The sequence below is a fragment of the Equus asinus genome, chromosome 1, assembly GCF_041296235.1.
Source record: "Equus asinus isolate D_3611 breed Donkey chromosome 1, EquAss-T2T_v2, whole genome shotgun sequence".
NCBI classification, from domain to species: domain Eukaryota; kingdom Metazoa; phylum Chordata; class Mammalia; order Perissodactyla; family Equidae; genus Equus; species Equus asinus.
The window spans coordinates 154,379,170-154,523,348 of NC_091790.1; the positions used below are offsets into that span (position 1 = coordinate 154,379,170).

General features: G+C 39.5%; 3 protein-coding genes and 1 pseudogene across 8 annotated transcripts in view; 3 read left to right on the forward strand and 1 right to left on the reverse strand.

The window, feature by feature from the left end:
* The first annotated feature begins 4,101 nt into the window (after positions 1 to 4,101).
* On the forward strand, positions 4,102 to 66,162 carry KLHL7 (kelch like family member 7). 3 transcript variants are annotated; one of them, XM_070510178.1, is made up of 12 exons: positions 4,222 to 4,612; positions 4,913 to 5,095; positions 22,482 to 22,584; positions 23,490 to 23,583; positions 23,853 to 23,977; positions 30,629 to 30,804; positions 33,122 to 33,296; positions 44,897 to 45,039; positions 59,066 to 59,306; positions 61,634 to 61,835; positions 63,371 to 63,468; positions 64,713 to 66,162. In XM_070510178.1, exons 3-12 carry the CDS (start codon positions 22,506 to 22,508, stop codon positions 64,994 to 64,996), a joined length of 1,617 nt encoding a protein of 538 aa, XP_070366279.1. In that variant the 5' UTR covers positions 4,222 to 4,612; positions 4,913 to 5,095; positions 22,482 to 22,505; the 3' UTR covers positions 64,997 to 66,162. The 3 variants fall into 3 exon arrangements, with proteins under 3 accessions (XP_014686066.1, XP_070366279.1, XP_014686069.1); XM_014830580.3 differs by lacking the exon at positions 4,913 to 5,095 and having other exon boundaries at positions 4,102 to 4,612; XM_014830583.3 differs by lacking the exon at positions 4,222 to 4,612 and having other exon boundaries at positions 4,927 to 5,243.
* A 5,067-nt stretch (positions 66,163 to 71,229) lies between these two features.
* NUP42 (nucleoporin 42) lies at positions 71,230 to 86,550 on the forward strand. 3 transcript variants are annotated; one of them, XM_014830620.3, is made up of 7 exons: positions 71,230 to 73,117; positions 75,250 to 75,478; positions 76,819 to 76,913; positions 81,967 to 82,043; positions 83,049 to 83,135; positions 85,155 to 85,239; positions 85,871 to 86,550. In XM_014830620.3, exons 1-7 carry the CDS (start codon positions 73,006 to 73,008, stop codon positions 86,446 to 86,448), a joined length of 1,263 nt encoding a protein of 420 aa, XP_014686106.2. In that variant the 5' UTR covers positions 71,230 to 73,005; the 3' UTR covers positions 86,449 to 86,550. The 3 variants fall into 3 exon arrangements, with proteins under 3 accessions (XP_014686106.2, XP_070366306.1, XP_070366312.1); XM_070510205.1 differs by having other exon boundaries at positions 72,918 to 73,855; XM_070510211.1 differs by having other exon boundaries at positions 72,980 to 73,466.
* A 4,467-nt stretch (positions 86,551 to 91,017) lies between these two features.
* LOC106824334 (large ribosomal subunit protein uL29 pseudogene) lies at positions 91,018 to 91,389 on the reverse strand (annotated as a pseudogene).
* Positions 91,390 to 122,634: 31,245 nt separating this feature from the next.
* GPNMB (glycoprotein nmb) overlaps positions 122,635 to 144,179 on the forward strand; it is a 26,640-nt gene continuing 5,095 nt past the window's right edge. Inside the window, exons 1-9 of one of the 2 annotated variants that reach the window (XM_044765900.2) lie at positions 122,993 to 123,145; positions 126,736 to 127,035; positions 129,723 to 129,875; positions 130,872 to 131,015; positions 133,155 to 133,328; positions 135,827 to 135,985; positions 136,313 to 136,624; positions 142,113 to 142,211; positions 143,086 to 143,188. In XM_044765900.2, coding sequence (XP_044621835.1) covers positions 129,764 to 129,875; positions 130,872 to 131,015; positions 133,155 to 133,328; positions 135,827 to 135,985; positions 136,313 to 136,624; positions 142,113 to 142,211; positions 143,086 to 143,188 — 1,103 coding nt within the window. In that variant the 5' untranslated portion in view covers positions 122,993 to 123,145; positions 126,736 to 127,035; positions 129,723 to 129,763. Of the gene's footprint in view, positions 123,146 to 126,735; positions 127,036 to 129,722; positions 129,876 to 130,871; positions 131,016 to 133,154; positions 133,329 to 135,826; positions 135,986 to 136,312; positions 136,625 to 142,112; positions 142,212 to 143,085; positions 143,189 to 144,179 lie in introns of both variants that reach the window. The other variant, XM_014830629.3, reaches the window with a different exon arrangement.

Here is a 144,179-nt window from a genome sequence, read left to right on the forward strand (position 1 = left end):
TTTTGAAGAGAAGAAGTTCTCAGTTTTTGTGAAATCCAAATTGTCAGTGCCTAAGGTGTCTGTTAGCTCAGAGGGCCATGTGAAGATGAAGGGAGACAATACAGAGAAAACAGGTAACAGTGATCGGCATGTAGTAAGTGCTCGGGAAATGTCAGTTTTTGTTGATTTTATTGCAGGAAAAATGGCTTAAATAATTAAGACTAGTTACCAACTTAAATCTCTCAGTTCCTTACCGTTTATGATTATGAGCTATGTGGACAGGAACTGGGGATCTGAATTTGTTGAGCACTTATCCATTGCCAGCAAGAATATAACTCATACAACCACTTTGGAGAGCAATTTGATAAAACCTGGTAAAGTTGACAATGCACATTCCCTATCTAAGCAATTCCACACCTAGACCATAGAATCTTGTACACATACACAAGGAGATACATACAGGAGTATCATGTTCATAGCTATTTTTCAGTAATAGAAAAAAATCTAACCAACCTAAACATCTACTAGCAGAAAATGGATAAAGAATGAATATTGGTATGATAAAAAATTATATTGCAGTAAAAAAAATGAATGGGTTAGAGCTACAAGTATCAAATAGAAGGGCTTCATAAACATAATATTGAGGAAAGAAAAGAAGATATAGAAAAATATTCCTTGTCTTGTCGTAAGCCCTTAGTTTAATTCCAGCATTCCCAAAAAGTTGATTTTGACAATTTCCCAGTGTTCTTGCTGCTTTTATGGAGGAGTGACTTTTCAGAGGTCCTTACTCTGCCATTCTGTTCACACATAATTTATATGCTGTATTGTAAAACATATGCATGACAAATATATTCCTTCCACTTTTGACTAGAATTCGATGAGTACTAAATTTTTTGCTTGCAATTTTACATATCTAAAGATTGAAAGAATTCTCCACAGACCAGCTTCTGGCTTTAGACATTTCAAACTTGTTTATCCTCCACTCCTTACATACTTCCAGTATCAGGCACTGTAGGACATATTGTGACAAGATCTCTGGGCTTGAGTCTTTGCATTACACCACAGATTGCACAGTGGGCATAAGGACTATTCCTGGAAGCCAGACCTACATCAGAAGGGCTAAAAATAATTTAATTATATGGAAGTAACTATGATTTACAAAAACATGCTACTAAACCTCAACAAAACGTACCCCCAACTTAATCTATCCTTAGTTCCCAAAGTATCATGTCCACTCCAATACTACCTGATAGTGAAAGAAGTATGAGACAGGTAAAATCAGAGTAGAAGGAGACAAAAGACTCAATCTATTGTGGTTAAAATATCTTACCTTTGTAAACTTTTCAAAACCAAATGACGATGTGAACACATTGCTAGGACCCCAGTCTTGAAAGGGGCCTGTTAAAGTTAGAGGTCCTGAATTTTAGGCTTAGTTAACCTCATTGTCTCTCTCTCTCACTCTCTCTCTTACACACACACACACCCAACTGGTCTCTTCCCTGACTTCCCTGACTTCTCTTTGGGTTTGTTTTACTTTTTTCTCTCTGCAGTCTCTGCAGACTCCCTTTCTCTACTTTTGTATGCACATGATGATCCAAAGATGGCTGTCTGAGCCCCTTGTACATATTCCCCACAGAACTGTCACATGCCAGCTCACCAACATCCATCTATCCAGTCTCCAGAGAGAATCTGATGCTCTTCACCTCAGTTTACTAATTGGCTTTCTTTGGTTCAGGTGTTCAAGCTTGAACCAAAGAAAACCAAGTATAAGTCAAGTCCCATAGAACAAGCGCAGCTATGGGGCCCTATTCTGTAAGTGGATAGAGGATTGAATAATTCATGGAAAATGGAAGTGAGCTGACTTGACACCTCAAAAGGCAGTATACTACAGCAAATTTGATTAGGTTCAAGCAACAGGTACAGCAAATCATCTTCAGACACTTAATACGCAAACATACTTGGGATTTTCTCCAAGAAGGACATATTTATTTCCCAAAGTTGTTTTCCCAGGGATCCTATTTTGGGAGGGAGGTAGGGGATGGTTCATAGCACTCGTATTCTGCGGGAAATGCTGGATTAAATAATAATAGTTAATATTACATATTAATTCAGTAAAGTAATACTGTTTGTCTCATGCTGGCACCAAGCTAAGCATGTTTGTAATCCTAATACCAGTTCTGTGTGATAGGGTCTATTTTTACAGATAAGAAGACTGTGGCAGAAGAGAAGTTAAGCAATTTGCCCAAAGTTGAACAATGAGAGCACGAGGGTGCTTGATTTTGAATCTAGGCAAAGCCTCAAGCTTAACCTCTGTGCTACAGAACCTCCGTGGTCTCTTTAAGCTCTGAATCCTATGGCTCTTCCATGACCTTTCGTGTTCTATAGTCTGCAATATGTGAAAGGACTGTTCCAACACCACGGAGGAAGGATGCTCTTCCTTGTCTCTTTTGCCATGTTATGGAAGAGCACTCCATCCCATCACCTACATTTCTGCCTTTGAATCACAGATCCTTCGTGTCTCCCAAGGCCTTGGAGGTAGAAGACAGGTTTCCACTTCCTTTCAATTAAAAATGTTTAAATACGCTCTTATTCTCCAGCATTGTAGGTCATTTAACAAAGTAAAAATTTTCCACATGTCTAATTTCATTAGGAATAAATGGTTCCTATTGTCAGGGTCCACTCTAAAACCTCAAATTTTTGACTAGCTAATATAGAAGAAGATTTGAGAACCTCTAGATTAAAAGAAAAAAGATAAAGTACACAGAGGCATAAATGTGTTACTGTTTTATAAAAATGGAGGCTTATACGCCACTCGCTCTTTCATTTGAGTTATACTATATTGTTTGTCTTCATGAAGAGAAAGTATAATGCTTCAATAGTGTAAATTATTTTACATAAAATGTCTCTGTACACTCCTATATAGACCCAGGTAGAAAATCAAGGGGATACGCAGAAAGTTTTTGTAACGTAAAATAATGAACAATTTCAAATAATCCTGTATATTACCATACATTAGAAAGAATAATTACAGTTACAAACAGCATTTTCATGAGTCCTGTGACTGTCTCGTGTTTCCATAGAACACCTGAGGAAGCCTAACTGAAGATTCGTGGAGCTGACACCTGATGTTAGTTTCAAACACTGAGGAGTAAATCAGCCTAAGCAGGGAGGCGTTCTATATCAAGGAGACACCAATGGGACTGTGTGTTCTGGCTTTATGAATCCCAAGCAAATAAACTTTGTGCTCCCGGTAATAAGCCTTTAACTTGCAGTATATGATAGTCTTTGTCAACTGAAATAGAGTCTAGGTAATATTAGTGAAGGAATTTATTCAATAATGCAAATAAGGAGCTTGAGCCCCAGGAAACAGCTCAAGAGTGCTGATGGAACTGCCCTGAGGTGCGTGGGTTTAAGAGCAGCTTATCTATCTTTTACAAACAGTGTACGTGCAGAAAAGAACTTACAACTAAATTTCACATATGTCAAAAGGGATAGGGTACATCTGTTTTTCTCCAGATTATACATTAAGGATAATATAAACCATAATTTCCTGGTCATACATCCAACAAGCTCTGGGATGCTGACGTATATACGTGCAGAGGGAGACAAAGACCAGGGTCGTTAGTTTTCCCCTCAGTCTCTACGAAATGCAGCTCGGAACGTAGGAGCTAGGGACCTTTTATCTTTCCCTGTTTCTGATTTCTCTAGCTTGTGTCTTCAGTCATGAGGTGAGGAGTTTCAAAGTCTTTTTAACACGTGCTGAGGGCGGCCTGCGTGGCTGCAGCACTGTAGCGGGAATTTTTATTGTACTGACTTAAACCCCACGCAGTTCGTTGTTAGATTTGCCTGTTAGACCAGGGAAAGGGGTCCCAAAAGCTTGTTCACATGTTTCATCGTTTAATAAATACTTACTGAGCCTCTGCAACATGTCAGTCTCTAACAGAGCAGTGAAAACACCAGCCCTGTTCCTATGGAGCTTACAATAATGCGAAACATTTTGGTGTGGTCTACTGCCCCATTACCCAAAAAAGATAATCTTGGGACGCAGTCTAAATTCCTAACCTGCTTTGGACAAAAGAAAACGCACGCGCCACCGTGGACCGCCTCGAGGTCAAAACTGACGCTCCGCAGGGTGGCCACAAACGCGCAACGGCGGCGCCCAGCGTCGCTCGGCGCGGCGGCGGCGTGACGCGAGGCCCCGCCCCCTGCTCCCTTCATCGCGCCCCCGCCCCCGGGGAGCTCAGTGCGCAGGCTCCTCGGCCGGGTTCGGGTTCTGCTCCGGACCCAGCCGAGCCCGCGACTTCGCCTCCCCGGGAGCTTGGGAGAGCGTCGCGGGCCTTGTCCTTCGGCAGTGGCCGCGCCGCCCGCCCGCGCCGCCCGCCCGCTCCGCAGCAGGACGCTGCCGCCGCAGTCCCGGCTTTGGTGTTTGGTAAACAGAAGCCCCAGCGTGCCCGGGGCGTGCACCCCCTCGCCCGGAGCGGCGAGCCCCGGGCGGTAACCGAGCTGACGGAGGATGGCAGCCTCCGGGGTGGAGAAGAGCAGCAAGAAGAAGACCGAGAAGAAACTTGCTGCTCGAGAAGAAGCTAAATTGTTGGCAGGCTTCATGGGAGTCATGAATAACATGCGGAAACAGGTACCGCCTCTGTGGGAGCGACGGACGGCAGCGGGGAGGTGGTCCGGGACTCGGGACCCCTTGCTGCCTGGGCCGAACCCCGCGCCCTGTGGGTCGCGATCCTCCTCTTCCTCCGTCCTCGCCCTTCCTTCTATTTTCGCACGCAAGCGAAGCTGCTCTCAGTAAGGGTCGCAGTTTTCAAGCAAAAGTGCTTCCGCGGCTGCCGAGGCTGTAGCTCCCAAATCAGAGTCCTGGGGGACGCTGGCATTCGGCGTGGGTATTGGTTGTATAACAGCTCTGCCCTAGTTATCTCTTTGTCAGGCCAGGATCCCTCCATTGGCCAGCAGTTTTAAGGTGTCGTGAGATCTTGTGCGGAGAAGCCCATTGGCACAGCCCCCAAAGCAGGGAGAAGCGTTGCTGGGCTGAAATCAGCTACTCTTAAATAAGGATCCCCGCCCCCCTTCTGTCTTACCCGGGTGGAGCTGGTTGAAGACAAATCCTCCGGTACGTGTTAATTTAGGACAGAAACAGTCATCGATAAATACTGTGCCGTGTCTTAAGGGCACTGTGCGTCCCTGTTGTAAAGAGGAGCTCTTTGTTCTGTCTTTGATGTGTGGCGCATTAATGAAGGTCTTCAGCACGTCTGCGAAAGGTGGGTTATGGAAAAAACGGATTTTAACGCCGGAGAATGTAGACTAGAGAGGTTTTATTTATTTATTTTAATTCCGTAACGTCTTATACTACTAATAAGCATGGAAAAGTCACTTGGTTACTTTTTGATTCTGTAAGCTATATTAATAGAAAATACGCATCTAAGGAGATTTGTGGAAATGTTTCGGTTTTGTGACTGTGGTCCTGTTTTTCAGGAGGACAAAAGCAGGATGTATGAGTAACTGCAATGACTAGTTCGCTTATCTAGTGGTTCTGTTGGGAATAGGGGCAACAGTAGAGGAATTTAAGATTTTATGAAGATATTAACTTCTGGTTTCCTTAAGCAAAACTCTGACTGCTGGGATCTTTTCTTTGTTCATCAGCTCCTGGCATGGTGCAGGAATGCGGTAGATAACTGTGGGAATGCCTTTAAATCTTTCCTGGCCTTTGTGCTGAAGTAGCTGTGAATGTCTGTATTCTGTATTTTATGTAACTTACTTTCATGTATCTATTTTCATGTAAACGTTAATGTTCCTTTCATGTAAACCTTTTTATATTTACAACACCACTGACTTCAGATAACCGGTGCATTTAACTAGTGTCTGCCTGTAAATGGTAGTTGAACACAGTTCAGTGCTCAAATTTGTTTCCAACACCCCTCCCACTCCCCCAAATATGCGTTTTCGTCCTTGGACTGTAGCATTGTAAAGCATTGCCTTATTCCTTACATAGAGTGCAGCTGGGTTGCAGCATCAACTGTTTACTGGAGGAGAAGGGGATTGTCTGAAACTGTATGTTTAGCTCTTTGGGTTTAAAAATTGATTCAACTCCATTCTTAGACTTAGCTTTAGACTATATTAATATCTGTTTATTTACTGTTAAAATAGGAATACAGTTAGAGAAGAATCAGGATTCTCTGAGTAGGAAGGGGAAAATGGATGCTTGGGGAGCAACCAGGGATCTCTTCCGCAATGTTTAACTGACCTTAGTCTGCTGGATTCTCCTTTTGTCAGTAGCTTTGCATGTTATTCAAACAGTTCTCCAATAACCACTTTTTCCAACTTCCTGGAATCCTATTGCAAGATGTGCAGTTTGATTTACGTTATATTTGTATTCTGTTTAACATCATAACACAAGAGAGACTCGCCAAGAATGACTGACAAGGGCAGTTGATGGTAATTGGCAGAAATAGAAGCTGGTCTGAGTCAGAGGAGGAATGAGGACCAATTTTATAAGTGTTCTTGTTCTTTAGTCAATATTTTTGTATTATGAATTTTTGCCATCCCTTATAATTTCATTACTTTGGGGATCAGGATGATGAGTGCCAGATGACAAGGACCCCTGTATACACACCCGGAAACATTCCTACAAGAATTTGAGAACACTGTGAAATTAGAATACTTGAATTCCAAACCCTGCTCTACCATTCATTAGTTTTGTGATCTTAGATAATATGATTTAGGTCATTTTATCTCTCTATAGCATAACAGCCAATCCTATACATAGTAGCAAAAGGGGGTTCTGCAGAGCCAGCAGCCTCAGCGTCTTAGGGAACCTTTTCCTCGATCATCCTTTCAGTCATTTCTAGCCTCTTATTTTTATGTAAACTTTCCAATAAAATATAGGATTCAGGTAAAAGGGTATAAATCATAAACATGCAGCTCAATGAGTTATTACAAGGTGAACATACCAACACCAAGAGATAGAACATGACTAGCTCATCAGAGATCCCCCGTTATGCCTGTCTCAGTCACTACTCCCTCACAGGTAACCACTCTTAGAACTTCTATCACCATAGATTTGTTTTTCCTGCTTTTGAACGTATATAAATGGAATCATACAGTATACACTTTTGCATCTTGGTTTCTGAAAGTCAGCATTGTTTATGGGATTCATCTATGTTGTTATGTGTAGTACTAGTTCATCCTTGTTGTAGATAGTATTCTTCTGTATGAATACACCACAATTTATCCATTCTATCATTGTGGACATTTGGGTTATTTTCAGTTTGGGCCTATTACGAAAGTACCACTTTGAACAGTTTAGTACATTTTGTACATGCCTTTGATGTGTACATATATGCATTGCTGTTGGGAAATACCTAAGAGTGAAGTTATTGAGTTAAAGGTCATAGTACTTTCGGCTCTAATAGATACTGTCATAGGGTTTTCCAAAGTTGTGCCAATTTACACTTCTGTCAGCTGTGTATGAGAGAGGCTTTTGCTCTACATCCTTGTCAACACTTGGTATTGTCAGTCTTTATAACTGTAGCCATTCTAGTGGGTGTGGCATCTTGTTTAATTAGGTTGAGCACTTTTTAATTTATTTCCCTAACTTTCCATTTAGGTTAATTTTATTACCTGTTACACTGGAGAGGGGTCTACAAAGCAGAGCTATCCAGTTGCTGTTGATGAAGTCCAGGAGACCCTTAACATTTGAGGAATATGTTTTGAGACCTTCCTGAGTACCACTGTAATTTACAGTTTTCTCATGTTAAATGAATTAAGGCATAATTGGAACTTAAAAGCTTATGTTAAAGCCCTTATTGAGAGTTATGTGAGAGAACCACAAAGGTGATGTGAGGATTGGATGCTGGGCAGTCAGCTGGGCTCACTTAGTAGCTAAAATGACTCAGTGTCTGTATACTCACCACTCCAAGACTGTAAATTGCTACATGTCGTTAATATTTAGGGTCTCTTGTGAATAGTAATCTAAACTTTCTGTGTTAAATCCTCAATATTAGAAACCCTTCTTGAGCACTTATTTTCTACCAGCCATTCTGCAAAATGTTTTACATGCTTTGTCTCATTTAATTCTCATAATAATTCCCATCATTCATACCTTTCTATTCTTAGCTCTTTCTCTCTTCTCTTTTTGTCTGTCCAGCTTAGGAGATAGCGTCTCTCTCTTCCCTCTCTTTCCAATGCCCCAAGCTTTCTTGACCCTCTGTTCTTTTTTCACATCTCTCTGGCAAAAAGCGTTGATGACCGTTTACCCTCTGTGTGCAAGGCATCCAAGCACAGCTGGAGAATATCCCATTATTGGGCAGCCTTCTGCCAGGTAAGTCCTAACTTCAGCTGGGACTGAAGTACTGGTCAGTACTGGTGAGCAGTCCTACTTTCCATTTATTTTACTATTTTCCTCTAACCTGGGTCCATTTTCTTTATCCTCATTTTCAGCAGATCATCCCTCTTTTGACATTACAAATAAATAGGAGTCATTAGTCTGGAACTATCTAACTTTGAACTTTCTGTCACCAAATCTATAAACCTTTTTTTGACACTTTCTCTTTTTACTCTGCTGCAATGGAGAAGCTGCCTCTTTTTCTATCTAAGGTCAGTACTTTCACCTGGGCTTTGACTCCCTCAATACTAGCCTTGTCAGAAAAGTTATACTGTTGGTTATTCCATCTCTGTTGAGCATCTTTAACTTCTCAGCTGGATTCTTGTCATCGGCATTGAGGCATGTTTTAACCTCTCAAACTTTTAAACCAACCAACAAAGCCATCCAACCACTCGGAGTCTCAATGTTCCACTGTAAATAACACCTCTCTCCCCCTTGTTAAAACCAAAAGTGGGTAGATTGACTGCCTCTTTCGGCTCACTGTTTATTTATTCCCCTGTCTCAGTTTGGCTTTTTAACTCATCCACTCAGATGAATGCTTATTGAGAACACACTGTGTGCTGGGCATTTTGCTAGATTCTGGGGTTGCAATGGTGAACAAAACCTGACAGTCCGTGTCATCATGCAGTTGATAGGCTAGCAGGAGAGTGAGACATTAGTCAAGCAATCACACGACAAAATGTAAAATTGCAACACTGGTGGGTATTATTAAGAAGAGGGACATGATACAACGAGGGCATATAGATGGATGATTTGGCCATCAGGAAGTTTTCCCTAAGGAAGTGATAATTGAACTGAGCTGAAATAAGAGTGTGTATTAACCAGGTACCTTAAGGAAAAGCCTCTTAGAGGGAACAACATATGCAGAAGCCCTGAGTCAGAGACCTTCTTACCAAAAAATGGCAAGTACAAGAGACTGACCAGTGTGACTGGAGCACAGAACATAAGGGGCAGGATGGTGCAAGATGGAACTGGAGAAGTAGCTGGGGACCTGCCCATACATAGCCTTATAAGTCAGGTTAGGAGATTTTGCCTTTATTCTAAAACCCTTTCAAATGTGTGTATGTAAGGAGGGATGAGTGGGTACTATCTGTCTTTTGAAAAATATGACTGACTGCTCCGTGGTGAGTGAGTTAGAGAGCTCTCAGACTGGTTGCTGGCCAACTAAACAGGAAGTTGGTACAGTAACCCAGTGAGATAGTCCCTTGGACTAAGGTGGTAGCAGCAGCAGCAATATCAATGAAGAAAAGATGATATATTCAAGGAATTTAGGAGATACAATCAGCAGGACTTGGCAGTGATAACTACTATATGTGGTTGTGATGACTAAATAAGATAACCAAGTTAAGAAAACTTAAAACGGGCTGTGATAATGAGTAAGTTCTCAATAAATGTTGGCTATTTTTGTTGCTGTTGTGATGGTGGTGGCTGACTGGATGCTGAGGCATTCAATATAAGGTATCACTTATGACCCCTAGGGTTCTCAAATGCATAACTAGCTGGATGATGATGCTATTCACTGAGAGAGGAGATACTGGAAAAGGATCAAGGCTATGAGGAAAGGATTATAAGTTGTGTTCTGGATATCTTCAGTTTGTGATGCCCCATAAGACATTAAGGTATATGATGAATTGACAGGTCTGGAGAGTTGTGGGTTAAAAGTGTAAATTTGTGAATTGGCTACATATAGAAGACAATGTCTTCATTGAAGCTGTGGAGACTCAAGAGTCTAGGATAAAGGCTAGGGAATGAGCCTATAAAGGAGACAAAAAAGGGATGGCCAGAAGAGTAGGAGAAAAATGAGAGTTTTGAGAATCAGAGAAGAAATTGTTTCAGAAGGAGGATGGAAAAATTTGAAGTTCATGAGAAGTCAGAGTAAGATCAGAACTAAAAATGCTTATAGGACCTAGCAACACACAGGGGTTTGTTGACTGAAGTTGGAGTTGTTTTGATGGGGAGACACAGATGGAAGTTGGATTAGTGTGAGTTGAAGTGAGTTGGATATGAGAAAACTCAGACAGCTTTTTTTTCAGAAATTTGGACCTGAAGGGAGTGAGGGAGTCAAATGAAGCTTGTTTGGTTTTATTTAAATGGGAGAGAATGTTTGTTTAAAAACTGTGGGAAGAATTTACTTGAGATGTAGAGGTTGAATGTATATGAGACAGAATGATAGATGATTCCTGAAATGAGATCCAAAAAAAGGATGGTTAATCTAATATAGGAGAGGACAGTTCTCTTCCATAAGAGAGAGAAGGAGTAGAGGGTAGGTAAGTAGGTAGTTAGGTGTGTTTGGAATTGGGAGAATGAAGAAATGTCTACCTGGAGACTTTTGTTTTCTCTGAAAAGAAGGAGACGAGATCATCTGTTAACATGGAGGCCAGTGCCTATAATTCTTCCCCTCCTACTCATGCTTCAGTTCTTACCTTAAATGCCACTTGCTCCCTGAATGCCCTAGATTATGTTAAGGCGCTCTATAATATATGCTCTTACAGCACTCCATTTCTTTCCTTCCTGTATTTATCATCTCTGTAAAGGCAATAATCACTTTTTAGTTTAATGTGTGTCTTTGCTACTAAGCTCTAAGGTCCACAAGGGCAGTGACTGTGTTTGTCTTATTCAGTGTTGTATTGCCAGCATCTACCACATAGGTGCTCAAATATTTGTTAAGTAAATAATTGATGTCGTAGGTATGGTTCGTAACACCTCAAGGGAAGGAGAAAAGTAGACATAGGATGAAACTGGGGAGCATCAACATTTTAAAGGATAAGAAGAAAAATTCATTGGAGATGAGTGGAAGGAAGAAAGATAGCAGGTGGTAATGTCGTTGAAACCAAGATATATTACAGAGAAGAGACAGGAGTATAAATGTTATAGGGAGGCCAAAAAAGGTAAAGCGTCCACTGGATTTGAAAATTGGTAGTTTTAGCAAGTAAAGTTTTAATGGAATGGTGGGGGTGGGGAGCAGATTTTAGAGGACAGAGGAGGGACAGTGGTGAGCACATGGAGAATGACCTGCCTCCTGTGCAGCCCAGGCTTTCCAGGGTGGGATTAATGTTCCTCCCCTAAATTCCAGCAGTATCTAGTGCACTGCCATCGTGACACTTGACACATGTGTGTGCTCTCATGAGTGAGTGCAAAAGCACATCTTGAGGGAGACATGATTGTATTAAAATTCCCTTCTGAGGAGAAGAAAGACAGTTAAGATTTGGGAGCTGCAAGAACCTTTGGCAGTCCCAAAGGCCTCTCTTGCCTTTCCCTAGGACCCTGGCCTCATGCCTCCTCAGCTCAGACTGCTCCCGGTCTGTTCCTCTTTCGCATTTTCAAGTCCTGAAGGGAAAGGGTCTGACAGCTTAGTTGTGGTTCAATGTCAGTCCTCTGAGTCGGTTATCCTAAGAAGAGGGCCGTGTAGCACAAACATGGTCTTGAAAGGCCCATTTTGTGTATCGAAGGCATTTCCTGAGAAATTTAAGTCGTTTACATTGAATTGTAAGGTAACTACTCCAGTTGGCATCTCCTACAATCATTCATATCAGTGAAACAGCTGGATATATTATATATTTTAGTATATAATAATACAGCATATAATTTAGTTACATTCTGTTGAGCTGTCAAAAATGTGGTGGATAGAATTAATATTTGAGACACTCTTTAAGAATGTGCCATCTATGCTAAATACCATAAATTCTATACTTACATTGGCTTACTGGAAAATGGTGTGCCAGGATTAAATGAGTTCTTTCTTAGACCTTCTTTTTGAATCACAATTAAATTGAATCACAATCTAACGTTATACTGTAACATTACAATCTAACATTGTACTGTAAGCTTTTATTGTGCAAAACTATTAAAAAATGGTTTTCTATAAAACTTCTTTTAGTAATGTCTTTAGTCACTCATTACTTTGGGAAACAGCATGCTATAGTAGAAATAACATGATCTTTGGAATCAAACAGATCTGGGTTTGAATCCTAGCTCTGTCTTCTTATTAAATGTGTGACATTGGGTGGGTCACAACTTCTTCAGCCTTTTATGTTTTTATCTGCACAACAGTGATCATAATGTCATACTTACCTACCTTACTGGTGTTGAGAATAGTGAGAGAAAGAATGTGAAAACTCTGATAAGTTATTCAGTGTTGTACAGATATTATTATCATGATGAATCTGGGATTCTTGGTTCCCAGCAACAGAAATCTATTCGGTCTTAAATAAAAATGGTTTTTTGCAAGGGTATCAGGAGCTTACAGCATTGACCACAGGCCAGAAGATGAGCGGGTGTGGCAAACAAGCAGAAACCAGGGGTTCTCTGGTAGCTAGGCTGCAGAAACTCTGGAGTCAAGGTTACAGTACAGGAACAGTCTTGCTACTGCTGCTGCCATGAAGACAGTTTTCCCTCCATCTTGCTGTCATTCACGGGAGATTCAGAATCCTGGAGGTGGCGTCTAATTAGCTGGCCTTAGATCATTTGCCAGATTTTGGCTCTGCTAAGGAGTGAATAGAAGAAATATTTGACCTTTGGCTTCCGTAATGAGAGGCAGGCTCTGAGAATTGCCCTCTCACCAAGATAGTTCATAATGAGGAATTTTTCCAGAAATGGAAGCTTGGGGTTCTAATAGGCAGGGCAAATTGGATGCTGGATTGCTAGCATCCACAAATGTCCATTATGATCTACACCTTAGGCTGTCCAATACGAATATGCATGCTCTTATTCTCATTCCTATAATTTAAAAAAATGTCACCAATCAAATTTTTTCACTTAACCATATCTAACTTCAAGATCACTTGGTCATATCCATTCCTTCCATAGTCATTTCAAGATCCGAAGGGCTAAGTAATACTAGACTTTTTCATATGATCGTGATGGAGAAAAGAAACTAGTTGAAAACATATGTAAATAGAAGAAGGATGCCAATAAAAGTAGAAGCTACATTCATTTTTTATTATTTATCCATTAATATTTTTATTGTTTATTCATTGTTGTATTTATGACTTCTTCCTTTACTGCCTAGTCCTATTCTTTGTCTTTAGCCAACTCCTCAAAGTTTTTTATCTGATGGAGTGACCTAATACTTTATTCCTAGGTATCTTGAGTCTTTGATCTTGTCTGTATAGGGTTACTTTGGTCTTTCATTAACATTTGCCACTAGATTTGGCAGTACCACTGTTGGGTCTGGGATTTGATTTATGCTGCTTAAAAGTTGATTAGTGAGCCTGTTGCTGTTTCATGATGCTGACAGAAGACATGAGCCTCCTAGGTCAGAGATAACAGACTTGATTACTCATAGCATAGCATCGTAAGCTATGTATGAATCAGTTCTGCTTGCCCAACAAGTGCTGTGAGGACAACATGGTGGGACCCAGATGGATGTTGTACACACAGTGGGTTTGTGTTGCAGCTAAGGAATGAATACTGAGCTTAAGAAATCTGCTATTTTTATAGCAAGCACTAAGTAAGCCTGCTTTTTGTCCTGAAGGGAAATATTTGTCTCCTTAAGATCACTCACTGCCAACACAATGCTGAGAAATGGTGGCTTGGCTAAAAAGTGGCAGGCCCTTGTGTTCTTGGCATGTCCAGGAAAATATGTGGGAACTCAGAAGACCTATAGAGGACTGAGTCTCCCAATAATGAGAAGATATTTGGGGGGATCTCCTGAGTTCCAGCCATCTTATGCCCCATAGAGAAGAGCGACAGTTTTTCTCTTGATGGCCAGAGTCAGTCACCTATCCAAATGTAATAACTTTTGTTCAGTCCACCCAATGGCATGAGGAGGGTAAAATGGCCAGGACACAGTCTTAACTTCCAATTCTGTGGAAGCATTGTTATATCACTTGATTGAATCATTGTTCTCTTGGGTCCCCAAATCACTAAACTAGCAGAACCTGCCTCTGGAAAGACTAATTGCTGAGATGAGACAAAATTTTTGTAAGTAAATTATTAAGCATAATAGAGAGGAAGCCTCTTTTTTCCCTTGGTTGCCAGGCTGATTCTGGCTACAGAGAAACCATTCTGTTCATATAAATTATATGACATCAGATTATTTGAAAATGGATTCTGCTGCTTAAAGAAAAAGATTGAAAACCATTGATATAATGCTTTTCCCTGAAAGGAGAATATACTCTGTGTGTGTGTGTATCTGTCTGTGTGGTGCTGGGAACAGAGGGCAAAGGGGCTGAGAGAGTTGGAGGGGGAGAACATTTCTGACTTTCTCCTCACCCAAAGGAAAGGAAATGAGGTATCTTGAGCTCATATCTCTCTCTCTTCCTAATTTTGCCCAGTGAGAAGAGAGGTTACTAATGGAATTAATTTAGAACTTGAGACATTGCTGTTTTATTAATGGTGAGGTTACTCTGTTGAGACACATACTTCTACTTAAGGTCGCCATCTGCTAAGCAGGACAGGTAAGGAGTGTCTTATGGCGGACTCCATAAGCTGGGTTTGGGCCCAGCCATCTATTTTTTTTTTTTTCCTTGAAGGACATATGAATATGCAGATTCCAAGATTTAGATGACTAATCCAACTTTGTTTTACTAGAGAAGCCCTGCATATGGGGGATTACCAAGTACTGCCCGTCTGCCATGTGTGTGTTTTATGATGTCTCACCTGGCTATTGATCCTTATATAAATTTCCTGTGTTGGGCATCTCAGAGGACTGAATGGCTGAATTCAGGCAGCAGAGCCCCACCCCAACTCCCTACAGAACAAGGACCAAGTAGCTCTGAGTTATTTCCAAGTTTCTGTTTTCCAAGTTTTGGGTTTTCTGTTTTCTTCCTGCACAGGGAGTGCTTGGTTCTATCTTAAATGCTGATGAGGCATCCCCTGTCAATGACTGTTCTTTTGTATATCCTCCAAAGACCAGCTCGGGAGGTTATTTAAATTTTTACTCCAGAAACCTTTGAAAGGAGTAGATATCCATTAAGTTAACTTCAAACTGGAAGTTTACTTCCATTTCCCATCTCAAATTTTTCTCAGCGAAAATGTCATTCATAGCTCTCCGGATTGTCTGCTGTGAGCTAAAGGACAGCTTAAAGCACTCCATCTAATTCCATGCTAGCAACATAAAGTCCCCCAAATTTGACTGTTATGAACTCACTCATTATTAAATTCTCACATCTGTGATCTCCTTGGGAATTAAAATTAAAGCAGTTGAATTCCAAATGTCTGCCCTCCCTGGGTTGTTATACTGCTCAGTCTCAGCCGGAAGGCAGTCACTGTCTGGATAGTGTCAGGGTAGCTTCTTCAGCAGCTGCCGTGAGGGCTCCTCTTCCATTGGGATAGATTGCGTTAGTTTAGCCCCTCCAAAGCTGAATTTCTCACTTTCAAGGTAGTTGGTGCCACATGTTTTCAGTGTCCCAAAGGGTCCCTAGGACTCTTTAGATTAACACATCATCATCCCCACCCCCACAGACCTGGAAAGATGCAAGCAGATCTCCCATATCTACAATAAGCAGTGCAGATGTTGACACCTTATTTTACAGTCCTAACCCACATTCTTGTTCCCAGCCAAAAACAGAACAGAAACTTTGGTTTCTGGGGGAATAGAGGGTTTTCAAAGAAAACATAAGAAGAAAAAATTTTGGCTTTTAATTTCGACAAGTTGCCAGTCTGTGCCGGCTGTCTATAATTTTATAGACTAAGACTAACTCAGCTGGGAGGAATCACTTATCAAGAAGCCGATAGGGGGGCCGGCCCCATGACTGAGTGGTTGAGTGGTTAAGTTCACGTGCTCCGCTTCGGAGGCCCAGGGTTTCACAGGTTCGGATCCTGGGCGCAGAAGTGGAACCACTCATCAAGCCATGCTGAAGTGGCGTCCCACATAGCACAACCAGAAGGACCTACAACTAGAATATACAACTATGTACTCAGAGGCTTTGGGGAGAAGAAAAAAAGAAGAAGATTGGCAACAGATGTTAGCACAGGTGCCAATCTTTAAAAAGAAAAAAGCCAGGGGCCGGCCTGCTGGCACAGCAGTTAAGTTTGCACAGTCTGCTTCGGCAGCCTGGGGTTTGCCGGTTTGGATCCTGGGTGCGGACATAGCGCTGTTGGGCAAGCCATGCTGTGGTAGGCATCCCACATATAAAGTGGAGGAAGATGGGCATGTTAGCTCAGGGCTAATCTTCCGCCAAACAAAAGAAAAAGAAAGAAAGAAGCCAGTAGGGACACTGTGTTTACTGTCTGTGGAAGGAGTTTCATCTATGCATAATAATGCTTCTCCAGCGTTGGACACATTCTTTATCTTAGACAAAATGTTAGAAATTGGCCAGAGTGATATACTCAGCTGCCGGGTCTCCTACAGTTTCCCTTTTTTCTGTATTGTCCGTCCTGCACGTTTAAAGCTTAATTTTCATTTTTTTTTTGAACCCTGTGTTCTTGGCTACCCAGTGCTGAAATGAGTGAGTTCTGTCTGGGGACAGTCTTCCCTCCCTTTTGAAAAAAGAGTGACCCACATTTGTAGCAGGCGGTTGTGCAGAGCACAGTTTGTAGCCTTGCGTTCTCTACCTTTCTGATCCTCCTGGTTGTTCTGTGCCTTTGTGTCCCCATTATGATCCTGTCCTGCTGTGAGCTTCCTTACGTCTATTTCTCTAAGGAAGAATGACCTTTAACAGATCCCTCTAAGGCCTGTGTTCCCCACGGGGACCAGTATGGCCCTTACAGTATGCTTCTCGAAACCTTGCCTTTCCTCAGTATTTGAGTTTTCCAGGCCTTGGAAACTCAGTGGCAGCAGGCACATTCCTTTCTGTTATCTTTTTGTGTCAAAATGAGCTGTCTCTCTGGTGCCCCATTTTTCTCTGTTATCCGTTTGTTCCTTTCAGGCAGCCCCAGCGGAGTTGTTAACCTGTTTAAGTTGAATCTTTTCCTTTCTACATCGTGTAGCGCTAACTCTTAGATCAGAATGCCTTCCTTTCCCTTTCCTTTTGATTTTGGGCCCAGATACTTGTTTTGGTAACATCTTCCTCTAGTGCGTTTCTTATAGACTCTGCCATTTGTGGAAAATAAGGTCTGTGTGTTCAGGATTTGATTCAGCTACTGCCAGCCCTCACCACTGTCAGTAAGGTAATTCCCATTATGGGCAAGTCCAGCATCCAACTTAGGCCTGGACTATGTCTGGGTTAAGTGGCTTTCTTTTAATGTGACCTAGTAGTTTCCTTTAGTCTTATTTCCACAAACTTCCCAGATAGGTTCCGCTGTAATATGTACCATTCCTGTCTTCCCACCCATATCACCTTGCAAATTACTTAATAATGCATAAAGTACTTGTTGCTGATCTTCTTCCTTTTCCCTTTTCAAATCTACCTGAACTTACTATAATTACTATTATAACTGTCCCAGTCTTTACAGGCAATCCTGTAATTATGTTTTTGATTTCTTATCTTTAAGAGGAATCTTGCAAAAATTTCCTAGATCTGGGCTCTTTCTGAGAGAACCAGTTTAGTCTCCTCCTGAATTCTTTGTTTTCTTCCTTCGTTATATCTCTTTGGCCCATACCACCTTCCTTGAATAAATAACAAAAATAACATTTTTTCCCCCTCCTACTCCCACCTTTTAAAGAATAGTTATACCAAAGTATATCTCCTTTCTCTTTCAGAGTTGTTTGGCCTAACATCCTACTTTTCCCTTACAGAAGGAAATCCCCTTTTCCCTCTATTAACCTAGATTATTCTTTTGTTATTCTTTCACTTTCTCACTTCCCTTATTCTTATTTTATGTGTGTTTAAGTCCAATGCTGTTTTTCTTAATTTTATGCACACACATGAATCCTGGAGAGGCCTTTTTTATTTTTCTCTTGGCCTTTGTGTTTGTTGTGGCTTTGTTGAGGCTTTTCTAGTATCTGAATCGACGAAGATGATTTACCCCCATATAATAAGTGTTCTACTTCCATTTATCTTCTCAGTGATTTAAATCCACCACCCAAGTATAGTTGAATCTGCAGTCTGCTCAAGGATTTATACCCAGGGCCAACTTGAAATCGCACTGGGAAGGACTGATTGCAGAACCTTGAAGACAAGCCATGTAAACCCAAAGTTAGTCATTCCTCAGTCCTCTCCTTGGAATACGATGAAGAATTGAATTTGGGACAACTGATTGCATAGCTCATACGAATGCTAGTATATATTGTTAAAAGCTAGAACCTCAAAAAAAAAGATGCCATGGAGCTTACATGGAACCTAGCTGCTTTTGCAGTCCTGCCTGGCAAACGTTTCGTTCCACCAACAGGTGCCTAAAATGCTTACTTGTTTTGAGGTGAGTCTTTCCTAACCAAAGGACTCTTCCGACAAAACTGTACAATTTGCAATCACTAAAGCAGCACCAAGGTTCCTGTCGCCCTCTGTGGTGTTTTGAGTGTCTATGCATAAAGATTTGAGGGGCCCTCCTCCACTTCTGGTTCTGAACAGTTGGGAAGTAGACTCAGGAGACAGATAAATTAATAGAGATGACAGACTGGAGAACATGACTTTGACTTGAGTGTGAAATTGGCTTTCTCTTCTTTCTCCCCTGAACTAAAATTACCAACCCATTCTGAGGCAGAGCAGCTGATGCATGGGAACAGTTCTCTCCTGCCACAGGGGCAAGCCTGCTCCAATGAGCTTTGTTCCACTTTGGGGACAGACTTATGGAAGAAGAATGAGCCAGGAGCCAGCTGTGTGTGTCAGTGGCCTCTAACATCCTCTTGCCCATCCTATAGTTACTATTCTGCAAGTGACGGAGGCAGAAAGAACTGGAACTTCCTTCCCAGAACTTACCTTCCCCAGAGGAAGGAGGGAGTACAGTATGAGAGAGAAATCTGGTGTTTCCCCTAAATGAGTAGCTTATCCTAGTGCCGTTTTTTTCAATTATCCAATCTCTCACCATATTTTAAAATTAATAAACTTTATTTTTTAGAGCGGTTTTAGATTTACAGAAAAATTGAGCAGAAAGTACAGAGTTTCAATCCCCCCACCCTCCCCCCAACCCCCCGTTTCCCCTATTAGTAACATCTTGCATTAGTGTAGTACCTACATGTTTCAATTGATGGGCCAATATTGTTACATTATTATTAACCACAGTTTACATTAGGGTTCACTCTTTGTGTTGTACACTCTATGGGTTTTGATAAATGTATAATGACAGGTATCCATCGTTACAGTGTTATACAAAATAGTTTCACTGCCTTAAACATCACCTGTGTTGCACCTTCTCACATTTTTGAAGTGGTATCTTTATCCTATACTAATTCCCACTTAATGTAGATCCCTCACATTTCTTAGGTTTACTTCTCGATATTTACTTATTTTGTTGCTGCTATGACTTTTTTTTCTCATTCATGTTTCTTTATGGCATATTACTCATATAAGTTAGCTAATTGCTTTTTCATATTTGTATTATTTGTTTCTAGCCATCTTAGTGACTTGTCATATTAGTTCGACAAGTGTTGATTTGTCTTTATTTTTGTACTGATTGGGCTAAAATTTTCAGAACAATAGTGAATAACAGTAGAGACAGGGCTTTGTGTATTTGGTTTCAAACTTGAATGAGAATGCCTCTCCTATTTCACCATTAAATGTGATGTTTGCTGTTGATTTTTGATGAAAGACCTTCAGGATATAGACACATCATTTTATTTATTAAGGAGTCTCAGGAAATGAATTTTTAATTTTATCAAACCTTCTTTTGCTATCTATTGAAGTTTTTCTCTTTTAACCTATCAATATGATGAGTTACATTAATAGAATTATTGTTCTTGAACCCCCCTTGCATTCCTGGAACAATATTTGACTAATAACCCTGCTGGGTTCAGTTTGGAAATATTTGACAGATCTATAAATAAGTCGCTAAAGGAAGGAAAGAGTGCAAAGAAAATATGTCCAAAATAGCAGCTGGCAGTTAAAGAAAAAAGAAGACAGCAAGGAAGCATAATAAATAGCATGAAAGAAGATGGCATGTGTAAGATGAAACATAAGTTATCAGTAATAAATGTGAAGGATTACACTAAACCCTACTAAAAATAATCTTTGATAGTGAAAACTTCAGACTAAGTCATGCAAAAGTCTATGCTGCTTATAAGAGACTAAAGATTCAAAAGCTGGAAATAATAAATACGAAGATATAACAAATATGGGGGGGGCATAAACAGAGAAATTGTGAAGTTTTTTTTCTTGCGTTTTTTCCAGTGAACATATATTGTTCAAAAGGTAGTTTTTTTGTTTAAGTTTGTCTTCAATTCGTCTAGGACTTGTTACTTCTCATATTCTCCAACTTATCTGGGTCTCTGTCTCTTCCCATTTCCTGCTTGTGGATATACCTCTTCCCTAGATGATTGATAGCAGGAGGGACCTCTCTCTTTCGCTCAGTCCCATCTCTTGTTGAAATTTATTAATCTATTGTAGTACAGTCAAATAAATGTACCATTTGGATACAAAAGATTTCTCCCATTTCACCCTCCCCACACACACGCACACACACTCTCAATGTTTATATCTAGCTGGAGATAACCTTTGATTAAGGCTAAATTACCGAATAGAGATCTCTGATATCTCTCCTTCAGTGCCTGTAAATTCATTCCTCTAAAGCTGCCTCTTGCTGAGTACCCTTGGAAAGGTTTTTATTGCTGCATTTTAGTTTAGGTCTAAGTTTTCTGGAACTTCCCATCAGCAACCATAGATCCCTTTCCTACAAGAACTCTGTGATCTGATTTGCTTTCTATCTTCTGTCAGTATTCTTTTCCTTTCCCTCCCTTCTTTCCCTTCCTGCCTTCCTTCCCTTCTCTCGCTTTTTTTCTTTCTTTCTCTTAAGCCACTTGATCAGCATGTTTTGGTGGTAACCAAATAGTTGGCTTGGTTTTTGCTACTTGGTATTTTTTTGGTGTGGTATGTGAAAAAATGACCTAAGAGCTATGCCCACTCTGTAATCCCCTCCCCAAATGAAAGGAAATAAAAATTTAAAAATTTCAGACACTGTTGGGATAACAATAGCTTTAACTATAAGTAATTTGCATATAATTTCTAAGCAATAATCTATAGACCTTATAAAAAAATCTTCAGATAAGCTGTAAAAGTGAAATTTTGTTCATCTCTTAGCCCACAATTTGGGGCCCATTTTCTTTCTCATTCTAAGCATTACTGTCTTGTTTGAATTTTTATTCAAGGAGTAATAAATACTTAAAATTTGCAAAATGCTGTATCCTCTAAACTACTAAACCATTATTTAGATTTGTGAGTGATAGTTTTTTTTTTTACTCTGAATATATTATTTGCCTCATATTCCCAGTGCCTAAGAAAGTGCTTAACATACTGTAGGTACTAAATTTTCTCTGAGCCTAACCTGTACATTGTATCTTTAACTTCATTAAGAAACTGAGATTTTATTTGACAAAAAGGACGTTTCTTTTTTCTTGAAATTCATCTTTAAGGATTCTAGTAAACCTTAAATTTTTCTTTAATATTCCATTTTCCCAATATTTTAGTGAAGTATTTAATCTAGATCTGTCTTCTTTCAGCAGCCTAGTGTAACACCATTTTGGCCTTGGTCAGAAATCACAATTTAAAAGTGGCTGCTCTCCAGCCCCTATCAGAAGTGCATTAGAGAGAAGTGTTATTTAAGGAAAGATTGCTGAGTGGACATTCTGTTCATCCACTCTATGTATTTTGAGTTGTTCTGTTTCAAGTTAGATCTATGAAGGCTGCTTTCTTGGGAAATGCAGTGTGCGCTCTGGATTTTATCAAGGATAGATAATTGAAAAAAAACAGACTGCTATGTTTGAAAAACCATCAAAGACATTGCCGTTATGTCATTTAATGTCCCCATAAAAATCTCACCATGAGAAATATCTTAGAATTTGTGTCAGAAAGAAGAAAAATTGGCTTCCCTAGAGAATTAGTGGACTATTTCTTTTCTGACTATAAGGATCTTTTCTTTTTTTCCCTCACTGCTGGGAAACTGCCAGATTTTGATACTGCAAACTTGTGACAGAAACTCTGTACATCCTTCCTAAATAGGTCATATATTATAAATTCTATGCTGGAAAAAGACTGGATTTAAGTAGAAAATAGAGATAAAGCATTTGGCAGGCACCTGTTTTACATGTTTGCTAAGCTAGGCCCAGTGAATCCCTTTTAATTTTATTTATATCTCTCTTGATTAGAAAACATTGTGTGATGTGATCCTTATGGTCCAGGAAAGAAAGATACCTGCTCATCGTGTTGTCCTTGCTGCAGCCAGTCACTTTTTTAACTTAATGTTCACAAGTAAGTATCTTAAAGTAAAACATATTATTTTTTGTGTGTGAGAATGAGGTTGTGTCTAAGTGAAAATATGCCATTTTTCTTAGTTTTTAAAGCACTTAAGAACTTAAGGCATTGGAACATTGAAGAGATTGAAAAGTGGTCATGGTGATGATTGATCAAAGGACAAATGTTCTTTCATTAGCCCTAAAGGCCTAATGTCTTTATTGATGGAGATAACAGCTTGTACTTAAATGCCCCAGGTTTTTTTTCTTAACTTCAGGTGGAAAGGCAAAGGAGCAGATAAATCTTAGGACATTTTATCTCAGAAGTTAATCTAAGTAAAAATGAAATGTAGCATATCGTACTAGAAAGAACCCTAGATTCGGAGTTGGGAACTGCCTCCAAGTCCTGGTTCCTCTACTTAGTTCTGTTTTATGAGTTTGATCAGGTTATATGATGTATCTGCCTGAAGTTTGCTCTTTAGTGCCCTGGCTGCCTACCAGGGTTTTAGGAAGAGTGAGAGCCTTGCAAGCTATAGCTGACTAGGTATGTAATTGCCATTGTGGTTTTGTTCCAGCTGCATCAGAGGCATTTTACTCATAATGATTTAAAAGAGTGCTACTAAATTGTTTTAGGACTTGAGAAATTACCAAATCTAGTTTTATGTCTCTGTTCACTTAGGCTTTTTTTTTTTAACAAGTATACTAATTCACTAATTTCTTAGCTTATTTTAATTTAAGGCACATCTCATGTGTGAAGAATTAATTTGCATTTATTCTAGGGATGTTGGGCTGTCTGAGGTATTCTCTTCCAGAGAGAACTGTTCTGTTATTCTTCTCCATATTTGACATGCCTGGAATGTTCTGGTTCCTCAGTTAAACTCATGGTAGTACTCCTGCCATTTATGTTTTTTCTCATCATTTTAGCTAACATGCTTGAGTCAAAGTCCTTTGAAGTAGAACTCAAAGATGCTGAACCTGACATTATTGAACAGCTTGTGGAATTTGCTTATACTGCTAGGTAAGTTAAGAAGGACCATTTCTGTTGTGGAGGATGGAGGTTGGGATCTGCCGTGGCAGAGCATTGTTAGAACAGATTGATGTACTCCAAATTTTTCAGCATGAAAAACTGCAAGGATGCGGGAGTTTGAGGATCCTGTGCCATACTAATTCAGGGACTGAAAAGTTTAATTTTTTATTTAATTTCAGGGGCTACTAGGATACATTCTACAGTAACATTATTTAAATAATTTAAAAATTATGGCAATTAATACTCTAATTTATTTGCAGAATTTCTGTGAATAGCAACAACGTTCAGTCTTTGTTAGATGCAGCAAACCAGTACCAGATTGAACCTGTGAAGAAAATGTGTGTTGATTTTTTGAAAGAACAAGTTGATGCTTCAAATTGTCTTGGTAAGAAATCAGATTCCTGTTTTTTTTTAAATCTTTATATTTTAATAAAGGAAAAAAGCAGTTATAAGTACCCTCATTTAGTTTTAAAGACATTGTCCACTAGAAAATTTTCTGTAATACATTTTAAGAGGAGCTTAGGGAGCTGTATATTAACCGAGGCAGCAACAAGTCCATTAAACACTGTCTCAATATTTTCCAAAATATAAAATAGCTTTCATAATGAGTTTTCGTGTATCTAGGACAGGATTGCATCTGGTGGTGGTATGATATGTGATAACATAAACATGAATATTTACCTTTGTTGAAGCACTTATGATTGCTATGGTCTGTCACAGATGAGGAAACTGAGGTTGTGTAATTCACCTGAGGTCACATAGCTAGTGTGTGGAGGAACTGGGTTAGAATTCAAGTAATCTTATTCTTAATTGCTACACTATGCTGCCTCTCCACATTGTTGAATATGCTAACTACTTATACTAGAAAGCTTAAAAATCCTAGACTGTAAATTAAGATACTAATTAACAGACTGATACAGCACTCCATTTTAAAGCTATTAATACAGTACATATTTTGCATTTGATATCAGAAGAAGCAGAGAAAGTTGATCTTAGTTTTCCAAGTGTGGTATGCTTTCCACTGTGAGATGATCCTTAGCGGCATGTGAAAGAACATCCAGATGTTTGTAACTACATTTTCCTGCCCTTGCTGTGGTTCAGAGGGGAAGATGATCGGGCTTAGAAGTGCTATGAAAGCAGGGAGGAAAGGAAAGCAGAGTCAAGGAGAGTAGAGAGAGAGGCTTGGGAATCCAGCCAATGCTAAGATTTTTGACCCACAGTAGAAGATGAGCGGTGCTGATGACAAGAAGCTGATGGCTGGGGCACAGGGCTCCTGGAGATGCATGAGAAGTTTTACAGGCCTCCTCTGTCCCTGCTTTTTATAGACTCCGCTCCTACTAGACAGTTCGTTACTCGATCTGGCACCCCTTGCCCCACTGTGTGTGCAGAGAAAATGGTCTTAGAAGGCAGGTGGAAAGGAAGCAGAATAAATTTTAGGGAAGGATAAAAGCCAGGCGAAGGGGATGGGAATGAGATTGTATCCAGAGAAGGAATTGGATTAGATGGAACAGGAGGGAAATTGCTATGCAGGTGAATATACTGATGGAATTTTTTTGAAAGGTAGCCATGGGTCTACATAGTGAAAAGATTCCTATATTAAGAAATAAAAAGCCAGCCTTTAATCCCATCTATACAACAGAGACACTCTGGGCTGAGTCCCTCCATCTTTCTGGGCTATAGTTTAGGGATTTAAGTTTAAAACTTGGTGCCTCTTGTATAAATAAATATTCTGACAAAATTTATTATAAAAAGGGAATTTAAAGAAGTTTTTAGAAGATGATGGCTTAAGTATGTTTCCCTAACTCTCTAGCATTCTAAATTTCCTACTGGGGTGATTCAACTAGAAAGAAAACGAGCTAAAGTAGAGAGTAGTTTTGGCGGTACAAAGCATAGTGTGGGACCTGGAGCAAGTTTGTGCTAACCACACATTAGACTTTGGGCTTCTGAGGAGACAATTTAGGAATTTCACCTCTGGATACCTTCTATCATCATTGTTTACAAAGCTAGGAGGAAGGACAGCCTAACAGCGTATAAGGGAGCCTGATTCTTTGGCTAAGCCTGAGGCAGAGACAGTGGCCCAGCCAGCTGGACCAAGTGCAGTCACTCAGTATGCATGGGAACTGCTTCGTCCAGCTTTCTGTTTAGCTCTGAGCATGACTCTCCCTGTGAGCTGATTGGAGAACTGCTGTTTTAGTTTTCACCACTTGTCAATTCTCTGCTGCCTAGAAAATCCCAACAGTCTGACATCCACAAGCGCTAAAGGAGCCCATGGTGGCTGATGGAATTGGGCAAAGATCATACCAAGTTGAGGGAAACCCTGTAGTTTGAGGGACAAAAAAAATCAAGATAAATAGCCAAAAATGACTGGCTCCTCTAGGCAAATTTAATGTAAGAAATGGAAGAGAACTTGAAAGGATGCATTTGAAGGGGGAAGAAAACATGATTTTCCATGAAATTCAGTTGAATTGAAAAATAGAATGAATATGCCTAAAAATCAAACTAAAGATCAGACAGAGGATACTGCCTCATGATAGAAAACAAAAATCAGAGAAATGGAAACCATTAGTGAAAAGATAAAAGATATGGAAGAAAGATACGGGGACACTAATGTGCAGTGGTAATTCCAGGAGGAACAGATGGCAGAAAAGCAATACTCAAAGAAATAATAGAAGAAAACTTATTTGAGCTTAAAAAAACTTTAACTTTCAGACTAAATTATGCTAAGTACCAGACCTGTCAATGAACTAAGGTATATCCTGGTGATATAGATCAAGGAAGAACTTATATTTGGGGTGATAAAAATATTCTGGAACTAGATAGTGGTCATGGTGGCACAACATTGTGAATGTACTAATTCATTAGTGAATGTCACTAATGGTAAATTTTTTGTGTATTTTATCATAATTAAAAAAATCAATATGGAGAAAGAATTGATAAGCTTTTAGAGAGGAGGAGGTATAGTAGATTACCAAAAATTGGCCACGAATTCTTTCCATCCTTGTATCCTTTTCAGTGTGACTTTGTAACTCCTCCCATCAAGAGGTGGAGTCTGTTTTCCTTGTAATTCAAGCTTGGCCTTGTGGCTTGCTTTACCCCGTGGGACATTAGCAAATGTGACATGAACAGAGGCTTAAAAAAATGCTTGTGCACTGGGGTTTGCTTTCCTTTGCAGCTGGCAATGCCTCTGCCATTATGACAAGAAGACTAGAGACCGTTTGGGGCAGAGATGAGTTATCTCAGCTGAGGTTCCCTATGCCACCAGCCTGCCTGTTACCAGATAAGTGAATGAGACCAATGTAGACCATCCAGTCCCCAGCTGAGCAGCCAGCTGACTGCAGAGATTAGCTAAGCCAGCCCAGACTAGAAGAACCATGCACTTGACCCATAGAATTGTGGGAAATAATAAATTTTTATTTTACCACTGAGTTTTGAGATTGTGTGTCCTGCAGCAGTGGATAAGTGGTATAACAAGTTACTTAGAAAAGAAAGAGAATCAGAAAGACATTTATTTTTTATCTGGAACACAAAGTTGCAAGATAGTAGCATAAGACGTGCAAATGATAGAGGGAGAAGAAAAGAATTATATTCAAAGACATCATTCATTTGGGATATTGCAAAGAGACAGTATATAATCACCTATATCCTTTCTGAGAAGACTATTGGGGGAAGTACTGCAGCCTCGTGAGAAGTAACGATCTCAAGATAGGGATGTATTGGTAAGCTTTCTTAGTCGCAAGCAAAATAAACTGACTTTTGTTGGTTTAAACAGAAAAGAAATTTATTGAAAAGTTTTTGAATAATTCATAGAATTGCCTAGAAATCTCAAAAATCAAGCTTAGAAGAAGTATAAGGATTTGAATAACACAAACTTATTTAGATAGATGTCACAGAATGTTTTACCCAGTAATCAGAGAACACATAATTTTCAGACCCCGTTGGAAAGTGTTTGCAAATACTGATCACTAGCCACGGAAAATCTGGAGCATCAAAAGGAGAAGAGACACAGGCCACATCCACTGATTACAGTGCAGTGAAACTGGAAATTAACCTCAAAAGGAGAGCTATTTTCTCCCACCCCATTCTCAACACTTAAGAAATTTAACCGAAGAATTATTTAGAAAAATATTTTTAAAGAGGTATTAAAAATGAACTTAAAGCCTATATGGAAACATACGACAATAAGCACAGAATAAATCAACATCTTTGGAATGTTACCAATGTATTTCTTAAAGGAAAATTTGTCATCTTAAAATGTTTTGCAAATAAATGCATTTATTTTTATTTGCTCTTACGTATTTCACTCAAACAGGAAAAAAATTTTTTTAAACATCTAATGAAAGTAGAAAATATTCTTCAAAGCATAAATTAATGAAATAGAAAAATAACACTAATAGACTGTAGACTTGGCCAGAAGAACAAAAGCTAATTATTTCAAAGAACATTATAAAATAGTCACAAAGTTAACAAGCCTAACAAAGAAGGAAAAATCAAAGAACAAACGGTATCAAGAATTAGAAGAAAATCAAAGAAGAAACAAAATCAAGATATGAAAGCAAAAGATAACCAAAATTGTCTTTAAAGGTTGAAAACCTAAAACCAATAACCTCAGAAACATTGGGAAGAGAAAGATCTGTTCCAAATGAATGCTTCAGACTTGATGGTTTTATGTGTTAATTCTACCAAGCATTCAAGGAATAGATTAATGCCTTGTTATATAAACTGTTCTAAATCAATAGACAAGAATGGAAAACTCCCCAGCTCATTCTCCAAGGGTAGGGTTATCATGATGCCAACATTAAACAAAGAACGTGTGTGTGTGCATGTGCAAACACACATAAAATTTTAGTTTCACTTAGCATCAGTGTTTTTTTATTCTAAAAACTTTTAGAGTAAAAGAATCAAGTTGAATCCATCAATGAATATATTTTAAAAAATAATGCTTTACCACTGTAGTGTGGGATACTGATAGTAGGAGAGGTTGTTCATCTGTGGGGACAGGGGTATACAGAAACTCTGTACTTGCTACTCGTTTTGCTGTGAACCTAAAACTAATTGAAAAAATTGTTTATTAATTAAAATAATAATACTTTGTGACCAAGTAGAATTTACTTCAAAAATGCCAGAATGATTCAGTGTTAAAAAATCTAACATAATTTACTATACTAACAAGCTATAGGAAAAAAATAAATACTTATAATCATAGCAACAAATGCTGAAGACACTTTTGTGTTTTCAGTACCCATTCCTGATGTTTCAAAAAACACTTCTTAAACTAGAAATAAAATACCTAATTAACCTATAAGTGTCTGAAACCTATAGCAAATAGTCTTTACAGAGAGACATGCTGCTATTCAGCTTTGTGCTGGAGATTTCCATCATGCAATTGGTCAAGAAAAAATAAATAAGGTAATAGGAAAAGCTTCCTTATCAAGCATAATCAGAGCAGTAGTTGATAGGCCATTTTAAAATGTCATTAAAGCAGTGGGGGTTAAACAAGACAGTATCTGCTGTGGAGTTGTTACTTCAGCATAATACGTAAGTATACCAATCTTCCAATCTTTAAGTGTAAGACCAAGCCTATTATTTGAGTATTGATCCATCGTCTGTCTTACATAAATCAAACCAATAATATATCATCTATGATTTTTTATTTTTAGTTTCCTTAAAATGAATTGAGAACTTAGCAAGGTAGTCTAAGTACAGAATCCCTCTAGAATTTTGCAGTGTTTTCTTGGATCTTGTCACTTGTCTTGGTCATGCCTAATTTGAGCTTTTTTCAAGTCTGTCTTAAACCTTAAGATTAGTTTTCGTAGAAACAACTGCTTTCTTTTCACATTCATATTTTATTGATCTGCATGATATTTAATTGGATTGCTTAATTAAAACAAATTCAACTGCCAAAAATTAGTTAATAAACAAATACTGGTTCTTGGTGAAAATATCTCCCTGATGTATAAGTGTACAGATGTAGCAGACTGCTCGCCGTGAGCATCTAGCCTGCCATGGCATTGGTCAGTACGTTTAGAAAATGACAGCTGATCTGACAAATTCATTAGCAAGCATCAGTTATGAGAACCTTTATGGTATAAATATGAAAACATCAAAACTAATTATCTGAAGACAACATGAAGTTGAAACATGGAAAATCAAAGATAATGAACTGAAAAAAATTCAACTTATGCCACAAAGGTCACATACAATAATCAGTGGTTTTATTTAGGAGAGGGGTTGGCAAACTTTTTCTGTAAAGGGCCGGATAGTAAATATTTAGGCTTTGTGGGCCAGAGACATATGGTCCTTGTCTCCCCCCTCTTCCTTCTCCTTTTCCCCCCTTCTTCTTTCCCTCTCCTGAACACCCCCCCCCCACATTTTTTATGACCCTTTAAAAATGTGCAAAAAGTTCTCGGCTGCTGACCCTATAGCTGGATATGGGCTGGATTTGGCCAATGGACAGTACTTTGCAGACTCCTGATGTAAAACATAAATAGCCAATTTAGGGGGGAATCTTTCCTCCCAAGCAAAAAATAATAAAACAGCTAGGAAAAGGCTGAAGGGGAAATATATAGGGTTGCTATGAAGACAACTGTGTAATTACAATGTAGATCATAAAAAATCTGAATAAATAGAGATATATGTCATGTTCTTAAGTGGAGCTTCTCCATGTTGTAGAACAGTCACCTGTCCCCAGAGTAATCCAAAAATTCAGTGCAATCCTAGTTAAAGTCACATCAGAATTTTTTTAAGTAGAATGTGATAAGGTTATTTTAAAATTTACTTGCAAGAGAAAATGTTTAACAGTAGCCAAGAAAAGCTTGAAAAAACACTGAAGGAGGATTGTCCTACCAAATATCAAAATCAGCCATGCATAAGACAGTATAATGTTGGCATAAGAATAGACAAGTCAGTGCAATAGAAAAGGATCCAGATTTATGAAATTCATTCACTCTTGTTTTCCTGGAGTCATACTTTATCTTCAATTTGTATTTGGTTTTTTAAAAAATGGTTTTCTATTCATTAATTTTCTGTCTGTGTTTAGGTATAAGTGTGCTAGCAGAGTGTCTGGACTGTCCTGAATTGAAAGCAACTGCAGATGACTTTATTCATCAGCATTTTACTGAAGTTTACAAAACTGATGAATTTCTGCAGCTTGATGTCAAGCGAGTTACACATCTCCTCAACCAGGACACTCTGACTGTGAGAGCGGAGGATCAGGTGACTAAAGTGCCTTCTCACATTTTTCTTAGTGAAAATGTCCTTAGTGATTTCTTATGCCTCGTGTTTGGATACATGACAAGGAAAAGAATTATATTAGGAGAGAATGTGTTCTTTACATTCAACAGAGTATTCCAAAGTCTGTTTCATAGGAAAAGTAAGTCTCGGGTGCTTGTAAAGGCCTGCCCTTTGAGAGAGAGGCCACTTGATAGAGATAAAGCTATTGTTTACCATGGTAGGCAAAACAGTGCCTCCCCCAAAGATGTCCACGTGCTCATCCCCAGGACCTGGGAATATGTTACCTTACATGGCAAATGGGACTTTGTAGATGTGGTTAAGGATCTTAAGATGAGGAGATTATCTGGGTGGGCCCAATGTAATCAGAAAGGTCCTTAAATGTGGAAGAGAGAGGCAGAAGTGTCAGTGTCAGAATGATGCAATGTAAGAAAGACTTGACCGGCTGTTGCTGAATGGAGGAAGGGGCCATGAGCCAAGGAATGCAGGCAGCTGCTAGATGCTGGAAAAGGCAAGGCAACGGTTTCTTCTCTAGAGCCTCCAGGCAGCCCTGCTAACACCTTGATTTTAGCCTTGTGTGGCCCATTGTGGATTCTGACCTCCAGAACGGTCAGATGAACTGTCAGAGGTGCAAGCTGGATGCAGGCATTTGGGTGCCGTAACGCTTTGATATGCAGACATTCACTTAATCTCTCTTCTTAGTCCCACATCCTTCTCTATATTATAAGATAGTAAATTTGTGGTAATTTGTTACAGTAGCAATAGGAAACTAGTAGAGGTACTGTAAGACCGTATGCTTTGAGTTACTTTTCTTCTAAAGATAAAAGGTTTGCACTGACCGTGTTTTGTCCTGTCTTCTTCATGGCCCAGAGTATCAGTTTGCAAGTTCTCGGGTTGGACCTGGAAGACCTAAATAGGCAAAAAGAAAAAATTCACTCCTGTGATCAAAATTAACTGACTTGTATGCAGTATGGAAAGGGAATAAAAAGTAACTTTAGACTGAAGAAACGTGACAAACATTACCTACAAGTTAACATCATCAGGGATAAGTCATGTTGATAGCATGCACACTTGGTATAATGTCGTGAGAATAGCACGTCACCTCTGTGGTCTTCCTCACAAAAAGTAGCTCTAGTCTAATCAAGAGAAAAACATCAGGCAAACCCACATTGAGGGACATTCTACAAAATACCTGAACAGAACTCAAAACTGTCAGTCATCAAAAACAAGGAATGTCTGAGAAACTGTCACAGTCTAGAAGAGCCTAAGGTGACATAATGACCAAATGTAATGTGGTATCCTTTATGGGATTGTGGGACAGAAGAAGAACATTAGATAAAAACTAAAATTTTTTTTTAAGTATGGACTTTAGTTAATGTATCAATATTGGTTCATTAGTTGTGACAAGAGTATCACACTAATGTAACATTTTAACAACTGGTGCAGGGTATATGCACTATGTTTACAACTTTTCTGTAAATCTGAAACTATTCTAAAATAAAAAGCTTATTTAAAAAAATAGACCAATTCCCATAAAAAATTAAATAACTCATGAGGACATCAGAACTTAGGCCTTATTAACACGACACCAAAATTAACAATTTAACTAGCTCAAACGTGTGTGGTAAATGTGTGTGTATATGAAATAATAGATTTGTTTTCAGTTTGTTTAATGATTTGTAAATCAGTTATGTTAATGAACTTGGACTTCTTCAGTGCAGTTAATGCTGCAGTATTATTTGGAAAATAATTCTTCAATAAAGGCCCTGTAATTTATTTTTTAAATATAGAATTTTTATATCTCAGAGGTTCTGGAAAGTAAATGAGTCTATCAATTCACAATTCAGGAATATTGAAGACTGAAATAAAAGCATAGGCGACCTTGATGTCTCCTAGGATGGAAGGCCTCTTAGGAAATTAACCCGCTTTCCTGGTACCAAATAAGCATATATTCAAACTATCGTTGATGAGTAGATTTTTTTCAGTACCAATGCACATCATATCTTCCAAAAATGAAGCTATATTTTGTTTTGAAAAATGTTTTGAAAGCTTCAACATCTTGTCATTACGTTATGTAGCGTGATTAGTTCTAAAAAACATGCTACCTACAAGAATCTCTAGAGCAGTGTGTGAACTGTCCTGAAGTACAGGCAGGTGTTTGGGGATGAAAACAAATATCTGAATAAAATATTGGAAATAAGTGGTTGTGTCTTTATGAGATTCTCCCCTTCAATGTGAGAGTAAACATAGGTAATTGACAATGTCTCTGCCATCTAAGAACTTTGTTGTTTTTCCCCCTTAGGTTTATGATGCTGCAGTCAGGTGGTTGAAATACGACGAACCTAATCGCCAGCCATTTATGGTTGATATCCTTGCTAAAGTCAGGTTTCCTCTTATATCAAAGAATTTCTTAAGTAAAACCGTACAAGCTGAACCGCTTATTCAAGACAATCCTGAATGCCTTAAGATGGTGATAAGTAAGTTGCCTTGATATCCATTTATAACCTGATCGTGTAGCCAGTTTCTCATGGACTTAAAAGCCGTTAGAGTGGATCAGACTCAGTAGCCAGGGAGAAGCATTCAAGACTTTGCTCTTCCAGGTGATTGATCCATTGGTGTTCTCAGCTGTCTACCTGGAAGGGGACTTAGCCCCAGCTTTTTTTTTTAATAGGGATGTTGTGTGATGGAAGGTAAAAGTTACTTACACTTTTTCTCCTTATGTATACGATAGCCTTTATGCACTTTATTTCTTTATTTTACTTAGCCAAATAGTGTACTGTGATCACATGTTCTTGCTTAAACAGCATTTGTTTGTTTGTTTGTTTTTGGCATGGAGCTAGTAATTGCCGAATTTTTTTCATTTTCTTGACTTGCAGGCCAAGTCTCAACCCCTCAACACCTGTGTAAAATGCCCCTTAATAAAATTGTCTGCACAATTAAATAGTCTGTTGCTTTTATTTTATTTCTTGGAAACATCCCTCATAGAGCCTTCCTTCTGCCTGTTCCAGTATGGACTGTTTGCTCTATGGGTCTAAGGCACAGCTCTCGCCCTGGGGCCTCCCTTCTCTGCTCTGCTGAGATGTCCCTTCGCTCATCTCCTGTGTAGATCCACTGTCTTCCTAGACCCCAAGTCTTCTCCTTCCTTAATTCTGTTTGATGGAACATATCCCCTAAAAGTTTCCTGAGAAAGGGTACATGACCAGTAAATATTTGGAGACTTGACAAATCTCATATCTTTATTTTTATTTATTTATTTATTTTTAAACAACAGAAATTTATTTCCTTATGGTTCCGGAGTCTAGAAACCCAGCATCAAGATGTTGTCAGGTTTGGTTTCTCGTGAGCCTCTCTCCTTAGCTTGTAGACGGCCGCCTTCTTGCTGTGTTGCCACATGGTCCTTCCTCTGTGTACATTCATCCTGGGTGTCTCTTTGTGTATCCAGATTTCCTCCTCTTATAGGGCCAAAAGTCATATTGGATTAGGGCATCCTTTAGTGACCTCATTTTACCTTGATTACTTCTTTAAAGGCCCAGTCTCCAAATACAATCGCATTGTGAAGTACTGAGGGTTAGAGTTTCCACATACGAATTTAGTGGGACACAATTCAGTCCATAACAACTTACACGAGTCTTCCCCATCTGAAGATCGTATTTATGTTTTTCTTGAAGTTTATGGTATCAAATGTTATGTTTAAATGGCATTTGGACTTTATTTTGATGTGCAGCATGATTTTTATTGAGAAATAGACAAAGAAAGGTGTGTAGATAATATAAAGAATAATAGTAAAACAAATACCCGTAGTCTCACCACCCGGCTTCAGGACACTGTAATTCCTCTGTGTATCTCAACCCTCTGACATTCCTGTGCTTTCATTAGAGATTTCCACATGCATATGTAAGTGTTTCTAAACAACACATTGGCTTTTCCTCTTTGGGCTCTTTATATAAGTAGAATCACATTGTGATTATCCTTTTGTGATGTAATTTTTATTTTGTGTTCAGCATTGGTTTCTGAGATTCATCCATGTTGATGCATGCTCTTGATTTATTTTTACTATTTGGTAGTCCTTACTTTAAATATACCAAAATCTATCCAGTCTTTTGTTAATGGATATTTAAGGGTTTCTAGCTCTTTGCTTTTATGGAAATGGTTTACATGTATCTGCTCTATGCCTTGGATAAGAATTAATGAGACACACAGCCTGTGCTTGTCCACCTGTGCTGTGTAACGACAAACTGTTGATACTCCCTTTAACAGGGAGTGACGGTTCTTGTTATTCTAGATTTGAGCCAACCTTTTTATTGCCATTCTTAAATGTTTGCCCAACTGTGAGGTGTGAAATGCTGTTTCATTGTGATTTTAATTTGCATTTATCACAAATGAGATTGAGCACCAGTATTTCCTTTTCCAGGAAATGTCTCTTTGTCTCTTTGCCATCCTCTATTTTTAAAAAAATTTATTCAATTTATTTAAACTAAAAAAACCCCAGTTCACTCATTTTTCTCACCCTTTACCAGCTGCCTCTGGCAACTGCTAATCTGTTTCTCTGTATCTATGAGGTTAGGTTTTTTTTATTGGTTGTTTAGATTCCACATATAAGAGAGGTCATAACAATATTTGTCTTTCTCTGTCTGATTTATTTTACTTAGCAGAATACCCTCAAGGTCCCCATGTAGCAAATTGCAAGATTTCATATCTTTATTTTACCATAAAACATTGAAGGATAGTTAAACTGAGGATAGAATTATAATGAAAGTCATTTTCAGGTAGAATGTGGAAAGCGTTCCTCCATTATTTACTAGCTTTCAGTGTTATTTTTGAGAAATCTGATCCTTTTATTTTATTCTTCTTTGTAAACATTTAAGGTTTTTTTTTTTTTTACTGATGTTTTGAGAGTTCGTGATAGTGAACCTTGCATCTTTTTTTTTTTTTTTTTAGTTATCATTTTGGGCATTCTCTTTTCAGTCACAGATTTCTCAGTCCTGTTATTGGTACCATGATTCTTCAGCAATTGGTTATCCTTTTTGTTCTATCTTCTGGGAGATAGCCTTAACTTTTCATTAAACAATTTTATTTCAGCTATTTTTAAAATTTCTGTGAGCTTTTACTTATTCTCTAACTTCTTATTTCATGGCTATAATATCTTATCGTTCTAAGGTAGCATTATAGTGCTTTTGAAGTTTTCCCTTGTCTGCATTTTCTCTATTACCTTTGAGTTTGTTTTTTTTTTCTGTTTTTGTTGCTCTTGAAAGCTTTTCTTAAATGTTTGGTTTCATCTGTGAATCATATTTATAAGAGTGAGTTGTTATAAAACTGGTAAGTAAGCCTGTGTGAGTCGGCTTTTCAGTGCTTGGGCTGAACTATAGGGTAATGAGAATAGCCAGACAGTTTTTTAATTGAGGATCTCCACACGTCGGTCTCTGTAGATGTTTTCTCCTGTAGCTGGGTGCAGTCGTTTGGGAGCCTGGTCGGGGAACATTTTGGTATACACACTTTCACTTAATTCCTGTTTTCAGTCTAACACCCTTCTCTGTGTGGTTCCCTGAGTCTGGAACATCTCTGATTCAGTATCACCAAAGACCAATCCTCCTGTCTTCTGCAGTGAGAAGGGCATGGTGGTACCTGAGCGTGCGGTGGGGGAAGCAGACCTGGCAGTTCAACTGTCGTCTATTCAGAATGTTAGAGTTCCCTTGTTTTCATCCCTACCCCACCTTCTGAGATACTTGGTATCTGATTATGAGCCTTTCAGGGTTCTGCAGGGTGATTTGGCTTCTCATTGGTGTCTCCTCCCACAACCATTTAGGTTTAACATTCTGTCTATCTGTTAGCTGTTGTTTTTTGGGTTTTTTTTTTAGGTAACGTTGGTTTATAACATTATATAAATTTCATGTGTACAGCATTATATTTCTATTTCTGTGTAGACTATATCGTGTTAACTACCCAAAGTCTAATCCCCATCCATCACCGCATGCACGTGCCCGCGTCCTCCTTTCACCCTCCCCTCTGCTCCCTTCCCCTCTGGTAACCACTTTCTATGTCTTTGTGTGTGTGTGTGTTTGTTGTTGTTTTTGTCTCCCACTTTTGAATGAAATCATGCAGTACTTGGTATTTGGCTTTCTCTGTATCTATGTGTGGTTTTTTTTTTAACCTTTCACATATGAGTAAAATCATATGGTGTTTGTTTCTCTCCATCTGACTTATTTTGCTTAGCATAATGCCCTCACGCTCCACCCATGTTGTCACAAATGGCAAGATTTCATCTTTTTTATGGCTGTTGTGTATATATACCACATCTTCTTTATCCACTCATCCACTGATGGGCACTTAGGTTGTTTCTAAGTCTTGCCTATTGTGAATAATGGGGTACAAATATCTTTTCAAATTAGTGTTTTCCTGTTCTTTGGATAAATACCCAGAAATGGAATAGCTGAATCGTATGGTAGTTCTATTCTTAATTTTTTGAGGAATCTCCATACTGTTTTTCATAGTGGCTGCACCAGTTTACATTCCCATCAATGGTGTTTGAGGGTTCTCTTTTCTCCACATCCTCTCCAATGCTTGTTATTTCTTATCTTTTTAATTATAGCCATTCTGATGGGCGTGAGGTGATATCTCATTGTAGTTTTGATTTCCATTTGCCTAATAATTAGTGATGTTGAGCATCTTTTTATGTGCCTGTTGGCCATCTGTATATCTTCTTTGGAAAAATGTTCATATCCTTTGCCCATTTGTTTTTTTTTTTTTTTTTTTTGAGGAAGATTAGCCCTGAGCTAACATCTGCTGCCAATCCTCCTCATTTTGCTGAGGAAGACTGGCCCTGAGCTAACATCCATACCCATCTTCCTCTACTTTATATGTGGGACGTCTGCCACAGCAAGGCTTGACACGCAGTGTGTAGGTCCACACCCAGCATCCAAACTGGTGAACCCCAGGCCGCCGAAGCAGAACATGGAGAACTTAACTACTGCTCCACCAGGCCGGCCCCTGCCCATTTGTTAATTGAGTGGTTTCTCTGTTGTTGAGATGTGTGAGTTCTTTATATATATATATGTGTGTGGTAAGTGTTTGCCTGGATTATCTTTATCCATCATTTCTTTTTAGACATTTTGTGTCCCTATATCTTAGGTGAATCTCTTAAAAATAGTGTATAGCTTCATTTTCTTTTTTTAAGCCATTCTATCTTTTATCTGGTGAGTTGTCCATTTAAATTTATTGTAATTACTATCATATTTGTAATTATTTTTAACATCTTATTTTGTGTGTTTTGTTGGTTTCCATTTTTTTTCTGCTTCTCTTCCCTCTTGTCTCCTTTTGGATTGAGGGTTTTTTTCCTTTATTTTTTTCCCCTCTGCTGTTTGGGAAGTTTTACACTCTGTATCAGTCCTTTTAATGGTTATCCTTTATATTTTAACATATGTACCTTAGACATTAATATTTCTCCTCCTGAAGGAAACAGGGATCTGTGAACGCTTTAATTCATATTACCTCTTTCTTACGTGTTTCTGTTGTCCTGTATTTTAGTTCTCTTTTTTTAACCTTCCAAATGGGACGTTAAAAACAAATTTTTTTTAAATGCAGTGAGTGTTTAGATTTATCCATGTTTGCTAGTTTCTTTGTCCACCATTTCATCTTGTATCTTATCTTTGACCTTTCTTCGGAGAGTATTTTCCGTATTCCAAAAGAACATGCTTTACAAAGCTCATACATTATGGTCTATTGATTATAAACTATTCTTGTTATCTGAAAATGTCTTTTTATTCACCCAGTTCTTAAATGAAAAGTTTACTGGGCATAAGTTCTAGGTTGAACATATGTTTTCTCAACATTTTGAAGATAATATTTCACCATGCCTTCATCATCACTGTTGATAACTGCTTGTCATTCTTTGTAGATAATCTGAATTTTTTCTGTGGCTTTTTAAAAAAGCTTTTCTTTGTTTTTTGTGTTTAGCACCAAATATGTCTGGACATTCATTTTTTTGTGTTTACCTTGCTTGGTATTTGTTTTGTTTCCTGAGTCTGGAAGTCCGTGTTTTTCACCAAGTTTAGGAGATGCTCAGCCATGATCTCTTCTAATACTGCCACTCCTTCAGGAATTTTAATTAGAAATGTCAATCTTCCCTCTATGATTTCTAAACTTTTCATTCATCTTTGTCTCTTTGTGTTGCATTTGGGGTAATTTCTTCAAATCTGCATTCCAGTTCACTAGTTCTTCTTTCATCTACTTCTATTCTAATCCATTGTTTAACTCCTCCTTTGAGTTTTGAATATTAATTAAAGATTTCATTTTTTCCAAATCAGCCTTGTCATTTTTGATGGTCTTTTTTCCTTGCTCATGTTTTCAGTTCTTTCATTTCTTTAAACATTTTAAATATAGTTATTTTATATCCTGTGTTTGGTAATACCAATATCTGAAATCTTTGAAGACCAAATGCTACTGTTTGTTGGTTCTGGTGACTTATTCTTGGTGGCTTAATTCTTTATGAGTGTTGTTATTTTGGATTGTAGGTTACATTTGATTGATCTTACTCCCAAGGAATATTGGGAGTCCTGGATTGTATTTCTGGGGATCATCCCTGTCTTCCTCAAGAGGAGAATAGTGTTTGCTTTTGCCAAGTGCCCTGGGACACAACAATCCAGGACTACTTTGAATTTTTCTTGGTTTATGTTTTCCTAGAGTTGCAGGTAGGGTAGAGTCAAACCTCCAACTTGCATGAGGGAAAGGTTGTCATTATAAATTCTCAAAAGAGGGAGACTTCACATCAGGCAGATTTTTTTTTTTCTTAGTTTATCTTTTCACTAAACATACATGCAATCCAAGTGATCGGCTTTAGGCAGAGATCCCAGTTCCAACACCTTATCTTGTGGAAGTCCCAGACTTTCTTCCTTCCCTCATACAACCAGTAAAATCAATTTCTGGGTTTCCAGTATTATCAGAAGTGCTAAGAGTAGCTCCAGGGTCTCTTAGTGCTTACCTTTCTGATGTTTAGTTCCCTGTTCATTTTCGGTCCTCTGATCTTTGAGGTGGGATCTTAGCTATGCATTTAAAAGAATGTTTTATTCTTTCCAGCATTATAGTTATTTTGTAGCAGGGAGGTATTTCTGAAAGTCTAATCTGTCGTACTACTGTAAGTGGAAGTTTACATTGTCTTTTAAACAGGCATGAAATATGTAATGACTATGATATGCTTAGTTAAGTATACTCCTGCTAACTCTCCTGGGCTCTTCTTTTTTTTTTTTTTTTTTTTTTAAGATTTTTTTTCTTTTTCTCTCCAGAGCCCCCTGGTACATAGTTGTGTATTTTTAGTTGTGGGTCCTCCTAGCTGTGGCATGTGGGATGCTGCCTCACCATGGCTTGATGAGCAGTGCCATGTCAGCACCCAGGATTCAAACTGGTGAAACCCTGGGCTGCTGAAGTGGAACGGGTGAACTTAACCACTGGGCCATGGGGCTGGCCCCACCCTGGACTCTTCTTGAATTCGTCCTAAACCAAAAACCACATGGACAGTATCCATCAAAGGGGCAGCAGTACAGATTTCAATTTATATGCGATGAATTAGAAAGCCTCCCCTAGAAGGGAGTTTGAACCTATTTTGAACCCTTAAGTTATTTTTTGGTACCTCATCTGGACATCTTAAATTTCATTTATTGTGTAGCTGGTTTCAGGCACAAAGTTAAGGAAATAAATAAAAGAGGAATGAACTCTTTCACTCCTGCCTAAGATATTGTTCTCAAGAGTGGTAATGCATTTCAGTGTCCTAATTATTAAATAGTGTCTCTTGCTCTGGAAGTTAAGTAAAATTTCCATTAGACTTACCACACAGCTACTGCTGTGGTTTTAGGTAAATTGACCCAATATTGTCCCTTAGATTGGAAAAATATTGTGATATATCCATACAATGGAATGCTCTATGGTTACTAAAAATATTTTGGATGAATAATAATATGGAAAATTTTCATAAGTGACAAAAGCATAAAACAGTGTATAAAACCTTTTCATTAAATAAAACTGAAATTTAAAAAGAAAACAGACTAGGAGTATTTGAACCTAGATAAGGTTATCTAGGGAAAAAGAGAAGAGGGTATGAGTCAAGGACATTTCCTTATGAATATCTACATTTAAGGCGTGGAAGGAGGAAAAGAATCAGGAAAGAAGAATTCACAGAGCTACTTGAACCAAGCTGGTGTCTTGAAAACCAAGGAGTAGAGAAAGTTTTAAGAAGTTTAGCCATAGATGGCAACTAGCCTCCTAAGTGTAGAGAGATGTCAAAAAACCAGGACCAAAAAGATGCCATTAGAGCAAAGGTTTCATCTTTTGGATTTCATACGTGTTAATATCAGATTTTTTGTTATGTCTCCATTCCCAAACCATCTGTTATTTTTCTGGCCTGAGAGTCTGATTGGGTTGAGAGCTGCCCCTTGCTTCATACATGCGTGAGCTGTTGAAGACAGTTACCCAGTCTCAGTCAGAGTATAGCGTTATGTGAATTCTGCATTGATTTAGAAACAAGATAGCAGAATTATTGCAGAAATTCACCAAAGTGTAGAGATTAGCCACTTGAGCAGGAAGTTTTGTTTAGTTTTTGATTTACTAAGCTTATTAAATTTTTCTTTTCCTTTTTTTAAAAATAAAGAGCAATCAGTTGTTTTATAACTCTATGACTAAATGCAAACAGCTGAAATTCTTCCAGGTTTTGGGGCCTAGGCAGAGCTAAATGGGGAGAAAAAGGCCTCTAGCCTCCCTTCTTCAGATCATCAGTTATCTTCCTACCATCTGACTTAGTGCTGCCTTTTGAGAGTAGAAGAAAAACAGAAAAGATGAAGAAAAATAGAATAAAACTAAAGTAAAAGAATTTACAACTAAACGGAAATGAGCTATAAAATAGAAATGAAGAACAGAGTCAGAGTTACTCCAGGGGCCAAAGTTCTTACTCAGAATTTGCAAACGACAATACCTAACTCTCAAAGGAATAACTCCTGAAGGAATAAGCCTAAGGAGCAAAGAGCACCACCCGGAAAGGTGCCAGAGTGTTTGTGCTCAGCCCTGACCTTGGAGAGGAAAAAACCCCTCAGTGAAGGAGTCGCAGCTCAGCACAGTTGACCGTAGTCAGCCACTTTTACCCAATGGCTTGTTGCCTAGAAACAGTTCCCTCCTGTTTCCTTCCCTGCCACTTGTTGGGGGTTTGTGCTCATAGATTCCACAGATTCCTGTGGCCTGTGTGGAACCTTCTAGAACAGTGACACTCAAACCCCAGAGTTTCTAATCAGAAAGTCTGGGGTAGTGTCCAATAATTTGGATTTCTAGCGTCCCCAGGTGATGCTACTGCTGCTGATCAGGGAACCACACTTTAAGAACCACTGTCTTGGGGGCCGGCCTGGTGGCGCAGTGGTTAAGCTCGGACATTCTGCTTCGGCAGCCTGGGATTTGCTGGTTTAGATCCTGGGTGCGGACATTGCACCACTTGGCAAGCCATGCTGTGGTAGGCGTCCCACGTATAAAGTAGAGGAAGATGGGCACAGATGTTAGCTCAGGGCCCGTCTTCAAAAAAAAAAAAAACGCCCCTGTCTTAGACCTAGAGCAGGAGGAGTGGGGAGTGAGGTCAGCAAACTGCACCCCACATGGTTAAGCCAGCCTTGAGCTGTGGTGTTTACATTTGTAAAGGATTGTGAAAAACAAATGAAGAATATGTGACAGAGGCCATATGTGACCTGCAAAGCCTAAAGTATGTACTCTCTGGCCCTTTATAGACAAAGTTTGACCCCTGACCTAGAACACGCACCAGAGCCTTGGCCGCTGAGGTTTCTAGCTGTTCTAATGCCAGGGCTGCTACTCACACTCTGAAATGGAAGGAAATGCTAAATATTGATGCTCATTCACTCACAGACTATTCTCCAAACCTGTCCTCTCTCTATTCCTCTTATAAAGGCCAACACAGCCTCAGAAGTGTTTTCGCATGTGCTGTTTACAATTGTTTGTTTTATTTTGGGGCCAGTAATACGTACTGCACACCAAGTATAATTCAAAAAGGTATAAAAGGGTGTAGAGTGAAAAGTCAGTCAGTCTGATACCCCTGTTCCCTATCCACTCGTCCCCTCATGCTGGAGGTTACCATTATTATCTTGTATGTCCTTCCAGAGGTGTAAGTGTGTGTGTACACAGTCGTTTTCTTGCATATGCATGTATAACTTACTATACATAAAATGTGTGTAGATATGCATAAACAATGTAAATTTTTAAAACAAATGATATCACACTCTGTATACTGTTCTGTATCTTGCTTTTTTTCATTCCACATTATTTCTTGGAGATCATTCCATGTGTACACGTGTACATATTACTATTTCTCATTCTTTTCAATAGCCACATTTTTTAGCCACTTCCCTGACAGTGTACTTTAGGTTGATAAACTCCTAGAAGGGGCATTCTTGGGCTCAAGGGCATTTGTAATTTTCATGGATCATGCTGTATTGCCCTCCAGATAGTTTGTACCCATCCACATCCCCACCCGCAATGTAGGAGGGTGCTGCCTCTCCCCACTTTATCATCTACTGTGTTTTAGACAGTTTGATCTTAGCCAATCTGATGAGTGAAAAAGTATGATTTTAATTTGTGTTTCTCTGACTTGAGCACTTGAGCATCTTTTCCTAAGTTTAAGAGTTGTTGAGGGGCCGTACCGGTGACACAGCGGTTAAGTTCACACGTTCCGCTTCTCGGCAGCCCAGGGTTGCCTGGTTCGGATCCTGAGTGCAGACATGGCAATGCTTGGCAAGCCATGCTGTGGTAGGCGTCCCACATATAAAGTAGAGGAGGATGGGCACGGATGTTAGCTCAGGGCCAGTCTTCCTCAGCAAAAACAGGAGGATTGGCAGCAGATGTTAGCTCAGGGGTAATCTTCCTCAAAAAAAAAAAAAAAAAGAGTTGTTGAGGTTCTTTTTCTGTGAACTGTGTTCAGATACTTCATTTAATTTTCTATTAGGTTGGTGGTCTTAATGTTATTATTAAGCAATGGGGTATCTTTTATATTTCTTTTATATGATTAATAAATATTTTCCTATTTTGTCATTGTCTTTTGATTGTTTTTTTCTTTTTGCCATGCAGTAATTTACCCTGAAATTTTATGTAGTTAAGTCTAGATATCTTTTTCATGGCTTCTGTGTGTTTTGTCTTTTCTTAGGCTTCCTGATTCTGGGCCTGTTTTTTTTTTTTTAACTATCATATTTTTCTTTTAGTGCATTTATGAAATTTTGCATATTCAAATATTCTGTTGATTTGGAGTTTACATTAAAGTAAAATATGAGGTAGGGGTACAATTTTTTCTCCATATTATTGTCTAACATCTTTTATTGAATTATCCACCTTTTCCCTCACTGATTGAAGATGATACCTTACAACAGTTTTTGTTAAGTGGCCCTTGACAAAATTAAGGAATTGCTGAAGGGAAAGGGTCCCGTTATATCACAATAGTTCTGAATCTTCATTGCATTTTAGAATCCTCTAAGGCGGTACTTCTTAAAGTTTTACGAGCATCTGAATTACCTTGGGATTTTGTTAAATATATAGATTCTGATTCACTAGGTCTAGGGTAAGTTCTAGGATTCAGTATTTCTAAGAAACTCGCAGATGCTGAACTGCTGGTCTTTGAACCACATTTTAAGTGGCAATACCAGTGCCTGGGCCCAGCCATCAGAGAGTTTTCATTGGTCTGTGGTAGGGCCCAGGTGTACATAGTTACAGAGATTTCCTAGGTGATTGTAGTGTACAGTTAAGACTGTGAACCACTGAATTAGGAGATCCGGATTTCAGTAATTATTTTGGTAGCTGTTGCTTGAAGAGCTAGATAATTCACTGGTGTATACTAAGTGGGTAGGGCAACCTTAGAATAGTGATGATTGCTGAGAAGAATCAATTGGATAGGACTCAGATCCTTACACATTTATCCTGCCTCTTCCCCCTCCCTCTTTGCTTGAATACTATAGGGAGATGACAAAAATAAAAGCATGATTATGTCTGAGTATTGCCTTTTCAAACCATTAAAGTGCCTGAAGTTCTTGAAGAGTTACCATGTCTTTTTCTACAGGTGGAATGAGGTATCATCTACTGTCTCCAGAAGATCGAGAAGAACTGGTAGAAGGCACAAGGCCCAGAAGAAAGAAACATGACTACCGCATAGCCCTGTTTGGAGGCTCCCAGCCACAATCTTGTAGATATTTTAATCCAAAGGTAACTAATTTTTATTCTTGTTTTTTGTTTTGAAAGCACGTAGACACTGACCTACCACCAGTAGTAATAACTCATGCCCTTAGGGATGTTACAGTTTATGGTGTTCTTTCACACATCTTATGAGATACATAGTATCTTCATTTTACAGAGAAGGACGTTGAGACTTAGTTTCACATGTTTTGGTAATTGCTCTGGAGCACTGCATAGTAACCACTCTCAAAGAAAATAGAAAGCTCAGTCTCCTATATGTTTTGTTAGCAACTCCTTACTTTCCCTATGTGCCGTTTTCAATGAAAATCTATTTCTGGAGCCAGAATTTTCTTTCTTTAGTAATTATGTTTTAATATAAAATAACACACAGTCATTTTAGAAAATTGGGAAAACCTAGAAAATGACAAAGAAAAAAGATAAAATTACTTTTAATCTAACCTTCTAGAAATTATCACCTATTTTAATGTGTTTTCTAGTACATGTTATGCAAGGTGGGCTAGAAGATCCTGAGTAATAGGTCCAGGAACACACAATTTTTAAAAAATAAATTATTAGTTATAATCTTGAGAGAACCCACTCATGTTTCTACCCCTTGTTTCTTAGAACTGTGGTTTTTGGCTGTGGGAGAGACAATACCATATTTTGCTGGTACTGCATGTATTGCTGGGGCAGAGCAAATACCACAGTCCTGAAAGATACCACCCCACCTGTATAAGGTGGTATCCATAACTGATATTGAATCTAAGCACATAATGGTCTCTTTTATCATTTTGTTGCCCCATTTTTGGTTGATGATAGACCTAATGAGTCCAGAGCATCCTGTCAACATCAGGATGCTTGTCTGATACTTCTTGCTCTGTGAAGTGGGTCTGTGGAGGCATTCTGTGTAATACTGTAGTGGTGATATACAAGGCATTTATAAAAACACGTATGGTGGTGTTGTAAAGGGTGCAAGAGACAGCAAAGGCCAATCCAAATCCAGAATAAGTATCATTTCCAATGAGGGGAAAGCACTGTCCCTTCAACAGTGGAAGGGTCCCAGTGTAGTTAGCCTGGTATTTCATAACTGACTGGTTCCCTCAAGGTATGGTAACAAATAAAGGGCTTAGGATTGGTCAATATTGCTGACAAAGTGGGTACTGGCCAGTAGTGAATAGCCATGTTGACCTTAGAGAGGGGAAGTCCATTAGCTTCTATCGCTGCTGGCTTATGCAGCCTCTATCACTGCCACTGTGGTCACTCAGAAGCCCATTGAGCAAGCATCCAATTGGGGAGGAAAGATATAGATGCAGTCCTGTCCATATGATTATTAAGAGACTTTTCTGCAGTTCTGGGCAATCTGATAAGAATTCACATGGGACATAAGTTTCTGGAGGCCCATCTAACATTATCCTTCCTCAAATCTCCTTGTCAGCAATCTTCCATTCTTGCTTATTTCAAATCTACATCCATCTGGGTAAACCATTAGCCACTGTCCAGGAATTGATAAAAACTGACCTTAGGCTTTCTCTCCTGAAAAGTGCAATGGACAATAAAAGCAACTGCTTGAAATGTTGCCAATTCAGAATATGTTTCTTCTGTATCGTGTTATCCTTCAGTACCATTCCTGAAGGGGCTATAATGCTTTAGCAGTCCATTTTTGGCTGTTACTATCACAAATGAATCAAACTCAGTCTCAGATTTATCAGCTGATTTATAGGGAACACCACCATGAAGACATAACCTGGGTTGAGGGCTAAGACAATGAATCAGGTGAAGGTACTGGGTAGGAGTTGTGATTATCCTTTTTAGGTATTCTGGGCCTTTGGGACTTCCATAAGCCCAGTCTTGTGTTTACATACCACATTACTGGTTGAAGGCATGCTATCTGTGTAATTAGGTAGATCAGATAAAACTAGTCAAAATGGGTTAATGATGTGGTCATATGGTTTCCCTTGGTGTCAGACATTTGCTATCAGAACCTAGCAGCCAGCCAGGAGCTATTTCCTGAAGAAATGGTACCTGCTTAAAGTAGGTTGGCCTACTCCTGAAGCTTAGATTATGGCAGAGCTAGAGAGTCAAGAGATCCTCAAGGTCAGATCATGAAGTTATTTTATTTTCCCTGCCAGCTGAAAAGAAATTCCATCTAATGGACTGGGCAGACAGGAACAGCAATACACATTAGCCAAACTGTTAGCTGTAGGCCAAGTTTTAGTGGTGATTTTAATCTAGTCCAGTAAGAAGACCACGTCTGGCCCTGCTCCAACCATTAGAGTCACCAGTCTCAGCAGTTCCTCCAAGACAGCAGTTCCTCCCCTAATTTGGTAGAGAAGGAGACTTGCAACAGCTTCTCTTTCTTGCCGTAAGTCTTAGCGTCATAACTCAGGATATATATGCTGCCAGATAACAACACCACCTCCTCAAGGAGGCAGGATCAGGTTAGATTGTACTCATTCCTATCTGGACTGTTCTTATTGGGCTGCTCTCAGCTCCTACATCTATCTCTGATTCATTCCTCCATCTCCAGAATGTAGCCTGACTTTTTCCTAAAGACATCTGTCTTCCTTTCTCAGTAGAAGACTGGGTGACTGGCAGGTACCATGAGGCTTCATGGCCTGTGCAGTACAATCCAATAAGCACAATGTTAGTATGCTTAAGAGGTTGATACACCTACACATCTGTTTTACACCAGGTAAAGTTAATACTATTGAAATCTCAGTGGCTATTTAATGTGTTTTTTAGTTTTTCAGGATCCTTTTTGAGCTAAGAGCAGGAAAATGATAAATATACTTTTTTTTCCCAAGCAAAAACTGAAATCATAGCAGTTTAAATTATAATTCTACAAACCACAAGCTTTCAGGTGTTGCTAATAGTTACACCCTTCTTGTTTCCCAAAACCTAACTATGGTGTTGATTTTGGCAGTTAAAACGCAATTAAACCAAGATTTTGTATAAAATAGTTGACCCTAAAATAAAGTAGATGGCTATTGTGATGTACAGAGGGACACGGAGAGTCCTGATTTCATTTAAGAGGCAGTGTAACATTGTCTCTAGAATAAGGCAAATGTGGGATGACTCTTAGCACTTTGTTTTTGGTCTGTGGTTCTAACACTTTCCTTGATTTTTTTTTTATTGGACAGTTGAAAAGAGATGCATGTTCTACACGAGCCTGGAAGTGAGATTGTAACTTCAGAATTCTCATTTGATGTCTTACTTTGCTCTTAAAAGTGGTCCATAAGTAATTAATCTTTTGTATGTTCAACCACCAATTTTTAGACTTCTGGTGGAAAAATTAAAATAATTGAAGCAATAATTACCAATAAAAACATCCTCATTTCATCAATTATCCCTTATTTCCTGACACTAACACTCTTAGAATCACATTCATTTATTAAATGTTTCTATTAGAAGTACCAGCCCCTCCCCTCTTTTTTTCCTGTAAAACTTCATCTTGAAAGACTTTCACTATTTACTATTATTTGTATATAGTATTTTAATGTAAGTAGATTAGTCTTTGTTATTTCTAATATGAAACAATTAGGGGGCTGATTTCATTATAAATTCTCATTAACCTTGAATCTCCCAAAATGAACATTATTTCATTATTCAATTCCAATAGACTGCTTAATAAGAAATACTGTGTAGGAATTGTTTTATTTTAAAATTCCTGAACTTAATATTTTCAGAAATGTTAAAATGATTTTAACTAGTATTAAATGGGATCCACTTGTGTGTGGCCTATACCAGCCAAAAATGGTCATTTTCATTGAATTGATCTCCTTCAAAGGGGACAATTTAAGCAGTACTACTTAATTGAATTCTCCAGAATTAAGCCAATATCCCTATAAACTGTTATCTTTAGATATTCCTTGGATAGCTGATGAGAGGAGACAAATATTTGTATTAATTGCTGATTGAAAAATGATAAGAAAGAAAAATTTTTTCCTGAGTATTAACAGAAAAAGAAGTCTTTGGTTGCTATATTGAATTGAAATGATACTGTTCTTGTTATGGTCCTTTTATAAAGCCTGCTCAGCCTCCCCTTCCCCACCTGTCCCTGTTTTTAAAGTTTTCAAGTGCTTAGTTGTTACTAAAAGAGTTATTTATCTGTATCCAGTGCTCTATTCTCTTAGTATTGGTGTCCTCAAATTGTAGGATGGGAATGTCTTATGGTATTGATGCCTAAATAAAAGTTGACTTAATTGACCAGTTTTTATTTGGACTCTTCTTGTCAGTGTAACAATGGGCTCTGAGAGTTTAGAGCTTTGTAAGCTCCACCACTGTGGAGCTTTGGAAGGCTGGCTACTTTATGTGGTGGAGAATTAGGAGACTTTGCTCTAGAGAAAAAAGGATTCTGCATATGCCCTGCCAAAAACAAACAAGGAGTGAGGGCCAGAGCCTGTAAGTTACAAAGGCAGAAAACCATGGTGCCCCGTTATGTGGAACCATCAGGTTCGGAAGATGTACCCTGAGTACATTTTCTTACTCAGAAATCTCCAGTAGACTCATCACTGAGCTTAGTGTCCCGCCCAATGTGGGTACTCAAGTCTGTGAGGATGAATGAACCAGTATAACTTCGTACAGCATTTCACAAACAATTTTATCAGTTGGTTTTATGAGATTGGCTGGGCCCTAAATCAAAAGAAATAAAATTCAACTCGGGACACATTTTCCTGTTGGAAATATTGTTTACTAAAGGTATAATGGTGCCTTTTCTCACAGTGTCATAGCCACCTTCCCTCTTAAATGGGCCCTCACTGCGGAGACAGGGTGAGCAGGATGGAAACCAGCAGTTCCACATCGCATAGGATTTTAAGAGATCATGTGCATAAAAGGAGTATAAAGCTTAAGGAAAATGATGTCATATTAAAAATTAATGAGGCTTTTAAGCGTGTATCAGTAGTGTTTGCCGCAGGCAAAAGAGTGTTGTAGAAGCAGTGCACTAAAGTAAGAGAGCGAGCACTGTTAAAAGGATCAGGAACACCTGCAGGAACAAATGTCCAAAATGGGCAGCAGTCATCCCAGGTGGCATGGACCCATAGCTGTGCGCTCCAGGGACTGACGTTGCTGGAATGCAAGTACGTGTTGTCATGGGTATCCCTTAAGCTTCCTTAGTTGTCGATATAATAGTCACCTAGGGTAAAAATCGGTGTTCTTACAGCTCGTGCAAAGTAAGTATTCCTCACGCGTGATTTTTTCCAAGCAGTTTGGTTAGATAGGTGGTCCTCACACTCATATAGAAGAAGAGATTGGAACACGTTCCGAGGTAAACTGTGCAGTGCTCTGGCTTCCTAGAGTCTCTTCCAAAATAGGATTATTGAGAGTCTCAGTCTTTGTCTTTTCAAGCATCTCCATAACATACTGTTTTATAGTGTTGTTCTAAAAAGCAACCTCATGGCCCCTTCCACCCCACATGGGTGCAGTGCCTGAAGTTCCCACCTTCAGGGATCTGTTTCCCTTTGTGTTAAGTCACTGCACCTGCAAGAAACCCCAGTGAAAACATGACTAACCCTGGAAGGAATGACATCAAACTCATTCTCCATAAGCCACAGCCAGCCATAAGTAATGTAAATTAATGGATCAGTCCCCTGAAAAGGCTCCAAGAGAGTGGAAACAGAAGGATAGCTATTTGATTAAGGGCTGTAAGTGGAAAGGGATGAGGTAACTAGGAATGGTGTCTCTGTGGGGTGATGTTTTAAGGGACTCGAGCCATCTTCGAACTAGCTGGAGGGTAGCAGGCACATGAGTGCAGGGTTAGAGGAATAACCAACAGAGAAGGCATAGCACCTGAAAATTGCGGTCAGCTACTGCTGGTAATTGTTCATGCAATGACCCAGAGGCACAATAACTAGAAGTATTAAATCATGTTCAGATAGGTTTGGTGTGGATTATTTTCCTTGAAAATTGGTGATCAGGTATAATAGTTATCCTCAGTTGTTACAAACAACAGAGCGTATTGTATGACAGCATATTGTACAGTTAACTGGTTGTAAAAGTATAATTTAAACAACATTTTAGCATATATTTACCAGTATCACAGTTCATCTAGAATTTGAAATTTATGGATTGGGTAGCAGCTGGGAATGTGAAAGACACATATATCATGGTCCTATCCTCCAACTCCTAGTGCATGAGCTGTACACAGAAGCATGAGGCAGTGAGAGAACACAGAAGCTGAGGGCAGTGAGGCGGCCACTGAACGTAGCCAGTTAAATGTCCGATGTGGGATAGACAGTGACGGCCTAGGTGGTGTGAAAGGAAGAGATCCCCCTAAATTGGGTTTGTCTATGGAAGCTTCATGGAGGCTTTTTTGAGGGAAAGTTATTGGCAGAGTTTTGATAGGAAGAAAGAGAAAAGACAAGAATATATGGAATCCTAAGTATGAATGCATTTTTTTGGCCTGATAAGTATGATTATTAAAATTTTTTGTAAACGCTTCCCAGAGTATTTACTTAACTGAATGGAATCTAACTTTGTGCTTTTTTTTCTTTCTTTTTTTTGAGGAAGATTAGCCCTGAGCTAACATCTGCTGCCAATTCTCCTCTTTGTGCTGAGGAGGACTGGCCTTGAGCTAACATCCATGCCCATCTTCCTCTACTTTATATATGGGATGCCTACCACAACATGGCTTGCCAAGCAGTGCCATATCCGCACCTGGGATCAGAACCGGCGAACCCCTGGCCGCTGAAGTGGAACATGCACGCTTAACTGCTGTGCCACTGGGCTGGCCCCTAACTTTGTGCTTTGAAAAAGAAAATAGACATATGTGGGAGAACTGAAGGACTAGGTCATTGTTCTTTTTTCTTTTGTAAGGCCTTTTTTCTTTTCTTTTTTTTTTTTAAAGGAAGGCAGTTTTGTAGAAAGAGCATTTCAAGTCTAGGTATATGACCTTAGACAAGTCAGTCAGACTTTCTAAACTTCAGTTTTCTGGTCTGAAAACAAGCAGTTTAAATCTCAGGATTTGTGTGAATATCAGTTGTATTCCTCTGACTCCCTCTTTTTCTTTATCTTCATTCACTCAGTCATTTTCTCTGTGACATCCTTAGGTTTTCTCATTTTCCTGTATTTAAATGTAGAAAGGCTTACCATCATCTCCATTTTCTTTTTTCCCTTCACCTTCCTTACCTCTTCCAAACCTCTTGTCCCTCTGTGTTGCCTCCTATACTCTGCACGTGTGAGCACAGAGTGGCTGTTTGTCCCGTTGGCGAGAACATTTTATTAAATGAGTATGTTACTGCATTTTTGGATCTGAGACAATCTTTAAAGTGTAGTATACCTTGCAGCCAGCCCCGATGGCCTAGTGGTTAAAGTTTGGCACATTCTGCTTCAGCCGCCTGGGTTTGGTTCCTGGGCACAGAACCACACCACTTGTCTGTCATTGGCCATGCTGTGGCGGTGGCTCACGTGAAAAAGGAGGAAGATTGGCAACAGATATCCTTTGCTGTGCCGAGATTAAAACTTACACGTCAAGTCTGTTTAAAGGCAAATCTTGTGTTGAGGTAACTGGCGGGGAGCTCACACTGGGATTCTTCCCTACCGTTTCATTTATTTTCTACGCAAAGGACAACGGCTTGTATTGAGCATAATATCCATATCAGGTTTCACTTTGGGACTGAGTTTCATTTCATACTCAAATTTCTGAGTAGTTTAGGTTTGAGTTTTGTTTTTTGGTGGTGTGGTTTTGGTTTGAGAGTGGAGGGGAAGAACATTTTGTTACTTTATAAAGCAGCAGTTAATTAGTAATTCCCTTTGAGCTGGTTGCTGTCCTCACTTCAGATGCCTCGCTAATTTTAACAGCTGAGAAATGCCTATTCTTGTGTTCATTGTTCTGAATTTTATCTAACAGCTGACAACAACACAATCAGGCCCTCCCCCAACTATGGAAGTCTTTTTTTCTAGCTACAATGCTCTATTTGTTGAAGAACTTAAGTTACAGGAGTATTTTCTCCTAATGGCTGATTATTAATCCCTTTCCGGACTTGGGATGTTAATATGTTTCCATAAATATTTGTGTAACCCTGTTGAAAATGAGTGCATTTCAAAATGGCACAATCAAGTGTTTACTTCTGCAAAACTGGAGTGTTCTAATAAACATGCCATTTGAAAGAAAGGCAACGACTCTGATCCATCCTGTAGTTGGAATTCAGCCTCATAGTATGATAGCTGTTTTAGTTTTTCAATTCTTAAGGCCTTTGACTTAAATTCATTTTCATTTCATGTTTCTGTTAAAACACTTATTATTATAGGCGTCTGCTGTTAGAAGCAGTTGTTTTCCTTGTACCATACTTTTGGCACCATTTCCCTGATTGTTGCATTTACTTTTTCTGTTTAAAGAAAGTAATACATGCTCATTGTAGAAAATTCAAATATAGCAAGATATAAAGGAGGAAGCCAAAGAGCTCCCAATTTTGAAAGACAGTTATCAATAGGTAGTGAACACCATTCCAGTCCTCTCATTTTAAGTATATGAGATCATACCATACATGCTATTTTGCAAAACGTTTTTTACTCTCTCAGTATTATATTATGGAGATATTTTCATGTAGTGAAAATACCATCCTTTTGAAGGCTGCAGAGTAGTCCATCATAAGGATATACCGTAGCTTATTTAATACCTATCTTCTTCATGCATATTTGGCCAATTTCTAGTTTTTCCCTATTAGAATACCCCTGCAGTGAAACACTCTTGTATATGCCAACTTTGTACACTATCTAGTTTTTTCTTCAGGGTAAATTCCTAGGAGAGCAGTTGTTCTAGTAAAGGGATATAAATGGCAAGTATTTAGATTTACCAAAAAAGGAGATGTAATCCTGGTCCCTAACCCCAGGTAATGTGTGTTGGTTGGTCACAGCTCTCCCTGTTCCTCGGTGTTGCAGCCACTGCAGGACCAGAAGCCATAGTGACAAGAAGCACACAGGAGTCAGTGTAATTTAAAGACAGCACTGCAGTGAGGAACTGGTCCGGACCAGGAGCTGATGCAGCATCTACAGTCTCTGCCCTTTGGAAGGTTAAGAATGAAGGTGGCTCTGTTGGATGATACATTTCTATAAATGTGACCTATCACCCAATAAAAACATTCCCTTCAGTATGCTAAGTCCTGGGCCAGATAGCACACAAAGACATGGGGAAAATCCCTATTTTCACAGAAGCTATGGTTTTGGCAGTTGAGCATTGTGTTTGTAAGTGGTAAGATGTGGAGGCAGTAGAGGACCTCAGCAGCCATGCTGCCAACCTCCTGATTTTACAGATGAGACTGTTGAGGTCATTCAGTGTCAAGTCAAGTGCCCAGAGTCACTTAGCTAGAAAAACAATAGGAACAAGAAGAACCCTTGCTCCACTCCCAATCCAGTGTTCCGTAAGAAGATTTTTAGAGAAGCAGGGCAGTGCAGGGGTTAAGAGCACAGCTTTGGAGTCTGGAGGTGGTAGACTTCAGTCTTGGATTCACCACTTTCTTACTCTGTGACCTTTAATAAAGGGCTTAACGTCTCTACGATTTAGTTTTCTTATCTGTAAAATGGGGATATTACCTCATAGAGTTATTGAGGAAATTAAATAAGAAAATGTTTTAAGGTATTTCAGCATAGTTCCTGGAAAGGGAAGTGCTCAGTGATGAATAAATTAATAGTAGCTCTTTGTTTAGTGATACATTCTACGTCATTTGGACCCTAAGATCATTGGATTTTAGGGCTGAGAGGGACGGGCCCTTAGATCATCTAGTTTCGTCTTTTTGTTTTACAGATGAGAACACTAACGTCCCTGAGAAGTTAAGTGACTTAGATGAGACCCAGGGCTCCTCCACACAGAGCCCAGCTTGGTGCCCAAGATTCCGAGCTCCTTAGGGCTATATTCTTTGTGACCTTGTGAAGTGAAGGAAGCCAAAAGTGTTGTTATGTAATTTTCATGAAACTACTTCTAGGAATGTTCTGGCATCTGGCATAAACCTACTTTCTATATAGATTGTTGCCATAGTTCTGATTTTTTTGTAACAGCGTTTAGAAATTAAGTCATATAATGGCTTAAGAGAAAGTGTTTATAATTTGATCATCTTAAATTCAAATTGATTACCTCTTTGAGGTTTCTGCAAGGAATCTATGGTTTTATCATTTTGTTAATTTTGCTCTTTTTTTTCTAAGACTCTGTCTTCCCTAATTTGGCTTGGTTTCCTCTCAAAATGATGCAAAATAAAGTTCTCCAGTCTTAGAAGTAAAAAGTATTTCTTTTAGTTTGGACTTTAGTTGTCTTCATTATTAAAATCTACATCTGTAGTGTTTCTATTATTTGAGGATTCATGTGCTTTCAGACTACAGATTATATAAAATCAATCCGTAGTCTCAAGGAAAATAGCAGGCTGATGTTTTTGCCTTGAGGCAATTAGAGAAAATATTACAGCCCCTCATCTCAAGAAGCACATGCTTTGACTACACTGTCCTGTAGCATTGTACTTCAGTTGGAAGACGGGCAAGATGTGACCAAGTGCTCAGTCATCAAGTCCACTTCAGTGCAGTGGGGATTCAGGAAAAGGAAATCGGGGAAGCCTGCAAGAAGGAAAGGAATCTTGAGCTGGAAAGAAGTCTAGAATGTGCTATATCACAGCAGAGACAAGAAAGGCTGACTAGGACCAAGGAAGACAGGACTTTCTACCTGGGTGTGTCTGCCTGTGTATATGTATGGACGCGTATGTAGGTGATAGTTCAAAACTTAAGAAATCTTGCTACCTGCGTCTTTTCCAGGCTTTCCAGTTTTCTCATTTTCATATCTTCTCAGCAGCTAAGCACAGACCCTTGCATGGAATACTCAATAAAACTTCACCTGAATTAAATTAGATTTTTAGGGTAACAGTTCTCTGCCTACACACATACTCCTCCCCATCTGTGACTCGTGCTTCATCCATTTTGTTGCTGACATGAAAGCTGCATGTCCCTCTAGGTTGCTCTGTAGCCTAGGAGTGCAGGGAGCCATAAGTGGCCCTCCCTCCACCTGCAGGTCCCAGGTTGGGGGTGGCCTCATCACTAAGGTAAGGCCCGGTGCTCATACCCACTGAGCTGACAAGCCTCACCTCCCATCTATTTTTGCCCTTCTCTTCTTGCTTCCTTATCTACATACATTATCTCCTAGGCAGTTTAACAAGTTATTAAAAGGCAAACATCAAATTCCCTTCTGAGTACTCTATTTTGGATGAGGGGTAGATTGGGGGAATTAGGTAGACTTCCCAGGGAGGTCTACCCATGTACATATAAGGAAAAGAAGATCATTAGCTCCCCTCCCCCCATAGACACTCTTCCAAAGCCAGAGATGTTCAAACACAGGTGTATTTAACTCCTGACAGGTGTATTTAATTAGCCCAAGTGTAAAACTTTAAATTTTAGCTGAAATAAAGTCTGGTTTGCAGATTCTAGGTAAAAATTCTTGCAGAGATCATTTTACTTATCTGCCTAGAAGAAGAACTAGTAGGCAGAACATTATACATAGTTAGCATTTATCAGCCTTAGTATCTAACATGCACAATGACCGTTGACAGTATTTGGAGAGTTGGGAAATATTTAAAAACTTGAGGATTTCTAGAGAAATTGGAATCCAGATTACAAGTAGATAGAAGCATGTGTCTATTCCTATGTGTCTCTCACACATGCACACACCACATACACACTTCTTCCCTTAGGCTTATAGTGCAAAGAGAGCAATTTAATTCTTAAATCTGAAGCATAACCAAGCCCTTTATGACAGGTACATATGAGCACCCATTTATTCCCTACTCCAATCCCTGAGTAGCATTAGAAAGTTAGAGCTATTCTGTTACCAGACTCATCAGAATTATTTCATTCTTTGGAACTTCATACCCTAGTGTCTAAATATTTAAGCTCATCTGGCTAAAATAAAAAGTATTTTGTTTGTTTGTTTAATCCCAGCTCCTGCGTGGGCAGTTATTTTTAATTTGAAGAGTAGCATATCTTGGAGATCATTTAAAAGAATATATGACCAACTTTCTCATCCTGAAATTAATTAAGGAAGATCTTGAAGACATCTTTAGAAATATGGCAAAGTTTCCGTATTGCTTTCTAATAACAAATATCAAATAAATTGGGTGTAAGAGTGACAAGACTTGAGATTCACTGAGTTAACAATGTATCTTATTAATGAAATTGTGTTACTTCACTAGTGAACTGTGTCAGGTAGGAATTAGGTGTAGATTTGCAGAATATGTAAAAGAATCATTTAGTTCACCTTTGAGGAATTGCTCCCTGTAGAATGTGGTCATTATTTTATCTCTTTCTTTCATTCTGTGGTATGCAGTTTCTCTAAGAAAACAAGTAAAAATATTTTTCCCCAGTTTTTCAGTGTCCATTGAGTAAAACTGAAGCTTCAGGAAGATGTTATGTTTATACTGTAGTTTTGCATGCCTACCAGTAGGTTTACCACTGAGTAATCCAGGGAGATACATAGATCCTAATTTGAGCACAAAGTCCTAAGGGATTAAGGCTCTGTTTTTCTGGGCACCTAAAAAGCGGAATGTTCCTCATCACCAAGAGTCAAGTATTCTACGTCAGGGGCTCTTCTTTTTCCTGGGAGACCATTCCTTATCTTCCATGATACTTTGATCTAGTCCTATGAATGCTTGAAACACGGGACACACTAGCATGATAGGTAACAGTCGACTTTTCTCAAAGGAACTCAACATTAATAATCACACACTGCTTTGGTCAGTGAGATGGGGAATTGTTTGGATGTCTCTCTGACCCTAATTATTTTCAGCCGTTTTCAGAAAGCAGCAGGAACACAGTAGCTTCCTTGCTCAGTAAAGGGGAGGGTCCGAGATGCTATAGCTCTGGGAGTACATAGAAGGGCACAGGTGTCTTGGATGTCATCACACAGAACTAGGAAACAGTGGTGCTGTGCACAGCCCTTGCTGTGAGGTATTGATAGGGGCTCATTTGCAATCATTGGGAAGAAAAAAGGGAGTTTCCAGGCTACTCAGAACAGATTACTCAAGTGTAAGAGTCCAGCTGACTACACTGGCTCAACTGAATATTTACAGAAGTCCATATAATACCTTCTGGCTTTAGACATCATTAGGATAATGGCAGCTTAAGCTTCATATTATCCATTGATTCTTTATATCACTCTATGCATCTGGCAGGGAAAGGATGAGGTATTTATATTTGAAAAAAAGCTTTTTTAAATAATAAAACCACTTATTTTAGAATTTTCTTGTATTATTAACCTCAGTAACAGAAAGAATAGAAGACTGTGGTGGTGGTGATATATCCACATGTATTAAAGTTGATTTTAGATCCAGAAAAGAACCAAAGCAGTCAGTGTCTTCTGTTTGCCCTCTGCTCCAACCAACGTTCTGAAGAAATCACACAAGATTAAATTGGATGACAGTCTCAGGCCAAACTTTTTTTTTTTTTTTTTTGCTGAGGAAGATTCACCGGGAGCTAACATCTGTTGCCAGTCTTCCCTTTTTTGCTTGAGGAAGGTTAGCTAGGTGCCTGTCCAGTGATGCAGTGCTTAAGTTCACATGCTCCACTTTGGTGCCCCAGGGTTTGGCAGTTCAGATCCCAGGCACAGACCTATGCGCTTCTTATCAAGTCATACTGTGGCAAGTCCAACATATAAAATTGAAGAAGATGGGCACAGATGTTAGCTCAGGGCCAATCTTCCTCAGCAAAAAGAAGAGGATTGCTGGTGGATGTTAGCTCAGGGCTAATCTTCCTGGGGGGAAATAAATAAATAAATGAAAAATAAAGATTAGCCCTTTGCTAACATCTGTACCCATCTTCCTCTATTTTGTATGTGAGTCACTGCCACAGCATGGCTGATGAGTGGTGTAGGTCCACACCTGGGATCTGAACCTGCGAACCTGGGCCACCGAAGCAGTGCAATGTGCCAAACTTAACCACTATACCACAAGGCCAGCCCCAAGCCAAAGATCTTTTGTATGCACTCTAGTAAATTAACACATTCTTACATTTTGTATTTTTTCAACTATATCTTTTTGTCCTTTCCAGTTATATTTTTCCCTTGCTAAAAACTTCCTGTCCTTTTTGGTTACAGGATTATAGCTGGACAGACATCCGCTGCCCCTTTGAAAAACGAAGAGATGCAGCATGTGTGTTTTGGGACAACGTAGTATACATTTTGGGTGGTTCTCAGCTTTTCCCCATAAAACGAATGGACTGCTATAATGTTGTGAAAGACAGCTGGTATTCCAAACTGGGGCCCCCAACACCTCGAGACAGCCTTGCTGCCTGTGCTGCAGAGGGCAAAATTTATACATCAGGTGGCTCCGAAGTCGGTAAGGACTTATTCAGTCTTTCTGTTTGGGGGAAGTGCTTTAAAGCCGAGTATCTTGGCTTTCATATTTAAATAAACAATTGGTGTTACTTATCCAGATACTTTTTGATGTAATTTAAATACATATCTGTTGCATTTTAGAGCCCATTTTCCTAAAGGTTTACCTTAACTCCTTTATAAATCAGTAATTTACAAGAACTTCAAATTCCTAGATTATGTTAATTGTCACTGTTTTGTCATGATGAAGCTTTCTTTGACACCACCTGGATTTGGGTTCTAGATTAGTTGTTTTGGATATGTTATATACTTGCTTTAAAGCTTGCAGAATTCTGCTTACTCACAGACCCTTTGAGACCTCTTTACTACGTTCAAGCTTTTAAAATCTGTATTATCTTTGCTTTCTTTCTATGAGAAAAAAGTATGAATGATCTTTTTCATTTGTTTTGTTCTTTAGCTTTTTAATCTAATGACTAGTAGTGGTGTTTGATGCTTATTGATCAGAACCAGATGTGTGGGTGTTAAAAACCTTTCACACTGATGAATAATTTGTTAGTGTCCAGTAGTGATCTTTTCCTAAATGAATGATTTTTCTAAATGAATGTTCTAGGTGCAAACTAGACACATAATAGCTTTTACATGCTTTCATCTTTTCAAGTAATTTCTTTAGCTAAATAATGGGCTTCTAAAGAAAACTAGGAAGACCAAGTAGACCTAAGGTATGGAATTTAAATGTTAATTAGGTCTTTTTATTTTCTTTGATGATTTTGATATTACCTTGGTGAATGTTTTGCTTTTGGGCAGCATATTTATCTGTTCTACATTTTTACCCCCGTCTAGGTGCCAAATGAATACGAGAAATATTGTGATTTCCTAAATGTGACTTAAGAGGTGACCACTTCCCCTTTATAAAAGCATTCTTCACAGAATGTCATAATACAGCCTATTTCAAATCTAATATATCCTAATAATAATAATAATAATAGAAAGTACCTGTTCTGTGGTATTACTATATATTTATATAAAACTTCATTTCTTCAGCATTTGCTCTACTGAGTCAGGTTTTTGCTTAAATATGTTACATCTGCTATATACTGTTTATTTCCCCCGGTGTCAACTAACTGAAGCTACCAAATTGGAAATGTTTAAAAAGAAGTTATCATTAGCCATGACCATTGCTTCTTCCATTTGTTACTCTCTGATCTTTGCTTTCATAGGTCTTGGTTGCAATCGGGAATTATAAGGATGTTGTTGTTGTTTTTAAGCATTAGCAAAGTCCAGAAGAATGGGAAATGAGAAATAATTTGGTAAAGTTCTAACTTCTTTTTTCTTGGGAAGGAAAAAAAGCACTTGATCTTTAATAGGATCATTTTTAAAACTCTTTATTGAGCTCCTATAATGTAGAGAAGTTTTAAAACAGGATGAATATACGTTTTGCCATTAAAATGTATAAAGTACACCAGAAACATACAATGATGTCTTGAGTGTATACCCAAGAATGCACAAGCTTGAATTCAGGGTTTACCCACACAACCACTGAGAGTAGTCAGGAAGAACAGTTTTGTTATGGTGCAGTGGCTGTTATAGAATATTAAATGATAAGCCTTAGTATATTATCAAATAGTAGTTTTCCTATTTTACGGTATGGATTTACCATCTGTAAATAGCTGTTTCTCCCCTCTATGTAAACGTTTGAAGTTTGGGTAATTCTCATCATGCACACCTGAGCTTGAAGACGTACATAATGTTTCTTTTTTTTTTTTTTTAAGATTGGCCCCGGAGCTAACAACTATTGCCAGTTTTTTTTTCTGCTTTTTCTCCCCAAATCCCCCCAGTATATAGTTGTATATTTTAGTCGTGGGTCCCTCTAGTTGTGGCACATGGGACACTGCCTCAACATGGCCTAATGAGTGGTGCCATGTCCGTGCCCAGGATCCAAACCAGCAAAACCCTGGGCTGCCTAGGCAGAGTGCATGAACTTAACCAGTCTGCCACAGGACGGCCCCAGAATGTTTCTTATTTGACCTTTTTTGGAGATCAAACCAATTTTTTTCCTAAAGTTTAGTTACCAATAAATAAGTCTCTCCAATAGATCCTTTTTTGAATATTTTCTAAAGTCTATACAAACAGGGTTAGCTTTTTCTTAATTTATTCCTTCCTTTTGCTGTTATTGTTGATTGACTATAGGAATGAGTCTGCAAACCTTAAAGATATTCTTCCCTCTAGTAACTCATGAGTCAGCACTCCATCAGCTTGCTGCAAGCCCACAAACACACACACACACACACACACACACTAAGTTAAGCATGATTGGGCCCTTTTCTTTTACAGGAAACTCAGCTCTGTATTTATTTGAATGCTATGATACAAGAACTGAAAGCTGGCACACAAAGCCCAGCATGCTGACTCAGCGATGTAGCCACGGGATGGTGGAAGCCAATGGCCTGATCTATGTTTGCGGTGGAAGTTTAGGGAACAATGTTTCTGGGCGAGTGCTGAATTCCTGTGAAGTTTATGATCCTGCCACAGAAACGTATGTATCAATTTAAAACTCTTATTTCACAGTTAATTGTATTCTGTAAGCTCCGTGGAAGAGGATGTCAAAGGCACAAGGAACCCAAGAAGAGAATTTAGTTCTTGTATTAAGAATGTACATACACATTTGAGTGTGCTAGGGTCAGAATTTTAGGAAAGGCCTCTAAGTGGGAGAGAGCAAGGACCTCGTACATACTCTGCCTGTGAATTACAAGAGGAAGGAAGTATGTTTTGTGAAACTTCCTTTATTCTAAACCTTCAGGAGACTTAGATATACATAAAAACGTGTTCTTTATGTCATGGACATATTTGGAGAAGAAAGAGGTATGCATATTGAAATTTTCCAAGTCACATCCCGTGTTTACTGCACTTGCCAGCTCACTCTGTAAAGCTCGCTGCATGGACAGGCAATGGAGGCCTAGTACTGGCTTGCCCACAGCCACGCTGTACGCTGGTCTTTTCACCCAGGTGCGCGTGTGTGTTTATCCTGGAAACAGGAGCGGTGTTGCCCACCTTACCTTACAGAGTGCTCTGAAAATGAAAGTGGTGACTGTCAAACCATTTTTAAAACAAACAAAATACGTAAATATAAGGCAACAAAAGAGTTGTCAATATTTCAGAGTTAATCATTATGCCCTAATTATGTTTTAAAAAATTAAATTTATTAAATTGTTTGAAAGAAGAGATATAAATAACCATATTATAGAATTACACTTATGCCAGATTTCCCTTTTGTTGTTGTTTGGAGTCTTTGGTTTATGTTATATTAAGAGCACAGGCTTGTGTGCCAGTACCACCTTCACAATCACAAATGTCAGTTGCTTGTATCGGAGAGTACGCAGACGGTGGCATTGACTCTCATAGGAAAAATAGCAAAACACAGTTGTCTGTGTATATGATGCTGCTACCTGCGAATTAGTATCCTTCAACACTTGTGTCCACGTGATATTCTCAATCTTATTCCTAGTAGCGCCTGTGAACATAGCAACATGCTAACAAGTTATTAAACTTGTCAGAATGATAGTACTTTTGTTACCAGAGCTGCCTGAAGTTCTAAGTGTAGATTTGAAGATGGATGTGAATAGTAACAGATACTACTAATTTACTGATTGCTAGGGGCCCGTGATGAATTCATGTTTTACTTACTCATGTAAGTATTGATTAAAACCTCTTGTGACAGTATTAATGCTTTATATTCTCTTAAGTATCTTCCCCTTCTTTTTTGTTACTATTTTACAAGTTATTGTGAACCACAGCAAATGGATTTCTTCCGAAGACGTGTTAATAGTCTTCAGATAGCCTCTATTTCTCATATCCTATCAGAATTGAAAGGAATAAAATCCCTATTACCCCACCTATAAATAAATTACTCAACACCACTGTTAAACTTTTGTTTTCTAGCCTTCCAGGTGTGTGTGTATGTGAGTGATAAATGAGCACTTAATTGGGATAACAGACCTTTCTTATAAATTAGTGGCAGTCCTTTTACTTCCTGTGAACAAGTACACTAAAAACTTTCTTTTACTTTTTCAGGTGGACTGAGCTGTGTCCAATGATTGAGGCCAGGAAGAATCATGGACTGGTATTTGTAAAAGACAAGATATTTGCTGTGGGTGGTCAGAATGGCTTAGGTATGTGATGTTAATTCACTGTTCAACTTTCCCAATGAGTTTGCTGATATTTCCTTATCTTAAATTATTGAAATGTTCTTAAAATCTAGATACAAGCATTTATCACTTATGTCGTTAGACTTATTTTTTTTGTTTCTGGGAACTAACATATTTTATGAAATATTGCAGTACATTTAACATCCCTGTCCGTGAAATGTGGGTAATGGCCACCAGTCATTGTGACAGTCTCAGACAGCTTCCACACATTTCCAAATACCCTCTGAGGAATGGTATCTGCACTAGCTTAAGAACTATTGAGTGACAAACATTTAAACTTTAAAAAAACATTTTAAACTTTTTAAATACAAGTTTTAGGACTTGTATCCAGACTCTGAATGACAAAATTTCCTAAATACTTTTGAACATTGCATGAAAATATCAATATGGGGGCTGGCCCCGTGGTGCAGCAGGTAAGTTCACACCTTCCACTTCCGTGGCCCAGAGTTTGCTGGTTCGGATCCTGGGTGCAGACATGGCACCGCTTGGCATGCCATGCTGTGGTAGGCATCCCACATATAAAGTAGAGGAAGGTGGGCACGGATCTTAGCTCAGGGCTAGTCTTCCTCAGCAAAAAGAGGAGGATTGGCAGCAGTTAGCTCAGGGCTAATCTTCCTCAAAAAAAAAGAAAATACCAATATTGCTGTTTTCTTAAATGAGTGAATTTAACCTTTTTATTTTCTTAACTAAGGCTGTACAATGCTAAAGAATTTTTAAATGGAGAATCTGGACTGAATCTGTAGATAGTCACAAACCTTTAGTTAGTAGATGTCGGTATAATAAAGAAGCAACTTCCTTCCCTTCTCCTGTCTGTATCTCTTGCTATTTTCCATAAACTGCTGAAAGATAAATACCAGAAGGAAAAAGAAGGGTATTTGAATAATTGTAATAAAAGTTAATCGAGGGAAAATCCACTGATTGGTTTACTTTTTTGTTTTTCCAAAATGGATAGAACATTTTTAATTTTGTAGAATAAATGTAGGTACTTATGGTTCTAAAACGACAAACATTAAGTTAAATTTCTCTGGTGTTAAAGTAAGAATAAGAATTTAGGTGGTAGATATGTGAGCATTCATTGTAAAATCTTACACCTTTTCTGCATGTTTGAAAATTTTCACAATAAAATCTTGGAAAAAGGCAAAGAATTACTACTTTAAGAAATCTCAGTTGGTTCATATAGTTGTTCATGTTGATTTATTCTTTCAAAGGTGGTCTGGACAATGTGGAATATTATGATATTAAATTAAACGAATGGAAGATGGTCTCACCAATGCCGTGGAAGGGTGTAACAGTGAAGTGTGCAGCGGTTGGCTCTACAGTTTATGTCTTGGCTGGTTTTCAAGGTGTGGGTCGATTAGGACACATCCTTGAATATAATACTGAAACAGACAAATGGATTGCCAACTCTAAAGTCCGAGCTTTTCCAGTAACAAGTTGTTTAATTTGTGTTGTTGATACTTGTGGAGCAAATGAAGAAACCCTTGAGACATGAAAAGTGAGTGGACTTCAAGACTCATCGGAGACTCAAAAATATGGCCACCAGTGCTTTGTTTCGAGAGTTTGGTTACAAAGTTTTACTTTGGTGTTTTGTTTTTTTAAAGAAAGTTTCAAGTACAGTAAGATCCCTATAAAATAGATGTTTCTTTTATATGGATTTCCTTACTTAATTCAAAGACCGTATTTTAGCTGGCCACATAACCAAGAACATATCTAGAAAGAAAACTTGAAAAATTATAAGCATTGGGTGAAAATATGAATTCTTAAATGAATTTCACATTTGTAACTATATGATTAGGACAGAGTGGGAGATTGGCTCATCAATGAGACAGTCTCATCTTAGCTCTAGATTCTATTTTCATACGTCATAGAAATGCTATGTAGTTAGGTCTGTTTGTTTCTGTTCAGTCAAGAACTAATAAATAGTATGAATTGTAAGGCAAGACAGCCAACTCTGATGGAGCAGCTTAGTCTTACATAATTTTGCTTGTCTTCATTTGTTCCATTTAGTGCCAAATGTATTCCATTTTAAAAGCAAGCCAGAGTGAGTCAAGGCATTCACATGTTCTCTCACAAGACTTCATAAACACATTTTAGGACTTACAAATGTACCCAACTCCTCATGAAAGATATTCCAATTAAACATAGTGTATCTTTTTAACACAAAATGTCAAGCTTAGCACCCATCATTAATTTATATCACTGTTTTTCCCAGTGGTTAAAAAATGATTATGCCTCCTCAGTCCTCACTGTGAAATCAAATCAAATCATAATAAGAATGATTATCTAGCAAAAGATAAGCGTATTTATAGCAAACTTCTAGGTCACTAGAATAGCACTGATAGTTATACAATATCATTGCTGACTTTGAACCTCTTATGGATTAAAAGGTACATCACTGCTTTTCCTTAACAGGACATGTCAGAGGTATTTGACGCAGTTGTCTCTAATAAAAGTTTTGTAATAATTTGAGTTCGGTATTTGTCATCTCGCATTAATTGCTTTTGTGTGCTCAATAAATCTTTTACAAACCCAACTACTCATTTCTTTCTTAGTAATGTTGTGCCCTTTTACATTATGGAATGTATGGAATGAGCCATGTAAAGCTGTCACCATCAAAGTTTTTATCTGATAATATTAAATATTTTTTAACTTAAAATAGACTGCTAAGTTTTATTCATTCTTCATTTCAAATGTGTTAAGTAATGGTTATTTTTAAAATTTAAGCAGTGTTTCTATTTTAATTTTCATTGTTTTCTTTTTATGGGGGTTAGAATCTTAAACGCTAAAAATGTCTAAATGAAAAAGGAATAATAAAAAGCATAATGATAGATATATTTGTACTTATGTAGGGTTTTTAATGTACATAATAGCTTTATTGAGATATAATTCATGTATCATACAATTCACCCATTTAAAGTGTACCATTCAATGGTCTTTAATATATTCACCAAGTTGTGTCACCCTCACCACACTTCAGGAACATTTTCATCACCACAAAAAGAAACCCCATACTCATTAGCAGTCACTCTCTGTCTTCCCCCTGTATGAGTTTCCTATGGCTCCTGTAACAAATTACCACAAAATTCATGGTTTAAAACAACAGAAATGTATTCTTTCACAGTTCAGGAGGCCAGGAGTCCTAAATGAAGATGTTGGCAAGGTTGCTTGCTTTTGGAGGCTCTGAGGTGCAAACTGCCCAGGCCTCTCTCTAGCTGCTTCTGGTGGTTGCTGGCAATCCATGGCATTCGTTGGCTTGTAACTGCGTCACGTCAATCACTGCCTGTGTCTTCACATGGCCCTCTTCCCTGTGTGTCTCTCTGTGTCTTCATGTGGTGTTAAAAGGACAACAGTCATTGGATTTAGCCCACCATCCCCCGATCCAGGATGATTTTATCTTAACTAATGACATCTGCAAAGAGCCTATTTCCAAATAAGGTCACATTCTGAAGCTCTGGGTGGACAAGAATTTTGTGGGGACGTTATTCAACCCAGTAACATCCCCCAGACACCGCAGCCCTAGGCAACCATTAATCTTTGTCTTTAGTTTTACCTATTCTGAACATTTTTATGTTGGGTTTTGAATTTTGCACCCTATTGAAAAAAATGTGTCCAGTTTAAATTTTTTGAGGGAAAAATATCCAGGTATCATATTACAGTTTTGTTGTATTACTTAATATGATAATCTCCCAAGTGGAAATACGCAGCACTGTTTAAGATCTTTTAAATGGACTAGTCTTTTCTTTAGGCTCTGTCAACTGACCAGAACACGGTATAAGTATGTAGACAGGTTTGATGTAGGTTATAATGAAGTGGTTTTTAAAAATTAGTAATTCCTAATTAGTGTCTGTTTTCTGCCTTCGAAATATTCTACAAAATTGTTAATGCCAGGATAATGAATGAGCAAAATATATTGTCAAATAAACTTTCTACTCCTCGCCCCCCGCCAAAATTCCTGTAAAGTGCTCTACTTTCTTTTTAGTAGATACATGATATATTAATGTTATATCCTTTGCAGTGACATTATTGTGATGATACACCTATTTAGATTAATCTTTTTAAAGTCACAACTTTAACATGAAAGTTATTATGTCTTGAAAACAATTGTAATAAAAACAGTAATTGTGACCTAGCTTTCAAAAACCTTATGTATAGTCTCACAGAAACTTTTGTCATGAAAATGAGCCATTTAATAAATAATTATTCAACCAAGCAATCTATATTCCTTTTGCCTTATATGCTATTAACAGCAAAAAAAAAAAAAATTGGATTTGCTGCATAGGCCAGGGTGAAAGGAGACATTTGAAGGAAATTTTGTTTTTTAAGGGTGGTACTATTAACATATACCAACGACTTCAGAAAATTCATTCCACTCCAACATGGTACCAAACCAGCTCTCACTAAGTCTCAATAATTTGGTGATATGAAAGGACACTTTACAGGTATCATCATTCAACATGTGACAAATTCTTTCTTTAAATATTCCCGTGTCTTTACAATTGGCTTAAAGGTCTTTTAAAAACTTGAATCCTCTTTCATTTGCTTAACTTTCCCCCTTGCCAAGGTGATTCAAACTACTTTGTGAGAAATAAAAAATCTGTGCTGGAAAATTGTCTGAAATGTTATCCTTACTAACTAGAAAGCTTTTTACTTTACAGAGCTTTAAGCCTCCCCTCATAAGAAAGCTGTAAAATGGGGTTCAAAATCTGGTTTGTTCAATTCTTGTAGAGGATTTTCTCTTCCAACCCTCTACTGAATTTGTTCCCACTATTAATGTTTAATTTCATTGAAATTAATTCACTACCAAGAGCACTTTCTTTTTATGATTGTTCTTTTACATAGCATGCTGTTCTTGTTTCGTGTTAGCCTCTCTGAGGATAGTTTAGGTTAACATTTTTTATACTCTTGGTTTCTGTTTCCTCTGACTTCTTTTTCTGTTTGCTTTGCTCTTTCCTGTTGGAGTCTTTCCTCAAATATCTGGTCCCTGGCTGTGCATTTATATTTAAAATGAGACATTAAAAAGTTGAAGTAGGGGCTAGCCTGGTGGTGCAGTGGTTAAGTTTGCAAATTCCGCTTCTGTGGCCTGGGGTTTGCAGGTTCGGATCTGGGGTGCAGACCTTCACACCACTTGTCAAGCCATACTGTGGCAGGCATCCTACATGTAAAGTAGAGGAAGATGGGCACAGATGTTAGTTCAGGGCCAGTCTGCCTCAGCAAAAAGAGGAGGATCGATGGCAGATGTTAACTCAGGGTTAATCTTCCTCCAAAAAAAAAAAAAACCCCACAAAAAGTTGATAGCTTTTGTGTACAAAGGTGAGCTTAATTATCATTGAACTTCATCGTAGAGGGAATGGTCCCATTTTGAGGGAGGATTCATGAAAGATCCACAGATATTTTTCTGGGTTGTTTGATTCTCTGGAAAATAATCTTCCAAACCTCTGCTCCTTGGGTGGGGGAGGGCAAGTTGGGAAGAGGGGGTCTCTAAGCCTGGCTGCAGGATTTCTAGAGCTCAGACAAGGGGACTAAGTGACCATTCAATAAGCATAGCTTAGGCCCTCTCTTGTCAGTACCATAACTTGCCTGTCTGTACTTGATGTCCTGGACTCTGAAGCTTCTCTTGTTCCTGTTTTTCAAGAAAAAACCTCTCTCTCATCAGGTAGGGATAGTCACCTCACTGGGTGGACTTATGGCACTGGGTTCTAACTGCACCTCATGGAGATTTTCAAATAATCCACCCTTCTGTGGTACCTGGTGGTTCTCAATTCCTGAGGCTTTTTTGCCTTCTCTGGGAACATCAGTGTCCACCTTACAGGAATCTGACTTTCTTCCTCTCTTCTAGGTAACTTACTATTTACTCTTCTCAATTGTGGTCATTCACTCTTTCATACACTCTTCATACATTGTGGTCTGAGGAGGTCGGCCCTGTGGCCCAGTGGTTAAGTTCATGCTCCACTTCAGCGGCCCAGGGTTTCACTGGTTCGGATCCTGGGCATGGACGTGGCACCACTCATCAAGCCATGCTGTTGCAGCATCCCACATAACACAACCACAAGGACCTACAACTAGAATATACAACTATGTACTATGGGGCTTTGGGGAGGAGAAGAAGAAGAAGAAAAACAAGATTGCCAACAGATGTTAGCTCAGGTGCCAATCTTTAAAAGAAATTGTGGTCTGAGATTATAATTATGTCCTAGTATAATCCAACATGATTTTTTTCCCTTTTATTTTGAGATGATTTTCAAGAGGAACGGGAGACAGAAGTATTTTTACTCTGCCAACTTGAAACTAGAAGTTTCCTTGCAGTGGCCCCACTTTCCTGTTTTCCACTTACCTCTCCCCTAACTGATCACTACCAAGTTCCACATGCCTCTGATCTCGGCTCTCATCGTCTCACACAGCACTCCATCTGGATGATCTCAGTCAGGACTCTGGCCTTGCCACCTCCACACCTTCACCGAGCACCATGCTCACTCTCATTTAAGCATCAGCCACCACTGTATTATTTTAGGTCTTTGATCCCAGCAGAGTCCTTATACATGCTGCCATGGACAAGAAGTCAGGGACCACAATGTGAGATTTGTTAATACAAGGGGATTGCTCAAAATAAATGTTAATAATGGGAGCCAAGTTTCTGTCAAAGAAGGAAGATAGAAATATAGAAGAAAAATAAAATGAATCCTGTGATCTTGGGTTGTAATTGGAGGTTATCAGTGGGAACTCAGTTTTTTATAAATATACAGAAATATGTATTGATGTAAATGTGTGTCTGTCTATAGTATGTATTCCGTATGTATGCCCATGAAAGGGCCTGGGAGTGATGGGGTTCAGGGCAGGCCGCCCCAAGATGCGCCACTTTGGTATGCAGATTATTTCGAGCTGAAGACAATCAAGGCTCAGAAGACTCAGGAAGAACATTTGATCTTCCTCCAAATTACCTAAAACAATTTAAGATAGAAGGGCCCATCCCGGGAAGGAGCTAGCACCATGGATAATTCTAGGTCTAGTAGGCAGGAAGGCATCTAGCAAGGGCCATTTTATCAAAAGATCTCTCTCAGGTCCCATTGTCTATAGATAGCCCAGCAAACATTTGTTTACCAAATATTAACTCTTTGCATCTTTCTGTAAATTGCCTTCTCCCTCTTTGAAGTCTCAGACCTCTATCTCCCTATCCTTAGTCCAGAGAGACATATATACCTCATTTTGCCTGACTGTCTTTGGAATTCGTCATGCTTATGTGAATTCCCCATGTACATGCATTAAACTTTGTTTGACTTTCTCCTGCTAACCTGCCTTATGTCATTTTAATTATTTGACCAGCCATAAAAAAGGGGAAAAGGGGAGTGGGTAGAGAATTCTCCCTCTTTTCCTACAGGAGCAAGGACATCACAATAGCAATGAGCAAACTTAGAGCTTAGATCTTGGCTTCTAAGGACCATCAAAAAGACCCAGGGCTCCTTGGAGAAATGGCTGATTCCAGGACTGGAGTAGGGAAAGTGTAAGATGAGCCTGTAGCATCTTTTGGTCCAGGAAGTGAAGAAGTGCCCAAAGAATCATGGGATGTGTCAAAAGGACGAAAGAACTTAAAGGGTCTCCCAATGGCCAAATTGGGGCTAATTTGAGCATCAAAATAAATAATGATAGTAAAGCTTATAACACATTGAGTAAAATTGGAAACCATGAATCCATACTGAGACAAATAAATAAATGAACTAAAAGTTTGGTAAAGTGAGATTTTTTATATATTTTCAAAGTATCTCCCCACCAAATCCTTATTAATAACAAAGAAGAAAAGATTAATTTTACAGTGGAGCAGCTTGGTAGACACCACCTTAATCAAGTGATCAAAGTGAACATAACAGGTAATGGGACAAATTGAAATCGTGCACAACCTGACAGGTGCAATGTGACGACCATGGCATCATTTCCGTGATAATCCTGCCAGAGATGCATATCAGGAGAAAATAGATAAATCTGCATTGAGGAACTGCTGCAAAATAACCAGCTGTAATCGTTAATAGTGTCAAGGTCATGAAAGTCAAGGAAAGACTGAGGAAGTGTCCCAGAATGAGAGAGACTAAAAAAACATGAGTAAAGCAACAATGATTCTGAACTATAGATCCTTTTCCTGTAAAGGACATTATTAGGACATTTGGCAAAACATGAACGGGATCTATGGATTAGATAACAGTAATGCATCAGTATCAATGTCCTGATTTTGGTGATTGCATTGTGGTTACGTAGGACAACATCCTTGTTTGTAAGAAACAGTATTTAGGTGATGGAGCATCAGGTCTGTAATACAGTTTCAAATGGTTCAGGGAAAAAGTTCTTTGTACTATACTTGTAACTTGCCCATAAATTTGTTTCAAAATAAATGAAACCGATTTTTAAAAAATAAACTAAGTTGCACCAATTATTCCTAGTGCTCCTATAGATTCCCCTCTCCTCAAAACCCAAAGTATGTGGGCAAGAACAACGGCCAATCGTTCTAAATCACCAGGGACAAATCTGTAATCCAACGAAGGCAGATTTATTGACTGGTTGCAACCAAGGAGACTGCACACCAGAGGAACGATAGGGTTGTCTCACCATACAAAAGACAAGATAGTCGTTGTAGGATTTGTGGAGAAGGTGGAGGTTATGTGAAATTTAAATGAAAGTTTTCATAGACTCAAAGCAGAGCTGTGTGTTAAGGCATCGACATCAGACATGGACTGAGAAGTGGATGCAGGGTCATGTTTCCTTGGAAACTACAAAGTTAAGAAAATATGCAATGTTCTTTTCAGGAACCCCTTATCTAAAGCTCTGCACCTGGATAGAAATCGAGGCTGCTTCTCTGCATCAAAGTGTCTTAGATCCTGCAGGCAAGAGCGGGATGTTTCATTCTTACCGATGTAATTTCAAATAGCAACGTTTACATGGACCTTAAAAACAAGGTTTCTCAGCGTCTAAGAATGTAGTACTCATCCAAAGATGGGAGTTACTATGATACTTTTCCCTTGCAGTCAGTCCTTAAAAGAAACACTGTTTCCCGTTAACGTTACAAGTGGTTTTATATGACTCTATTAATCATCCTGATGAACGACTGGGCAAATTTTTACTTTCTCAACAGTTACAAATGAAAAAGTACGACTCGGTCTCTCAAACCACAGTTACTTCTCATCTCAGGGAGGCGGAGGTTTGCTTGACCCGCTTTCCTCTCATTTCGGACCTCAAGCCTCCATTGAAGTCCGGTCCGGCACCCGACTCAAACCCTTCCAAGTCCCCTTTCAAACATTCCGCCTCGCCAGGCCACACTCGGAGCGCTGGGCGGTCCGGCTGCTCTCAAACCCTATTAGGTAAAATCCACGCCTCTCGCTGCACTGGGGCGGGACAAGAGGGAGGACATTTCCCGGACGCGAGAAGATGACGTCACAGTAGCGGGCCCGACCCTTCGGTTGCTTTGGGCTCTCCGCTCGCGAGGGTGCCGACTGAAGACCGCTCGTCGGCGACGCCGGCGCAATGACCATTTGTCAGTTCTTCCTTCAAGGCCGGTGCCGCTTTGGAAACCGGTGCTGGAACGAACATCCCGGCTCCGGGGGTGCGGTCGGAGGACGGCAGCCACAGCCCTCAGGTGACGTTCCCTCCATCCTCCGCCGCTAGCCGAGCGGGGAAAGACCTGGCGCGGGAACTCGCCGTGGGGAACGGGCGTCCCGCGTGGGGCCCGCCGCTCGGCGCAGCACCGCGGCGCACGGGTCACGTGACGCAGACGTGCCTACGTCGCCCCCTTCCCGACCCCGCCTATCGGGCCAGGCGTACAGTTTCTCTCCAATGTTATTTATTCGCGTCTTAGGAGCGTCGGATTTTGTGGGTAGTAAAGGCAGAAAATGAGTGTTTAAGTCGGAAGTATGGTCAGAATCACCTTGTGCCTGGGTGGCAATGGTTCGGCGAATTGGCGGCTCTTCGCCTTACTACCCTTTTGGGTACTTGTTTTTTCGCTTGACACTTTGTAATTTTTACTGAATTTTTTTCTAGGGAGAAGCTAGCAACTCGGGTCAGAGTCAGAACTCTTAACTTTGGGGAAGTCGCAAACTCCTTGGAAAATCTAATAAAAGCTACAGAGTTGTACCTTAGACAAATGCACATGCTCATAAATTTGGGGTGAAAGTGGGAGGGCGGGACACTCCGTGAAGAACTCTGGGCTGCGGGAGAAGGGGATGTGGGGTACCAAGCTGACCTGTTCCCTGGGCCTAAGTTGTTGTCGAAGCTTTTAGAATATTTCACTAAACCAATTGTGGATGATGCAAAAGGACCGTCTTCGAGGAGAGGAGGGATCAGACGTGAAACCAGAGTACAACACAAAGTTTTAAAGGTCAGATGAATAGTTTTTATTTTCTTGGGGTTGGAACTTAGTCCTTAAGGGTATCACACGATGCTAACCCTCTCCCCTCCCTTCCCTTCGTTCGGACTATTCACCTGACCTTCTGATCCCTCTTCTGGAAGATAGCCTTTTTGCATTACCCACAATTGATCTAGTGAAATATTCCAAACCAAAAATTAAGACTTGGGGTCTAATAAATGAGAGTGTATTTCCAGGAACAACATAATGTAATATTTGACATTCTGTGGAGACTCACTCTAAATGTACTAATTAGAAAATAAATGTTGATTGGATAGATTGATACATGAAAAAGTATAAATAAAACTTCTCAAATAAACACTGTATTTAGCTCCCAGAAACAAACGAATACTTCTGGAATTAATTAAGTATGACACCAAAAACCATATACGAAAGATGGAATGAATTTTTTCAGTTGTGTTCTCTCTCAAAGGATTTGGAACGTTAGAAAAATAAGATACCACTAACCCCTACTTGAGGGATCTGGTCCAGCAGTTTACTTTCTTTTGTCTTTGATTTTATTAAGTAATTTTAGAGTTAGGAGATGAATTTTCGCAAAAGGGTATATCTCCCGTCACTCCATTTTTTAATACATTTAATGGCATATCTCCTAATTCAGTCAGAAACGAGATGAATTATCTTGGCCCCAATTAGGAAGTGATGAGTAAATGAGATAGTTGAAGTGATAAGGTGTTTTTTAAATATAGAGATACGAGAGAGTCATCTTGGCTCATTTTGATAATTATGGAATATTAGAAATCTCATACCAGAGGAACTCAGTGCACTTTATTCACATGTAAATTACCTCTATAATCTCCCTATGAAAAATAGGTGGGTAGGGGTCCTTTTCCAAGAGGGAAGACTGAGCCAAATAGATTTAAGCATCTATTCAAGGACAGAGGGTAGAATCTAATCTTTTACATTCAACGAACTCTTTAATACATCGTCCATTTTTCAGACTTTACTACTATGTAGGGCCCAGTGGGGGAGCAAAGAATGATAAAGACACAGCTTTTTATCTTGAAGAAGCTTATGATTTAGGTTACATGCCGTCTATCCACTCCACTGTTAAGCAGTTGTTTACCTAATGAGCTTATATTAGCTGAACTTAGTAATATATCGGTATTTTTCTATGGATTTACAGAAGTCCTGTTAAACAGAAATGCAATTATACCATTATGTGATTTGTTGATATTATATGTAACTATATAAATCAAAAATGAAGAGTTTTGTGATTTAAAATGAGCAGAAATATAGCGCTTGTTGAATCTTTGCATAATGTCTGCACGTAATAAGACAAAATATAATAAAATTTTTGAGATTTAAAAGAGGACTTGCCAGTAAAATTGTCTTATTTTTTATTTCAGGTAGTAACAGACGTGGATGGAATACCACCAGCCAGAGATATTCCAATGTTATCCAGCCATCCAGTTTCTCCAAATCCACACCATGGGGGGGCAGCAGAGATCAAGAAAAGCCATCTTTCGGTTCTTTTGATTCTGGAGCTTCAACTAGTAGGAACAGGGGGTTTGCATTGTCTCAGAATCCATTTGCTTCACCTAGCTCTGATGAAGACAAAGATGAAAAGAAACTTCTGTAAGTGAAAGCCTTCAGAAAAATTACTACTCATTTGCTTACTTTATTCAAAAGTAACTACAATATTTTCTTTAAAAAAGAATTAATACGTTATTAAAAAATCAGATCAAGCAAAAAGAACAAGCACCTGTGATGCTGTCACTCAGAGATAACCACTATTTTGCATATATCCTACTAGACTTTATTTCACTTAAAAATATGTCATCTTTCCATATCACTACAGTGACTTCTTAGGGCTAATTATACTTTCTCCACTTTTCTGTTGATAACACTGTATTGTGAATATCTTTCTAAGGTAGTCCTGCATAACATTTTTGTAAATTATGAGTTCTTTACAAAGTATGAGGTAATTTAAAGCAACTTGTGATCTTGGAGGTCACTTATAGCATCTCATATTTTTCTTTCTAAAACTTTTACTTTGGTTACTTCATTCAAACTGATTTCTCTTGATTTCCTTCATTATTGTGGAGTAGATACCTTATCATATCTTGAGAACATTCATGGTAGAATTTATGACTGGTGCCAAAACAGTGCCGGGCTGTCTGTAACTCTTCTCTCAGCTCCTAGGACAGAACTTAAATATGCTCACTAGTCTTTTACTTCCCATAACCAAATTAGAACCAGTGGTAAACATTTTGAGCCATACACCATATACAGTTGATTTGGAAAAAAGTAGAAGAACAAATGAAACCTTCCTTCTTATATTTGATGTTGTAAAAGTCCTAAATTTAATACAGTACTTTCTGTGGTATCTGTCATTTTATTAATTGTAGCCTTCTGGATGGGGGGAGGGGGGACATTTAATTTAGAGCTGAATCTATCCACAGCTTTGCCAACAAATTAACTGTGTGGCCATGGGTCCATCTCCCCTTTTGCAAAATGTGAGAACTGGACAAAATGATCTCTAAAGTCCACCCACTTTAAAAATGTTACGGTTCTACATTACTTATGTGGTAACATCTTTCCCAGTTAAATGATGATTGATGTTTATGATAACGAACAAAGAAAGATTAAAGTTAGTATTATGTGTTTTATTTTATTGTAGCTCTTTAAAATATATATGGTATGATAGTTCTCACTTAATAAATGTATTGGTTAATGGTTCAATGTACTGGGAAACCAAAATTATGAACTTCTTTGATATTATAATAATATTTATAATTATGAAATATCGTTCATATTTCTGTAAGTTTGTGCTTTAAAGAACACTTCAGAAAATATAATGGAAAAATTTGGAATTATATATTTACTACAATTTAAAATTTCAGTCATTGAAAATTATAAACAATAAATTTTAACAAGCAGATGAAAAAGATCCTTTGCTCTTTTTTTTTTTTCAGGGAAGGAATTGTAAAAGATATGGAAGTTTGGGAATCATCAGGGCAGTGGATGTTTTCTGTTTATTCACCAGTGAAAAAGAAATCTAATATTTCAGGTAACTGAGAAATTGTGTGCTGTTAAAATAAGTTTTACAACCATTATTTTCTAAAACCAAAACCATACCAAATAAAGAAATTAACTACAAATGTAGCTACAGTTGGGAGAGTTTGGACATTGTTAAAATATCTGAGGATTCTAGATGAACTTGGTAATTCAGAGATTGAGGGTGGAAGATACAGTTCTTTTAAGATACATAGTTCTCCTGAGATAATAGTAAAATCAGGACCCACCACAATTTTAATTCTGTAAGCCCAGGAACAGACTGTGCTTTCCTGGTTCCCTGTGGGTACAGCTGTAGAACCTCTGAGCTGCCTACAGTGACTGGAAGAGTTACATCCTGCCTCCCATTAATTGGCTACCTGATCCTGGCTTCCTGACTCTGTACTCTCTTTCTTCCCTATCTCTCCTTCTAAAGGCAGTTATTTTTCATAGACCATGTTGAAACCTATCCTGGAGATAATGTTTGAAGGTAGGGAGCCTTAGCTGGGCTACAGGGATAGCTTTTCTTTAGAATACTCCTTTCCATCCTGTTTTCTTTTGTCCATAGTTGCAAAGCCCTTTCTGGGCTGCAACCTGGACCACTACGCTTTTCTGAGCCCACTCTGGGAGGTCCTGGGCCTCTGCCCTATTGAGTAAACAGCAGGTACCTAATGGGTGAGAGCCCTTGCAATCCCTAGGGACTCTGGGATCTCTACTCTGTCTCAGCTCTACCCGCTCATTCTCTGTGAGCATTTGTGTCACTGCGCTCCTTAGTTATTTATTCACTCAATCATTCAACAAATACTTACTGAATGTCTTTTGTGCCCTGCCCTGTTCCAAGTGCTAGGGATATATTGTTGAGCAAGATAGACAAGATCCCTTCCTTATGAAGCTTATGTTCTTGAGGGAGGGAGACAATAAGTAATACAAATAAGATAATTCCAGATAGTGATTTTTCTATAAAGAAAATAAAGAAGTATTAAGCCTTTTTTAATCAGTTCAGAATTGAACCTAATGCCTAATGCCTTCCTAAAGCAGTGGTTCTCAAAATGTGGGATGTAGATCCCTAAGTAGGGTGGCCAGATAAAATATGGGACACCCAGTTAAATTAAATTTCAGATAAACAAAGAATAATACTTTTAGTATATGAGTATCCCATGTAATATTTGGAATATATTTATACTAAAAAGTATTTGTTGTATGTCTGAAATTCAAATTTAACTGGGCATTCTGTATTATTATTTGCTAAATCTGGCAAACCTATTCCTGAGACCCTTTTAGGGGCTATTACAAGTTCAAAAATGTTTTCATTAATTGCCATTTTCACTGTGTTGATTTTTGCACTGTTGGTACAAAAGCATTGATGAGTAAAACTCCTTGTATCTTAGCGTGAATTAAGGCAGAGGCAACAAACTGTACTAGCAGACTAGTAGTCAATTAAAAAAATTTTAATGCCATTTTCACTTACGGTGTCCTTGATGAAGGGGTAAAAATTATTAATTTTATTAAATCTTGACCCTTGATTGCACACCTTTTTATTATTATTATTATTATTGAGGAAGATTAGCCCTGAGCTAACATCTGCCTTCAATCCTCCTCTTTTTCTGAGGAAGACTGGCCCTGAGCTAACATCTGTGCCTATCTTCCTCTACTTTATATGTGGGACACCTGCCACAGCCTGGCTTAACAAGCGGTGCATAGGTCCATGCCCGGGATCTGAGCCGGCGAACCTCAGACTACCGAAGCGGAATGTGCGAACTTAACTGCTGCACCACCAGGCCGGCCCCAATTGCACACCTTTTTGATATTCTGTGTGATGAAATGGGAAGCACACATAAAGTGTTTCTGCCACATACTCAAGTATGTATGGTTATCTTGAGAGAAAGCACTGGTGGGATCGTTTGAGTTGTGAGCTGAACTAGTCACTTTTTTCACAGACAATTTTCATTTGAAAGAATGACAACTATGGTTATTTAGACTTGGGTATTTGGTAACATTTTCTAAAAAATAAATGAATTGAGCCTGTCACTTCAAAGAATACAACTGACAGTGTTTATTGCCAATGCAAAAATTCAAACTTTCAGGTGAAAATTAGAATTATGAAAAACTGTTTTCAACCACTGCGAGCATGACAGTGTCTTAATACTTAAAGTCTCCTCTGATGAGATGGATAGTGACATTAACAGCTATGATTTTTTTTGATATTGTAAGATCACATGTGCCAACATTTGGAAGTTCTGAGTAACTCAGTTAACCAATATTTTCCAAATGGCCAATGTATGATGTTACAAAATCATGCATGGCTGAAAAATCCATTCTTAGTGCAAGGTACACCAGTAAATTTAATATAATAGTCCAAAAAGTTCATTAGTAGGGTTTGAATCCACATTATAGCTGACCTTTGAGAAACTACCACCTGTCAAGTTTTGGTGTAGTATCAAAGAAGAATATCCACAATTATCTGAAAAAGCCATTAAAGTCATCCTTTTCCAACTACACATCTGTGTGAGAGCAGATTTTCTTCATACACTTCAACTAAGCAATATATTGCAACAGATTGAATGCAGAAACAGATATAATAACCCAGCTGTCTTCTATTAAGCCAAAAATTAGAGATTTACGTACATAAAACAGTGCCACTCATCTCATTAAATTTTTATTTTTTGTTTTGGAGAACTGTTTTTTATGTAGGTTTCTTATTTTTAAATGTATTAATAAATATTGTCTACATTTCTCAGTTTTCATTTCAAATATGGTAAATATTGATATGTATAACCCATGTAAGCAAAAGCTCTTTGGGATCCTTAATGATTTCTAAGAATATAAATGAGTCCTGAGACCAAAAAGTTGGAGAACTGCTGACGTCCTTAGGCGTCATTATAATGAATTAACTTTTCTTTTGCAGCTCGAATGGTACTACTTTTGTCCCACCCTTGAGAGAACTGAGAAAACAGTCACTCAGATCATTTTCTGTGCTCTCTGGTTCAGATGCAGAACAGCTGGAGGGAGGAGAAAGTAACTAGAGGGACAATGTTCCTTTTGACAAGGTGGTTATCCATTCTTTGGATGCAATATTGGAGCTGAGTCCTGAATGAGTAGAAGATATCACTTAGACGAAGATTGGGGAAACATTCCTAGCAATAGGAATAGCTAGCGCAAAGGCCCTGGTGGGAACAAGGTTGGCATGTTTGAGCACTGGTGAGGCCTGAATCGCTGGAGGAATGTAAATGAGGGAAACAGTAATATGACAGAAGGCCAGAGAGGCAGCCAGGGGCCAGATCACATTGGGCCTAATTGCACTGGGCAGCCTCGAAGAGCTTTAAGCGGGATCGGGATATGATCTGATTAGAAAAAGCTCACTCAGACTCTTGTGTGAAAGGAAATGGTCTGTTGGGGGCAAGGAAGAGGAGGTGAAATAGAGGCAGGGAGATGAGTTAGGAGACAATTGCTAATGACTTGGTTAGAGTTACTAGCAGTGGAGACAGAATTGGTCCAATTCGGGTTCTGTTTTGGAGCTGGAACTGGCAGGATGCTGATTAATTAGATATGGGGAAAGAGAAATGCAAGGTGATTCTTAGGTTTTTTGGCCTGAGCAGTTAATAAAGATAGTAAAGACAAGTTGTTAGAGGTAATCCAGGGTTCTGATTTGAACATTTAGTCTTTTCTTTGTTCCCACCTAGTGGTCCTTGGAGTTAATGATATATAGGTTACATGTAATTCTCTGTAGAAAATATCCTGAACATTTTTTTTCCTTTTTTAAAAAGTTTTCATAGTTATAAAAATTATAGCTGTTGCCATGGAAAACTTGAAAATTACAGAAATATGTAAATAAAATAAAGATCACCTGATCTCACAGAGATAACAGCTGTAACATTTTAGTATATTTCTTTTAAAACATGCACTCACAGGACCAGCCCTGATGGCCTAGTGGTTAAAAGTTAAGTGCTCACCACTTTGGTGGCCCAGGTTCACTGCCCCGTTGCGGAACCACACCACCTGTCTTGTCTGTTGCCATGCTGTAGCAGCAGCTCACGTACAAGAACTAGAATGCCTTACAACTAGCATGTACAACCATGTCGAGGGGCTTTGGGGAGCGAAAAGAAAAAAAGAGGAAGATTGACAACAGATGTTAGCTCAGGGCGAATCTTTCCCTGCAAAAGGGAAAAAAAAATGTACACACAAACATATTTCGTGTTTATGTGTATAATGAGGATCGTAATCTAATTTTGTATTCTACTTTGTTGTTTTCAGTTTGTCTCTATTACTAAAATACTAGAATGACCATCTTTATACATGTTTCCTTTACACATCTGATTATTTCCTGAGGTTAAATCCTAGAAATTTTATTCAAGTCAGAAGTTATGAACATTTTTAAGGCATGTGACACTTATTGACAGTTTTCCTCCCAGAAAAGTTGTACCTTTTTAATTTCCTTAACAGCAATTTAAGAGAATATCCGTTTCACCACATAATAATAATAACAGTAAATATCATCCATTTTTAATTTTTGCCAGTCTAATAAAGCATTTTATCTCTGAGTTGTATTTTTAAATTGAACTTTTCAGTTTCATTTATTTACTGGCTCTTTTTTGCAAATTGCCCATTATCTTTGCCTATATTAACTTATTTTTCTCAGTGATTTGTAAGAGCTGTTTATACATTGTCATTAGCTCTTTTTTTGTCATATATATTACAATTGTGGTTTTCCCAGTTTACCATTTGTCTTTTAATTTCGCTTATTATACTTTATGATATATAGAATATTTTTTAAGACAGAAGTTTGAATGTATATGTAGTCAGCTCTTTCTTTTCTTTGTTATTCCTTCCATTCCATTCGTCTTTAGAAAATTTTCCCCCCTCAAAGATGAAATAACCAACTACATTTTATTCTAATTTTGTACTTTATTGAATATTAAATAGAGTGTAGGCTTTGATTTTTTTCCTTATGATTATGAAAATTTTCTAATGATCAACATTAGCATGTTTTCTTGTCTAACCCCTCTAGCTTTACTATCCTATCAAAAGTATTAGTATTTATGTTAAAGATTCCAATTAATTCCTTACTTCAGGTTTTACAGACATTTCACCAGAGGAGTTGAGGCTTGAATACCATAACTTCTTAACCAGCAATAACTTACAGAGTTATGTAAGTTTGTTTCGTGTTCCTCTACCTTGGTAACAGATTAGCTGTTAATTGCTATCTTCTTTCTAGTGGCTTGCTTGTGTGTTGGCAAAGTGGATGAGGTCTATAATATTTTTGAGCACAAGGCTACTTTTATTTTCGAAATTACTTTCTTTGGAATTGGTTGGTTATCTAAAATGGCACTAATATATTTTGACTGTAGTAACTAGGAATGGCATTATTTTTATGACAAATTATCCAGCAATCAGTCCCAGAAATCAAACCCTTTCATCATTTGACAAACATTTTATGGAGGATCTCTTAGTTGTAGACACTGTGAAGAATGCCAGAAAAACAAAGTTAAATAAGATGCAGTCTGTTATACAGATTAACATCCTCACGTATCAAATATCAAAAAATAAAAACGCTAGACTTTGGGGGCCGGCCCAGTGGCATAGTGGTTAAGTTCACATGTACTACTTCAGCGTCCCAGGGTTGGCAGGTTTGGATCCCAGGCACATACCTGCGCGCCACTCATCAAGCCATGCTGTGGCAGCATCCCTCATGCAAAATGGAGGAAGATTGTCACAGATGTTAGCTCAGCAACAATCTTCCTCAAGCAAACAGAGGAAGATTGGCAACAGATGTTAGCTCAGGGCCAGTCTTCCTCACCTGAAAAAAAGCTAGGCTTGAATAAATTGGGAAAGAACATAAACTCTCTATTTTTCTGTTGTTTACAGTCATGATCATGCATTTCAACTAGTGCACATGTTCGCCTCCCATCCAAATATAACTTAACCAAGTACTTGTGATTCTTAACCAGATACAAGAAGTTGGAGAACAGAGAGAGGGACGCCAGCTGGAATATCTGTCAAATAGGGGGAAGTCAATGCAGATTTTACAAGTTGTGGGCCATAAAATGTTTTTAAAACTTTTGTGATTTTTGGCAAATAAAGATGTGAAGTTTTATTGGAGAGATTGACTTAAACACTCAGAATTGACTCATTTTTTTCTGTCTTCTCTCTTCAGCTAAATTCCGTCCAACAGTTAATAAATCAGTGGAGGAACAGGGTAAATGAATTGAAAAGTCTAAATACATCAACTAAAATAGCTTTGGTGAGTATTGGAGAGTTTTCTGCAAGGAAGTGTCTTTTCTGTTGCTTTTTTTACAGAGAATTTCACTTTGGATTTGGAAAGCAAAGCTAGCATTCTCTGTCAAGAGTTGATACACACATTCTCAAGAACTGTATTGTCATTTAGAGTCAAGGTCCTGAAATTGCTTTCTCTCTCTTCCTCAGTCAGAAAAGCACAAATAATTTTGCTTTTCTAAAACTATTCTTAGGGTGAAATTTTTAACTTGATAGTACTAGTTTTGAAAATTGAAAAGTATTATATAAATTCAAGGATTCCAGGTTATCAGCATTTAAAAAGAAACTGCTTTGGAACAATGCTATGAATGCACCTTTAGACTAATGTATCCTTTCGTGACTGAAGGACACTTACTCACCGTATGTTCTTTGTCTTATACAGAAATGCCTGTAGGAGCTATATACCCACTTGTTTCCAAAGATATATGATCCTGACTATAGCATATTCATTATCTCTGTCAATAAAGTTATGTCTTTTTTCTTAGAGAGCCCACCCACAACTGGCTTAGCATGTATCACTAGTTCATTCTTTATTCTTTTCATTCATTGTATGGTTATAATGTAATTTGTTTATCCATTTACCTGTTAATGAATATTACACTGAGGGAGAGAAACTAGACAAAAAAAGGTATATGCTTCTGTTTATGCGAAACTCTAGAAAAGACAAACTTCATCTGTAGTGATAGAAAGCTGATGAGTGGTTGCCTGGGGCCAGGGTTGACTGGAAAAGGACATAGGGAACTTTTAGGCATGGTGGAAGTGTTCTAAGTCCTGATTGTCGTGGTAGTTATAAGTTTGTGAAAACTCACTGAAATATATATATATAATGGATACATCTTATTGTATGTAAATTATACCTCAATAAAGTTGATTTTTTAAATATATTATTGGGGCTTCCAAATGAGAGAAATTATATCTGCTTGAGTTGATTAGGAACAGCTTCTTGGAGGTAAGTGAAAAGTTCCTTGAAAGGGAGATTAAGATTTTAGTAAGCAGAGGTGAAGACATTTCTACAGCAGGAAATAGCAAGAGCATAAAGTATTTTCGGAGAATAGGAAATGTTTAAGAGATTATAGTGATAATCTTTTAATAACGTTATTGTGAATCAGCTTCAGTTCAAGCAATAGAGTAAGTAGACTGTGTAGCCTCTAAAGGTCCCTCACCTAATATCTAGATTTCTCTTTTTTTTTTTCCCCTCCCCAAAGCCCCAGTACATAGTTGTATATATGCTAGTTATAAGTGATTCTAATTCTTCTGTGTGAGCTGCCACCGCAGCATGGCAACAGACAAGACAGGTGGTGTGGTTCCACGACCAGGAAGTGAACCTGGACCGCCAAAGCAGTGAGCACCAAACTTTAAGCCCTAGGCCATCAGGGCTGGCTCTAGATTTCTTGATAAATGCAGATCAACCTGTACACACTGAAATGTATTATTAAAAATATTTTTCTGATTTTAATGTGTTCACGGAAGAAATTTAGAAAATATTTAAAAAGCATAAATAAAATTAAAATCACCCAATCACTCTTGATTTATTGAGATTGGTCCATTTTTTCTATACATATACATATTGTGGGCATTTTTCTATGTCAAACCTTTAACTTCACTTTTTTTTTTTTAGAAGATTGGCACCTGAGCTGACAACTGTTGTAATCTTCTTTTTTTAATTTTTTCCCTTCTTCTTCTCTGCAAAGCACCCCAGTACATAGTGGTATATTCTAGTTGTAGGTCCTTCTAGTTGTGGCATGTGGGATGCTGCCTCAGCATGGCTTGATGAACGGTGCCGTGTCCACGCCCAGGATCGAAAACAGTGAAACCCTGGGCCACTGAAGCAGAGCACATGAACTTAACCCTTGGCCATGGGGCCAGCCCTTAACTTCACATTTTTAAGTGCGCATTTTAAAAATTGAATTTATCTATAAAGTGTATAGAAAAGGTGCTTGAGAATTATTCTTCAAGTACTTTATTATTTGCCTACTTTTTTTTATAGCTCTCCGAGGTAAAGGATGGAGTAAATCAAGCAGCACCTACATTTGGATTTGGCAGTAGGCAAACAGTAACATTTGGGTCACCAGGTAAGTGATCAAAGTAGTACAGGACTTCACTGATTTAGAAAAATAGGATTTTATAGGTTTCAAATCATAAAGCCCAAAGGTATGGTAAGTGCCATTTTAAATTCGACCACCTTCCGTAATGAAGCTTCGGAGAATTTGGCTCATCAAGCATTTGTGAAATGGTGGCCAGAAGGGGCATGTTCTTTGAAAGATGATATGGCTCAGGCTTTTCAAGTATATTTTAGGAATGATTTTTCAAGAGTTTCATAGGAATACGTAGCCATGGGAGCAGCACCTCTAAGGACTTTCTTGTCACTGTGTTTAACAGCATAGTATTGTCCTCAGATGACAGCTTAGGTGTGACCAGGGGGGCTGAAAGTAAAAGTCCGCTCCCTAATCCCTGACTTTTCTCCAGCTGCCTCCTTGAGAGCAGAAAAATCACCGTGCACGTGAGATCCGTACAGCAGCAAGGCAGGGCGGCCGGGTTTAGTGGTGTATTCTAGCTTCTCAGTTTCACTTTGCTCTTCTTCCTTCCAATAAGCTTCTCAACATCAAAACATGGCAGAAATAAGAAAAAAAGGGGCGGGGGGCGGAATATGGCTCCATTTTCTGACTATAATAGATTATTTTTTTCTCTTTCTGGTTTTTGTAGGTTTTCCAGTGAATAACAGCAGCAGTGGTAGTGCTCAGAATTTTAGTTTTAAACCAAGCTCCGGATTTGCCGCTGCCACTTCTGGAAGCGCTTCTGTGTCCCAGAATACTCCAGCATTTGGAGCTGCACCCTCTGCCAGTTCTGCCATCACTACTTCTACTCCAGCTTTTGGATTTAGAAAACCTGAAATCACATCTGCTGCTTCATTTTCATTTAAAAGCCCTGCAGCTTCTGGTTTTGGATTGCCCAGATTTTCAGGATTTCCAGCTTCCATGGCAGCAGGCCCCGTGGGAGTTCCCGTGGCCCCAGCCTTTGGAAGCAGCAGTTCTGTGGCTGGTTTTGGTGGCGCAGGCTCCCGTTCTCACACTGCTTTTTCCAAGTCATCCGGTGATGCCTTTGGAATTAGCAGCATGTCTGCCTCTCTCCCTGTCTCAAGTGGCAGCACCACCACAGATAATGTGTTATTCACACCCAAGGATCAACTGACAGCAGAAGAACTGGAGCAATTTCAATCCAAGAAATTTACTCTGGGAAAAATTCCATTAAAGCCACCACCTGTGGAACTTCTAAATATTTAAAAGGGCAATTTCAAAAACAGAAAAGAACAGCTTTTAAAATGGTTTTGAGTTGTTCATATAAAAGAGCAGACACATACATGTATATCTATGTATATCTACACGTATATATTTACGATGAGTGTAAGCTTTCAGTAACAACTTCAGGGGTTTTGAAATTGAACGTTTTTTCCTCAAACCTAACTATTTAAGTAAAACAACTAAAAATACTCAGCAAGAGATTTTTTTTTGCTATAATTATGAATGGAAGTGAAAAAACTGAGTGTGCACTGAGTGAAGTACTTTCCTCACTCTACATCATTTTGCTGTCTTACCCTTTAAGTTTTTACCTTTAAACATTTTTGGGGGGAGGGGGAATAATTTCTAGAACCATTAAGGGAAAAAATGCTTAAATATTTAGTCTACTTAATAATTATCAGCGGCATGACATTCATGTTAGAGAATATAATCTCAAAGGAAGAAATAACAGTTTTTGAAGGGTAAACGCTCTCATTTTTAGGACCTAGGAGGCATTTTCCCCTCATAATTTTGTTTCCCCCTCAATTTTCACTATCTCATGGACCACCATTTGAGTTTTCTTCAAAAATTTTAAGCTACTTTTTGTCTTGGCCTAGTTTTTATATAATGCTATTTATTCCTCACATTATCTCATCAAGTGGATGGATTGTAAGAGGAACAGAAATTGTGATCTCATGTGAATAAATAGTGTTTGAAGAGGGGTCAGGATTTACCAGCTCTGTTTCTATAGCTTCTATTAGAATTCTCAGACATATTTAGATTTCCCTGTGTTCTCAGAGTGAGAAAGTAATATCTTGTACATCTTGTAGATGGTTGATCCAAGAAACCAAAACCTGTCATGAGTTGAGGCATATGTGTCAAGAGTTCTGTGCTCCTTTCTCAAGCCTCAAAAATTACACAGCCTGCACTATGAGAACAGTTGCCTAACAGATCTGATATTGAGCTGACTTTTTAAAGTGAAAATAAAACCTTACCTAATAAAAGATACACACTTCCAATGATTTTAGTACATATGCAAAGGATTCAGTCCTCAGAAGTTCTGGATTCTCTATTACACTTTTTGAACAACTGTACGACTCCAACTACCCCAGCATTTTGGATAGAATCTATACCCAAGGGATATATGTTTGCAACCATCCTAAGTTCCTGCTTTGGTCTCAAGCTCTAAAGACTTTCTGATGTTTGTTCCAACTTACAGTTGACTCCTAGAATTTTGCTACTCCAACGGAATGAGCCCTGTGCTACCTATAGGTTGGTTATATACCAGCCTCCCTTGGGTCCTAAGTGAACTTCCCAGTGTCCTGGAAGCTCTGAGGATGCAGGTTAATGGCCCAGACCTTCTAAACTTGCCTGATTATAAAAAGCATTTTGCTAATGTGGTGTTTTGTATTGATTGATTTTCATATGTTGAACCATTCTTGCATTCCAGGTATAAATCCTACTTGATTATGGTGTATAATCCTTTTAGCATGCTGTTAAATTCAGTTTACTAGTATTTTCTTGAGAATTTTTGCACTCTTATTCATCGGGAATATTTGTAGTTTTCTTGTGTCTTTATCTGATTTTGGTATCAGAATAATGTTGGGTTCATAGAATGAGTTTGGAAATATTCCCTCCTCTTCAGTTCTTTGGAAGAATGTGAGGAGGATTGGTATTAATTCTTTAAATGTTTGGTAGAATCTGTCAGTGAAGTCATCTAGTCCTGGCTGGGAGGTGTTTGATTACTGCTTCAATCTCCTTACTAGTTATAAGTCTGTTCAGATTTTTTATTTCTTTATGATTCAGTCTTGATAGGTTGTATGTTTCTTGGAATGTATCCATTTCTTCTAGGTTATCCAATTTGTTAGTATATAATTGTTCATAGTAATCTCTTAAGATCCTTTTTATTTCTGTGACATCAGTTGTAATATCTGCTTTTTCAATTTTAATTTTAACTATTTGAGTCTTCTATCTCTTTTTCTTAGTTAGTTCTAACTAAGTGTTTGTCAGTTTTGTTGATCTTTTCAAAAGACCATGTCTTGGTCTGCTCAAGCTGCCATAATAAAATACCATAGACTGGGTGGCCTAAAAACAAACATTTATTTCCCACAGTTCCAGAGCCTGGAATCTGAGATCAGGGTGCCAGCATGGTCAGATCTGGTGAGAACCCTCTTCCTTGCTTGCAGACAGCTTCCTTCTTACTGTGTGTTCACATGGTCTTGTCTCGGTGCATAGGCTAGATTCTAAGTGCGTGAGAGAGATTTCTCTTTCTCTTCCTCTTGTAAAGGCATCAATCGTGTCATAAGGTTTTCACCCTGAGGACCTATTCTAAACCTGATTACCTCCCAAAGGCCCCATCTCCAAAGAACCATCGCATTGGTGGTTAGGATTTCAACATTTGAATGGTCGGAGGGGGACAAACATTCAGCCCATAACAAACCAACTCTTGGTTTTGTTGATTTTTTTCCCGTTATTTTTCTGTTTATTTCATTTACCACTACTCTAATCTTTATTTTTTCTTACCTTCTGCTAAATTTGGGTTTAGTTTGTTCTTCTTCAATTTCCTCAAAGTGTAGTTAGGTTATTGATTTGAGATCTTTTTTTTTTTTTTTTTTTTTTTAAGATTTTACTTTTCCTTCTTCTCCCCAAAGCCTCCCAGTACATAGTTGTATATTTTGGTTGTGGGACCTTCTAGTTGTGGCATGTGGGACGCCACCTCAGCATGGCTTGATGAGTGGTGCTAGGTCTGCACCCAGAATCCGAACCAGTGTAGCCCTGGGCTGCCAAAGCAGAGAGCACAAACTTAACCACTAGGCCACGGTGCTGGCCCCTTTCTTCTTTTTTAGTGTAAGCATTTACCACTATAAACTTCCCTCTTAGGACAGCTTTTGCTGCATCCTGTAAGTTTTGGTATGTTGTATTTTGTTTTCATTTGTCTCTAGATATTTTCTGAATTCCATTCTGATTTCTTCTTTGACTCATTGGTTGTTTAAGACTGTGTTGTTTAATTTCCACATATTGTGAGTTGTCCTGCTATTGATTTCTAGTTTCATTCTATTGTGGTCAGAGAAGATACTTTGTATGATTTCAGTCTGCTTAAATTTGTTAAGACTTGTTTTGTGGCCTGACACATGGTCTACCTTGGAGAATGTTCATGTGTACTTGAGAAGAATGTGTATTCTGCTATTGTTGGGTGAAGTGTTCTGTACATTAGGTTCAATTAGTTAGGTTCAATTAGTTTATAGTGTTGTTCAAATCTTCTATTTTTGTATTGATGTTCTGTCTCATGGTTCTATTCATAGCTGAAAGTGGGATATTGCAGTCTCCTACTGTTGTGTTGGTGTCTCTCTCTCCCTTCAATTCTGTCAATGTTTGCTTCATATATTTGAGAGCTCTAATGTTAGGAGCATGTATATTATAATTGTTATATCTTCCTGGTGAATTGACCCTGTTATCATTATATAATGTCCTCCTTTGTCTCATGTGACAGTTTTTGTCTTAAAAGTCTATTTTGTCTAGGTATGGCTGCCACTACTCTCTTTAGATTCCTGTTTGCATGGAATATCTTTTTCCATCCTTTCACTTTTAGCCCATGTGTGTCTTCAGATCTAAAGGGTGTCTCTTGTAGACAGTATATTGGTTGGATCTTGTTTTTATCCATTCAGCCAATCTGTCTTTTAATTGGTGCATTTAATCCATTTACCTTTAAAGTAATAAATGACAGGGAAGGACTTAATATTGCCATTTTGTTCATTGTTTTTCTGTATATCTTACAGTTTTTTTTGTCCCTTTTTTCTTCCTGCTGCCTTATTTTGTGTGTGTTTGTTTGTTTGTTTGTTTGTTTTGAGAAAGATTAGCCCTGAGCTAACTGCTGCCATTCCTCCTCTTTTCACTGAGGAAGACTGGCCCTGAGCTAACATCCATGCCCATCTTCCTCTACTTGATATGTGGGATGCCTGCCACAACATGGCTTTTGTCAAGTGGTGCCGTGTCCACACCTGGAATCTGAACCAGCAAACCCCGGGCTCCCGAAGCAGAACATGCGCACTTAACCGCTGTGCCACTGGGCTGGCCCCTTATTTTGTGTTTTGTTGATTTTTTTTTTTTTTTGTAGTAACGTATTTTGATTCCCTTCTAATTTCTCTGTGTATATTCTATTCATAGTATCTTTGTGCTGCCATTGCAATTATATAAAACTTCTTAATATTATAACAATCTATTTAAAACTGATACCATCTTAACTTCACCCACATATAAAAGCTCTGCTCCTCTACATCTCTGCCCCCACTTTGTTACTGAGACACAAATTACCTCTTTTTATATCACATATCCATAGATTTGTAATTATTTTTTATGCTTTTGTTTTTAAAATTCTATGCCAGTTTTGAAAGTGATGTATGCACCTACATTACACCACTATCTAATTCTATATTTGTCTATATATTTACCAAAGAGTTTTATATTTTTGTATGGTTTTGGTTGCTGTTTATCATTCTTCCACTTTGACTTTGACTTCCCTTTGGCACTTTTCTTTTTTATTTCTAGCCAGTTTGTTTTTTATTGACCCTGTAGTGCTTAGGCCTTGACTGCGTACTTCCACAGTGGGTACAGCCATTCCTTTTGCTCCTGCTTCTTGGTCTTCAGGTTCTCCTCACGCTTGCTGAGCCAGCAGCACATGGCACATGTTTTCTTGGGCCACAGTTCCAGGGACTTGTACTTTTTGCCCTCGTAGAATTTCTTGAGGTTCTTTTTCTGAGTCTGGTTAATGACGGTGAGAACAAGGGTGATGGATATGTGAGCAACACAGATCTTAGAGAGCTTGGACACTGCACTGCCTGTCACTTTGGTAACACACAGATGGGACAGCTCTACCTTCAGGTCATTCAGCTGTTTTAGCAACTCCTCCTCCTTCTTGCCTTGAAGGTCTCAAACCTTAATCTTAGTCATGGCTGCACAGGCCAGCACCTCTGCCACCTGCTTTGAGGTAAAGAGCCCATCAGCCTTTCTTTCAGCACAGGTCTAGTTGTGGTGAACTCCCTCAGCTTTTGTTTATCTGGAAAAGTCTTAATTTCTCCTTTGTTTTTGAAGGATAGTTTTGCTAGATATAGTATTGGTTGTAGTTTTTTTCTTTCAGTACTTTGAATGTATCATCCTGCTCCCTTCTAGCCTGCAAGGTTTCTGCTGAGAAATCTCTGGTAATCTCATAGGAGCTCCCTTGTACATGACAAGTTACTTTTCTCTTTCTGCTTTCAAGATTCTCCTTGTGAGTTTTGACAGTTTGATTATGATATGTCTTGGTGTAGATCTCTTTAGATTTATCCTAGTTGGAATCTTTTGAGATTCACAAATTTGTATGTCTGTTTTTATTCTCAGTTTTGGGAAGTTTGGGGCCATTATTTCTTCAAATAGGCTCTCTGCTCCTTTCTTTCTTCCTTCTTCTTCTTCTGGGACTTATATGTGTAGATATATGTAGTGCTTGATGGTGTCCCATAAGTCCCTAAGACTCTCTTCATTTTTCTTCATTCTTTTTTCTGTTTCCTGTTCTGCCTCAGTAATTTTGGAAGTTCTGTCTCTGGGTTCACTGATTCTTCTGCCTGGTCAAGTCTGATATTGAATCCCTCTAGCATATTTTTCAGTTCCATTATTGTTATTTTCATTTCTAGAATTTGTGTTTTGTTCTTCATAGTTTCTATCTCTTTGTTGATATTCTCATTTTGTTCATGCATTATTTTTCTGATTTCATTTAGTTGTTTATCTGTGCTCTCTTTTAATTCATTGAGCGTCCTCATGATGGTTACTTTGAATTCTTTGGTAACTCATATGTCTCCATTTCCTTAGGGTTGGTTTCAGGAAATTTAATGTGTTCCTTTAAATGAGCCATGTTTCCTTATTCCTTTGTATGTCTTATTATCTTCTGTTAGGATTTTGGCATTTGAAAAATCAGCTGTCTTTTTCAGACTTTGCAGTCTGGTTTTGTACAGAGAGGACGTTCTCCATTCAGCCCTGCTAGAGATTATGGAGACTTCTCAAGCCTTTTATGGTGATATGTCCTAGCTGGGCTTGTGTAATCTAATTGAAGAAGTCTGCCTATTTCTACTCAGGAACTCCCCCTGATATGTCTGTGGTACTGTACCACTCTCCATAGTACTGGAACGCCACCTAGTGTCTGTCTGTGGTGCTGCAGACTCTGGTATATATTGGTCACTTTTGTTCTCAGAGGCCAAGCTCCCAACCTGGCTCCTGTTTCTTGTCAGTGCCTGGATTCACGCAAGATAGGAACCAGTCCCTTGGGCAGTCCACCCAGAAATTGAGTGTTGGACATCCATTCTACTCTTTTCCTCCCCAGAGAGAAGATGGGAATTGGGTATTTCCTCCTAATCACACCACACTGTGCCCGGGGGAGGAGCTTTAACAAGAAAGAGTGCCACAAATTTCCCTACCAGGGTTTGATGTGGTTGGCTTTGCACTTGCTTGGAGACCAGGAACCACTTAAGTGGGTTCTAGATTTTTCACAGAGGCAATTAATCCGTGTATTGCTGTTAAATCCGTGTCTCCATGGGGGAAGGAGGGCCGAATGCTTTTTAGTCCATCATCTTGCTGATGTTACCTCCAATAGCCTTAGTTTTAATGAGCTTTTGCTGTGTGTCAGACAAGGTCCTCAGTACTTTACATCTATTAGCTAATTTAATCCTCACAACCCTATGATCTAGGTGCTATTATCATGATCCTCATTTTCTAAGTGAGAAAATAAGGTATGGAGATGTTAAATGACCTATCCAAGTCACTCAACTAGCAAATAGGTCCTCAGTACTTTACATCTATTAGCTAATTTAATCCTCACAACCCTATGATCTAGGTGCTATTATCATGATCCTCATTTTCTAAGTGAGAAAATAAGGTATGGAGATGTTAAATGACCTATCCAAGTCACTCAACTAGCAAATGGTTAAATTGGAATTCAGACGCAGGACTTGAAAGCCCATGCTTTTAACCACCATGCTAAACTACATACTAAATTATGAGGGTTTTTCCTTTTTGCTTATCAGCATTTTCTACAATACATATGCATTACCTTTGCAATACATGTATCCTCCATTTTTCCTTATGGACATGTAATTTGTGGGATGGAGCATAATATTTTTAGATGGCAGAAGCTTAATTTTAGTAGGATTGTTTACTTAAGTGAAATTCATTCCCCTAAGATTCAAGATAAATGAAGTATTCAGAAGATACAGACCTCTTACCCCTCCCTCTGTCCCTAAGCTTCCAGTTCCTTTTCTTACCCTCAGCCAAGGAAGATCCATAAACATGACTAAGATATTCTTCTGGCTGGGTTGGCAGTAATTACTTCTCTTTACTCCTTTCCAGCCCCATTCTTTCAGTTCCGCACTTTCCACTTCCAGCACTTTAAAAAAAAGTTGAAAGCCTTAAAAATGTGAAGGAATCTTTTAAGATTCTTTTTTTTAAGATTCTTTTAAGGTACTTTAAAGTATGAAACAGATAAATGAAAACTTTTTTTGCCCAAAATATTAGTTTATGTTGAGAATTATTAGAGAAGAAGAAACTCAAGAGATCCATCCTCAGAAGTACTCATGAAAGGCAAATTAATATAACAAGATACCACTTCATGCCCATCAAATTGGCAAAAATTAAAGTCTGACAATAACAGGTGTTGATGAAGATGTCATATTGTGGAGACTCTTGTGAGCTGTTGATAGGAGTGTGGGTTGGTGTAAGCACTTCAGAGAGCAATTTGGCAATATCTAGTAAGGTCAAAGATGCACATCGTCTACAACCTAGCAGTTCCACTCCTCTGCAAGACCCTTGCTTTTCAAGGTGTGGTCCTAGGACCAGCAGCATCAACATCATCCAGGAACTTAATACAAATGCAGAATCTCAGGCCCCATCCAAAACCTACTGAATTAAGAGTCTGCCTTTTAACAAGCTTCACCAAATGATTGTATACACATGAATATATGAGAATCTATTGCATGTGGGAAAAGAAGACATCTACAAAACTGTACATAGTATTGTTCGTAGTAGCAAAACATTGGAAACAACCAGAAATCCATCCACAGGATACCAGATACACTTTGGTGTAATGATACACCAGATACATATCTGTACAACAACTCTAGCCACATGTATAAACAACCAAAAAAGCACAGGTGCAGAACGATATGTATAATATACTATTTAAAGTATAAAATGCAACACAATATTATATATTACTTCTGAATATATAAATGTAGAAAAAGAATAACAGCATGAGAATAAGAAGCACCAAGTTCAGAATAGTGTTTGCCTATGGAGGAAAAAAAGGATGAGGCTTCAGAGGCATATACAGGGGGCTTTATATCTGTGACATTTTATTTTTTTAATCTAAGCAATATGACAATGGTAAAATTTGATAGCATGAGTGATGAGTACATAGTTATTCACTGTATTATTTTCTATACTTTTCCATCTACTTGAAATAAGTTTACAAGTTTTGAGACATTTAATTTAGAAAAAAATGGAATGCTTTCTTTTCCACCCTAAATTTTGTATTATCAAGTAGCTTTTAGATTTCTGAAGTGATCTCTGTGAATTAACTGGTTTGTCAAATTGTATCCAAGTCTTTTGGATGAAGTATGCCGTGCAGATGAAGCTTGTCATTCAAATACTGAAGTACAAGGAGTAAAACTACTCTAGAGAAAAGTTGACTGTGAATATAGAAAATGTAATTTTTGCTGCTGGATTAATGAAATGTTAAGGGTAGATATTAAAATATTTGTGGAGCAAAATGCAAATTATATTTGATTCACTAGTTTGGGTAAGGATATATGTTTGTCCCCCTGCTTACACTAGACAAGGAAGATAATCTAGAATCAATATATTAACCAGTTACCTTGAAGCTCTTTCTCAACCACATGTCATCAACCAGCTGGAAGTCTAATCTTGTTTCCTTGGTCATTTATAGTGTAAACAGCATTTAGTCCTGTTAACATTGAAGCAGAAAAATGGAGGAATTCTCTGCCACTAGTATTTTTTAACACAGCGGTTGTCAAGCTTTTTCCGTTTGGAAACCTTCTAGTGACTCTGTATGACTCACATCTCCCCTCCACCAAAAAAAAAGTCAAGAGAAGACCTTACTGGAATTATCTATTGGTTTAGAAGCTACCCAACTCAGGGACATTTACATTCTCCACATTCAGTAGAGAAAATATATAGTCCTGTATAAGAAAAAGGCTGCTTGAGTTATTGGAATTGTTGATTATCGACATCAAGAACCCACCAAATGCAAATGCTACACTAAAGATTGAGGCCTAAGACCTGCTGAGCAGGTTTGGAAACAGGCCCTAAAGGATTATGGGAAGTTCCAAACAAATGTCTATCTAGTCTCTCAAGGAGCTCATCATCAAAGATGAAGATGAACAAGAATAGTCTTCTGTGTAAATTCAAATGGTAACATATACAAAGGCACTGCAATAAGTACATCAAAACGCTACTGAGGAGCATTATTGGAGCATGAGGGGCCATCAGCCTGCAGTGAATTCTCAGAGGAAATGAATTTTAGTAGTTTTGAGAGGGAAGTGAAATCATAATGGGAAGGAGAAATAGCCAAAATAACCAGAAGTGAGCTTCTAAATAGAGATAAGCTGAGCCTGGGAATATTACATTAACTTTATTATGTAGAGTTTGAAAAGCTTCTTTATGTCTTTAGATAGAGAATATTTACTAACTGGGTGAACTTGGGCAGGGTAACTTTTCGAATTCTCTTATCTGTAGAAGAGGTAATATCAACCACATAGTGATAGTGTGAATCATAATGAACGTAACATGCTTAGCAGAGAAATTATGCTCAATAATTCCATTCTTGAGCAAAAATAATGCTTGTTCACTATAGAGAGTTCAAACCACATAGAAACACATAAAATAAAAGTTATACTCTGTTTCCCAATAATATTGTCTTTAACACTTTGTACACATTTCTCCAATTTTTATTCTTTATACACATTCTAATAGTTATTATCAATGCTATCATCCTATTTTGCATCTTGTCACTGAACAGAATGTCTTGATGAGCCTTCCATGCCAGCACATATAGATTTACCTCACTGTTTTTAAAGGCCATTCAATATTCCATTGTATGTACGTTGCTTAGTTTACTTAACCATGCCTCTATTTATGAGCCAACAATGCTTCAATAGGACATTCTACAACATATATCTTTCCACCATTGTGGGAGTGTTTTGTAAGAAGTAAAATGCTGGGTTGAAATTATGAGCAGTTTTAATTTTAATAGGTTTTGTTAAATTGGTCTTTGAAATGTCTTATCAATTTATCCCCCCCACCACTGTCCTCCCCACCATGTAGGTCGTGAAAACAGAAGACATAACCTACTCACATTTCAAAGGAGAATAGGTAATAAATTTGTTGTAATTGAATATATACAGTAATAGGAGCCATGAGGACTGGGGGCTTCATCAGCAATGTTTCTGTAAGTCCATTCCGGTGAGCCCCCTGGACCAGTACTGTATAGACCTTGCTTTGGGTCTTGTGTCCTGTGTGCTTTTTTTCCATCCAAACCAGAGAGACCTGGAGAGACAGAATTTCCAACTGCTCTGAAGGTGCCATTTCCCCTCAAACAAGTTTTTATGGTGTTTGATGTTTGAATGTACAAGCCTGTCATTGACCAGAGAGATGAATCTCATCAAAAGAGAAGGAAAAAAAAACTTTATTGGCAGAAAGTACCAGTTTATGCAGCTCACTGGTGGGGGCAGAGTGGAGAGAGGTAGCTCCAGGAAACATCAGCTTTCTAACTGGCCACACAGCTCCTACCAAGCCAAACCTGAGAATAAAATGGGTGAAAGCTGCAAAAGGAGGAGGAAAACGAAACTCTCTAGGAAAGGAGAGAACTATCCCAAATGATTTAGGCACCTCCTGGCTTCACATGATTCTTTATCTAGCTTAGATTCCATGGCCCATCCATCCCATCGCTCTTGAAGATATGTAACTGCAGCTCCTCTGCACGATCTTCCTCCAGGCACTTGCCTGGCCAACCTGAAACCCTGGGAGGCTATCTTCTGCGACCAGTACACCTGCAGGCAGAGTGCTGCTACAGAAAACTACACTGTGAAGCCATGACCTTCAACCTCAGGAACACTGCCCAGAAATCCACATAGTCCCTCCCAGAGCTTGGAGCCTATTCCCACCTAAGCTATTCTATACCTTCTCTGCTGTCTAATCTGTCTTCTCTCTGAAGGATGACCCCTCCTCATACCTCACAGAGAAATTAGAAGCCATCAGAGAGGACTTTGATCATCCTCTTCTGCACTCCAAGGCCAGCCCTGCACACATGCTGTGTGACACCACCAGTTATTCACTCTCTTCTTGAGTCACCTGTTGTCCCCCTTCACTGAGTCTCCCATAAATGTCACACATGCTAGAGCGTCTCCCTGGGGGAAAAACAAATGCAAAATGGCCTTGGCCTCATCTTCCAAAGTCAGCACCCAGCTCTCTACTCCCTGTAACAGCCACGCTTCTCTAAATGTTGGTTTCGCTTGATCACTCCCCTGCCCCGCCCAGTCTCGCCTCACTCTTCAACCCCGTCCAATTTGTCTCCCACCCCTCATTCCACTGAAGCTGTCCTTGCTAAGGTCTCAGTACCAGTTAGGCTTCTTCTCAGTCTCCCTTTTCACACTGACAACATTCCTGCAGCAGCTCCAGACCCTACATCTTCTCAGAAAGTCAGTGAAGGAAAAAGTCTCTTTCCCAAGATTCTCAACAAAATTCTCACGGCCTCTCAGTGCCTCTGATCAGGGCTATGTGCCCATCCTCGATCAGTTGTGGAATACAAAGGCTCTTCTGATGCCCTGACCTTTCACTCTGGTACAAAGATCCACCGCTTTCTTTTTAACAGCTGCATAGTATTCTATCACATGAATGTATCATAATTTGTTTAACCTCTCCATTGCTGATGGACATTTAGGTTTTCTAGCAATTTACTAGCACAAGTAATGCTAGGATGCACTTTCTAGAACCATGTTCACTCACATGCACACTCAGTTCTTTCTTCACTAACCTCATTAAGCATATGACTGTTGAATTGCGCTTTTAAGGAACTTTCCATCACACCACCAACATGTCACGTTGTATGTTTCTGTGACCATTTTGAGGAAGAGGCCGGGGGAGGGGACCCTGGAGGCTGCAATGTCTAGACTTTTTCTTCGTTGTCTTAAGCTCACCAAATGTAGTCCAAGTGTCAACAGAGCTTCTAACCTCTCTGGGTCACCTGGGGGAGTGGGTACCTTTCTTCTCACCTTTTCTGCCTTGTGGCCCCTGCTTCCACCATAATGGTTCACAAGAAATGGTAAAAACCTTGATATTTCCAATTTCTGTTCTTTTGCCATTGTCTAAGTTCTGCTATGACCCACAGGGAAAGCCAGTACCACAACCTGCCAATCTCCATCCCCAAAGAGGTGATGTCACCCCCAGACCAATGCCTGACTTCTCAGCCTCCTTGGTCTCAGTCCTCCTTATTTTGTGGTGAATGACCTTGCCTGTCCCACAATGCCCTTATCCTGTCAACCCATCACCTGAAGCCGTGAATCAGCACACCTGGCTGACTGAATCTAGCATCTTTCAGAAGTATGTCATGTGTCCTTTCTGCTCCTGACGCCTGATTTTAAAAAGATAATCACTTTGCAAACCTCTCTGGGCTAACCTCAGTTTTGAAGTCCTAGAACTCAGCTCTAACACTGTCCCGATCCACAGTTAATACCTGATTATACTTTCTGTCCTTGTTTTGTTGCTGATAAATAAGCTATCTCTTCCTTGACCTTGCAGAAACTTTATTTTTCCTATTTTTTGTTCTTTTTGCCTTCACATCCTCAGTCGTGTCATGACAAAACACCACCAACTCCATTTTTCAACCCTACAACAGAGGTCCTCTTTCTCGTCCTCCTCACCCCATGCCCAGCCTGGAGTGAAAACAGACTGAAAAGATCTCCCCTCCAGCCGCTTTCTGCTGGGATCCCCACGCCTCTCCAGGAGCATTCTCAACGCGACAGGGGCTCCCAGTGAGACGCCCGGCCGGCTGTACCATCCACTCTCCCCTCAGGCCACAACATGTACTGATAGCTTATAAACGAAACTTTCTTTTACTGGCACTTGGTAACCTGACTGAACAAGTACTACTCATAAAACATATAGAGAACTTATTATAACTGCCACCCTTGTTTCTAAAGGGCTTTACCAATGCTGCACTATTGACGTTAGTAAACATATTTCTTTAATGACAATTTTACCAGAAGAAGCCTCGAAACGGAAACAGGAGTGGTGTACAAGTTATAGTCCCTACTTTGTGATTATTTTGGCTTTTCCAAACCTGTTTTTCCCTTTTCTAGATCTGTCTACATTAGTTATTCTTTATTCTGTGAAAGTAGCACTTTATCTCAGCACAGCTCCCCAGTTCCCATTTACTCACAAGATCTAGGAGAGAGGAGCTCAAAAAGAAAGTATTTAACTTGAAAAAAATTTCTACTAAGTAAACAACCAATGTTTGAAGCAGAAGAAAAACCAGCTGGCCTACTTCCATTACCTAAATAAGAAGGTTGAATCAATAAAGTATTTGCTGATCTGATTAATTTTGGGGGTCAATTACAAGCATGACTCAATGTCTCAGTCTATAATCATATATGTATGTATGTATGACTCTTTTAAGGGATAGGTTCCCTAAGACCCCACATCCCACCATAGCCAACACTTTTCTGGGCAGCTCTGTGATACCCAGGATCAAGTTTCTCCTTCAGTGTGTCCCAGAGTGTGACATGTCTACCACAGGAAATACGTGAGATGACTTTAGGAGGTATGTGAACACATTTTTTATTTCAATAGGTTTCCAATTTTTATTTTATAATATATTACTTTTCCATGGATAAATTACAGTAGATTATTTTTTATAGATAGGAAAAAACGTAGCTGGTGGGGCCGGCTTGGTGGCATAGTGGTTAAGTTTGCACGCTCCATTTCTACAGCCTGGGGTTCACAGGTTCAGATCCCAGGCTCAGACGTAGCACCACTCGTCAAGCCACGCTGAGATGGCATCCCACATAAAATAGAGGAAGATTGGCACGGGTGTTAGCTCAGGGACAATCTTCCTCACAAAAAAAACCCCACAAAAAACAAACAAAAAAAACCTAGTTAGCATATCAAATTCCTGAATTCATGGGTACTGTTGCTTAGGATGAGATTAAAGTATCGCTAATAGATTCAAAGATAAATATTAAGTAGAAACTGTAATAAAAAGTACTCGGACATGACAAAAACCATTCAAGTGGTACAAGAATGACTGAAGTTGAGCACACCGTGCTCTCTCTCATGTTACCTAAAGCATCTTGGTACTTCATCAGAGTTCAATGATGTGATGCCTGATCCTCATCCATCCTTCTTCCTGCAATATTTCAAACAATCCACCACAGGCAAAGTAAGTCAACTTAGTGGCTGACTTTCTGAGCTCTCCTGTTTCCTGGATAACTGGTGCAGCAAGACAGAATGCACCTGCTGGACTAATTGTGCTGTGTTTGGGTATCAGAGAAGGCCATTGGGTATTTATCTGTTCAGTTGCTAGTGAGTTGATTTGGATTTGTTTTACTTTTGACAAAGAGGAAGAGAGTGGTTGTGATCTCCTCCCCAGGAGTCCTGGGCAGCTGACTTGGTGTCACGGGGGCTCGCTGATCTGGAGGCATTTCAACACCAGGTTCAGGCCCTTGCAGGCAAATCCCATGACTCCATGGGACTGCCCAGTCATTGTTGTGCCAGAATGCTCTTGTGAATAATACTGCTTAAGAGAGTAGGTCCTGAAAAATCTTTTTATTTCATGGAGATTTTTAGGGTTTTTGGGAAGCTGGCGCTTAATCTTGTAGGATTTGATTGATTTTAACATTGTCATTTATTTATTGAGTCACAATGTTTTTTTAAATTTCGAAATTCAATTTTTCCAAATATAAGATTATAATGTGATATTAAATGTGCTATTTTACAACTAAAGCACTTTTCTATGCTAAGATTTTTTTTCATGTTTTTATTACTTTATTTTCATTACAGCATTTTTGTTCTTTTGTGTGTGGTAACATTGGTTTATAACGTTATATAAAGTTCAGGTGTACATCATTGTATTTCGATTCCTGTGTAGATTACGTCATGTTCACCACCCAAAGACTAATTACCATCCACCACACACATGTGCCCAGTCACACCTTTCACCCTCCTCCCTCCCCTCTGGTAACCACCAATGCAATCTCTGTCTCTATATGTTTATTTTTGTTTTTATCTTCTACTTATGAGTGAGATCATACAATATTTGACTTTCTCCCTCTGACTTATTTCGCTCAGCATAACACCCTCAAGGTCTATCCATGTTGTCACAAATGGCCAGATTTCATCGTTTCTTATAGCTGAGTAGTATTCCACTGTGTATATGTACCACATTTTCTTTATCCATTCGTCCCTTGATGGGCACTTAGGTTGCTTCCAAGTCTTGGTCATTGTGAATAGTGCCGCAATGAACATAGGGGTGCGTGAATCTTTACGCGTTTGTGTTTTCATGTTCTTTGAATAAATATCCAGAAATGGAATAGCTGGATCATATGGTAGATCTATTCTTAATTTTTTGAGGAATCTCCATACTGTTTTCCATAGTAGCTGCACCAGTTTGCATTCACACCAGCAGTGTATGAGGGTTCTCTTTTCCCCACATCCTCTCCAACATTTATTTCTTGTCTTGCTAATTATAGCCATTCTGATGGGCATGAGGTGATATCTCGTAATAATAATAATAGTAATAATTAGTGATGTTGAACATCTTTTCATGCACCCATTGGCCATCTGTATATCTTCTTTGGAAAAATATCTGTTCATATCCTCTGCCCAGTTTTTGATTGGATTGTTCATTTTATTTGTTGTTAAGTTGTATGAGTTCTTTCTATATTTTGGAAATTAACCCCTTGTTAGATACATGGTTTGCAAATATTTTCTCCCAATTGGTGGGTTGTCTTTTTGTTTTGTTGATGGTTTCCTTTACCATGCAGAAGCTTTTTAATCTGATAGTTCCATTTGTTTATTTTTTCTTTTGTTTCCCTTGCCCGAGTTGACATGGTATTCAAAAAGATGCTGCTGAGACCAATTTCAAAGAGCCTACTGCCTATGTTTTCTTCTAGAAGTTTCATGGTTTCAGGTCTTACATTCAAGTTTTTAATCCATTTTGAGTTGATTTTTGTGCATGATGTAAGATAATGGTCTACTTTCATTCTTTTGCTTGTGCCTGTCCAGTTTTCCCAATACCATTTATTGAAGAGACTTTTCCTTTCTCCATTGTATGTTCTTGGCTCCCTTGTAGAAAATTAGCTGTCCGTAGACATGTGGGTTTACTTCTAGGCTCCTGATTCTGTTCCATTGATCTGTGTGTCTGGTTTTTGTGCCAGTACCATGCTGTTTTGGTTACTATAACTTTGCAGTATATTTTGAAATCAGACAGTGTGATGTCTCCAACTTTGTTCTTTTTTCTCAGGATTCCTTTGGTTAATCAAGGTCTTTTGTTGTTCCATATAAATTTTAGAATTCTTTGTTCTATTTCTGTGAAAAATGTCATTGGAACTTTGATAGGGATTGCATTGAATCTGTAGATAGCTTTAGGAAGTACAGACATTTTAACTATGTTAATTCTTCCAAGAACACGGGATATCTTTCCACTTCTTTGTGTCCTCTTCAATTTCTTTCAACAATGTTTTACAGTTTTCAGTGTACAGGTCTTTCACCTCTTTGGTTAAATTTATTCCTAGGTATTGTATTCTTTTTGTTGCAATTGTATATGGGATTGTATTCTTAATTTCTCTTTCTGCTACTTCGTTGTTAGTGTATAGAAACATGACTGATTTTTGTATGTTGGTTTTGTATCCTGCAGCTTTACTGTATTCATTTATTATTTCTAATGGTTTTTTGGTGGATGCATTAGGGTTTTCTACCTATACAATCATGTCATCTGCAAATAGAGTTTTACTTCTTCCTTTCCAATATGGATCTCTTTTATTTCTTTTTCTTGCCTGATTACTCTGTATAGTGTTGAATTCTATTTGATAATGTTTCATTGTGGATTTTTGGCATGTCTATTCATGAAGGATATTAGTTTTTAGTTTTCTTTTTATATATTATCTTTGTGAAGTTGAATATCAGGGTAATACTGGCTGCATAAAATAAGTTCAGAAGTGCTCCTTTGTTTTCTATTTTCTTGAAAATATTATGTAAAATTGATGAGAATTCTTCTTTAAATATTTGGAAGATTTCTCTGGTGAAACAATCTAGGCCTGGAAATAACTTTTTTGGGAGCTATAAAATTATAAATTCAATTTCTTTGATAGTTATAGGGGTATTCAAATTATCTATTTCAAATAGAAGATGTGTAGTAGCTTATGCTTTTTGAGAAACTGGTCCACTTGCCCTAAGGTGCCAGTTTGTGTTGATAGAGTATTCTCTTCTTATTCCTTTGACGTCTGCAGGGTCTGGGCTGCTACTCCTGTTTCATCCCTGATATTTATAATATGTGTCTACACTTCATCTTTATCAGTTTTGCTGGAGGTTCGGCAATTTTATTGATCACTCTTTTATTGATTTTATCTAGTTTTCTTTTTTAAATTTCATTGATTTCTGCTCTGATTTTTAGTGTTTCCTTCCTTCTGCTTGGCTTGAGCTTATTTTGCTTTTCTTTATTTCTAATTTGTTAAGGTACAAGTTTAGGTGATTGATTTGAGACTTTTTTTAATGTAAACATTTAATGCTGTAAATTAGATCCTGTTGGTTAATACTATTGTCGAGTTGCTTCTTGATGATTTTCTGTATAGCTGTTCTATGTCTTGTTAGAGAGCAGTGTTGAAGTCTGCAACCATAATTATATTTCTTCTTTCAGTTCTATCAGTTTTTGCTTTATGTATTTTGCAGCTTTTGTGTTTGTTGCATACACTTTTAGAATTGCTATGTCTTCTCAGTGAAATTACCCTTTTATCATTATGTAATGTCTCTCTCTGTCTCTGGGAAATTCTCTTTGCTCCAAGGTCTACTTTATCTGATATTAATGTAGCCAATCCTGCTTTCTTTTGGTTAATATTTACATAGCAAATTTCTTTCCATCCTTTTACTTTCAACTGGCCTATATTGATATATTTGAACTGAGTTTTTTTGTAGACAGAACACAGTTATGTTTTTTAATCCACTCTGCCCATCTCTTGTTTATTTTGTTTAGACCATTTACACTTGATATAATTATTGATATGTTAGGGCTTAAGTCTATATTATCTTTTTTGTTTTCTGTTTGTTTTCCCTGTTTTTTGTTTCCCTTTTTTTAACCTTCCTATGGGTGGTGAAAATTTTTTAGAATTCCATTTTGATTTGTAGTTTTCAGTGTATCTCTTTGTATAGTTTTTTGTGTATTTGTTCTAAGTATGACATTATATTTACATAACGACACCATCTACTGATCTCTGCAGTTTACAGTTTGAGTGATATGCAGGAACCTTACCTCCTCTTAGGTCCACTACCCTCCTCTATTTATAATTGTCTTAAATATTTCATTTAATTATATTGAGAACAACCAGCAGACAAAAATCTTATAAATTTTGCTTCAATCATCAAACATAATTTAGAAAAATCAAGAGGAGATGAAAAGTCAATGTATTTATCCATGTTTTCATTCTTTCTGTTTTTCTTTCTTCCTTTGTGATGTTCCAGGATTTCTTTTTGGTTTTTTTAAATTTCTTTCCTCTCAAGAACTTCTTTTAGGGTAGGTCTGATGGTAACAAATTCTTAGTTTTCCTTCATCTGAGAGTCTTGATTTCCTTTTCATTCTTTAAAGATATTTTCACCAGACATAGAATTCTGGGTTGACGGTGCCTTTCTTTCAGCACTCGAAAAATATTGTGCCACTTCTGCTTTCTACAGTTTCTGATGAGAAATCCACTGTCACTCAAGTGGGGTTTTTTTCCCCTATAGGTACAATATCATTTCTGTTTCACTGCTTTCAAGACATTTTCTTCATCTTTAGTTTCAGAAGTTTGATAATTATGTGTGGTCTTAGTCTGCTCAGATTGCCATAAGAAAATACTATAGACTGGGTGGTTTGAAAACCAGACATTTATTTCTCGCAGTTCAGGAGGCTGGAAGTCTGAGATGGGGTACTGGCATGGTCAGGTTCTGGCGAGCACTGTCTTCCTGGCTTGCAGATGGTCACTTTCTCGCTGTGTCGACATATGGCAGGGAGAAAGAGAGTAAAGTCTCTGGTGTCTCTTTTCAAACGGGCAATAATCCCACCATCACTGAGGCTGAGCTCCCCTGCACCTGGGCCACCATTCTCCCCACAGGAGCCTGAGTGACGTGCTAAGCACATCTGCTGTATCCTGCCCGGCCCTGCTCGAACCTCCTGTAGCTTCCAGGATGCAAGTTTCTCACTCTCCCCTGCCCTCTGGAGCCACCCAGGCCTGCTTGTCATCCACTCCTTCACTGGCCACCTCTCCTGGAGTGGTCCTCCTCATCTCCATGAACCTTGGCCCCCTGGGGATCCCCTTGAGGATCCTGACAGAGAAGGCCTCCCCCCCAAACCAGCCTGTCACCTAGCCCCCTGCATCCATCCCCTGAGCTCACTTTGCTTCTCCTCAGACACCGGTCCCATGAGGCTGTTAGAGTCATTGCCATTGCTTCACTGGACTGGTATCTGTCCCCTGAGAACATGGCCTTGGTGGGCGCAGGGACTGCTCTGAACCCCTCAATCTAGTCGGCATCCAGTTGGTAGTTTATACTCACAAGTGCATTGCTCTTTAGGCCAGGCCACATTTAAAGAAACAATCAAACTCAGTCTAGTTCTAGCAGTGTAGACTAATATTTTAACAGTAGCTATTCATCCATGGGGCCTACACTGACCCCCAAATCTTTATGAAGCACTTGTACCTTAGAGCATGGTTCCCGTGAACAGGACACGTTACTCCCCTGGACCCAGCGTAGACCTGCTCTGTTGTTGGTGAACCACACATTGAATGCAAGCAGAGACAATGACTTCCTGGGGCGCATGAAGCCTAGGGAGGGCAGGGTCACGGGGTGGGGAGGGCTGCCAGGGGCAGAAATGAAGCCCCTGCTCCAAGAGGCTCACAGCCATGCAGGTTGGGTTACCGTACAGGCTCCAGGCATTTCTCACTGATATGGAGCAGGTGCTGGCCTCACCTACCTTCTGGCTTGCGCTCCTCAGGGCAGCATCTCCAGCCTCACACAGCCGCCATTCCAGAAAACCAGACCCATTCCTGAACAGAAAAAGGAAAATGAAGAACCAATTTTTTGGAGCTCAGAGAAACATCCAAATAAAAAGAATGGTGGCTTGTCTGCCTGTGGACAGCTGAAAAGGGTGCAGGCTGGTCCAGTTCATGGGCTGTTCACACCAGCAGCTTCTCGGTGGTGCTAGTCTGTTATATCCCGGACACTCACAAGCTTTCGAAAGGCCGTCAGTACCCATGTGTTTCCACCAGCTATGAGAGGAATGAACTCAACACTCCTCATGCATCACTCTTCTGTAACTTTGGATTTAAGGGACAATGGAGGTGAACACTTTTCTCTATAAATGTTGGTGGAAAGTGCTGTATTGAGAGGCACTTAGGTTCAGGCTGAGATGGGGTGTTGATGTAACTTAGTCAAAGAATTGATAACTAATGCTCTCGAAGAGTGTTGTGAATGACTAGCCGCCTCTTTTATATTTGCCATAGCTTGGTAAACTTTTGGTTTTGACAGGTGGGAGGGATGACTGTGATCACCAAAGGATTTGCACACTGCTATGCTATCATTTTCTAGTGTAGTATGCAATCTGGCTTCACACTCTCTTATTTCACAGTTTCAGTAAGTTTTATCACCGTATTTTCTAGTTAAAACAAAACTGTCAAACTAAACTGTCAACCAGTTATTTTATCATATACAGCAAAATTGCGTTACAGCCAATTGTGGAGAAAATGATTATGGTAAAAATGCTTGTGGCAAAGATATCTACAGCAAAGAAGCTTACGGCGAAAGTACTGGACACGCTTTTGGAGGTGGTGGAAATGATCTCAATTTTGATGATGGTTGTGGTTTCATGCATGTACACAATTAACAAAAAGCATCAAATTATACACTTAAATGGATTTAAATTATACTTTACTTATCTGTAAAATAATCCTCAATGAAGTTGATAAGAAAAAAACAAAACAAAAAAATTTTTTTAAAAGAGTAATTCCATAGGCTCTTTCCTGACTTCTCTGCACACTAATGCCTTCTTGGGGCTTACGATCCAGGAGAAGCAAGAGTGATAGGTGGGCCAGCCCGTGAAAGAGTGGTTAAGTTCTTGCATTCCGCTTTGGCAGCCTGGGGTTTTGCTGGTTCGGATCCTGGGCACGGACATGGCACCGCTCATCAAGCCATGCTACAGTGGCATCCCACATGCCACAACTAGAAGGACCCACAGCTAAAAATACACAACTATGTACTGGGGAGCTTTGAGGAGAAAAAGGAACAATTAAATCTTTTAAAAAACAAAAAAAAGAAGAAGAATGATAGAAAAGGAGATGTGAGGCAGGAAAGGGGGGAGAACAAATACCAGGGGATGTATTATCAGCTGCCTCAGCCTTGTAACAAACACAGAAAATTCTTCATTATCACAGGACATCTCAAGAGACGCCACATGAAACTACTGCATTTGAAACAATCTGTTGTCAGGGAGAAGAAGCAAGTAATTTATCTACTGCCTCCTTCTCATGTTCTCTCTCTCTCTCTCTCTCCCTCTCTCTCTCTCTCTCTCTCTCTCTCTCTCTCTCTCTCTCTCTCTCTCTCGCCAAACTCCCCACAGGGCATTCCACACCGAGGAGGCCGCAGCCTCAGTGTGTCTGGCAAATCGGTGTAGGTCTGTCTGTCACTTGGCTCCGCACATAAGCGCTCCTTGGTCTGAGGTAGCTGCGTCTGTGCTCAGGGTTTTGTAACAGTAGGAGGCAGGGGAGCCTTCACCCTCACCACTCAGGCTGGGAGGAGAGGTGACAGGCTCAGCAAATCTGGGGTGGCACTATATATACTGCTCTGGTAGAGTTGTGTGACTGCAGGCTGTGCACAGAAATCTCCCCATATCTGGATAAAACTGGGGTTTCCAAAAGAGGTTGTGGGGACCACAGGATGAGAAATTGCACCAGCAGAGACTGAGAACCAGGGAACAGGAGAGTTTGGAGTCCTGGAAACCAAGAAAAGACTGTGTTTCAAGGAAGATCGTGATCTGCTCTGTCTGATGGTGCTGTTCGGTGAAATAAAATGAGAACTGACCATGGAGCATCAGATTTGGCAATATGGAGGTCATGTTGACCTTCATAAGAGCTCTTCCGATGGAATGGTGGAATAGAAACCCTGACTGAAATGGTTTCAAAGAAGAATGGGAGGAAAGGTTGTGGGTGTGGTGAACATGGACATTCTTTTCAGGAGTTGTGCTGCAAAGAGCAGCAGAGAACTGGGACGGTAGCTGGCCAGCAAGACGGGAACCTCAGTCCTATAACCACAAGGGACTGAATTCTGCTGACAAGCACATGAGCTTGGAAAAAGACCCTGGGATCCAGAAAGGAACACAGTCCAGCTGACACCTTAATCACACCTTGGAAATTGGGAGATAAAGAATTTATGCTATTTTAAGCCACTAAGTTTCCAGTAATTTGTTATGCAGCAACAGATGACTAATACAATGGACTGAGTATAAAGTGATGTTAAGGAATTATTAACTCATAACTGTTACAACTTGGAGTTACAAGAAATGTCCTTTCTTCTTTAGTGGTACATACTGAGGTACTCAGAAAGTGTCTGGGATTTGTTTTAAAATAACGGTAAAGAAATAAATAGATGAAAAAATATAAAGAAAATATGGCAAAATGTTACTAATTATTAGATCCATCCAGGTGATGGATATACAGGGAATCATTCTACTATTCTGTTTTATGTATGTCTGAAATTTTTCATAATAAAATGTAAATATATATAATATAGATGCACATGTATAGAGAGAGGGTTCAGTCATAAAGCTCCTTTCTCCTCCTCCTCCACCTCCACCTCCTCCTTCTTTACGTTGTTGTTTCCTGATCGTCTCTTTCATTCGTCTCATTTACGAGGGTGTCCTTTTTTGCCTGCTGTCTCTCTGAAGGGTGTACCTATTAGAGCATATTTTCATAATCTTCTCCTCTGAAAAGTTGGATTAGCCTTTAAACTCCAGCCCTTCATGTCATGGAGTCCAATGTGAGCTGACTCTGAGGGACGGCCACCTCCTCTCAGCAGGTCTGGTCAAACCCCTGGGGGCTGCAGCGTCATTGAACAATGGTCCTTATTCGGCTGCCTTTCAAGGGCCTGGTGCGATCTCCTGGTGCCAACCCAGCTGTCTTTTTTATCATTCTGCCCTCTCCTCCACCACGTCGGCCTGGGCCTTAATTTTTTCTCAGAAACCCAATTCCTTCGGCAGAAGCCACGTGTTCCGCTCAGGCTCCATCTGACAGCTGTGGCCCCTGGCTTGGCCCCACAGACATTCAATGTTCCTTTTCACAGGCTCTGGGGTGTTCCTGCCAGGAAAGTCCACTTCCTTTACGACTCTCTCTTTCATGGTGTCACTCTTTTGGGCCTTGAGTGTCATGCCAATTCCTTGCACACTTGATGAAAGGATTCGGGGGCAGAGAACTTGAATCAATGGGGTCTTTTTATTTCTGAACATCAGTAAACAGAACAAATCAGTTCAATGAGTTCAGACTCTCAGTTATTTCCATGCTTGCTGCAGTCTCTACCCAGCATTAAATGCCACTGAAAATGCCTCTTGTTATCTGCAGCTCATGAAGAATGTCACTCTTTTTTCTTGGTTTGAACACACTCCAAAACATTGGTCTGAAAGATCGGTTTAACACAGGGGGCCCTGAATACAAAAATCTTTAACTTTCCCTTTTACCCAGCTCACTGACATTATTCTAATCATTTTCTTTCCTCTTCATTTTATTCTGCTCTCTGACAGTATTTTTATTTGTTTTGTAGTGTAAAACGCAATCATTTATTCTCCAGACTAATGAAGATATGCCAAAATCTTTTCCATTGATTAAGATACAAATAATTAGTTGTACCTCCACCAAAATGGCCCCTTCTCACCTATGTCATTCTCAGTGTGCACGCCCAGGAAGGACCCTTCACAGTATATTTAGCGGTACCAGCAAAGACCATGCCTTCAATATTTTTTACTTAAAAATAGTCAGTGGTATATCTATTTACTGAGAAATAAAACCACAGAACAAACATGCCTGGAAAGATCTTGAGGTTAAAAAGTCTGTATATTGTCTCCTGTAATACTGAATGCCCCCATATTTTCAAAAAGTTAAACCTTTTATAATGAAACCATTAATCCCAAGAGCATAAGTTAAGTGGTGCAGGTGATACAGCTTCCCCAGATACTGCCAACACCTGTGAAACCCTTAGCACAGTGAATGGATTCAGTGGCAGATTCTGAAACCAGACTGCAGGGGTCCCATTCCAGTACTTACTAGCTGTGTGACCTTGGGTACATTACTTTACCTCTCTGAGCCCTAGTCTTCTCATCTGAAAAATCAGAACAATTAGAGTATCTACCCCTGGTGGATTGTTGTAGGGATGTAAAACATTTTGATTATTGTCCAGCATATGAAAAGCAACCGTCCCGGTCATTGTCATTGTGTCGTCCTGGGTGGATGATAGTTAACTCTCTGATCTAGCCTCACACCCAGCCAGAGGTCTTCCCGCAGAGCTGCCTCCATCCTTCCTCACACTCTTACTCCCTAACACCTGCCCGTGCCTGGCGAAAACCTTGGGTGTTTTCGCACTCTTCCAGGGGTCTGCCACTCCCCCGGGGAGGACGTTCCCTGGCTGTGGATGAGAAATTACCCAGCCTTCACCTGAGAAGCAGGAATGATGCGGAAACTCCCAGGTCACAACATGAAACAGATCCGGTTTTTCAAGGTGCTTGTTCACTTTGATTTTTTTTAATATTAACCTAGATGAGGAGAGTTGAGTTAATTTTATTCCTCCCTTTGAAGCAAATTCTCCTCATTAGTCTCCTCATCACTCTGTTCCTTTGCTTTACATTCTCTTTATCACTTTCCCCCCTCGTATCCCCCCACCCCCCATCCTGTGTTTAAGGGACTCTGCTTCCCAGTGTCGGTGTGCAGGGGGCGTCATGGTCGTGAATGCACGTCCTCACCTCGCCTAAGTGTTAGGTGTAAGGTTCCCCTACAGTGTTAGCTCCCCGCTGCTGTGAGGCCCACGGGCCTTCTCCCTGCTGCTGGCTTCCCCGAGGGGCACATCTTCACTGTTCACTCCCCTTCCCAGTTGGCAGACACCCAGCTCGTCCCCAGCCGTCCTCCACAACAAACCAGGGAAAAGAGGGGTTTCTCGGGAAATGGTCTTGGGAAAACTTGCTACCAGGTCGATAGAGATAAAACTGGATCCCCACCTAACACTACCCACAAAGTGAACTCTAGATGGATTAAAGACCAAAATCTGAGAGCTAAAACAACGGGGTTAATAGAAGAACGTGTGGGTGACGAGCTCAGTGACCTGGGGGAGGAAAGAACGTCTTCGACCAAACTTCAAAAGCATGAAAGTCGTTGAGCGTTTCTTCCACTCAAACTGGGCCTCCAGTTCTCTCTCACTCGCCTCTCTGTCAGCCCTTCTCAACCACAGAGAGTTTTTCTTTTAAGGACAAAAGTGGAAGAAAATACAACTTTAAAGACTATCCTTTCCCTAGTTTCAGTTTTCCCTTCCTGTAAAACCAAAAGAGAGTATTTTTCAAAAGCTCCTCCTTGACCCAACACAAGGGTCAGTCATCCACGGCCCACGAGCCTAATCCAGCCTGCCTCGTATTTTTGTACGGCCTGCTAAGAAAGGTTTTTACATCTTTAAACGGTCAAGGGAAAAAAACAAAAACAAAAGAAGAAGGTTTGGGGACGCTGGAACAATGTATGAAATACAAATTTCAGTGTCCAGAAATAAAGCTTCATTTGAACACAGCCACACTCACTCGTTTACACACGCTGTCTATGGCTGCTTCCTCGCCACGACCACAGAGTTGAGTAGTTGTGGCAGAGACTATACGGCCCACAAAGCATAAAATATTTACTCTCTGACCCTTTACTGAAACCAAGGCCCAACCCCTGAACTAGACTGGATGGCACCTTGAGGATGGGAGTCATATCCAATATGGCTTTTTTTCTCCTGGTTGCTTAGCACACAGCCTTGCGGGTAATCAGCGCTATTTATAACACTTCGGGATACTTTTGCTGTCAGGTAACAGAATATCCTACTGATAGGGTTTTCAATTTTCACATAACAAGAAATCCATAGATAATACTGACATTGATTCAACAGCTCAGTGATGTCAGATCAGGGCCCTGGGTCAAGATCTCTTCCCTGTCACCTCAGGGTTGCAAGATGGCTGCAGCAGCTCCTGGAATGTTTCCCCAAGTGACTGTGTTCAAAGGTAGAAAACTGGCAGCGACACGGGCAAAGAACTTGATTGAGTATACCTCCCTCTTACAAGGAAGGGAAATATTCCCAGAGGCCCCAACAGACTTCTCGTGGTATTAGCCAGAAGTGATCACATGCTCACTTAGGCCAGTGCGGGCACCCCGCTCCCTTGAGAAATGGAGATTTCCACCCAAAACTCCAACGGCGTAAGGGGATGAGGAATAAGGGAGTAGATTTGGGTTAGGCAATGAATAGTGTCTGCCCTAAGGTTGACTAACGGTGAGGGTGACTTTTGACCTTAGAACGGCAACTCAGAAATCTAAACTATTCCTTTATGAGTGGAACCAAGCAATAGCTTAATTCCAACCTTTCCAAAGACTGCTACCTCATTTTAAAAGAGAATAACCTTCCCAAATCGTTTCAGATGGGTTTCAAACCACAGAAACACCAAAATTAACCGATAGCTTTTACAAGTTCTGCTTGGCCTTGTCTAATGAAATTTAATGTTCCACAGTCAGAACCCTTCTGCAGAGTCCTACAGCATGAGGCCATCAACTGAACAGTGTCCCACAGTCCTCTTGTAGTCAGACCTCTTATATTCATAATGGCCAGCTCATCAGGATCGCTGGAGTGATCTTGTGCAATGGTTAAACAGGCAGTCAAACAGAACCATAGGACTGGCTTATAACCAAAGCACACTGCTACATGTCGAAAAGAAAGACTGGGATGTGAACACACAAGTCCCAAGGAGACGCGAAGCCAGCGCCCAGCACGTGATGGCGGTCCCCATCAGTTAGAGCCAGAGGCTCCATGGACATGCCCCGACAGATGGCTCCTTTGATCCTCCAGACTCAAGTTACACGTTCTGTTTATGAATCTCAGCACACTCGATTCAGTAGATGAGCAAATGAAGGCACAGTCGAACAAGAGCTAACAAGAAAGTAATACAACTTTTAAACGTGGAAATCACGAAGTGCCAACTTTATAAAGAGAGCTATGATATGGTGGTTTTTATAGACTTAAAAAATTTGGCTGCTCTGCTTACTCCATATCACTGTTTCCCAACTTTTTTTCAGTCTGTGACTTTGGTGGGATCTGTCCCCATACTCTTTCCCTGTCCTGTTCTGACAGTCCCACCTGCCGTTAAGAACCCATGCAGGGCCATAAATGAGTCTGTCCGCGCAGTCCTCCCCCGCAGAAACTTGGAGAAAATAGGGGCAGCGAGATGAGAAATTACAAGCTTATACACAGCAAATAAAACATTTCATTTCACAAAGACAACTGTCTTGACCAGTTCAGTGCATAGCCCTGACTTCACAGATGTTTCCAATTGTCAGGAGATAGTGAGGAATTGGTCAAAAGAACAACAAAACTTCTAGAATTTTAAATATTAAAGCCTTGACCACTGCCATGAACCATAGTCTATCCAAACTTCTCCCAGAAATTCAAATATGGCTATGGAGGTGCCCTCTGCTTCAGTCACATCTGGCTAACACACACACACACACACACGCACACACACACTCAAAAATCATAACAGAATTTGCATTCTGAGGCAAACAGGTGAAAAGAAAGGAAGACAGGAGAGCTGGTGTCAGCTTCCAGCCGCATCCTCTTTCCCACCCAGGATCTGTGGATCCCCGGGCCAAGCGAGGGTGCCGTCTGTGATGTTCGCCCCTTAAGTCTGACTCTGCTCAGAGGTCTCGGCTCTGGAACACCATCGTGTTTTATTTTATACGGCTGGTCACACTCTTCACTGAGCTATATTTCTTTCGCATTTCCATGTTTAGTTAGAGGTATTGAGCAAAACCCTTGTTTCGTTTTGAATCATTTCATGAATGAATGTATACTATTCAGCTATAAAGCTTTTCATTCACATGATTAGCAGTGTTCATATGATTAGATTCACATTCACATGATTAATTTTAAAAAGGTAAATACATGTGCAAGAGAGTTATTGTCCAAACTCAGTGAACTAAAAAAATGCTGAAGGTAAAGAGGACAAGATGGGAAACTTCTGGAATGTAGCCTCTTATAAAAACAAGGAAGAGTGGGTTATTATGTGTGTGAGCTGTCTTGTGTATCTCAAGGTATCTATGTAAATATGTTCTATGAAATCACATTCTAAACATTTTTAAAACTTTCCCATGTGTACTAAAATCAGAACAAGCTTGCTGCTTTTTATATGAATGAAACTTTCATTTGTTTTATAAATTTCATGTGAGATTTAGAATAGCCCTCTCTTATTGATGTGAGGCCTCCAAACCTCAATCTACAAGAATATTCCAGAGCCTACTCTATGCCTTACCCTGTGATAATAGATTGTATATATTTCTGTTTAAATCATATCCTCTTCAATTTAATAAATGGTGTTCAAAAATTTTTGGAAGATGTGATGCACTGAAAAAGAATAATATTATCTCTGTGGTATTCCTTCTCAAAATGCAGAACTTGAACCTAAGCATGAGGAAGCATCAGACAACTCCAAAATGAGGGGCATTCTATAAGAAATTGGTCAATATTCTTCAAAAATTTTAATGTGATGAAAGATAAAGGAGGCTGAGAGAATGTTCCAGATTGAAGGAGACTAAAGAGACATGACAAATAGATACAACGCATGATCCTGGATTGGCTCCTGAATTGGGGAGGTGGAGGAACTGCCATAAAGGATGTTACTGGGATAACAGGAAAAATTTGAAAATAAACTGGGGATTAGATAGTAGCATTATATTGATGTTAAATTTCCTGATTTTGATAATTGCACTGTACTTATATTAACAGAATGCCCTTGATTTTAAGAAATATCAGCTGAAGAAAAAAAGGATAGAGGAGCATGATGTCTACAATTTACGGTTCATTAAAAAATCGTAACATGTATGTATATGTACACAAGTTTGTGTAAATTAGCATGCAAACGTGGCAAAGTGTTAAAATTAGTAAACCTAGGTTAAGGGTATATGGGAGTTGTGGTATTCTTGTAACTCTTCTGTATGTTTGCAATTATTTCAAAATAAAATTGAAGTTAAAAATTAAGGGAACATACCTTACCCTTCTGAAATCAGTTGCCTTGAGAGATTTCACTCTTGGCTAACACAGAAACACTATCTTGAGCAAGGCACTGATGACTAAGTTGAGATGAAAAAGTTTTGCAACTGAGCTTTGCAAGATCTATTTCCACCATGAAGAGAATGCTGGAGACGGACAGTCAAGGTGTAGGGGAATGGTCATTAAATCAATTATAGGTAATGGGAGCTTGACCTCCACATGTCTTCTTCTTTATCTCCACTCCTGGGAAAACCGTCAGAGAAATAAATACCACATGTACATTAAAACATCCTCCCTATTACACTCACTTTGCATTCAAATCAAGCTCAACCCTTCCTGGCTGTAGGGTGAGCAGGTCACCCCCACAGACTGCAGAGCTCAGCACCCCTCCAGCCTCTGCTCTTCTCTGGGTCACGGTCCCCACGACTTCTTCTGCCTGGAGCAGCACAAGCCCCAGGCCATGCTTCACCCCCGGGAGAAGCCTTGCTTGTCCCTCCAGAGCTGCGCTGTGCGACGCTCCAGCCCTGGCACATGCAACCAGTGAGCACCTGCAATGTGCTGGTCTAAACTGACATGCGCTGCAAGTGTAGACCACTCACTGGATTTCCAAGACTGCGTGAAAAGAAGAGTGTAAAAGATCTCGTCAATAATTTCATATATTGATCACATGCTTGAATGTTCTTTAGATATCCTGAGTTAAATAGTGCATAGTATCAAAATGATTTCAACAGTTTCTCTTTAATTTTTTTAATGTGGCTAGCAGAAAATTTTAAATCACATACGCAGCTCCGTTATATTTGTATTGGACAGCGCTACCCGGATGGAACGGAGCAGCCTCTTTCTTCATGCCCTCGCTGTGCACCTGACGTATTCCTATGTCACCCACACATACTTCCTCACCTGGCTGCTGCCTCCGACGGGACTGTAAGCTCCACAAAGCCAGGAGCCTATTTTCCTTTTTATCCTCAGTTTCTAACATCCTGCCTGGCACACCTGATGAAGGGTATGGTGGAGTTAATCATTAATGTTTAAAAAAAGAATCATAATCTTTTTTTTAATCAAGATGAAATTCATATAACATAATATTAACCATTTTAAGGTGAACAATTCAGTGGAATTTAGCACATTCACAATGTTTTACACCCACCAGCTCTATCTAGTTCCCAAACATTTTCAACATACCAAAATAAAACCCCATGTCCATTAAGCAGTTACTCCCCATTCTCTCCTCCCTGCAGCTCCTGGCAATCACCAATCTGCTCTCTTTCTGTGGATGTGTCTATTCTGGACATTTCCTATAAATGGAGTCAGAATATGTGACCTTTGTGTCTGGTTTCTTTCATTTAGCATAATGTTTTTGAGGTTCATCCACATTATAGCATCTATCAGTACTTCATTTATTTTACTATTTTTTTTAAAGGTTAAATTTCTTTTTTAAAAATTTAATTGTGGTCACATTAGTTTATAACATTTTATAAATTTCAGGTGTACATCTTATATTTCAACGTCTGTATAGACTGCATCATGTTCACCACCAAAAGTCTAGTTGCCGTCTGTCACCTTACACACGTGCCCCTCAACCCCTTTCACTTTCCACCAACTGCCTTCCCCTCTGGTAACCACCAATCTGTTCTCCATATTTATGTGTTCGTTTGTTTGTTTATCTTCCACATATGAGTGAAGTCATACGATAATTGTCTTTGTCTGACTTATTTCGCTTGGCATAATACCCTCAAGGTCATCCATGTTGTTGCCAATGGCAAGATTTTGTCTTTTTTTATGGTTGAGTAGTATTCCTATACTATTGAATATCTATACCTCCTTTTATTTTTTTTTAAATGTTCTTTCTTCTATTCATACCATTCCCTCCTACCTGGAATGTGCTCTCTGCATGCCTCCTCTGCACTTTTCCAATTTGACTCATCCTTCAAGACTTAAGTCAAGTCATACTTTCTGCATAAAGACTTCTCTGCATCTTTCATCTTCTTTGAACTCCTTTGACTCTATCTACATGACTTAGTTTAAATATCACACACCAATGATGTTTATTATTGGTTTTAAAATAACCCAACAGAAAACAGTGTGGAGAGGGGGTTGGATGAAACAAGGCTGGTCATATATTGACGATCGTTGAAGCAAGTGATGGGTACACAGAGGTTGATTATGTTATTCTTTCTATTTTTGTGTATGTTGGAAAGTTTCCAGAATAAAATATTTCAAATAGTGTCTCATACTATTACCTGTTCTATGGGTTAATGTCTTATTCTCCCAATAAGGTCCTATGCTCCTTTGAGGTCAGAGATTGCCATTCATGCCTTGGCTGATGATGGCTGCCATAGAAAAGCAGACTTCCATTGGTGCTTGCTGAATTAAATTCTATCTGAGGTGTTTAAAAATTTCATTGAGAAAAAGCCGAGTTTAGGTATGAAAATAAAGATCCAAGACGCTATTTTATCATCAGTTTCCTGGCCTTTCTTCTACAGTCAAAATGTCTTTTGATTTCTGCTCTAGCTTCTTCTTTCTTGGGCTTACAATTGATCTCCAATGAATGAGTGCAATGCACTCACTCCAGTGTTCTGAGACGTTTATGGATAATCCACAATTATCATAAAACTGGAAGCCAGGTTTCCATTTAGATTCCTGTTTTGGCCCCTCCCTTCTTTCTCTCTCCATAGATCCCATTCTATTTCTCCCTTCTCTGTCCACTGTTCTATGGGTACCAAAGGTAGAAAAGAAAGGAACATACTTATCATTGCTTCTACATCCACATGATAAACTTTCATATATCACTCTCCTTCTACACTAATAATTCAGAGAAAGTACTTTAAAAACAAATCTAGGACTCAGTGTGATAATCCACATTTTTCTATACCTACTGCTCTTTCTAATCTTAAACCGGGCCAGTAACTCCATCAGAAGAGTCATGTCAAAAACTGTTTGCAGCCAGCATTCCAAAAAGCAAAACCCTTTGCCCGCATCTAGTGTCCAATTCCTTCAGGTGGAAAATTAGGCTAAAAATACAGCAGCAGTTGTCGCTGTGATTGCAGAGGTGACCAGAAAAGGATTCACTTTGGGATTCATTTTCTCCTCTTTCCCTGAAAAGCAAGAAAAATATTTTGGTGGAAGAATAATTTCAAAACAAAGTAAACCTGGAAACAAGGGAGTTTAATCACTTATTCATGCGAAGAACACCCAGAGAGGAGAGACCGAAGAAACAGACACAAACAGAAGTCTCCAGGTCATTTGTTAATGCTTCAATCCGAAAACCATGATTCTGATTACAACACGTTAAAAAGCCCACATTAGGACAAGGCAGTCACATGGGCTTTCTCTCTCCTTGCACTGATTCTATCTTGATTTTTTTCTTGCCTTTCTGCTCTGCCAAATATCAAAGGTTTTGTTTCAACAAGTCTGTAACCTCTGGGAGGTACTTCCCACCACTGCTCTCATCACATGCTCTTCCTAAAGAGGATTTTTTGCTAAGTCACCTGCTGCATTACCGAGATGGGCGGAATAATGACCCCCCAAAGACATCCACATCCTAATCCCCGGAACCTCTGAATATGTTATATGGCAAGGGGGAATTAGGGTTGCCAATCAACTGACTTTAGGACAAGGAAATTAATCTGGATTATCCAAGTGAGTCCAACGTAATGACAAGGGTTCTTATAATTGAGAGGGAGGAAGAAGACTCAGGGCCAGAGTGAGTCAACGTGAGAACGGCTGTACCTGCCGCAGCTTAGCTTTGAAGCAGGAAGGGGGCCACTAGCCAGGACGTGTGGGAAGCCTCTAGGAGCTGGAAAAGGCAAGGAAACATTCTTCACTAGAGCTCCCTTGCTGACACTTTGATTTTGGTCCAGTGCCACCCATTACAGACGTCTGACTTCTAGAATGTAAGATAATAGATTAGTGCTGTTTACAAGAGTTGCAGAGAAAATGACCTTAATTTTTATTATCTTGCTTAAAAACACCAATTTGGGGGCTGGCCCAGTGGCACAGCGGTTAAGTGGGCACATCCTGCTTCAGCGGCCCAGGGTTCACTGGTTTGGATGCCAGGTGCGGACATGGCACCGCTTGGCAAGCCATGCTGTGGTAGGCATCCCACATATAAAGTAGAGGAAGATGGGCACAGATGTTAGCTCAGGGCCAGTCTTCCTCAGCAAAAAGAGGAGGATTGGCAGCAGATGTTAGCTCAGGGCTAATTTTCCTCAAACCAACAACAACAAGAAAAAAACCCCACCAATTTGACCTGAGAAATTCCTAAAATTAAAGATGTTAGCTCCCCCACTGCCTGCCATGACTCTTGAGTGTGGCCACCTCCTGCCACTCCACATGTCCCTGTTTGGGTGGCTGGTGCAGTCATTACATCTCCGTCACTGCTTCTCATTTCGGGACTGTAGCCACCACAAGAGGCGTCAGATACCAGGACGCTTAGAGGCAATTTAGTACATTCTCAAAAGTTGACTATTACTTTTCTCAATATCATTTCCAAAAAGAATAATCACATCGATAATTCCAGGTATTTGAGATGCCCCCTTCTTTCAATGAACTATTTCAAACAATCCACGATATGATTTTATTTAAAACAAAACAAAACAAAACAAAAGCTTGAGGATATTCTTTATCCAAAACATGCCTATCTCTGAATCCTACAAAGTAAGCTAATTTATACGTTGTCAACTGTTGATTAGCAAGGCAGAATTAAAACCTTCTGGTTTCTTCTTCACTTCCCTCCAGCTGCCTACCTTTTTGCCTGTCACCGTGGTCATTGCCATCCTCCCTTGACAGGGTGGGGAGGGAGTGAAGACATAAAAAAAGATTTGATCACTGTGTCTGTCTCTCTGTTAATTAAGGTTTTGTTATGGAAGAGTTTAACATTTCCAATTTATTTAGAGACAGCAGTAAGTAATCTGGCCCAAAATACAAGCCTGAATGAATCGTCAGTCACAAAGGACAGTGATCCTTTTTTTTTTAAAAGATTTTGTTTTTCCTTTTTCTCCCCAAAGTCCCCCAGTACATAGTTGTGTATTTTTAGTTGTGGGTCCTTCTAGTTGTGGCATGTGGAATGCCGTCTCAGCATGGCTTGATGAACGGTGCCATGTCCGTGCCCAGGATTTGAACCAGTGAAACCATGAGCCACCGAAGGGGAGCGCACGAACTTAACCATTCAGCCAAGGGGCTGGTCCCAAGTTTTTTTGTTTTGTTTTGTTTTTTTCTTTTTTTGAGGAAGATTAGCCCTCAGCTAACTACTGCCAATCCTCCTCTTTTTTCTGAGGAAGACTGGCCCTGAGCTAACATCCATGCCCATCTTCCTCTACTTTATACGTGGGTCGCCTACCACAGCATGGCTTTTTGCCAAGCGGTGCCACGTCTGCACCTGGGATCCGAACCGGTGAACCCCGGGCCGCCAAGAAGCAGAAACGTGTGAACTTAACTGCTGCACCACCGGGCCGGCCCCACAGTGATCCTTAAAGATACATCAATAGTAAGTTTTCCCTAAACTAAAAAGCTCTTTTTCAGTTATAAAAGTTACACATTTGTCGTAAAAAGCAAACAGAACTATATAGATTATTCACATTACATAAAACTAATAAATGCTTCCTTTATTCGTTCATTCATCCATATTGGAGCACGGTTTTATTTCAATTACGAATAATGTTCCCTTTGCTGTTTTTCCCTTCATACTTGCTTCAAAGGCTGTAAAAGGAGTTCTCAAGAGCTGTGTGTGGCCATAGGGCAGGGTTTCCCACTCCATGAGTTTCAGTTTCACAGAGTATTTCTTTTCCTCATTAGCACAACCGAAACATAAAGCGATACCCCAAATTTTACCCTCACCCTCACTGAGGACTTCTACATGCACTGAAAATGGTTGTGTGGATGTGACTTAGAGAAAGACCACATGCAGTAAAGCGTTCACGTTGCCACATTTTCTGCATGTTCTGTAACCAGAAATGATTTGATTGTATAAAATGTATGTTCTGGGCAAGCTTGTTTTCACATTTAAAGCCTGCTTTCTGTGACATGAAATAAATATGCAGCATGTTTTATGCAGTTGGCCGTAGTGATACAACACATAAATGCTTTGAGAGCAGTTACCAAAAATTATGCAGGCTGTTCCAAAAGTTATATGGAATTGCAAAGATATTCTAAAGGTGCTTTTGCATAAATTTCTCAATTACTGGAGGACTGTGCAGCTGTTTCAAACACCTTCTGGCATAACATATTTCGTTATCAATATAAGCAATCTACAATTTCAAGTGATTGAAGAGGTACTTCCTCCATCTTTGTCACCTCTTGGAGGAAGGGATTGTACAAGAGTAGCTGGCACTGGGAAGAGCTGGTCATCTAATTTACAGCAAAAAAAGTGTAATTATGACATCTCAACATAAGCTGGGTGAGTGAATCAGTACAGGAACTGCAGGAAGTTGATAATCACTGAGACTGAAAATTTATTTGGTGAAAGACATTAAAATAGGGTCCATAGGATGGCCAGCCTGGTGGCGTAGTGGTTAAGTTCGTGCACTCTGCTTTAGCGGCCCAGGGTTGGCAGGTTCGGAGCCCAGGCGCAGACCTAGCACCAGTCGTCAAGCTACACTCCGTAGGCATTCCACATAAAAGAGAGGAAGATTGGCACAGATGTTAGCTCAGCGACAATCTCCCTCAAGCAAAAAGAGGAAGATTGGCAACAGATGTTAGCTCAGGGCCAAATCTTTCTCACGCACACATGCAAAAAATAGGATCCATAGGAAAGGATCTCCCCTTAACTAGAAATGTGGAATGACAATATTGAAATGGCGTGCATCTGAAAAGTGAATAAATAGATGCTAACAGCTAGTGAGTCAGAAGCACATGAGTTCTAAGAGGTTGAACTCGAGAGCAGATCAGGCAACGCTGCTTAATACCATCACATGATCTGCCCCGAGGCCCAGTCTTTCATTAAAATAAGGAGCGGGGCGCAGCAGAGGCCAGAAGAGCACGGTTGATCTCAGCGGATGGAGCCAGAGGAGTTAAAAGTTAAACCTTGATACCCTGGGTCTGTGAGAATTCAGCATGGAATGTGTCTACTGTTTCCTGGGATTTCTGCTTCTGGCTGCAAGATTGCCCCTTGATGCTGCCAAACGTGAGTAATTCTCAATTTCTGTAATTCTCAGCCATTCTCTGGCTATTGGTTGAAGTGATGGGCTGTCTGAGGTAACGTCTGAGCCAGAAGTTGGACTTCATGAAGCGTCTCAGGACTATTTCGTGCTCACTTATTTCTTCTGGAAATGGTTGGGAATGTTGAAACTACAGCAAAATGCTTCAGGCTCTTGGAAAATAATAACTGTGCAGCTCCTCTCTTATGGAGGTTTTTTTCCATCGAAATCACCACCTCCTCTCTTGCCAGACAGTGGGAGCATGAGGCTGTGAAGGGAACAGTCTGAGAACAAAGCAGTGCTACCCACTGAACTTTGCCTGGTTTTTATCCCATGAGGTGGAGACCTCAGATGAAATGGGGCCCAAAATCTGGAGACAAGCTCTGTAAAAATCCCAACCCAGAAACTGTTGCCAATCCTGCTGGTATTTCTTCACAGCCCTGCAGGAGCTTGCTGCAGCTATAGTGAGGTTACTGGAAGAAGAGCTCAACCTCTGGGTCTCCATTCTAGTTACACATTAGAGGTTGGGGACTTTTTAACAACGCTGATGCCCAGATAGATGAAATCAGAATCTTTGGAGGTGGGATGGGAGCATCCTTGTTTAAAAAGCTGCTGTTGTGATTAGAATGTGAAATCAGGGTTAGGAACCACTGAATTCCTCCTGTACAGCCCACTTGTCCGCCCGGGGGATGGGTGACTATGATGGCCCCCATACTCCAGTCAGAGTTAGTGTGGAGTGGGAGAAAGAAGTGAATTATACATCACCCAGAAAGTCCACCCCACCTCACTCCAATAGAGTAATTATGTTCACTGGATGAAAAGTCCAGGGGTCCTGATTCTGCAGGATAACTCCATATGGGGAGGTAGGCGCTGAGAAGGGACCAGCATCCACCTCACGCTCACCATGTGTAGTCTCTGTGCAGGCCGCTTCGCTTACATCACTCAGGTAATCCCCGCAACCGCCTTTGTGGAGCAGATGGGCCTCCCCCATTCAAGGTGAGGACGCTGAAAGCCCAGGTCTTGCTTTTCTCCTGCTCGGCCCAGTTCACAGAGAGAAGGATCCTGGACACACGGCCTGGGGCCCCTGTGCACACCCTCATTTCACTTTCCCTCCTTGCAGGAGAGAAAAGTCCTACAATTAGGTTCTCCTTGCAGAGTACGATCACCCGCCAGCTGCTGGGTGGAGAGAGGAAGAGAAAGGAGCCGGCGGGATTCCCGGGGGCCGCAGAGACCCAGGCGGGAGCGCGGTGTGAGGTGGGGGCGCTAGGGGCCCTGGGAGCCCAGTTGGTGGAGCAAGGGGTGAGGTGGGAGAACAAGGAGGGGGTGGCAATAGGGGTAGGGGAGGGAAGCGGCCAGTTCTGCTGGGAGCCGCTGGGGCCGGAAGCTGGGCCGCGCCCCGCAACCCCCGGGACTCTCCGCCCCTCCACCTCCCGTGGCGGGGATCGGGGCGAGTCGGGGGGGGGGGGGGGGGGGGGGGCGGGCAGCGAAAGCCCCGCGTCTAGGACAAAGGAGTCCAGACGCAGGGACTGCGGCGGGCCCGCGCCTCAGAAGGCAGCCGCGGCCCCGGAACAGTCCGGGGAGGCTGGCACTGTGATGGGCTCGTTTCCCAGCCAAGGAAACCAGCCACTGAGAGGGTAGGAAACTCGCCCTAGGCCACACGGCGGGTAAGAGGAAGAAGAAGGCTTCCAAGCCGACCCCAGCTCTTCTGGGGCTGGACAGACATGCCTGCCCGCCGTGGGGCGGGGCCACAAGTGACTTAGCTCCATTGAGCTTTAGTTTTCTTATTTGCAAAACTGAGCAATAGGGTTCTTGTGAGGTCACTTAACAAAGGGTGCTTGGAGTGGGAGATGTACATGGTGGCAATTGTCTCACCCGAGTGTACCAACCTGGACAGACGCCCCTAGAGTCCGCAGTCCCGGGAGATGGAGGTCGGTGGGAGGCCCCCGCGCCTAATTCTAGCCTGCATTCCACCAGCACCTCTTTGCTCCTGAGGTTGGATCTCGGCCGTCAGTGTGACGGGCGTCCCAACCTGTTAGGCAATGTAACCAAGCCCGGGCGTTCCTGGGTTTATCTTGCCCTGGACTAAATATTCTGCCCGGAAAAAATAAGGATGGGTAGGATTCAGCAGTGTGTGAAACCCCAAGGGATTCCTCGCTCCTTTCCAGTCATGGCCCTGGTAAAAAGTAGGAAGGAGAAGGCGTTGACAAAATACTTAACAGTCGGCCCAGCCGGCCCCTAGCTGCTGGTGAACAGAGCGGCGGCTTCAAAGTGTAGAGGGAAAAGCCACAGCCGTCCTGGGTGTGACTCCATTTACCTTTATGTGTATCTCCCTCCACACACACAGCTCTTTTTTGTCTTAAGGTCTGCTTACTGTTGGGCTTGTTCTATTTTTTTAATTCAGTTTTTCATTTCAGGGTAATTGTAGATTCACGTGCAGCCGTAAGAAATAATACAAAGATATTCCCTGTACCCTTTATCAGTTCCTCCCAATGGTAACATCTTGCAAAACTATTGTGCAATATCACAACCAGGATATTCACTTGATACAGTCAAAATACGGAACAGCCCCCTCACCACAAGGATCCCTTATGCCCTTAAGCCAAACCCAGTTTCCTTTCCACCCACCCCCAGCCCCTGGCAATCACTAATCTGTTCTCCATTTTTATGATTTTGTCACTTCAAGAATGTTACATAAATGGAATCATACAGTATGTAATCTTTGGGGATTGGCTTTTTTTGCTCAACACAAATTATTGAAGCTGTTGCCTGTATCAATAGTTTGTTCTTTTTTATCAGTGAGTGGTATTCCGTTGTACTGATGTACTACCGGTTTGTTTAACCGTTCACCCACTGAAAGATATCTGGGTAGTTCCAGTTTAGGCGATTATGAATAAAGCTGCTGTGAACATTGAGGTACAGGTTTCTATGTGAACATAAGTTTCCATTTCTCCGGGACAAATGCCCAAGAGTACAACTGCTTGATTGCATGATAATTGCATGTTTAGTTTTATAAGAAATTGAAAAACTGTTTTCCAGAGTGGCTGTAGCGTTCTGCATTCCCACCAGCAGTGTATGAGTGACCCAGTTTCTCCACATCTGCACCTACATCTGATGTTTTACTATTTTTTATTTTTATTTACTGTTTTTTATTTTAGTCATTCTGATAGGTGTATAGTGGTATCTTACTGTGGTTTTAATGTCATTTCCCTATTGGCTAATGATAGTGAACATCTTTTCATGTGCTTATTTGCCATCTGTGTATCTTCTTCAGTGAAATGTCTGTTTAGGTCTTTTACTCATTTTTTAATTGGATTTTCTTTTAATATTGAGTTTTGAAAATTCTTTATATATTCTAGATGTTATTCTTTTGTTGGGAATGCAGTTTGCAAATTTTCTCCCAGTCTGTAATTTGCCTTTTCAACCTCTTCACATGGTGTTTCACAGAGCAAAAGTTAATTTTAATGGAGTCAAATTTATCAATTTTTCCTATTATAGATCATGTTTTTAGTGTCAAGTCTAAGAATTCTTGCCTACCTAGAGCCTGAAGATTTCTCCTATGCTTTTTACTTTTTTACAGCACCATTTGTTGCAAAGGCTGTCTTTCCTCCATTGGATTGTTTTTGCGTCTTTGTCAAACATCAGTAGGATATGTGCGTGAGTCTACTGCTGGGTTCTCTAGTCTGTTCCTTGGACCTGTGTGTCTATTCATTGTCACTCTCCTTTTAAGTTTGTATTTTTCCTGGACTTCTAACATTTAAAATCAGAGGAGAAACCTGTGTTTTTATTATATTTCCGGAAACACTGACTTTCACTCAGGATCTGAGGAAGAGGAAGACTCTTTGGAACAGTGGAAAAAACTGGTCCTAGGAATCAAAAGGTGTGAATCTTCATTTCCACTCGATTCAAAATGACTCTGAGTGAATCGTCTCTCTTCTCTAGGCCTGAATTTCTTCATCTATAAATGAAGGAATTTGAACTAACTAATCTTAGTTGTTTCCAAATTGAACATTCTACCATTCTATGACTCAATTTGAGTGAACTTTCAGTTATAAACATTTATTGATAAACATGCGTTTCCTGCCCTCTCTTAGTATCTGTTTCTAAATAAGAACAATCTCACAGAATCACAAGACATTTGGTTTTTGTCTGGTTTGAGGCCCAGAGAAATCACATGGCCTGAGGTCCAACAGCCTGTTTAGTAGCAGAGCCAAAGACTAGAAACCAGGTTCCTAGTTCAATGCTTTCTATGCCATTTGCGTCCCTGATAAGAGAGGAATAATATGCTGCTCCCTCCACCCAGCTTGGAGAAATAGAAGACAGAGGTTAGTGGCATCCATTCAATATGGTTTCTCTGAGCAGCTACCAAATACTACACCTCATGGAGGTCCTCTTCCAGGATTTAAAAGAAGACTCCATGTCCAGGCCAAGACACAAGACCATGTGAATTGATGAGAGAACAGTTTACGATAGTGTATGATTAGGGGCTGGCTGAGAGTTATAGACAATCGAGATTTTGGCTGTGAGTAATAGAATATTCAAATAGGTTGAGTAAGACTGTTATTATCTCACTCAATCCATCCAGAGGTGCGCAGGGCTAGAGCAACAGCTCAGCAATGTCATTAAGGACTCTTTCTAACCTTCCATCCTGACACCCTTGATGTGTTGGCTGGCTTCCTCAGATTTGTGCTCTCATGGTTGAATATGACTGTCACAGCTCTAGACATTGTATCAGTACACTACCATCTCCAAAATAAATTCTGAGGAGGAAAAAAATGGAGTTTGTTCACACATGTTTCTTTTTATGAGAAGAAAGCTTTTCCCAGAAGCCCCCAGCAGACATCCTCTCAGCTCCCATTGGCCAGGATCTAATCATCTGCTGCTGCCCAAACTATAAAGAAAACTAGGAAAGTGAGCCTCTGTGATTTTGAACTGTTATAGTAGAAGCTCTGCAACAAGGGGGGAACAAAGGAGGAGGAGAGCAGGCAGGAAACAGCTGCTGGGTAGGCAGCCAACCAGTCTGCTACCATCCTCAAAGAGACAATGTGGCCACCAGAGTCATCATGCGAGGCAAAAAGACATCAACTCAAGATCTGAAAAAATTTTAAAAGAATTAGAATATCATGGAGCAACCACTCAAAACTGAACAAAACAAAGAGGTACAGCTAAAAAGCCAATAGTGGAGATAAAATGAAATCCAAAACTAATCCCAAAAAATACAAGAAAAGAAAAAGGAATAAAGAACAGATGGGACAAAAAGAAAACAAGATGATCAACTTAAATCCCACACTATCGATAATTATGTTAAATGTAAATTATCTAAACACTCCAAATAAAAGGTAGAGATTATCAGACTAGATGAAAATAAAATAAGACCCACTTCAAATATAAAAATGCACATAGGTTGAACGTAGAAGGATGGAATAGATGTACCAGTTAAACACTAAGCATTAACATCAAAGTGTTCTTCAGAACAAGGACTATCACCAAAAATAAAGAGGATCAATTCCTTGTGAGAAAAGGATCAATTCATCAAGAAGACTTAACAATTCTAAACAGAGCTTCAAAACACATAAAGCAGGGGGCCGGCCCGGTGGCCCAGTGGTTAAGTTTGCCCGCTCCACTGCAGCGGCCCAGGGTTCCGCTGGTTCGGATCCTGGGCACAGACATGGTACCGCTCATCAGGCCATGTTGAGGCGGCATCCCACATGCCACAACTAGAAGGACCTGCAACTAAGATGTACAACTATGTACCAGGGGGGATTTGGGGAGATAAAGCAGAAAAAAAAAAAAGATTGGCAACAGTTGTTAGCTCAGGTGCCAATGTTTAAAAAAAAAAAAATACATAAAGCAAAATCTGACCACCGAAAGAAGAAGTTGGCTAATCCATAATTATAGTTGAAGATTTTAACATTCCTCTCGCAGTAACTGAAATAAGTAGACAGGCGATCAATAAGAACATAGAAGTCTCCAAAAGCACTATCAACCTGCTTGACCTAAATGAAATGAAAAAAAACACTCAACCCAACAAATGTATTCTACTCAAGTGCACATGGAAGATTCACCAAGACAGATCATATGCTGAACCAAAAAAAAGAAAAAAAATTAGATTGTTCAACAGTGAGCTCTCCAGTACTGATAGGCATCTCTTGGATTCCTGGAGGCATTCCTGAGCCTGGCATTTCTTTAGCCAGGTGAACAGTTCAGAATGGGAAAAGATGCAAAAATTGATCTAAAGATCATTGGCATCAGTGTTTTCCTAATGATATTGTATCAAATCCGAATATTCAGAAGATATGTTTTGAGAAACCAAATGATGGCTAAGAAATACTTTCATAAATTTTCCTTGATTCATTTAAAGTACACAAAGAGATAAGATCTGAATGCTTGTATTCAAGATATTTCCAGTAGACATTTTTTTAAGTACCCTTTCTTTGCTTGACATATTGGAAATATTATGTACGTGCTTTCCAACCTTACCAAATAAGTTGCTTTAACCATTGTTAGATAAGTAGTAAATGAGGAATGGAGTAGATGAAATAATTTGTTTTTCAAATATTAATACAGGATTTCATGATGTGCTGAGCAATGAGAGACCTTCTGGTTATATGAGGGAGCACAACCAATTAAATGGCTGGTCTTCAGATGAAAATGACTGGAATGAAAAACTCTATCCAGTGTGGAAGAGGGGAGACCCACGGTGGAAAAACTCCTGGAAAGGTAAAGCAAAAGATTCAACCCAAGCAACTGTAATTTCCTATCTAAACTAATCTCATAGATTGTAGACTTTGAGATCACATGGCTCACATTGCATCCATGAGAGACAATACTCTAGTTACCAAGTGGGAAGTACCTAGATCTGGCAGTCCTTCCTTTGTCTCAGCATCATAGCTTCTAAGCCTCACACACACACAAATTGTCTAATCTCCTTGGAAATTAACAAGGTGGTAGCTCTTAGAAGATTCTGGAGTGCCAGGAAATTTAGCCTCAAACCTATTTAACTAGTGTGGAAATGGTCACGTTCAGGTCTATGACTTCAGAGCAGTTTTTCACTATCTCAAAAGTGTGGTTTCTGACCACAGAATTGTGGTCAGGGGGCCAGCCCAGTGGCATAGTGGTTAAGTTCATGTACTCCACTTTGGCAGCCCAGGGTTCGCAGGTTTGGATCCCAGATGTGGATCTATACACCACTCATCAAGCCATGCTGTGGCGGCATCCCATACAAAAAGTGGAGGAAGATTGGCACAGATGTTAGCGACAATCTTCTTCAAGCAAAAAGAGGAAGATTGGCAACAGATCTTAGATCAAGGCTGATCTCCCTCACCAAAAAAAAAAAAAAGTGTGGTCAAAAAGTGAATATCTTTCCATTCACATGAAAGAATGAGTCTTTCCATCATTGGTTTGGAGATTAAAAAATACAAATCTTTAATACTTGTCTCCTCAATCCAATTGAGCAAACCTTTTAATTATTTTAAGTAAGTGTTCTTTATGTGTATAGAGAATTCTTTAACTGGTCTGATTTCTTTTTTTATTCATATTCTAGAATGTTGAACCCTGAAAGCTAAAGTTAGGAATTCAGAAAATAAATTAACGTGTCATAAAGAGGCGTAAAGATCCTCTGGTCCTTATTAGTAGAGTTGACTTTACTTTGTTTATTTATCAGTGAAAGGAAAAAAAAAGTGCTTGATCGTTGAGTTCTACTTTTTTATGCCCTAGGAGGCCGTGTGCAGGCAGTTCTGACCAGTGATTCACCAGCACTGGTGGGCTCAACTATGACGTTTGTGGTGAGCCTGGTATTCCCCAGATGCCAAAAGGAAGACGCCAATGGCAACATAGTCTATGAGACTAACTGCAGAAATGGTAAGGAATGTTATTCACGTCACAGGAAGACAACTAGTTCTCCTGACTACTGCATACAGTCGTTCTCATAAACCTTAATGCTCACAGGTACTTGTGTAAATGCTGCTATCATTCCTTACCACCCCCCTCCTCAAGTTGGCTGACGGGCAGGGTGAGTGTGTGGTTCCACACGGTCCCTTCATCAACATCAACATTAGCCAAACCCACTTCAGCAAACTGGTGGCTCCCCACTGCTTGGAACCCTCTTCAAAAGCTACATTGTCACGTTCAGCTTTTTCCTGGTGTCCAGTTGGTTAGACAGAGAATATCTTGTTGATCCTCAGATTTTTGTTTTATTAGTTGGAATTCTTTTGGCTACTTAAAAAATAGCCGGTTTGACTGAGGTTTGCTGACGAGATTAATTCCTGCTCACAAGTATTTCTTCAGCAAATGCTGTGTGGCTAGCACAAATGCTAAAATGTGTATATTTTGCTTCTGCTTTGCTTTGTTAAATCAGATAAGCTCTTTGTATACCCTAAAGGGCACAAATGAACACAAACACATCAAGGGAAATTATCTTGTTAGAACTATACGTTCTCAAAAGCTCTGAGATAATTACTCAGATTCTTCCATCAGTGACAAGGCTATTAAATGCATTTATGATCTGATTTTATGATTTAGAACTTCTATTAAACAGTGGATGTTTTCATTCTTTGTTAATTTATCGTCTTCCTATGAAGCAAACATTAGATTCTGTATAGAAAGAGTTTCATATTTTGTGTGTCATGTTTAATATTCTGTAGCATTTTTTCTCTTTCTTCTTTTCTAAAAAAGCTGATTCTTATGAATGTTTCAAAAAACAGTCTAGCCCTCTGAGCATTTTTATATGAAAGAGTCCTTGTGACTTATGCAAATTTTATAAAATATCTATCACCATTAAAGGGAACTAGGGATCTTTGGAGAAATCACTAATTCCAGGTCCAGGGCAGCGAGAGTACCAGATGGTCCTGGGACATCTTCTTGTGCCAGAAAGTAAAGAAATACTCAAAGACTAATGTAGACATGTCACAAGGACTCAGAAGCCAGCTCGAAGGGGCTCCCACTGGCCGTATTTGGGACAATTTAAGAATAAAAATAATAATGACTGTAATAGATTGACAAATAAAAAGATTCTTCAAAAATGTCAGTGACATAAAAAACCAAGGTGAGGGGACTGACTAGGTGAAAGATATTAATCATGACTTGTTTAAAATGAAAATTTTCACACATAAAGGAAAGTAGAAAGCAGGGTACACTGAGCACCCAAAGAGCCTCTACCTAGATTCAACAATTTTAACGTTTTGCCATATTCGCATCTTTCTTCCTCTATCTCTCCCTCCCTTCCTTCCTTCCTTTGTCATTTGAAGAGATTAAATAGTCAATGTAGTATGCGAACCTTGATGCGACTGTGGTAGGGGTGGTGATCGTGGTGTGGTTATGTAGGGGACTGCCCTTATTCTTAAATTGTGTGCTAACATCTTTGGGAGTGGAGAGCCATGATGTCAGATGAGTCAGGAACAAGAGCTACAGGCAGAGAGAGTGTATCAAGATAAAAAATAAAGCATCCTTCAGTTTGGTTTGAATACAGTTGTGATTTGGAGACCCAATACGAGGATAATTATATTAAGTGATATCTTTAGATTGAACTTTCCTGAATAATTGCTTTATATAAAACTTTTGTTGAGGGGCCGACCTGGTGGCACAGTGGTTAAGTTTGCACGTTCTGCTACGGTGACCCGGGGTTTGCCAGTTCGGATCCCGGGTGTGGACCTACACACTGCTTGTCAAGCCATGCTGTGGCAGGCGTCCCACATGTAAAGTAGAGGAAGATGGGCATGGATGTTAACTCAGGGCCAGCCTTCCTTAGAAAAAAGAGGATTGGCAGAAGGTGTTAGCTCAGGGCTAATCTTCCTCAAAAAAAAAAACTTTTGTTGAAATATGACATATCTGCTTAAAAATACACAGGTCATAAATGTGCCATTGGATTCTGAGTATTAGGGTTTTAGTTGTCCAACTGTGTTTAAACTGGTTATGAAAAATATGAACAAGTGTTTAATCCAATGATGAGCATTGGACATTCTGAGCCCAGATGACAAGCATAGCTTCTCTCTCTCTGTTTAGATACTGGCCCATCTCCTGACCCTTTTGTTTACAACTGGACAGCATGGACAGAGGATGATGACTGGGGAAATGACAGCAGCCAAGGTCATCACAACGTTTTCCCTGATGGAAAGCCTTTCCCTCGCCCCCCTGGATGGAAGAAACGGAATTTCGTCTACGTCTTTCACACACTTGGTTGGACTTCTACAAACCCCTTAGCTGCATCTTTTCCCCTTATAATTTTAACTTTTTTCTCTTATTCTATAATTGAGAATTGTAACAGACTGTGGGTTTAACAACAGTTTACTCTATTAACTTTCCTTAGCTGGGGTGGAAGGTGAGGGATAAAAACAAAATCTCAGTTAGCCTTGCCAAATCTCCAGGTCACCAAAGAATGAAAAGGAGAGAGGAAAAAAAACAGATTCAGCTTTCTTTTTTAAAACACACTACTCAATGTTTTTCTGTCTAAAATAGTAATATGAAAAATACTAATATTTATTTGAATGGTACATGGATGGGCATTTGTTGATTTATTTAATTTTTTATGTTTTCAAAAGAATTTTTAAGAATTAAACTTATGCTCTTTGTAGGAAATTTGGAAAATGCAGAAAAGTCATCCATAATTAACACCAGAAATTACCACTGTTAACATGATGGTGTTTTCTCTACTAGTATTCTTTTATTAAGATTGTAAGGTATACACATTCTTGCTTAATATCATGAGCATTTCACTATATCATTAAAATTCTTTACATACGTTATTTTAATGACTGCATAATATTCCATTGTGTAGAAATAACATAATTTAAGCGTCCTTCTTCTTTGACATAGCCTACCCTCTTTTTTTTTTTTCTTTTAACCATGAATGGTATCCACTTTGCTTTATTATTTGTGAGGTGATTACTTTTGGGAGGAGCAAATTTCAGTTTTTATTAGCAAAGCTGCTAAATTCTTAGTTAAAAATGTCACCAGGTGCCACCTGGCTCCGAGTATTTGGAAACTGCTGCCAATCATGCAGCCTCCAAATTTCTAAATATTTTGTCTTTCTTCATCAATTAGAGAAAGCTTCTTTTGCTTCAATTAACTGATTTACAAATCAAAACAACATATTAATAATACATTCCAGTTGAACAAAGTACAAAATATTTATCAAATATTACGCCCATCAATTTAAATCAGTTGATTTAAAGCTGACTTTTCTCAGTGCCTTCACAGCCCTGTCAGTCCTCTCACCAAATGTCATGATTTCTTTGGCCTGACTGTTCGCCTGGAGTCTCTTACGCTCACTGACACTCCACACTCTTTTTAAGTCTAGTTAACATGCATTCACTTAACTAGTTAAGATGTCTTTATTTAAAATCAAATTTAAGCCCAGAAATTGCTAGTTTTTTAATGACTATTTTGAGTTTCCATCTTCTGCTGAGGTCTCAGTTACCTGGTATATTCTCCCTCAACTAAGCGTTGCCTGTGTGGTCTGTCTCTCAGTGCCAGAACTCACATTTTCCCCTCATAGAACTAACACCCTGAGAGGCACCTCTTCCCCCTACAACCTCCAACAGAACTGCCTCTGCATTTCAAGGTAAAGGGGGACTCCAAATTACATATCCCTCAGAAGACTAGTGTGTTTTCCTGACACCTTGGACCATGTGATGAACATGCTCTTTAGACGTCCCCATCTCACAAGCATCCATCTCACAATACCTGTTGTTCCAATGATGCACCTGTGCTGGTGGCTCAATAGGGTCAGAAAAACCCTTGACCCCTGAAGGAGAGGAATTGCTTTCACTAGCAAGCCAGTGGCAGTTAGATTTAGGTTAGGGTTGGAGAAAGAAAAAGAATGACTCACAAGTGTTCTACAAATGTGTTTACAGAACCGCTCCTTTCCTATTTATACCCACCCTATTTCTTTTCATTCACTTACTCCATTTTTTTTAATACAGATACTGTTAGAAGGAGGATTCTAGCCTCCTAAAAAAATAGCTGCTTGATAATATAGCTGATGGGGCTGGCCCTGTACCCGAGTGGTTAAAGTTCTGTGTGCTCCGCTTCCACAGCTCAGGTTTGCGGGTTTGGATCCTGGGCACAGACCCATTCTGCTCATCAGCCATGCTGTGGAGGCATCCTGCATACAAAGTAGAGGAAGATGGGCACAGATGTTGGCTCAGAGCTAACCTTACTCAAGCAAAAAAAAAAGAAAGGAAGATTGGCAACAGATGTTAGCTCAGGGTGAATCTTCCTCACCAAAACAAAAATAATAATATAGCTCAAATAGTAATATTATTACAAAAATAAGGTAGATTTTTCAGTAAGTTATTTTAACTCTCTTGGACACCTCACCATTATGTTAAATGTATTTTCTGTGGGAGACACATGTATTTCAAGTGCCAGATCACTTACTTATAAAAAGTATTTCTTTGCAAACTGAGGACTAACTGTATTATCCCACCAAACAGCTCTTTTCATTTTAACCAACTATATACAATTACATTTATATAACTGTGGGTTTGTTTTATAAGATTTTACATAAAAGTGAGCACCTCTTCCTTTCTGAAGCAGCCAGGACCACATTCCAATCCCATTTGTCCCCTCCCAGAGCAATCTCTAAATGGCAGTCACTAGTCTTTAAGAAACAATACATTCCTATAATGATCAAGTAATGTAGCCAATAACTAAAAATTTCCATCCTCTCAAAGGTCAATATTTCCAGAGGTTGGGACGGTGTTCAGTGAGAGTTTCTATAAACACAACCAATGTGCCACTTGGCCCTCAACTCATGGAAGTAACTGTCTATAGAAGACACGGACGGGCATATTGTCCCATCGCAAAAGTGAAAGATGTGTATGTGGTAACAGGTGAGTAGTGTGAACTCTAAATTACCTGAGGGGGAGGCACTTAGTCCTGGGGGTGTCAGCGGGTTAAGAAAGAGTTAGAGCTAAGTGTTGTGGTTTAGGTTACGATTCATTTGGGCTCCCTACCAAGCTTATATATTTAATTATGTTGTATTCCATATATGTTTTCCAGAATAAGTTGGGGAAATTCTTGAAAGCTTGCATAGGAAAAGAGAAAATGATGCTGAATTATCCCTAACTTTAACTTTTTAACCTAAAATAACTATTGAAGTCATCCACTTAAAATCAAGCAATCATGAGTTCTTTCTTTTTTTTGGATATATCTTTTAGATCGGATTCCCATATTTGTGACTATGTCCCAGAAGAATGATCGAAATTCATCTGATGAAACCTTCCTCAGGGACCTCCCCATTGTGTTCAATGTCCTGATTCATGATCCCAGCCATTTCCTCATTGAGTCTTCCATTAACTACAAATGGAACTTCGGCGATAACACTGGTCTGTTTGTTTCCAACAATTCCACTTTGAATCACACGTACGTGCTCAATGGAACCTTCAGCCTTAACCTCACTGTGCAAGCAGCAGTGCCCGGACCCTGTCCTACGCCCTCACCCCGACCTCTAACACCCACCCCTGCTTTACGTAAGTGTTTTCCAGGTTACCTTTGAGGGGGGTTCCTTAACAGCTAAAAAATATTCACGTAGGTTACATTATTGGATCCCTAGTTCAAAAGATTGTGTTTAGACTCTGCCATGATTTCATTCTGTATCTGTTGATTTTTTTTTTTTTTGGCCATTTTATCACCATTTTAAGCTATTAGAATATGGAAGAAAGGATAGTATATTTAAAGTCACTTTGCAGTAGAATTTGGTGACTTGTATATAGTAGTCCTCCCTTGTCTGCGCTTTCACTTTCTGAAGTTTCAGTTACCCATAGTCAACTGTAGTCTGAAAATATTAAATGGAAAATTCCGTAAATAAACAATGTATTAGTTTTAAATTGCCCCCATTCTGAGTAGCATGATGAAATCTCTCGCCATCCTGCTTTGCCTGCACTCGCCGTGAATCATCCCTTTGTCCAGCGAACCCGCACTATTATTGTTTTTACCAAAACGGGGTATCCGCCCGTCAGTCTCTTAGCTGTCTGGGTTATCGGATCGGCTGTTAAGGAATCATAGTGCTTGTGTTCAAGTAACTCTTATTTTACTTAATAATGGCCCAAAGCACAAGAGTAGTGATGCTGGCGATCTGGAAATGCCACAGAGGAGCTGTAAAGTGCCTCCTTTAAGTGAAAAGGTGAAAGTTCTTGACTTAATAAAGAAAAAAAAATCATATGCCGAGGTTGCTAAGATCTACAGTAACTTTTATTAAAGTATATTGTTTTCATTGTTCTAGTTTATTAGTGTTATTGTTAATTTATTACTGTGCCTAATTTATAAATTAAACTTTATCAAAGGGATGTATGTATAGGAAAAAATAGTATGTATAGGGCTTGGTACTATCTGTGGTTTCAGGCATCCACTGGGGTTCTTAGAACATATCCCCTGCTGATAAGAGGGGACTACTTTACAGCTCTTTGACTTCCTAATTTGCACCGGCCCTCGTTACGTGTACAGATGCTTTCCCCCTTCTGGCCTGTCACATTTCTATTCATCTCTCGTTTTATCTAGCTATGGCTCCTTATAAACATTCAGACCATTTCCACTTTCCTTCCTCCCCCTCCCACATTTCTCCCCACTTCCATTCTCCTCCCTACCCTGCCCACGTCTACCTAGTGTCCCATAAAAACACAGTCATACTTGAAAGCAGTTTCCAAATGGCCCAAGAAGGAATGAATGCACCTTGAGAGTAGTTTTCGTCTAGCAAGCTGGAAAGACTCCAGACATTAAAATTTTTCTGGATATAAGGCATAATTAATTAAATTCCACCCTCTACTGATAGTATATGAGGACATTCAAGAAGTTTTTAAGAGTCTGCTTTGGGAAGCGGTAGCTTCGGTCTGATTCCCCACCATACCCCACTGGGCCATTAGTACATCTTAGCATCCCAGGACGCAGGGGAAGGCAAAAGGCTGACATTCTCTCACTAGTCACAAGAGGGCGCCATCGCCAAGTCCAGAGGGAACACTCAGATCATGATGTCTGGACTTGTCGCAATGATTGTTTTTACCAAAACCTATTCGTTGGAAATAATAAACTGTTATAATAGTGTGTTATTAATAAAATGAGATCTTCTTAAGTCAAGCATATCTAAATCAAGACACTATAAGTTATTACTGATTTTGATTCATTCTTTTTTGAAATGTTATAAATTACAAAATTAATGATGTTCCTCAGTAAAAATTCAAACAATATGGAATACTAGAATAAAAGCAAAAATCCCTGTTCACATTCTCTCCCAAGAGTTAAAGCCTGTTAATAGTTGAGAATGTTTCTTTCCAAATCTTTTTCTATGCATTTAAAAACATATTCAATGGAGCTGGCCTAGTAGTGTAGGGGTTAAGTTCGTGTGCTCTGCTTCAGCAGCCCAGGGTTCATGGGTTCAGACCTACACACTGCTCATCAAGCCATGCTATGGTGGCATCCCATATACAAAATAGAGGAAGATTGGCACAGATGTTAGCTCACAATTTTCTTCACCAAAAACAAACAAACAAAAAACATATTCTATAAATATACATAGATTTGATTTTGATTTTTATGTAAATGGGCTCATGCTATATTTGGTTGTCTGTCTCTCTCCCTTTTTTTTTTTTGGTGAGGAAGATTGGCCCTGAGCTAACATCTCTTGCCAATCATCCTCTTTTTGCTTGAGGAAGATTGTCCCTGAGTTAAATCTGTGCCAATCTTCCTCCACTTTTCGTATGTGGGATGCTGCCACAACATGGCTTGATGAGCAGTATGTAGGTCTATGCCCAGGATCTGAACCTATGACCCCAGGCATCTGAAGCAGAGCATGTCAACTTAAGCACTACGCCACCAGGCTGGCCCTCATGTTATATATATTGTTATACAACTTGCTTTTTTTCACTTAACAAACATCATAGACATCTTTTCCTTGTCAATCCATGTAAGTCTAATTCACTTTACTCAATGACTATGTAGTGTTTCATAGTATGTCTAAACTATAATTTATTTAACTATACTCTTATTTTGGATGATTAGGTTAATCCTAATTCCAATTACAAATATAACTTCTCTGAACAACTCCAAACATATGGCTTCATTCTGTTATTTCTGTAGGAGAATCAATTTCTTTATCTGCTTTACAAATAAGGGGACCAGGTATAAAATGCAAAATAAATTATAGATGCCTATAATATCTAGAACTGCCTAGAAATTCCTGAATAGTAAAGGGCTTAATGTTAGATTATTTAATGCTAGTCTATTTTGAATTGAATTTTTATTAACCTAGCTTGTTTTTCTTAAAACCTATTTATATCATAGCATGTGTGAAAAATATTTTTAAGTCAATGAATCAGTATTTTAAATTTCTGTTATTTTCCATAGATTAAACCATAAGATTTAAGATAGCAACCCTTATGAGTAGCTAACTTATATAATGAAAGGAAGCTATTGGGTTTATCTAAAAGTGTTAGATCAACCATGATCAGCCCCAAAATGTCATAAAGCAGCTGTGACAGTTGGGGAAGGGAGGGGTGGGAATAAGTAACGGGACCCACAGTGAGGATGGGAGTCAGCCCACGACGTCAAAGAGCGCGATGGTGTGGGGTCTTTGTCCTGTAGACAAGAGAGCGTTTTTGGCTATGCAGACCACATTAACAGGCTCGGATTACTGAGCATTGCATTATTATCTGACCAAAAATTATGTTCTCTCTGTTTTGGGAAGTGGTTTCAAAGTAAAGCACAGCCATTAAATAGAAACCAAATTCAACCACAGGAGTGAGACAGAAGCGGAGTTGAAGAGGTGACGTGGGGAGATGGTTCCATCACAGGGCAGGCAGGTCCACACTAGTTTTAAGCCACAGAATTCTCTTGTCTTAACTTACAGTGCCATTGTTCATTTTTCAGATATTTAGTGAACAAATCTGAAAAGAACAGCCTTTGTGAGACTGATGCTGTTAGTGTAATACTGTATATTATACCACGTAGAACTTTCTCGCTTTCCCAAAGTGTCAAGGGCTCTCACACCATTCTCTGGGTAACAGGGACATAAATAGTGAATTAAGCATGAGGTTTTCCTTCTCTCCCATCTGTCTTTTAAGGTGTTAGTTTTTCTCCATTAGCCTTTAATCTTACCTTGACTTTATAGATATAGATATATAGCTATAGACTTGACTTTATAGATATGTCTGCAAAATTCCATATGCATTTTGTGTGTGTGTGAGGAAGACTGTCGCTGAGCTAACAGGCGCGTCAATCTTCCTCTACTTTATGTGGGATGCTGCCACAGTGCGGCTTGATGAGTCGTGCTAAGTCTGCGCCCGGGATCCAAACCTGTGAACCTCAGGCCACTGAAGCCAAGCGCACAAACTTAACCGCTATACCATGGGGCCAGCTCTACCATATGCATTTTTATGAGCATTCTACCAAAGGTAGAATCATTGACTTTTATTATTTGGTCATTTTTTAAAAGAAGTTTTATTTTAAAAGATGGCAGGGTCATGATTCCATGCTCTAACTTGACAGTTAAATTCTGCCTGTCAAGAACTTCAAAAGAAAGAGCTTTCTAGTTTTCCAGGGAAGAGCTAGCCATCTTTAATACCCTGCATAAACAGATCTATTGCTACAGAGCACATCAGTTGAATCTCAGGACAGAATGAACGATTATCCTGTAACTTCCAAAGGACGACTGTGAAACTCAGGGGACACCCCCAAGGGTCTGCCACAGTCAGTCCTGCTGATAAACCACTGCATTTGAATCCAACATGGTGTCAGAGCCTTTCTGGGCTTTACCCAAGCAGCATTTCCCAAAGTGTGTGCCATCGAGTGCTCATTTCTGGAGATGCTCTGAGAAGACCCCTCGGAGCAAAGGGGAGTCATGGGGCACATTCATTTGCCCACTAAAGGCTCTGAGGCGCCCTGGAGAAATCTGCCAACTGGCTTCATCCTTACATGTCACTATGTTAGAGACGCAGCTCCTTTGAAGTTTGATGCCCTGCCCCAAAACTGGGTCCAGTGTTATGCCTTTTGAAATTTAAGAGAAGACGGCGTTATATTTTCAATATCATATTTCCTTTCTAGTCTTTTTATCTTGTTAAAGGGACACCAACGCCTCAATTAGAGCTCTTTAAATCATAACTAATAGAGCATTAAATTCTTTGCTGTAATCATATTCAAAGGGGTATTTTTCAAAAGCATCTTGTATTCACTCTTGTCCTTCCCCGCACCTCTGCTCATCACAGTAACTGCGAGACTTGAGAATGTAAGCTCTGGAGCTATGAGACATCCACAGAGGGGAAGGACTGCCTTTCTCTGTGTTGCTTGCTTCTTAATCTATCATGTGCCAACCTTAATATTTTAAATTATATATCCTATATGTTATAGCACACACATATATAAGTAGATGTATAGAAGTACATATTGGGACAAGGAAATTGATACTTGTTAAGTACTTTCTGTGTGGCAGGCATGAAGCGGGTTTTATATACCCATCTTATTTAAGCGTCATAGTTCAACCTTACTAGGTCAGTAAGCATTATTCCTATGTTACAGATGAGCAAATTGAGGCAAAGAGAACTTAAATGATATGCCTATGGTCTCAAACAGCTAAATACTCCAATTTGGAATCTGGAATTTGGATCTGGAATTTGAGCCCAGAATGCCTGCCTCCAAAATTGAAATAAGATTCTGTCTATTATGGCCTGCTTTATTTCATTATAATTGTCATATCATACATTTTAATATGGCATCTATCTTTCATTTGCTTCCTGTGTTTAAAATATGGGATTGTGGGTTTTTTACATAATTTAACAATGATAATGCCTTGTAGCTCTCACAGCTATATGAATCATTACACATTTAGTTCAAAGTTCCGCAGCAATTTAATATATAGAATTCTTGATGTTTTTCTAAAGAACAGGCAGACAGATGTTTAGATTTTGGTTATATTATGCACATCTTTTACATTCTCAGCAACTAATCTAAAATCTCATTATTCAAACTCTCCAGTACCTGATGGTGACAATCCGCTGCAGCTGAGAGATGTTCCTGATGAAAACTGCCGGATTAACAGATATGGTTACTTTAAAGCCACCATCGAAATTGTAGGTAAGACCAGGGGGAAAGGATGTTAGAATCCCCCCTGAGCCACCCACTCACCGGGCTGACTCTGGAGGGGTGGGCGTGGGGAGCAGGGGCACTCACTCTCTGTCTGAGGTGATACTGCACATGCACGAGCAAAGACTCTACTAGTTTCTAGATCCCCACCTGCCTACCCTGGCCCTCCTTAGTCATCCAGGTGGAAATAAGCCCTCCATGAGGCCCTGCTAATGAGCCTGCCCAGAGCCTGGGTCCCCCACCCTGTGCGTCCCAGAAATCTGGAAGAATGTGCCTTGAAGAAAGGCCAGTATCAAACTCCCACAACATCCACTTTCTTCCCCTAGCTGATTTCCCAAAACCACACTTCTTGTGTGAAGGAAAGGGGAGTGAACAGGCCACCACACACAGCTGTGGATTTGGGGCACTGTCCACAGGTGTCCAACAGAGAAGACAGGCGGGGGCTGAAGCCTAACCTGTGCACCCTGGTTCTGGGGAGGGGGCTGAAACCCAAGCTGTGTGCCCTGGGGCTGAGCCACCTCTGCTGGAGGGTTAGCTGGCCAAAGCCTGAGCCTGGGGGCTGCACCCCCCAGGGGTCACCTTTTCCTGAAACACCTGCCCAGAAGGGATGCTGTCTTCTAGCACATACGCAGACTCCGGAAATAACTGTCTAAGTTGGACTGAAGGACAGTTCACTTTGACTTTGAAAATGCTGCATGGACATGTATCCAAAGCTATGGGGTAGCTTCCCTGATCTAGGGTGTTTCTGGTGTGGTGAGAAGGCTGTCTCCATTTTGTTCGGCCCTCTGATTTGTTAGGGAGTGGTTCCGTTTGGTTTGGTTTCTGTTGTATTTTGATGTGTTTTTCTACGGGGTATTTTTGTTAGATGGAATTCTAGAGGTTAACATCATCAAGATGACAGATGTTCTGATGCCCGTGCCGCAGCCTGATGACTCTGTGGTGGATTTTGTCGTGACCTGTGAGGGGACGTGAGTACATCTTCTCAGTCAGAGGGACGGATCAAGTGAGGACCCCAGGCCTGAACAAAGGCCTTGACACCAGCATCCTCCTCGAAGTTAATTTAAATTTCTAGTTCACCAGTAAGCCGGGACAAGGGAGCACCCTTAGAGTTGCTCTCAACCATGCACTGGTTTTGCTAGAGTTGAGCAATGCTCGTTACCTTTAGCTGTTGATGAAGTTGAATAATAATGATCAATTGAACGCTTACTATGTTCTCAACTTTTTACATCTGTTCTCATATTGAATCCTTACACAATCCTGAGTCTCCTCGTTTTACAGATGGGGCCACGAGGCACATGGTGATTAGAGAATTTGCCCCCATAGACGGCGGGTCCCAGCAGAGCACGGTTCACATGCCTTGGTCTGGCTCAGAGCCCTGCTCTTAAGCTCCCTGAGACTCCTCCGGAGTGGCGGGAAGCCAGTGTGGGATGGCTGTGTCCTAGCATTAATAGCAATGCCTGCTAATCCTGTCTCTCTTTATAATTTATAAAGCTCTTTCTGATGCATTATATAATTTGACTTTGGTTATAGCTATATTTGTAATTTGTATTATAAATATAAACTAATTAATATACAAATACTATATCAATTAACTAATTAAATATGTTCATTAATTAATTTACAGATAATATGTAAGTCCGTAATTAAAATGTATGTTTATGCGAATGTATAAATTAATCAAGAGAATGGAACAGTATAAAGATGTGGCCTTATGTGATAAAAAGGGATGTCTAAGAAACTCTCCAGTGTGGAGAGAGGAGTGGAATAAGGATGAAAGAAAATAGCGAAAAACCTGACTCAAGGAGTGATGCTGCTGCAAGGGTCCAGGGCCGGGTGAGCAGGAGTCTGTCCCCATCTCACCCCAAGCCGTCACAAGCCCCAGCCCCAGAGCCTGGTCTCTCCATCCAGAGAAGGGAAACAGTGGCTAAGACACTATTGCATGGCCACATAGCCTTGTGG

Coding starts and splice junctions, on each gene's coding strand:
- KLHL7 (XM_014830580.3), top strand. CDS start 4,493: ATGGCAGCCTCCGGGGTGGAGAAGAGCAGCAAGAAGAAGACCGAGAAG. Junction 33,297..44,896: donor ATGCCTTAAGATGGTGATAA/GTAAGTTGCCTT, acceptor CTTTTTCTACAG/GTGGAATGAGGTATCATCTA. Junction 63,469..64,712: donor GGGTGGTCAGAATGGCTTAG/GTATGTGATGTT, acceptor ATTCTTTCAAAG/GTGGTCTGGACAATGTGGAA.
- NUP42 (XM_014830620.3), top strand. CDS start 73,006: ATGACCATTTGTCAGTTCTTCCTTCAAGGCCGGTGCCGCTTTGGAAAC. Junction 82,044..83,048: donor GCAATAACTTACAGAGTTAT/GTAAGTTTGTTT, acceptor TTCTCTCTTCAG/CTAAATTCCGTCCAACAGTT. Junction 85,240..85,870: donor AGTAACATTTGGGTCACCAG/GTAAGTGATCAA, acceptor TGGTTTTTGTAG/GTTTTCCAGTGAATAACAGC.